At 36.4% G+C, this 144179-nt stretch overlaps 2 protein-coding genes across 5 annotated transcripts; both read left to right on the top strand.

Moving 5' to 3' along the window:
* The first annotated feature begins 29020 nt into the window (after nucleotides 1-29020).
* MTHFD2L (methylenetetrahydrofolate dehydrogenase (NADP+ dependent) 2 like) lies at nucleotides 29021-126386 on the top strand. 4 transcript variants are annotated; one of them, XM_074324454.1, is made up of 9 exons: nucleotides 29280-29450; nucleotides 31154-31242; nucleotides 40856-41040; nucleotides 41644-41766; nucleotides 63338-63490; nucleotides 64651-64758; nucleotides 80245-80337; nucleotides 106924-107049; nucleotides 125040-126386. In XM_074324454.1, exons 3-9 carry the CDS (start codon nucleotides 40887-40889, stop codon nucleotides 125150-125152), a joined length of 870 nt encoding a protein of 289 aa, XP_074180555.1. In that variant the 5' UTR covers nucleotides 29280-29450; nucleotides 31154-31242; nucleotides 40856-40886; the 3' UTR covers nucleotides 125153-126386. The 4 variants fall into 4 exon arrangements, with proteins under 4 accessions (XP_019576298.2, XP_074180556.1, XP_074180555.1 ...); XM_019720747.2 differs by having other exon boundaries at nucleotides 29350-29450; nucleotides 31154-31187; nucleotides 125040-125299; XM_019720739.2 differs by lacking the exon at nucleotides 31154-31242 and having other exon boundaries at nucleotides 29021-29450.
* A 4795-nt stretch (nucleotides 126387-131181) lies between these two features.
* On the top strand, nucleotides 131182-138246 carry EPGN (epithelial mitogen). Its single transcript, XM_019720020.2, has 5 exons — nucleotides 131182-131428; nucleotides 131960-132046; nucleotides 134973-135093; nucleotides 135810-135962; nucleotides 137465-138246. The coding sequence occupies exons 1-5, from the start codon at nucleotides 131383-131385 to the stop codon at nucleotides 137517-137519; spliced, it is 462 nt and encodes a 153-aa protein (XP_019575579.2). The 5' UTR covers nucleotides 131182-131382; the 3' UTR covers nucleotides 137520-138246.
* Nucleotides 138247-144179: the final 5933 nt, after the last annotated feature.

Below are 144179 nucleotides of genomic sequence, written 5' to 3'. Positions count from 1 at the left end.
GAAATAAAAACAATCTTTGCAGCGTTGTAAGATTTAAAGATAATACACCGAATGCATGTAGAGTAGCACTGGTGTGAAAGCCATACTCAACAAATAGTTGTTACTACTAGTACAGTGTAAATATTGTTACTACTATGTCAGTATAAATATTTATTTTTGAGGAGGGAAATGTAAGACGCAGTTCAAAATGAAGTATTTAACATGACTTACAAACTTACATAGCCCTCAGAGCAGTTTAAAATAAAATAGGTTATTTTAAAGCCTGAGAATTTGATCATCTTAAAATATGAAGGGTCTAAAATTCACTACAAATTAAACATACTATCAATCTGGCATAGGGTCAAAAGTCTCAAATTAGAGACCCATATTTGAAAGTGAGGATCCCTGAAAACCTCACCACAATCACCTTAACAAAGTCCATGCAACTAATTTTAATTCTATTAAATCCTAAATTATAATTTCAGTTATAAATTATAATTCCAGCCTTCTTCATTTTGATTCTTATCTTATGTTTGTGTATGTATTTCCTTATTATCATCATCATGGCTACAAATGATGTAGGTGATGTTGGATCTGCTGGCAGTTTCTGAGTGCGGGCCGGGATCTTGTCTCGTGAAGCCGAAGAATGGAAACAGACCAGGGAGAGGCAAAGAGTTTTAAAAAGAGCATAGTTTATTAGAGGCAGGAGAAGAGGTTGCAGCTGCCGAGTGTGTGTGTGTGTGGGGGGTCCCGAATGGGGGGTGCCCCATGACTGAGGCAAAAGCTCTTACTTTTATACCTTCCCTTGCCTGCTTGGGGAAGGGGGAGCTGTTTGAAGAAGGGAACTTGTTTGGAGAAGGGAACTGGTGCCTCCTACTGAAATTCATCTCCCAGGTTTGTTCTGCTTGCCCATCCTAAAGGAATTAGCAAAGTAACCCACTCTTTATCTATCAGATCAGCTCCATTTGTCAGGCCAAAATGAATTTTATGATTAACCTCAAGGCCTTGTTACATTATGTCCTGGAGCAAAGGAGTGATTTCAAAACCTGAAGTTTTAGGATATGGCTGTCTTTGTTTATTCCACCAGGGACCTCCCTGTCTACCTAGGGATATGCTAGCTCTCCTGTATCAATGTGCCCTCTGAAGACGAAACCCTAACAGCTGTTAGAGGATAGGGGCGATGACCGCTCTGGCTACTTCAGGCTGAGGAGGGATGTAGAGAGAGACCAGCAGCTAGGGCTTGTCCAGAGGTCTATCTAAGGGTCCCCGGTAGATGAGCAGAACCAGATGAGGAGTTTGTTGCCTTGGAGGCCGTCATAGCCAGCTAGTGAGTGGTCCACAAGCAGAGATACACTGTAGGCAGCAGCAAGAGATAATTCCTATAATGAGGAATAACAGAAATATGAGAAAGGCTTCTTTAAGTCCTGTTAAGCTAGGAAGCCAGGAAGTAAGGAAGGATAAATCTAAACCAAAGAATCCTGCTTTTAGTTTAATATTGGAAATCTTTAACTGTGAATTATCAGAGAGACTGAAACAGCATAACCCTTTAAACTTTTTATATTATTGATTGTGTTTGTGAAGTAGATAATCTACAGCAGCTTTGTTTGAGAACTGTTATTCTGACCTGTCCTAACTTTTGTTTCATGGCATGGATGGCCTGTGAGGTGGCGTTTAGGGATTTTGTCATTGAGTAAGCTATTTATTTGACTATCTAGCCTTTTGTATGTCCTTTTTTATAAAAGAACTCTCATCAGTGAAGAGTGTCCAATCTGGGTTGTCTAGGGGTATTTTTTGTACATCTGTTTTAGCAGTATAGGCTTGTATTAAAACTTATTGACAGTTAATTCTTCCTCTGTCTCGGGGAGGAAGGTGGCAAGATTAAGGTGGAACAGGTCCTTATTTGAATTACAGGACCTTTTAAGAGGTCCTGATGCTATAGGAGGTGGCTATGAGCCTGTGACTCTTATTAGTATTCAAAAGCCCTTGAATGTGGTATTGGGCAAAAATGAAAACGATTAAGTCTTGCCCCATTGTGAGCTTGGTGGCTTTGGGAACTAGGATGGCAGCTGTAGCTATGGCCTGGAGGCAAGCTGGTCAGACGCGTGCTAAGATGTCCAGTTTTTTACTTAAATAGTTTTTGAGTCTTTCTTAAGTTTAATTTATTTTACATTTTTTAAAGGTATAGACCGATGATAAGAAACAGGCTGAGTAAAATGAGCCCAAATCTGGGGGCTGTCTTTATCTTTACAACCAAAGCAGTTTTCAGAGGTAAAAGGTCCAGAATGAGCAGTTGAGACAGAATAAATGGCTTATATATCAAGTAGGAAATTAATAGGCTTACCACATCAGGGTCACCCACAGTTTTATCCTCTGTGATGAGAACAGCTTGGGAGCCACTGGGAACTTCAGGCCCAACAGTGGTGACAGCCATTTTGGGGGAGGGAGTTGGTCCTTGCTCCCTTCAGAACAAGGGGTACTCGCTCCTGTAGTGCCCTTTAGTCTGTACAGGGGGCACTGCTGTTTTGGAGGATTAGGAATCCAGTGATCTGGGCTTGTATATCCGGAGTAGGCTCTTTTATCTGGAGCTTTCTCTCTGGGGCATTTTGGGTGTCCTGAGGTGGCTTCAACCTTGGGTGTCTATAACTGTGGCCAAAAGTCTGGCCTGTCTCTGGTCTTATGCTCTGGTCTCACTGTTCCTTTATTCCTCGTAATTCTGTCTTGGCTGTTAAAGACATTTAAACAAATTCCTGGCCTTTTCTAGGATCTGAGCCTCTTAATCAGGGATGTGACAGTGGGTCAGAAACATTAGAATTCCCTGCCAGTTAGGGAAAAACATTAGGCTAAGTTTCCTTATATTGGCCTATAGCTGATACTGAGGAAAGCACATGAACTTTAGCAGTTTTACAATATAAAAGTTTACTTAACTATTAGCAAAACTTAGTTTTTAGATTTAATTTTTGAGTAACCAACGATCTGATTGAGAAAATATAAAACATAGAAAATTATTTTGGTGACATGTATACTGACAACCAAAAGCAAGCAATTAGCACTTCCACTGGCAAACCCAGGAATATATTTAGCAATAGGCTTTAGTAATAAAATATAAGATATATTTATTAACAGATCTTAATTTCTCTCTTAACATTCGTGTGACAAGAAGTTAGAAATAGATGAACTTATGATGTACCTAATAATTAACACCTCAGTATTTTGTTATTTTGAAATACATAGATATTTAATTTAAGCTATTTTTTTTTGACAAATTCTGTGATAGAGATATCATGACTTTAGTATTCTGGGACTCCAATCTAAAGGCTATTTCCCTTATAATGAATCTCACTGTGGGTGGTCCCTGTAGGACTTAGAGCAGCAGAGTAAGGGCACTGGCTTGAGAATTAGCCCTTTGGTTTTTAAAAAGTGCCACTTTTTTTCCTTCAATTACCTCAGACTCAGGCATTCTTGGTTATAGGTGGATTAGGAGATGGGTGTTTGTTGAAGGGTCCTCCTTAGGAGAGGAGGATCCCGCTGGAGTTCTCTTGGAGGAGTTTCTTTAGGAGAGGTCACCCTAGGGAGAGTCTCCTTAGGAGGAGTCCCCCTAGAAGGAGTCTCCTTAGGAGGAGTCCCCTTAAAAAGGGACTCATTGGAGGAAGGGAGCCAAGAGATCACAGCCAAAAGAGCCGGGTCAACTTTACATTTTTTACAGAGATTTGGGTTGTCCCTCAGGGCAAGAAAAAAGCCTGAACATATGGAACTTCTAATCATTTGCCCTCCTTTCTGCAAAACAGGTCTAGATGCATGATAGTATTGTAGTTAATACTTCCCTCAGAAGACCAAGTCTCCCCATCTTCCAATGAGTATTTAGGCCAAACCTCTGAACAAAAGAAAATCAGGAGCTGTTTCTTCAAAGTCTGAGGATCAAATTTGTCCCAATATTTCAAGATGCAGTTCAGTGGGGTGTAGGCCTGTGAGGGCTGATTGCCCATCTGAAAGGGAGGAAGAAGACAAAGGCGTCCCTTTGCAATTCATCTCCCACAATCTGCTCTGAGGCGTCCCACAGACGCGTGGGCCATGTACACCACGCAACCAGTTCCGAGGCGGGTGGGGAGACATGGCACGCCAGGATTACTCGCGCTTACTTGGGCGACCCAGCATGTGCCTCTGGGTGGGCGCCTACCCTGGCCGCGCCTGAATGTTCAGCGTTGGCCTACAGGCCAATAAAGACTGTGGCCTATAACAAACGACGTGACTTAAAGTAGCGGGGTGTATCCCACAACTCTGGGCATCACAGAAATTGATTGTACGATTAATATAATAGTGGCCTTCTAAATAAAGGTATTTAAGGACAGAGTATATACTCAAGGCTTGTAGCTTGGGTATGTAGCCTGTGCAGAAAGGTAAGGGGGGACGTTTTAATTCCCAATGGGTAAGAGAGTGCAAAAAAGAGGAAACGGAAGCCCCAAAAGGCTTCAGATAAAGTTTCCTCCTGAAGGTAAAGTGAGTCTGGAATATGTTGGTCCTGCTTAAAAACTTTGCCTGGTGGTGGCTGAGGTGGCCTGGCAGGTGGTGCTCTGGAGGAGCTGTGCTTTTGTGGCCTTTCCCCCTCTGGGCTATTGCTGCAGCCCTGCTGAGCTGGGGGCGGAGCCAGGAAGCAGAGATGCTGCGTGGGGTCCCCAGAGTACAGTGAGATCCTGGAAGAACAGGGGATGATTTGAGAGGGAATGTTAAATGCCAGTAAGTCTTATCCTGGGTGACAAGAGATGTCCTATAGAGGCAGAGGTTCATGTTCTTACCTTAAGATGCCTTGAGGTCGGCAGGGAGTGTTGAGAAGGTCCCGCAGGAAAGAGACCCTAGACCAGTGTCTCAAAAAATGAGGTGAGACAGTGACAGGATGAAAGAACAACAAAGACAAAGGAGTCATCTTGCTGGCACCCTCACTGGGCAGTCAGGCTGGGAAGGAACCTAAGGAACCTTTGGAAATTTGCCATAGAGTCGCCATGGCCAAAATTCCCTCAGTTGCCGGCAAAGGCCCACAGTCCTGGCCGCACACCAGTATTCAATCTCCTCGTGGAAAGAGAAATGAGAAAGCAATAGGGAGCGGGAAGGAACCTCCAAACAGCACCCTAATGTGCAGTTGGGCTGAGGGAAGACTCACGGAGCCTTTGGGCCACACCTTAACCGCGCGCCATTTTGGGCTTCACTCCACCCAAGAGAGAAAGCAAGAGAGAAGGCAGTTAGACTGTGGCCGACATTCCTCTGGCTCAGTGCCAGAGGGGATCAACCAGAGCAAGACCTGCCCTCTGAGTCTTAGGAGTAGCAGCTGTGCTTTTCGCATTTAAATGGCTGACGGTGGCCTACTGTTTGCATGATAGAGTAAAAGAGACAAAAAAATGATGAAGGCCCATAGGGTGGGCAAGTTGAAAGGCACAGATAATATTTACCTCTCCTTCATTCCCCAGCGAGCCCCCAAATGCCTTGTTACATTATGTCCTGGAGCGAAGGAGTGATTTCAAAACCTGAAGTTTTAGGATATGACTGTCTTTGTTTATTCCACCAGGGACCTCCCTGTCTACCTAGGGACATGCTAGCTCTCCTGTATCACAAACACTGACACAATTTGATCAGCTCTACTTGGTACACAGAGAACTGAGACTCAAGGAGATTAAGATTGTGTGTAAATAGTGTTTCTGATTCATTGTGGCAGCCTTTTTGCTTGACAAAAAGGCCAAGAACCCAGCAATTAATTGAATGTTACAAAATCATTTTATTTTACTTCACGTTGAGAACTTTTCCTAATATACCGTTGCTGTCACAACATTTGACATGCCTCTTGGAGTATGATTCTGTCTACAATGTTTATCAACTTTTTCTCTGGGCTTTTATTCATCTTTAGAGACACAATTCAATGGTATCTCCCCTGTGAAGACAAATGAGATATTCTGATTATAGAGGTTATTGGTAAAATGGCACTATGTCGATAATTGTATTAATTAATTATGCAGTTAAAGGGTTTGATTTATTGATGCAGAAAAGTATGTTAAATATGACATAACTGAGGCCATTTAACAAAACAGTGACCAGAATTTGAAATAATAATTCATTGTTAGTAATTCAGTTTTGACAGCTTTGAAGCTTAACATGTGTCTCTTAACAGAAGAATTATTATCAATAAATGGTAGATTCTATTAAGACCTTAAATATGATCATGCAAATGGCCATAAAAGCAAAGATACATTCAAGCATATTAATTTCCTGCTTTGTACAAACAATTTTTTAAAAGATGCACAGACTTTCTCATGACAATATTCTTTAGATCATCATTAACTGAAAATGGCATTGGATCCTTCAAAGTTGCATAGTTCCAACTTGCATAGTTCCAAGAATAATAGGGCAAAAAGATCATATCTCTGTTGACAAATTTATAACATTCTGTACTCTCCATTCTTCCCAAATAAAACAAACTGGAAAAGTAAATTTGACTTCCTTTTCGGCTTGTAACTGACAAATACCATTTGATAAGCTTCTCTTCATTTAACAGGGTGGGTAAAAGCAATAAAAATTAATCTCTAGTTTGCGGTGCATGAAGAACACGATAATGTTGAATCCACTGATGTTTGTAATCCGAAATGCCTACTGAGATCTCAAACTTGTTTATCTTGTTCTTTTATCCACTGGAAAGTTTCATAAAAGAGAAATTAGATCTGAAGAACTTTTTTTTTTTTTTTTTTTTTTGCTATAAGCAAAACAAAAACTGAAATGTCTAAAATTAAACCAGGACATACATGCAGATTGTCAACTGTCAAAGAAATCCAATCCTTGTAGAGGCAGAGCAAAATCTGTTTAATTATTGTGATATACTAACTACAACGGCTTATAATTCTCTTAATAGTGGTGATAGTAGTAATAGTAAATGCAAATCTATCTAGGATATTTATTTGAATGTTGATTAGCAGATGGAATTACTATAGTCAACTAAAAATCTCACATCTAATTATCATATTAATAAATTTTCACTGAGTGAAGCCATTCATTTTATGCTTATATAGTTTATGTTGATGACAATAAAGGCCTTACGGAATGGATTTTTGGTCTAGTATGCCTAATACAGTTCCATAGTAGCAGCTAGATTAATGCATGTTTATTATGGCACTCAATGATGCCTGTTTATTATAAGGGGTCTTTTGTGATTGCTCCTTAATTATTTCTATCAATATTGAATTTTTAATTCAATATTGTGGCCTGCTACAGTGATTTAAAATACTAAACTAAGAGTTTGGAGGCATGGCTTTCTCTATCTTCACTCAGAGTTTTGCTACACATTTATCTCCTGTAGCTCATGTCTGTGAGTGCCAAGAGTCGCAGTGTCAGCATGTCATGCAGGGTGTCACGCGGGGTCTCTGGTCCTGCTCCCCACATAAGAACGCAGGATGTGGTGAGGCCAAAAAGGAACACCCACGGAGCCATAGATAGGGGAGTCCTACCACCATAGTCTCGCTGGTGGCTGGGTTGGAGACACAGGAAGCAGAAGCGATACTATCCACAACCCGCCATCCGCTTCTCTGCCAACCAACCTCACTTGCTAACTGCAATCTGCTTGCTAGCTTAGCCATGGCAATTATATTTGTGGCTAATGACTAACCAGTAACAGCTGATGGCCAAGTAGTCATAACTGATGGCCATTTAATTCCCGAGCCAGCACCAATCCGAGAGCCTGGAAACTGCTTTCTAGGACTCTGTCCCCACACAGCATATTCAGACATTCATGTTTGTTTGCTTTTTTAAATTCTCCTAAACTCATTGAAAATGTCCAGTTTATTTCTGAAGCTTCTTGCTGTAGCTGGAAAGAAATCATGTAAGTAGGAATCCTGAGGGGGAAAATAACCTCTGACTGTGGAATTTTCAGAACTGAAATACTTACAAAATGCTGTAGACTGAGAATATAGGAGATCAAGTGTGGGGACAGAGTCCCAGAGAGCAGTTTCCAGGCTCTTGACTTCACGTGGAAAGGTGCTGGCTCAGGTAGTAGATGGCCATCAGCTGTGACTAGTTGGCCATCAGTTGTAACCAGTTAGCTACTGGCCACTGATATAATTGCCATGGCTGAGTTAGCAAGCGGATTGCACTTAGCAACTGGGGTTGGTTGGCAGAGAGGTGGATGGCAGGTTGCGGCTCCTGCTTCCTGTATCTCTGACCCAGCTGTCAGTGAGAATAGTGGTATGACTCCCCTATCTATGGCTCCGTTGCGGTTCCTTTTTGGTGGTCTGTTGCTGCCATGGGCTCCTAGAGTTGTGGACATCTTACACCGGGGCTATCACCCACTCAGATGCCTGGCGTGGTGAGCAGGATTCCAGCCAGGCAGGAATGATGTCTGACTCTGGGCAGGAGGACATGTGGTCCCCACACTGTGTGTGGTACCCGGTAGCCACTGTTTTCAGGAGTTGGACCCCCATGGAGGGGTGGGAGCAGTGGATGGCTCTCCAAACAGCATAGAAAAAGCCGTGCAGCTGCCAGAGAGCTGGACCCCTGTGGAGGGGTGGGAAGACATGGACGGTTCTCCAACCAGCATAGGCTGGAGAAAGCGAATGTGGTTGAGGCCCCGTGGGCTGGCTGGGGCAGCTCAGATGTGGGACTTGTAATCCCAGGAGGAAATGCTTGCTGAGTCCTCTGTGGAGGATGCAGGTGAGGTCAAAGTCGTCCCTCACCTCCAGGTTGGGGAAGACTTGGATCCCTCATCCTGAGGGGAGGGCACACATTGTGAGGCCAACACACAGTCCTGGTGAATGACTGTGGACTATGGGTAATTGCCTTCCATCCCTGATATGTGATGGACCGCTTGACTCTTTGCTTGGGAATGTACCACCATGTTGGGGTACAGGTGGATGTTACTTCCTGTGTATTAACCAGCCACTGTCAAGAATATGTAAGCCCCTTGATGGTGGGCCACTATTATTCTAGCGCGGTGCCCTGAGAACCCTGGCTGTGCCTAGAAAGTAGGTGGACATCGAGGGACACCCCCTGGGACATTGGTTGAACTGGACTGAAACTTTTTCTCATGAGCTGGGTTCCTGACACAGGGCCTCTTGCGGAAGACGTTTGTCATATAGATTGTGAGGCGAGACCCTGGAGGTGTGGAGTGTGGGGATATATTCCCAGAGAGCAGTTTCCAGGCTCTTGACTTCACGTGGAAAGGTGCTGACTTGGGTAGTAGATGGCCATCAGCTGTGACTAGTTGGCCATCAGCTGTAACCAATTAGCCATTAGCCACTGATATTACTGCCATGGCTGAGTTAGCAAGTGGATTCCAGTTAGCAAGTGGGGTTGGTTGGCAGAGAAGCAGACGGCAGGTTGCGGTTCCTGCTTCCTGTATCTCCAACCCAGCCGCCAGCGAGAATATAGTAGTATGACTCCCCTATCTATGGCTCCACGGGTGTTTCTTTTTGGCCTCACCATATCCTGCATTCTTGTGTGGGGAGTGGGAGCTGACTCCCTGCATGACGTGACACCAAGACTGTGGGCACTATGCATATTTGGTGCAGGGAAAAACTGCTCAGTCTTCAAGATCCCATTCTAGAAACTGTCATGTCCCCTCTCCCAAAAAACCCACAAATATTTGACATGAAACATGAGTAAGATGTAAATTGGAGTGTGTAGATTTAATTTTGAAGTCAAAGAACATCCACAATAAGCAAAGATACATGGTTAGCAGTAAGGATGCATGGATAATTCTAGATTATTTGCAAGTCCCTTACACACTTAAATAGAGGACATTTAAGAGATGCAATATGACTTGTCAGGTTTTAAAAAATTTTCTTACTTGCACAATATATCATAGATACAAAAGATTGTATAAAAACATATGTATACATGTTTTATATATACGATATAATACTGTATAAAACATACACTCGTATGTATGCATATGTATACTATAAATGGGTGTGCATATACATACATACATGTACAGTTTTGGGAACAGTAACAAAGTGAAAAGCTGTGCTCATTTCTAAGTCTAAAACACAGAACATTATGAGGATACTTGAAGCACTCTGTGAACCCCTCTCAAATCTCATCCCTCTCCCTCCCTATCACACACACACACTTTAATTCTCACCTTGAAATCAGTGTCAATCATTCATTACTTATCTTTATAAGTTTGCCATCTATGCGTGAAATCCTAAAAAATTAATTCTTTAATTTTGTTGGTATTGGAACTTTGAATAAATGAGATGATGTATAACTATGACTTAATTCTCTTGCTCAACAGTATGTTTGTGAGTTTGACCTAGGCTGATTTATTTTTACAGATGACTGCTATTCCATTTTGTGACACCAACATTTACTTATCAGTTCCACAGTTGGGTGAAAAATTGAGTGGTTTATAGTTTGCTGTTATGAAAAATGTAGCCCTCAGCATTTTTGTACTGGTCTCTGGGTACACGTGTTAGAGATCCTCTAGGATATATATGTAGGTGGGGAATTACTGGCTCATAGGGTTTAAACATCTTCAACTTCACTATAGAATGCTATTCTCCAAATGATTGTACTGATTTATTCCTCCAAAGATATTCATGAAAGTTCCTCTTCCTCCACCTGCTGGCCAACACTAGGAATTGTCAGACTTTTGAAATTGTTGCCAAATTACTATATAATGGGATTTTATTGTGGTTTTAATTTGCATTTCCCTTATTACAAAGGAGAGTGGATATCTTTTCACATGCTTATGAGCCATTTATATTTGATCTTCTGTGAAATTTTACTTATTTTGCTCATTTGTTCTGTTTTGCTATTTGCTATTTCATAAAAGTATTTTTAAAACAAACATTTGGTATACTAATCATTTGCCATTTGTGTATGTGGCAAAAAAAGTTGCATTTATAGTGTTTTTTAAAATAAATATTTTATAATGTAACTTTTTTTCTTATGGCTAGTCTGTTCTCAAAATCATAAAAATATTCTTCTATAGTGCCTTCTAAAAGTTGGATAGTTTTGTCTTTTGTAATTAGAATTCAGAATCGATCTTTTTTTCTACAATGTCAGGTAAAAATTCAATTTTAGTTTTCATATATGGATAATCAATTGTCTTAGCATGTTTTTCCTCATTGGTTAATATGTTCATACTTACACCAGTGCTGTACTGTCTTAATTATTATAACATTATTAAAATTCTTGATAAGTAAATAGGCTAGTCCTCTGATATTATTGTTCTTCATTAGGAATGTCTTAGCTCTTTTATATACACCTTAGAATCGGTATGTCAATATGAGAATTTTGAGTGAAAGTGCATTAAAATTATAATTCAGTTTTGGTAGAAGTGGTTGATTCATCTTTAAAATAGTAAATCTTACATTGCATAAACTTGATATAATATAGTCCATAAATTGAGGTTTTTAAGTAACATTTAAATTTATTTTTTTCTTTCACTTTATTTGTTAAACTTATTTCTGGAGACTTTTGCATCTGAATGCTATTGTAAATGGTGTTTTAAAAACTGCCTTTTATGATTTTCGTGTATTATTTTTGTATCCATCAGCCTTCTAATTATGTATCTGTAAATTATTTTGCATTTTCTACATACATAATTATGTCATCTGCTATTAATGGCAGTTTTGTTTTTCCATTCATAATAAATTCTAATGTCTTTTTCCAGCCTTGTTAAAATTTTCAGTACAAGTTTAAATGGAAGTGATAATAGAAGGTACAATTGCTTTGAATTGTGCAAGACAACTTTAAGCTATTTTAATCGCTTACATGTTTAGTAGGGATACTTATAACAAGTCATGCCACATTACATGAAAGGTATTGTTGCAATTCACTCAAATATACATCAGAGCTTTAGTTTCACTACAAATTCTACTTAAGAAGAAAAATTTTACTTCAAGACACCTTCACAAGTACTGCACCTGTCTTTAATCTGTTTGGTAATGATTATCAGCCATATATCCTCAGAAGCCAAGCAAATTAATTTTCCATCTTTCAATGTGACTCTGAAAGAAACCATTTGAATTACTGAAAATAGGAGTACTCTCTTTTTTAAAAATAGCTCATTTAAAATTATAAAGTCATTTAGTATTATTTATTAAGTTTTTAAAAAACAACTACAAAATATATGTATTTCAAAACAAATCTGTCTCAGATCTTCCACTGATCATATACTTAGGATACAATGTTCTGTATACACTACCATAATTTTCTACCATTAACTATGAATGTCATTTAAAATGTAAGATATGATATTTCCAGAAATAAATGACTCAGAAAGCATTTATACTATGTATATAATGCATCTAATTCTATATACAATGTTCTATGTTAGTTTGACTTCCCAAGCTACCACCATAGAATTTTTTTTACCATGTATTGTTTAGCATTATATCTCTGACAGCCTTTTTCACCTATTTTTGTTTTGTTTGCTTTGCTTCTAAAATCTCATTAAGATCGCATGTATTATTTGGTGGGGAGAGCATACGTGGTCCAAATCTCACAGAAAGTATTCTGTGGACCTATTTAAGTTCCCAATTAAATTAATTCTGAAGTTTTCAACTGCTATTCACAGACCACAGTGCTCTACCTGCATCTCCAGAATTCTTCAGGAGTTCATGAGTTTCAGGCGTGACCATCTCACCATAGGTTGAACTCAGAGTGGAAATTCCAGGATTGAAAAATAGTGTAATTCAATATTCACTTGTGATTTAAAAAAAAACAACTCAAGAAATTATTAATAGTAGGTGATTTCCCTAACCTCATAAAGTCGTAAAACATCTTCAACAAATATTATACTTAGAGGTGAAATGTTTAAGATTTGGTGAGAACAAAACAAGAATACCTGCTATCATCACTTCCATTCAAGCTTGTACTGAAAATTTTAACAAGGCTGGAAAAAGACATTAAAATGTATAATGAGTGGAAAAGCAAAACTGCAATTAGTAGCAGATGATATAATTGTGTATGCACAAAATGCAAAATAATTTATAGATACGTAACTAGAAGGGTGATGGATATAAAAATAAAATACAAAAATCAGAATGTGTAGTTTTAAAGACATCATGGATATTATTGTAAAAGACACCATTTAGTAATATAATAGCATCCAGATACAAAAGTCTGTGGAAATAACTTTAACAGATAGGTGTGAGAAGAAAAATTTTTACTTTTATTTAAAGACCTCAATTTACGGACTGTATTAAGTGTTACCCTTGGCAATGGTCTTTTCCTGTTTGTTTGGTGTTGTAAGAAGGTTGTACACTATCACTAGTTTAAATGTAAGGCCTGGTGAAGACATGCTTGATCACAGATCAGACCATTATTATCTCTGTGACCTTGAGCAAATGACTTAATTACTTACAATTTAGGTTTTCTCACTTTGTCCCTATAAAACTCGATGCTCTGATTATATCGAATCACTTCTTGGTTCTCTCATACCATTTTCTGTTTTAGCTCAGGGTCTTACAAGATGCTGTTCCCTATAACTGGAATATCTTTCATCTCCCTACCTCCTAGCTTGTTCATCTGGCTACTTTTTACTACTCAGTTTATAAATCACCTCTTCCAGGAGGTTTTTCCTGAGCCCTCTATGTATTAAGCAATGAAGTGTCATAACAAGAATCCTTTCATCTTCACCTTGATTTGCTAGTGAAAGGAAATGAGACAAAGAGAAACCAACTGATTTGCTCAAGGTTATGAGCCTTTTAAAGGCAGAGCCAAGGCGTGATGCCAGGATTGTTATCTCCATTTTTTTCTGTAACTTATGTTTCAGCCTGCAGGGCCAGCTCCACCCTGGTTGCACCCAACCTCTGTGGAATGCTGGCATAAACCTCCCAGAAAGAGACCCTCTGTGCATTTCTGGGTGAGGTGCATTTCTTCCCCATGATGCAGTAATTCATCAGGCTAAGGATATCCTGACTGCTACTCCTTGCCAGGCATACCAGCCTCCCTTCACTGAGCATCAGGTGTTAGGATCTTAATCTGGCCTGATACCCATCTGCTGCATTTTCTCCTTGCTGCCAATGGTAATATATAGCCACTGTTAATTTAATTAGCTCTCCCCAGTGTTCACATGGGCAACCCACTGCTCCTCTGTTTTTCCATTTTGCTTTATAAACAATTCGCTCAGCTGCCTAAGCCAGGGCCCTTGGTTTCATCACAGACTGACCCTCTCCCTCTGCTTTGAATCCAACTGTGCTCTAGGTCCTGCCATTTCTACTCCTTTAACAATTCTCCTGTGTAACTCCACCTCTTCCTTCCCTGTGGATTTCCTTAATTATGCTTTTCATCAGCTTTCACTGGACCATTGACTTAACTTCCTAATTAGTCTTCCAGACTCCAGGTTATCCCTGCTGTCAATCTTATAGACCGCAAAGTGATGATTTTAAAGAGCAGATCTCATCAGGTCACTCTTCTACCTGAGATTCTTCAATGGCTTCTATTACTTGTAGCCAATATCACTGAGTAAGGTGGTGTATTAGTTTGGTCCAGCTGCCATAACAAAGGACCACGGGTTGAGTGGCTTAAACAACAGAAATTTATTTTCTCATAGTTCAGAAGGCGAGAAGTCTAAGATCAAATTGTCCTCAGGGGTGTTGTTTTCTGAAGCCTTTGTCCTTGTCTTGCAGATGGTCACGTCTTCTCCACGCATGTTCACATGGTCTTCCTTTTGTATGTATCTGTGTCCTCATCTTATAAGAACACCAGTCATAGTGGATTACGGCTCACCCTAGTGACCTCATTTTACCTTAATTAACTTTTTAAATAGTCTACCTCCAAATGAGGTCACATTGTGAGGTACCAGGGGTCAGGACTCCATCACAGATTATTCTTTCTGGGGGGTGCGGGACAAAGTTCCTTCCATACAAGTGCCTCATTCATTTGATTCTTTATAAAAACTTGTATTATTTGTCCTTGTGATATGCTTCAAAACACACAAAACACATTAGTTGGCCCAAGAACTAAATTATGAAAGGTCCAAAATTTAGTAGTCCTGTGATAGAAAGCAATCCAAATTCCTAACTACCTTTACGATCATTTTATAATAGGCACTTTACTCAACATGCTGTTACTCATTCAGAAGCTAAAATTTACATCAAGTAGGTAAACCGGTTATACTTATTATTAAAGAATAAATATGTGCATATCGTAAAAATTCAAATGGTTACAGTTAAAAAGAACAGACAAACCCTCAAACCTCTCCCTCCCACTCCAGAACTTCATTTCTCCTTCCCAGAACCTATTAGAAGTATTAATTTTCTGTGTGTCAGTATGTTAGATAAAATATTATACATAAATCGGCAGACGTGTTTATGTTGTGGACATACACACCCATACTTCCCTTTTTATTTTACACTTGGGGAAATACCGTGCACACTGTTTCACACCTTGCTTGCTTTGCATACAGATACGTTTTGGCAAATGTTCAATTTTGGGGAGTATTTTCATATATTTCCCCAGAGGCAGAAAGATGTGAGTCTTAGTATCTTATTTTTGGAATGTATCATTGTTTATTAAATAACTTCTATATGGATATAATTTGGGTGTTTCTAGCCTTTTACTTTTTTCCCCCTCTAATTACTGTAACTCTAATATCTTTCCCTCGTCTAATTGCTTTGTCTAGTACTTCCAAAACTCTATTATGTAGTAATGGTGGTTCTAGATATCCTTGTCTTAATTTCAGCTCTTCCTTCTATTGTTTCACCATTAAGCATGATGCTGGCTTTTGGCTCCTGTTATACATGTAGGTTGTTACTGTGGTTATTTTTAATATTTTAGAAATATCTATTGGGAAACACTTTTCTATGACTCATGTTTCTTTTCATTGAACTGGTCAATTTGCATAACATTCCTAGTCTTTACTTTTATGATTCTGTTCAGAGGAGAAATATTCTATTTGGAAAGAATGAATCAGGCATGCTCAATTCAGTAGTTTTTCTTCTTGGAAGCAGGCCCTCCATGTGAATGAGATACCTCTGGTTCAGTATTTACAGTGACTTTGTGGCTGTCTGCTTATTTGTGGTATTCAGTTGGCAGCCTATTGGACTCATATCCTAAGCTACATCTTCCAATGCTTATTTTTATCAATATTAAATATTGATTTCATTTGACACTCATTTGACTTTTTATTTTATTATATATATTTTTTAGTGCTGAGATGGGTTTCTTGATCTCTTTAGACACCCCAACAGTAAGTGTGCAATCATATTTTATTAAGAGTTTTAAAAATCTAGAACAGATCTTTAATGTATTTTTATCAATGAGTATAGATAATTTAATCCATTACCAGCTTATTAATATGGGCAGACAGTATACACTGAAAAAAACAGTTATTAAATTAAATGTTAAAATCACTGTATTTGTACGTTCATAAATAAATACATAACTGCCTTCACTATTATGTGTGAATTTTCAGGTATGGTTCCCAAATTTACTCCTATTTACACCAGGCCTATTAAAAACTGTCAATAAAGAACATCATGGGGATGTGGTTTATTCTCTTCTAGTTTTAGAGGCTAAGAAAGGATTTCATTTTCACTCAAACATAGTACCAGAAAGGTGTCTTATAAAACCAATTAGGATAATACAATTATCTGTATATACAAACAATGTTGTAGCTACCAAAATATAATAGCCTCTAGACAATGGAGATAAAGCAATCAAGTACAACAGCAAATCACTTGCTATATTGTTATTTGTTAAAGTAATAGATTTAAACCAAGAACCTCATCTTTGGTTTGAGTTAGAAATGAAATTGCCCTTTGGAGTTCGTTTCTGGGACTGAAGTAAATATAATTTCTTTTAAGTTAATTCTTTAGGCTGAGGTTTCTCTGAATACAACATCATGATGGTGTTATACCTTGAAGTGGGAAAAAGAACTCTTGTTTTGAAAGGTTTATATGAAAGTTCCTGGAAATAAGAGTGTGTAGGTTAAAGATATGGCTGTTATAGTTAGACAGACTTACGTGTGAACCCCAAGTTGGCACATATTAGCTGTGTGACTTTGGAAAAGTTTGATTTTGGAAAAATCTCTCTGAGTCTCAGATTCTGTATCTGTAAAATGAGACAGAAAATAGTAATTCCCCTTAAACCCTTATAAAGCTGTTGTAAAGATTAAACAAAGAAAAGGTAATGATGAAACCAATACCTACCATACCAGGAATATAATAATACATTTTCAGTAAATATTAGTAAATACTATTTGTTTTTAATATAATTAACATTCATATTAATTCTCTTCTCTTTATCCCTTCCATCAGTTAAAATTTACATATAACTCATTTGTGCCAAATGGATTTAATAAAACTACAGGTAATTCCACAAACAAAGCTCAAAACTTACTGTTTATTATCCATTTCATTGTCTTCTCTACTTAAATGTGAATATCTTTTTGTTATGTGGCAAGGTAAGCTGAATTAGAATGTGTGTACAGTTTCTTTTTCTTGGAAATGTACTATAAGCCCAATATGTAAATAACGTAAATGTTCTTTTTGTCTTATATTTTTCCTCTTCATAGATTACATATTTTTTTCCTTTAACACTTAAGTGGGGATTATTTACGATAAGGAAAAAGGATTCTGCCATCCACTGCCCACCACTTTCTAGTTGTAATGACTCAATTAGGTTTTCCTGCCTAAGAGAGTTAGAACCACCTAAGAAATATGGACAATTTAACATAGCTACTAAATATTAGTAAGCTTTTATTATAAGTTTTTAGTTGAGTACTATTAAACATTAATTCAAAGAAACAATTAATGTAATTATGAATGTTTCACATTATGAATATATATTTAATTTACACTTTATTTTCATGGTTAGATAGCAAATAGTGGTTAACATTGTGTTACATGTGATTACAATCAAATAAAAATAATGTGTAAATATAAACTCTTGAGCAATACACCCAAATATTAACAGCATTCTTTTTACAGACTGTAAATATTGTGCAGTGGCTTCTATTGATTCTTCTCCTCTTTGTCTTTTTTTTTCTTTCATTCAGCTTTTCTGTAACTTTCAAATTTTCTATAATGAACATGTATAACTTTTGTAACAAAAAGTATAGCCTTTATTTAAAAAAAATATTCCAAATTAATGAAAGGAGCTTCATCCCTTTCATAAATAACGTTTCTATTTTCTCTGCTATTATGGCCAAAAAAAGGTTTTACCAAATTTTATTACTAAAGCCTTACAAATCTGTTAATGAAAACTTTTCATATGTATTATTCTTTGTGTGCATTTTCATTCATAGCTGATGTGCTTTTCTAATCATTGCCAAACTTTGGAGTTCATGAAATATGGGCCCTCTAGTGGCCAAATTAATTATGGAAAATCAATATATTAGAAAAGAGGCTTCTTAGCGAGTGTGGAATGTGGACTACATCCCTCACTCGCTAAGAGTCAACAACACTTAAGCTCTGTTTTTCGTCAATTTTAATTGAGGTATAATTTACATACAGTAAAATGTTCCCATTTTAAGTGTGTAATTTGATGAGTTTTGACAAATATATACATCATGTACCACATACCACAATCAAAATAGAGAGCATTTCTATCACCCCCAGAAGTTCTTTTGTGTCCTTTTACAGTCAGCCTCAGACAAGCAGTACAATATGAAATAGAAATGGTGAAAACAGACATCTTTTCTTGTTCTTAATCTTAGGGGTCTTTTACCATGAAATATATTATTTGTGGGTTATTTATAGGTGTCATTTTTCAGCTTGATGAATATATCCCTCTATCTCTAGTTTTGTGAAATATTTTTATTTTTATCACAAATGATCAGTTCTGTCTGTCAAATAATTTTCTACATCTATTGAGATCATCCTTGTTTTTCCTTTATTTATCTGTTGCTATGGTGAATTACATTGATTTTTGAATGTTGAACCAGACTACATTCCCAGCATGAACCCCACTTGATCATGATATATTACTGTTTTAATATACTGCTTTATATAATTTGCCATTGTAGTGAAGTTTTTGTTACTATGCTGTTGAGGGATATTGGTATTTACTTGTCTTTTTTTGTAATATTTTGATATCAGGTCAATGGTGGCTTTATAAAGTGGGGTGGGAAGTGTTCCTTCCTCTTCTATTTTCAAGAAATTTGTGTAGGATTTTATTATTGCTTTATTAAATGTTTGAGAGAAATCATCAGTAAAGACTACTAGGCCTGGAAATTCTTTGTCAGGAGGTTATTAGTTACTAATTAGTATTTAAATTATTATATAGAGTTATTAAATTTTTAAATTTCTTTTGGGGTCACTTTTTGATGATTGTGTTTTTAAATAAATTTGTCTATTGTGCTGTCAAATCTGTTGCATTAAAGTTTTTTATATTATTATTTTATTAATATTTAAGCTTTTTATATTATGACTTTATCAACATTGTAATGCCTTTAGTGTCTGTAGTGATATCCCCTCTTTGATTCCTTATATTGATATGTGTGTTTATGAGGAAGTTAATTTTGCCTTACTTACAATCTAATAAGTTAGCCTTCCACAGTTTCATGAAGACTTATAGAAGATATGAGACTCCTAGATGGAGACAAAGAAATTTGTTACAGCAAAAGTAGTTGCCAAACATGACTAATCCAGAAAGAAAATGAAGAGAATAATTCCATTTACCATAGCATTAAAAAATATAAAATATTTAGAAATAACCCTAAACCAAGAAGGACTTGTACATTGAAAACTACAAAATGTTGCTGAAGGAAATTAAAGAAGTCACCAATAAATGGAAAGACAGCCTGTGTTCATGGACTGGAAGACTTAATGTTGCTAAAATGTCAATACTACCCAAAGCAATCTATAGATTTAATCAAGCCCCTATAAAAGTCCCAATGGTGTTTTTGGCAAAAATAGAAAATTCCACTCTAAAATTAATATGGAATCTCAAGGGACCCTGAGTAGCCAAAACAATCTTGAAAAAAGAACAAAGTTGTAGGTCTCACACTTTCTGATTTTAAAAGTTATTACAAAGCCATCATTATCAAAAGAGAATGGTTCTGATATAGGCAGTCATATAGAACAATGAAATAGAAAAAGGGAGCTCAGAAATAAACCCTTGCACATATGCTCAAATGATATATGACCAAAAAAAAGGAGGTGTCAGTGTGTCAGCATCCTTATTCCAGTTTCCTGAGCTCTATATATACCACAGAGTGATGTGGAGGACCACAGATGAAGCCTGCGTGTGTAGTGGGTTGGGCCACAGAAGACGGAACTCTGAGCACAAGGAATCCTTCACTGTTACGGCAAGCCGTAAGGAAGCATTCTCTGCACAGAAGGAGACATCACCTCATCTCTCAGGATTATTAGCTTCATGAAGACTCTGGAGAAATTGTTCAGCTAAAAAGAGGTTAAGGTAGTGATAGGAGATGTGCAGTGATTCCTCACAACCTCTAGAACTATTTGGTTGGAATTTGAGAGTGGAATGGAGATTCCATGTGGCTACGTAGGGAAGTCATATGTACTGTTTGTGACAATTACTGTGATCTTATTCTTTTGGTTCACATTGGTGTGGCATGGAAGCACAGGTTTGAACTAAGACTCTCTGTGAGCGTTAGTCCCAGAAATTTCCATATTGTACTCAGAAGGGCTCTTGAAGGTCTGGGGAAGTGTCTCAGTGGCCAAAGACAGAAGGTGAGAAAGACTAAATAGGCAGAGTCACTTGGAACCCATGTCAGCTGAAGCAGTTCTATTTTTCTCAAACACCTTTGAAGTAAGATATTTCACCTCAGACTTCATCTGCAGAATGGATTTCGCTGCTTAAAAAAGAAAATGGTTTGAATGCTATAATACTAGAATATTGATGAGGGAATGGATGGAGGAGAAATGAATGGATTAGAAATAAGTGCTGCTGGTACAATTGTTATGCATAATTTTTTAAAAAAGGAAGTTGATTCCTCACACTGTACATTGTAATAATTAATTAGAGATTTAAATGTGAAAGTCAAAACTTTAGAAGCTCTAGAATTAATAGGATTATATCTCTAGAATCTTGAAATAGGAGAAGATTGCTTAAACGTTACAGTAAAGTCCAATCATAGAAGAAAAAATTGATGAATTTGACTACAATTAAGAAAATCTATATATAAGAGACTTGAAAAGGCAAGTAAAAAGAAAGCCACTGGGACATATCTTGTCACACATGTAAATGATAATGTATTTATATTAAAAATATAAATAATCCCTATATCAATAAAAACATGAAAAAGAAAAAAAACTAAAATGGCTAATAAATAGAGAAACAGATACTTCACACATTAGTAGTCAAGAAAATATAAATTAAGACTTCAGTAAATACTATTTGTTGCTCACTAAATTAAGTAAAATTAAAAAGACTGGTAATACAAAACCTGCTAAAGATGTGGCTCAATAACTCTTTTTCACTGCCATTGGGAGTTAAAAAGAAAAAACAACAACTGTTACTAACTTTTAAATTTTTTAAAAAAATTTAAATTGTGGTAAAATATACATAAAATTTATCATCTCAACCATTTTTAAGCGCATTGTTCTGTAGTGTGACGTGAGATATTGTTATATAACCAATCTCTAGAACTCTTTTCATTTTGCAAAACTAGAACTATAAATTCATTAAACACCAATTCCCTATTCCTCCTTCTGCCAGCCCCTGGCAACCACTATTCTACTTTCTGTCTCTATGAGTTTGACTTCTTTAAGTACCTTATATAAATGTAGTCATACTTGTACAGTATTTGTATTTTTATGACTGGCTTGTTTCACTTAGTATAATGTCTTCAAGATGCATCCATGTTGTAGCACGTGTCAGAATCTTCTTCCTTTTATTTTATTTATTTTTTATTTTTTAAATTAGAATTATTTCTAATTGTCTATGCATATTATGTACTTTGAAATAAAAGAAAAATATTGCATGAAACCTACTTATTCTAAAAATGTATTTGCTGTTTATCTAAAATAAATTGTAAGTACCTAAATTACAGACCGCTTTCATTATAGTCCCCAGGCAATTTGGCTCTCCTTAAGAGTTCTTCATTTTGTAGAATTTGCTTATAAAATCGCTCTAAGTTACAGTCTATGTCCATTTACATTTTGACATGGTTTCTGTAACGGTCATATCCAATTTATTTTGCTCTTGGCCATTGAACATGAGAGATTGCACTCAGCATTAACATGAGCCAGAACATGTACTGGCATGAAGTTAACACTCTGAGAAATGCTCTTCCGCTTTGATTGGTTGAAGCACATAATACCATCTCTCATAGCATAATTTGCTTTTCCACTCTTCAGGATTACATTGCAATTCTTGATCAATGACTTTTTTAAATGCCCACTAATGAAAAGAAGCACTGTCATCGATTTTTATTCCTTCTTTTTTCAAGTGCTACACATGATGATTTCACTCGTTCCCGTGCTGAAAGAGTACTTAGTAACATCTAAAATAATTGAATTTTTCAATGGATGAAATTTATTTCAAAAGAGAGTCATAGCAATAATTACCTACTTTGGCCCAAAATTTATTTTCCTGTTCATACATAATGTTGTCCCTTTTAAGAACAGCTTTGATAATCAAAAGGATAAACTTTTCATTAATTCTTTAAGATAGTCAACAAGTTCCTTTAAGCAATGGAGTAATCCAATAACGTTGTTTGCTCCTCTGTCAATTTGCATAATCCTATTGCTAAACTGGTATTGAAAACTATGAACAAGAAATAACTAGACTTCCTTCAATGCATTATTTCAAAACTCAACCAGAATTTTGGGGTCCTTTTCTTCAGAATTGAAGTATAACATCGGTGCTCCATATAAATGGAGGATTCTCTCAACTGCGTTTTTTTAAAGAGAGCCAATGGTTTTTGAATATGAGAGAAATGAAGAATACTGAATGTCAAGAAAATCACACAAATCACCAAAACACTCAGTCAGAGCATTTTAAATGCTGAAGTAGGAGAACAATTGCATGACAGTTTCTTCAGTCTCAACAGAAAAGACATCAGACACTACTGAACAGCATTATACAGAATATGGATAGGACAAGCATCACCTTCCGTAGAGCTATGCATGCTTCACTTCAACTTGAATAAACATTGTTTGTACCCTGACACAAACATCCACCAAAAGTTATATTGTCCCCAACAAAAGTAGTAAGAAATTTCTTATTAAATCTTTTTTATATGTAAAAAAAACTGCATGTATTTAATATGTATAATTTGATGAGTTTGGACATATATGTACACTTGTGAACTATCATCACAATCAAGGTAATAGACATATCCATGACCACCAAAAGTTTCCTGGGTCCCTTTGTTTTTGGTGTGTGTGTGTGTGTGTGTGTGTATGTGTATCATCAACTTTTGAAAACAAAGTCTCTGCAAAAATTTGCTGCTGTTTCTGAAGTTTCATCTGGAAAGAATTCTACTTGCAATGGCCTTATGAGTAAGCCTTTTTCACAAGAAAAATATATTGCACAAAGGAAAAGTTGTTTCTGCATTGGGATTACCTGCATGATGGTTATGCCATAAAAAGTGAGTCATTTAGAACTTTGATAATCTCTGTAATGATAAATGGAGCTATTACATTTTTATTATGGAAATAGATTTCATCCTAGCATATGAAAATTTGCTTGCAACTTTGGAAGCAGAAAACACTTCCGGTAGTAATACATTCAGTTATTTGAGCTGAAAGACTGATGATGGTATACAGTGTTGAAGGCCATTCTATCCCTGCTGTGATTTTTTATCTTCTTTTTTTCCCTTCTATACTTATTTTATTAAGTATTTTAATCATAAATGGATGTTGTATCTTGTCAAGTGCTTTTTCTGCATCAATTGATATAATCATATGATTTGTGTCCTTTATTTTGTTTATGTGATGTATCACATTAATGAATTTGCTGATGTTGAACCATCTTTGTGCCCTGGGGATGAACCCCACTTGGTCGTGATGAATAATCTTTTTAATGCATTGTTGTATTTGATTTGCTAGAATTTTGTTTAGGATTTTTGCATCTGTATTCATCAGAGATATTGGTCTGTAGTGTTTTTTTTTTTTTTTTTTTTTTTTTTGTGTGTGTGTGTGTTGTCCATACCAGGTTTTGGTATCAGGGTAATGTTGGCCTGATAAAATGAGTTAGGGAGTACTGTCTCTTCTTCAATTTTTTGGAGCGTTTGAGCAGGATTGGCATTAGATCCTCTTTGAACGTTTGGTAGAATTCACTAGTGAAGCCATCTGGTCCCGGACTTTTGCTTTTGGGAAGGTTTTGGATGACTGATTCAATTTCGTTAGTGGTGATCAGTCTGTTTAGATTTTCCAGTTCTTCATGGTTCAGCCTTGGAAGGCTATATGTTTCTAAGAACTTGTCCATTTCTTCTAGGTTATTGAATTTGGTGGCATATAGTCCTTCACAGTATTCTTGGATGATCCTTTGTATTTCTGTGGTGTCAGTGATAACTTCCCCTTTTTCATTTCTGATTTTGTTAATTAGTGTCTTCTCTCTTTTTATCTTAGTGAGTCTAGCCAAGGGTTTGTCAATTTTGTTAATCTTTTCAAAGAACCAGCTCTTTGTCACATTAATTTTTTCTATTGTCTTTTTGTTCTCTATTTCATTTAGTTCTGCTCTGATTTTTGTTATTTCCTTTCTTCTGCTGACCTTGGGTTTCATTTGTTCTTCTTTTTCTAGTTCTTTAAGGTGTAACATGAGGTTATTTATTTGGGATTTTTCTTGTTTCTTGAGATAGGCCTGTAATGATATAAATTTCCCTCTTAAAACTGCTTTCGCTGTATTCCCAAAATTTTGGTAGTATGTATTTTCATTGTCATTTGTTTCTATGTATCTTTTTGATCTCTCCTCTAATTTCTTTTTTGACCCCGTCATTCTCTAAAAGTATGTTGTTTAATCTCCATGTATTTGTGTTTTTCCTGCTTTCTTTTTGCAGTGATATCCAAATTCAAAGCCTTGTGATCAGAGAATATGCTTGGTATGATTTTCATCTTCTTAAATTTGCTGAGGCTGATTTTATGTCTCAATATATGGTCTATCCTTGAGAATGTTTCATGTACACTAGAAAAGAATGAATAGTCTGATGTTTTAGGATGAAGTGCTCTATGTATGACAATTATATCCCTTTCATTTAATGTGTCATTTAGGGCTGCTATTTCGTTATTTATTTTCTGTTTGGATGATCTATCCATAGCTGTCAATGATGTATTTAAGTCCCCTAGTATAATGTGTTTTTGGTCAATTTTCCCCTTAGTTTTGTTAGTAGTTTGATGGTATATTTTTGTGCTCCCTGATTGGGGGCATACATATTGATGACTGTATGTCTTCTTGTTGTATAGTCCCCTTCACCATTATGAAATGTCCATCTTTTGTCTTTGTTATTTTTTTCACCCTGAAGTCTGTTTCATCTGATATCATTATGGCTACACCTGATTTTCTCTGGGTATCATTTGCTTGGAGTGTCAATTTCCACCCTTTCACTTTGAGTCTATGCTTGCCCTTGTAGCTGAGATGTGTCTCTTGGGGACAGCATATGGTGGGATTTAGTTTTTTGATCCAATCTGCTACTCTGTTTTTTTTTATTGGTGAGTTCAGTCCATTTACATTTAGTGTTTTTTGATATGTGAGTATTTTCTGTCATTCTAGCTTTAGTTTTCTGGTAAGGCTGTGTCTCCATTGTTTCTCTGACTTTTTGTTGTTGTCTATTATTTCTGTGTGGTGGTATTCTATGATGTTTCCCTCTGTTTCTTCTTTTATTACAGTATATGTTTCAGTTCTAGATTTTTTTTTTTGAGTGGTTACCCTTAAGTTTATGTAAAAGAAAGTTTGATATTTAGATTATTCCATTTTCTTCAGCATGCTTACTTTCTCCATTCCCATATTCCGGTCTGAACTGGAATATGGGAAGAATCTTCTTCCTTTTAAAGGCTGAATAATACTTCACTGTATGTATGTACTACATTTTGTTTATCCATTCATCTATTGATGTACATTTGGGTTGTTTCCACCTTTTAGATATTCTGAATAATGCTGTTATTAATATGGATGTACAAATATCTCATTGAGACCCAGCTTTTGATTCTTTTGGTTAAAAGCTGGATTTTATGGTAATTCTATTTATAACATTTTAAGGAAGCTCCATACTGTTTTTCATAATGGCTGCACCATTTTACATTTCCACCAATAGAACCCTAAAAGCATTCCAATTTTTTCATATCCTCACACTTTTGTTTTCATTCTGTTTTCGTTTTTTGATAGTAGCCATCCTAATGGGTGTGAGGTGGAATGTCATTGTGGTTTTTATTTGCGTTTCCCGAATGACAAGTGTTGTTGAAATAGTAGCCAGAATTAAGCTTATGTTTGCTGCTAAAGTTAACTTACAAAAGAAAAAAATATATATAAGAAAATAGGATTTATAGTTTCAAAACCAAATGCAATTGTTTTTGATTATAGGGTCATAGTCAATCTTTCATACTTAGTACCTTGGGAAAGTCTCTTCTTCAAACAATTCCTCTCAATAGATTGAAAAACATTTCATGTTCTCTGTAATGCCTTAGACTCATTAAAATCAACATTAATATATATTGCTTTCAGTTAAACAACTAAAAATGGCAATGTCACTCTTGTCCAGAGATGATCCAGATTAGCTTTCAGGGGAGTTACAATTGTGTCGGCCAGGGCATCATCCTGAAACCTGGGGAAAATTTCTTGTGGTACAACCCAGTTGACTTTAAATTCCCCATTTGCAATAACAGTAAGCAAAATGTTCTGCAAGGGTATTTTATTAATTGAAAAGAAGAGTAACATGTGCAAGAAAACTTATAGTCACCCAAAACCTGGCAGTGGCCCACCACACACATTCTCTGGTATACTTAAAATCTCTGGGAAAGGTTTAACTACACACACTAAACCTCCAGGTGGGAGTAGCAGTTCTGTCAAAATCTCCTTAGAGGAGACTCTGTTGGAGTTTGTTGGGCATTTCATTCAATTTCTGCTGAGTCTAGGTTCAGTTCATTCATTCATTCATTCAACAGATATTTAGTGAGAACTTAGTGTGTGCCACCCGCTGGGCTAGGCTCTGGGGATAGTGCCATGGAGGAGACAGTGAGATTAGACAGTAAGCAGGCTTGCTGGTGGGGCCACCTTCAAACGACAGAAGGCAATGGTTTTCCTTTATTTGATGCAGGCTGTTACCGCAAGATGACTTTAATGAGTTACTCAGAAACAGTGGAAGTTTATTTTATGTTTGAATAGAATATAAGTTAGGTTGTTCATTAGTAGGAAATATATACTATTTCTGTGTGAAGAAGAGAAAGGAGGAGCTGGCAAGGCACTAGCATGAAGCAGAGGATAAGGAAGAGCCATGATCAATGCCTCTCCCCATCAGACATATTACTTGCAAGAACAAATGATTTAAAAAAGCTTTAAATTGATGAGGTTGTATTTTGAAATGTGGTGGTGAAATGGATTTCTTATAAAATTTAATTAATATTCAAGAAATTACTGAATACCCACTCTTGGCCAAATATTATTCTAGGCATAATGGAGGTGCCAAAGAAGTGGATGGAGTATGTGGTACTGGGCCTCATGGAAGGCATGCCTTCCTCCATCCAACAGAGAGCACAGAATACTGCCTACTTTGCTAAACTAAGAACTACTTCTGGGCAGGAATCCCTCATTCAGGACAATCACTCCTGGCCTAATCAGACCACAACCACCAGGGACAAACCTATAGCAATACAAAGGTGGAATAATTGTCTCCTTGTATTGAGGGAGACTGCATACCAGAGGAATCCAGAAGTGTCTCATCAACTAAAATGAGACCTATAAGTTATTATAGGATTGGGGGAAGTGAAATTTGAAAGAAGCAGTAGTTTTGTAGGCTCAAAGCGAAAAAGCTGTGTGTAAAGGGGCCAACATTAGGTTGGATGGCCAAGTGGGCCTAGGGGCCTGTTTTCTTGGAATTGATAGTTAAAGTAGATGTGGAATGTGTCCAGAAATCCCTCATCTGAAGCTCTGTACCCTGGTTGGAAATAAAAGCTGCTTCTTTGTGTCGAATTCACTTATATCATCCAGGCAAGAGTAGGATGTTTCATTCTTACCGACACGATTTTAAACAGAAAGTGTTCTGTCAGTCTATGATTTTAGAGAACAAAGATTCCAAGTAAGAAAGCAGTGGTCAAAGAGATTGTGATGATACTTCACAGCTGCAACTTGACTTTGGGAGAAATATTGTCTCCTATAACTTTGTAGCTGATTTTCTCTGTGTCTGCTATCTGTTAAAAAACAAGACAACAGGCCTCAAATGGAGTCGCTTATGCTAAGGCCGTGTCACCAAACCAAAACTTAATTCCAGTTTCAGCTCTCCCAGAAATGGAATCTTAAACCAGTCAATCAAGAATCACCCAATCAGCACTAGTTAGGTAATCTGCCTAATAGACCCCTGCCATCCTTGTTTTCACTCCATCCTGCTTATATAATTTTGCACAGCTCCTTTTTGCTACACTGGATGCTGCCTGATTCAAATCAACTTTTGCTCAAATAAACACGTAAAATTTTAAAATACGCCTCACTGGAGTTTAACATACTCCAGTTTAACATACTCCAGTAGAATGAATGACTAGTCTGATTTTTAATTTTTTAAAAGGAGGTGGTATTTTGCTTTCTCACTGCAAATTAAGCACACAACAGCAGATTCCTAGGCTGTGTTAACTTGATCATAGACTTGTAAAACGTAGACATTGGTTAATTTTTTCTCGTAAAAGTGTAAATTATAAGGTAGAGATATATAAATGCTAAGATCCAGGCCTTGTCCAGCCCCGTCCCCCTCCTTCCTCCACACAATCACACCTTTGTTTCTTTCTCTAGCTCCTAAGGTATGCCAAGTCGCACAAAGGGCTTGAGAAACAAAGAACCAGTAACATCCTTGGGCTAAATCAAATTCCTCGTAGCCGGGAGGCTGTGGCTTGGAGATCTGGCTTGGGAGAAAGGGGGCGTGCTGCTTAAACTGATCAGCTCAGACTTCCCAGCGTCCTCGCTATGGGAGGATCAGCGGAGTGTCGAGTGGGGTAGAAGCCATGTCGCCAGGTCACACTGCAAGCCACAAGCCTCCCAGACTGACCTTCCCATTTTGTGCCCCGAGTGTCCGGGAATTCTTAGTCCAGCGCCCGGCCCCCAGCCAAGCTTAATTCCATGGCCCCGCCTACCGGCCTTGAGCTTGGCTCCTGGCCCCGCCCCTGCAAGACGTCCCGGAACCCGCTGCCAGTGGGACTTGTTATCCCGCCGGGCTGGGTGGGGCGGAGCCCTGTCTGCGGCTGTGAGGACCCGAGCAACCGGAGGTCGGCGCTCGGTTTGGAAGCCGGGGTTGCAGCCATGACAGTCCCGGTCCGCAGCTTCTCGCTGCTCTGCGGCCGCCTGGGCCAGGTGCCGGCGCTGGGCGGGAGCGCGGCGCAGCTCGTGGGGGTGCCAGGAGCGGCCGGGCGCACGTTCCGGGGCTTTCGGAGCAGCGGCGTGAGGTAGTAGCACTCCCGTGCGCTCGATCTTCTCGGGTTTGGGTGCTGCCTGGTGTGAAGCCACGGGCTGTGGGAGGGACTGCGGGGCGCGAGCGCTCGGCGTGAGCTGGGCTTTCGCGCCTGGCTCAGGGGCCGGCTTCTGCTGCAAACTCTGCCCGGTGGAGCACGCGGGCCCGAGTCGGCATCAGGTCCCGCAGGTTGGGCGCGCGCAGCCCTGGGCTCCGGCACCAGAACGTTCCAGCTTTGCAGCAGGTGCAGTTGAGTGTTTTAGGAAGACATTTGAGGCCCTCAGGAAAGGTATAGAAACTCACGGTCTGCTTGTTCAAACATTTGTTTTTGTTTGGGTTCGTGTTTCGTAAACAAAGGAGTGGACGTTATCCAGATGGTTTACCAGCTTTTGAGTTTTTGAGTTCCTTTGTTGGTGGTAATATTGAGGTCTTTCTCAGCTCTAAAATTCTTATTGATTTCACAAACTCCGACGTTAATCTTGATGTCTCAGCCTTTTTCTATACGGCTCTTCCCGAACCTCTTCAACCTAAGATTGAAGTGATCAGTCTTAACATTAATTGCATCTCTTTGGACACTGTTGCTGGCTGGTACATTGCAAACAGAATAGTACGGTTTTAACTCTTCTGCACAGGGGTGCCCAGGAACACTTCATTTACTTGTAGTTGCAAACTCAAACCTACGAAGCTAAAAATATATTCGCTTGACCCAGAGCCAGTGAGTTCAAAAGAGGTTTTGTTTTCAGGCTTTCAGGGCTGCCATTGATACGCTTTTACAGGCCAGAGATGGTGTCTTAACTCGTCTTTGTATCCCCAGTGACCAACACAATACCTGGTAGAAAGTAATCAATAATGTGGAAGCATAGTTACTGCTTATTTAAATTGATGAACTCTCTATTTTATGTATTTGGATGTTAGTCTTGAGTAACTGAAATAACATTATTTCCTATAATTTGGGCATAGTTTAGTTTGCGCCTAGTTTCCAGTGACTAGGTCTTTCACACTGATATGTGAGAAAATAATAGTGATTCAGAGTCTGGTTGTGTTAGTTCTCTTGATGTCTTAGAGATTTTCCCAGTTGGTTTGGAATTACCAACTCTGCTAGGAAAAGTTTTCCTCTATCTACATAGGAAAAGGAGATTCTGTAGAATTCTAATTGTCTTACAAAATTGAAGGAATGTGATCTACTCGTCATTTTATCTATTTATTTAAATAAATTTTTTAAAAAATTTAGTTGTTTTAGGTCTTTCCAAAGTGAGGATAACCTTTTAAAATTGTGCAGGTTGATTAATTTCCTTTGATCTAAATAACCTCATCACCCTGTCCTCTCCATGTATGTTGAATGGGAGTCACAACAGTTACAACCCAAACTGTTGGTTGTAGCTACTTGATTCCTGTGTATGTGCTCTTCCACACACGGATAATTCAGATCTTTTAAAATGATATTTAATGGCATCTTTATACTTTAAAGTTTAGTTTATTTATAAAAATAATACTTTTGATAGTTTTTTTTTTTTTTTTTTTTTTAAGGCAGCACTAATTAAGTTAGGATAGGGTGGTGTTCTTGATATTGGCACTGAATACCATATATAAAGGTGAGGTTGGCTGTAAGGTTGAGAAACACCTGTGGACTGGCGGGTCTCGGTGGGGAGGAATTCGGACAGTGTGTTGATGCTTATTGGTGTCTCTTTTCTCTTCTAGGACCAGCAGAGAGAAGAGATTCCATCTTCCAGAGGTTGCCACTGTCTGCCTCCCCACTTGTCCCCACCCTCAGTCATCATTTTTTAAATGTATAGTGACACGTTAGTTGTCTAGTTCTTCATAGTGAATGTGGTTTAAATCTGACAGCCTTCCAGTTGACTTGAAATTTGAACCTTAGTGTTATTCTTAACTGGAAATTGTCTTTGAGTTTGATAAACTCTTTCCCCAAAGATATTGTTTTAAATTAACAGGTTTATTGCCAGTATCTGAGCTATATAGAGCCTTAAATGACAAAGTATAATTGATTATTTTTTCATATTTTTGTCTAATTATATACTTATAATAATGGAACATATAAATACTTTTTTAGTGGAGTTTTTTTTTGTTTTTTGTTTTTAACAAGTGGAATTTCAAATAATGTTTGATGGAATTTGAAAGTTACAAAATCTTCAAGTGTCATTTAACATTTTTCTCTCAATGGTTTTCCCTTTAAGATTTGCCATGAGTTTTTTTTTCTTCTTTACTCATGATAAATGTGATCTTATTAGTTGTAAGAAAACATATTTGGTGTCAAAGAAATAAATAAGCTATTTGTTGCAGCTTATTGTTTCTTGAAATGAATGACCTAAACAGCCAAAAAGTTAAAAATTAAAAATTCTTGGTGATTAATTTTTTCCCCATTTTGCTTTGCTGTGTGAGGAGTTTACAAATCAAAATGTCCTTGGGTTTCAAACATCATGAGTCCTTGGCCCAGTGCTTTTCAGTTTATGGAGCCAGGCAACAATCTCTCCCATTTGGAGGGGAGGTCATAGACCTTACATTAATGTCATGATTAAAGCAGATTTGCAGTTGTCCTACAACAGGGACTTCCTCCAACCCTGCTTTATTTTAGATCATTCTACCTGAACTCATTTGCAGTAACTAAACGGGTATCCCAAGTGTTTGTTCCATGTTTACCCTGTTGCTCAGTGATTCCTAAAAATCGTGAATTTGGCTGATCCTTTCTTTTTCTCCCTCCTGCTATAATTCCTTTGAGCATGTGTAATATTTTGGGTACTGCCCTACAGCTGTTTATGGAAGCCTCACCTTTCTTTATGTCTCACTGCCAATGCTTTATAATTTTTGCATCTTGGCTGGCATTTTTTTAAAAGATCTACATTTTTGGAGCTAGTAGAAGACACTGGCTTATGTTATTTAAATATTCATGTCTTATAGAGTGGGTAGTTGAATTTAATAATTAAAAACAAATTTTATCAGTAAGGTTGTTCATTTTTCTTCAGATTCTCCTTTCTAGTACTTACTATTTTCTATCTCTGTAGTAGAATTACTTCATTAAAGACCCCTTTATCACGAGGCTTGAAGGACCCAGACTTCAATTAGGATCATTACTAAAGCTGATTTTCTACAGACTGATTTCAGCCAAGATAGAGTTAGTCCCAATGATTAACAAAGGCAGTCTCTCAAAATCATATTTTACTTTATTGATAAATGTGGTAGGGAGTGTGGTTTTCCCATCTTAATGCCTTACCTATTCTAATGAAAATGAGATAGGATAGCTATCTGGCTACAATTTTGATTTCTAAGTGGTTCTTATGTCATTTTAAATTTAGAACTTAAATGTTTCACCATTTAGTGACATATATCTTAGTTTTATGTCTGTGCCCCAGCTATTCAGAGATAATATGTTCTAATATATTGTTTCCAAAATCAAGTTTTCTGATTACAGTGGATCAGCATATGAAAAATGGAGACTAATATTAATATCAGATTTTGTCAGTCATGGTTTTAGTAATAATTTACCAATTTCTTTAATGACTGGATCTTTGTTTTTCAAATGCTTTGAAGTTATGTTATTTCTTCATGTTAGTACCTTGATAGCAGGATAAAAATAACGGGGGAAAAAAGCATCGGTGATCTTCCATGGTCACATCCTCTCGTGCAATTCCATGGAGCTCAGTGAAGAGTTTTAAATAGTTTGGCTTATAGATGATTAATTTGTGTGAGGAGGTTTAAAGAGATAGGAGTTTCCTCAAAAGTTGAACTGTGAATGGGATAAATTAATGTTAGTAATAAATGATATTTTCTACTGAGAAGTGCACTTTGCTTCAGGAAAAACAGCCCGGGTCTTATATTAATTTTTGCTCCAAAAGGTGTATTAGAGCTGATTGTCCGGCTAAGTCTTATTTTCAAGGAAACACGGTATTACTATTATCATTCAATAGATTGGGAAATAGAAGCTTAGAGAAATTAAATAATTTGTGCAAGTTAACACAGTAAATAACTAGTGAAGATAGGGTTTGAACCTACATGATCTACCCAGTGCTTTGCTCTACAAGAAATTTATAATTGTTGATATATCTCACTATTGTTTTTCCTTTTTGAAAACATTTATTAAATTTCGTAAAACTTGTGTGAATCAAGAAAGCTAATTTTTCATATAAATCTTAAAAATTACATTATCAAATTCCCTCAATACAAGGTGTTTCTGAATCTGCGACTTCATGCATAGAATTTAGGGGATCCATAAACTTAGATGGGAGGTCCCTAACCTGTAATAAATCTAGTATTTTCTCTAATTGTGAATGTTGGCAACAAACCACAGTAATATTAGCAGTATATATGATGTTGCCAGTAAAAATCACAGATAATTTTAATATCACAGAGTTGATGCAGAGACCTCAAAACATCATATCCATGCTTCACTGTTTTGATATTGTGGTGGTTATTATGCTCGTAGGTTTTGTTTAATGCTTTTTTTTAAAAAAAAAGTGTTAATATTTCAGTAAAACTGGTTTCCTTATAAGCCTGTGTAGTTTATATTAAACATTTAAAAAGATTGTTCTGAGAAGGTGTCTATAGGATTCAATAGTCGGTCCAAGGGTTCTCATGGTATAAAGCTTAGCATCTAAGATGCTGAAAAAGCATGAATGTTGTTTAGGTAGCTACTGATACTCTAATTTACAAGTTAGGGCCCTGAAAGAGGTAAGTTACAAAATTGAATAACAGAACAAATCATACATAATGAGAACTTGCTTTACTTTTCTATTGATTTACAAAAGCATAATTTCTGATAAAATTACTTCAAGGTGTAAGTAAAGTATTTAGGATGTGAAATGAAATGTTTCTCAAAGGCCAGAAACTTAACATTCCTAACTATTCATTTTTTAAAAAAACATTCTTTTACTTTGAGGAAAGGCTCCCTAGTACTAGTGATTGGCTAGTATGTATGTAATTTTGCCCTGGTTCCCCTGGGTTTCATTTCTATTGTATTGTTAGTTCAAACTCAAAATCTCTAAGTTATGCCCTAAGGTACAAAGTAATTAAATTATATTAGTTCCTGAAGAGAAATTTGAATTGGTGATGATTGTAAAAGGCTTTTTCATAAAATATTTCATTGCAGTTCAAAAGTTGTGGTTGAAAATGAGATTGTAACCGATGCAGAAGCAATATGCCAAGTATTCAAATGAAATACACTGTTAATCTTGGGTAGATATTATTTGTTATTTTACTCTTTTGTGAAGGAGTATTTTGATACACAAGAAAAGTACTGATTTTTTCTTGTTTACTACTTTCCTTTAGTTAAGTAAATACTTCAATTAGTTCTAGTAGCCAAGATTAGTATGGTTACGGTTTATTTTTGGGGAAGTACAGGTGAATAAACAAGCTCATAGAAACAATACTAAATGCTGTTGGCTTTCTGGTCCCATATTGTTCCAGGTTATCTGAATATTTCACCCTGTGTTACTTAACAAAGACTAGGAGAGAGAGCCATTGTTGCAAATCAGCCAATCAACTCTTAGCCAAATACTTTTATGTAAGGTCAACAGAGAACATTTCCATTATATAGATGAGGAAATTGCATGCCTTTGGGCGCTGTTAAGTGACTTGTCCAGCTTCAGTTGCTAGTGGTGACTCAGGGCTGACACTCAGGATTTCTGGCCTGGGGTGAGCAGTTTGTCCTGTATTGTTCTGCTCTGTTACTTATCTCCCTCCACCCATTATTTATTGCTTTCTAAGAAAGCCACATTTAGTGCTAGCTCAGCAATGGTGGGAGAAGTACTGAAAAGGAGAGCTTGTCCTGCCTTCTTTGGGGGTCATTTAGAGCATTTCTACCTTTTCAGAAAATGTCTCCTGAGCTAGTGCGTAGTGTGAAAGATATCTAAGGGGTCATATTGACTGCCCTTTTGAAGTGTATTAATGGCAGTGTGCTATATAAGTTTTTGACCAAGCCAGCACATTTTTAAGAGTAAAAAGAGACATTAAAGTAATGAAAATGACATATTTAGAATATTTATTGATTAACAAATATATTAGTGGACCTATAAGAATTCTATTTAAAACTATTTTCCAAATTAACATTTTAAAAGGTAATTTATATCCTTACATTTTAAAACAATTTAAAATTTTTGTCTTAATTTTATATATTTAATTTTTTAATTACATGAATATTAAATTTTAACACACTGAATTCTTGATACACATTTACATCCTTGAATCAGTTGCTTAGCCATATCTTCCTGTGTGTGATGTGGGACTTGGTGAGCACCGTGTTCTTTAGCAGTGAGGCTAAAGAATGTTCATGCAGGGGCTTGAAGCCACAGGAAATTTGGATTTTAGTTAAAACTCCCTTGTCTCAGTTTTTCAGGTCAACATTTTGAAGTCATATTTGACTTCTGTTTTTTTTCTTACACCTTGCACTCAATCTCAGTAAATTCCAGTGGCTCCACTTCAAAACAGATTCAGAATGAGACTAATTCTCCACTGCTACCCCCTTCCCCAAGCCACCATCATCTCTTGCTTGAAGAACCCTATGTGATCTGACGTCTCACTACTTTTACCTCATGTCCTGTCCTCGCTTGTTCTTTCCAAGGTAGCCACTGGCTTCCTTGCTTCATCAAACATGCTAGGCATGCTCTTGCCTGAAGAGCATGTACTTGGCCTAGAATTCCTTTCTTCAGATAGATCACATATTTCCTCATTTCCTCCCTTTATACTTAAATGTCACCTGATTAATCGCAGAAGTCACACTGACCCACTTATATAAAATGGCAACTCTGGCCTCCAGATACGCCCTTTCCCTCCATTTTCCACATGATATGTTAAATATTAGGTCGGTGCAAAAGTAATTGCAGTTTAAAAGGTTGAAAATAATTGCAAAAACCACAATTACTTTTGCACCAACTTGAGTTGCTTTAAAAAAATTGCTTATGTCTTCTTCAACTAAAAAGTACAATATGAAAATCGATAATTTGTTTTGTGCACTGTTATTTATGTTCCTGGTGCCTAGAATAGTGCCTGGCACGTAGAAGGTAAACTACGTATTAAAACAATGGACATGTAGTGAGGAGTTTTACCAGGGAACTGATATGATTGTGTTTGGAAAAATCACGGGCTGCAGTGGAATATGAATTGCCAGAGATCAAGACTTGAGCCAGGGAGAACTCTTAGGAGCTGCAGGCTTCTGTGGCAATACATTTGAATTCTTGCTGATATTTAACATTTTTCAAAAATGTGCATGTAAAAATCTCATTTGTTTATGCACTAAGGACTGTGAGCTAGATATTACCAGTTCTTCCAGCATATGGACTGACACAGGCATCCTTCATCAGGCCTCCACTAATTCCAGGTTGCTTTATTTATCCTTATATTGATTCCCATTGCATTGATTCCCTTAGTCACTGCAGAGCCTCGACAAGCCTGGCTCTGCAGTGACTAAGGGAATCAATGCAATGGGCCAGCTGCTCTTGAAAATGCTCGAAGTCCCTATTCATAATTGGGTGGCAGTCTTATGGGTGTTTACCCATAAACACCAGCCAAGCCAGGCTATCTCATGACAGCTATAATTAGCAAGCTAACTTAGCATCTTAGTGCTATAATGTAAGCCCTATCATCCTCTCAGACCCCAACATACAGGGTGCAGTAAAGTTAAATCTGTATATTGTCTCCTTGGAAGCCAGGAATCAGTTTATGCCGTTGTCATCTCTGACATTCTCAGGGTCACACAACTTTGTACCATGTTTCCCCAAAAGTAAGACCTAGCTGGACAATCAGCTCTAATGTGTCTTGTGGAGCAAAAATTAATATAAGACCTGGTCTTATTTTACTATAATATAAGACCGGGTCTTTCTAATACAATATATATATAATATAATGTAATTAATACCAGGTCTTATATTAATTTTTGCTCCAAAAGACACATTAGAGCTGATTGTCCAGCTAGGGCTTATTTTCCGGAAAACAGGGTAGTGCCTAGGCCATAATTATTCTGGATTATGTTCATTGATTGCCAGTTTCACAGTAGCCTATGAACAAATTATTGGATTTAACAGAGAATCAACAGATAAAACATGTTAGCAGCAGCATTCCCATTCATATGCTATAAAATGTTACATGGAGTTCAGGTGGTTTTGTATTTTAAAATATAAATGTATATTATTTACTGTAAGAGTGAATTCTAGCACATTAACAGATAAACCTGCTTCTATAATAGAATATTTTACCCTGATGAATACTGCTGACACAATTTATGGAAAGTATTTATTTTTTTAACTACCTTTTAGAAATGAGTCATGCTGGAATTAGTTGCTGTCTCTGCAACCCTTAGTATTTGCTAATATAGGAGTTTCTTATTCTCTTAGTATTAAAAGGCTACTTGAATTAATAAAAAATGAGCACCAGAAATTCCTAGTAAATAGTGAAAAAGTTTGTTACTTAATCTTTAAAAATAAAATTTAAGCTCAAAAGTAAGTGTATTTTATTAACTTGATTTAATCTATCATTGTAATTATGCACGAATTATTAGAATGTGCAAAGACACAAGCTCCAAAAACTCACTCAAGAAAAAATAGGTAATCTGAGTAGCTCTCTGTATTAAAGAATGTAAATTCATAATTTTGAACCTTCCTGCAAACAAAGCTCTAGTACCAGATGGCTTCACAGGTGAATTCTACCAAACACTTAAGGAATAAATAATACCAATTTTACAGAAACTCCTCTGCATATTTGAAGAAGATGGAATACTTATTAAATCATTGTATGAGGCATCATCACCCTGATACAAAACCATACAATGACATTACAAGAAATGAAGACTACTGACAAATACCTCTCATGTACATCAATGCAAAAAATTAAAATTTTAGATGAAACCCACAATATCCAGGTTTTTACAATTTTGATGTAAACAGTATTCTAAGAAATGATTCTGAAATGTGGCCTAGGGCTACATACATCAAAGTTGCCTGAGAAGCTTGCTGAACTTGCAGGTTCTCAGACACACCCATGAAAGGATAGGTACATCATGACCAAGTGAGGTTTATCCCAGGAATGCAAGGTTGGTTTAACATTTGAAACTCAATCAATATAGTTTACCATATGATTCAGCTATTCAACTCCCAGGTATTTGCTCAAGAGAAATGAAAGCTTATGTGCATACAGTGACTTGAATATTTATAGCAGCTTTATTGATCATGACTAAAAACTGGAAATAACCCAAAAATCCATCAATGATTGAATGGATAAACAAATTTTGATATATCCATACAATGGAAAAATATTCAGCAATAAAATGAACTATTGATACATGCAGCAACGTTAATGAATTAATTATGCAGAGTGAAAGCTGGATAAAACGGAATATGTAGTCTGTTATTTCATTTTTATAAAATTCATGGTAATACGAACTAATATAGTGACAGAAAGCAGATCAGTGGTTGCCTGGGGATGGAGGGGGTGCATGGCAGGGACATGTGGAGTGGTGAGATTACAAAGGGGTACCAGGAAACTTGGGGGTGATGGCTATGTTAATTTCCTTGATTGTGGTGAGGGTTTCCAATATACATATATTAAAATGTGATGGTTTCCAATATACATACATTAAGACGTCAACTTGTACACTTTGAATATGTGCAGTTTTTTTATATGTCAATTATATTTCAATAAAGCTATTACAAGATTAGGACAGTGGAGTAAGAGTGATACACTGAATTTACCGTGTTCTTCCAGGTCTTGAAAGCTATTAAATTTTTAGTGAAAAGTCGACAAAATTAGAAGCAAAAGTAGAGTTTACTTATAATTATCTAGCAGTAATTATATTGTCTGACCAGTTTATTTGCTCAGTTAATTGTTTACCCAGGGTTATGGTTATTAAAATATATTTTTGCATTGAATTGAAGAAGTGGTTTCAAACAACATGGTCATGTACCAGCGTATTTGTGTGAACTTGATAGACGTGCATATTCCCAGGCTTTACCCACTAGGGATTCTGCATCGTGGGTGTGGTCGTGGGGTCTGGGAATCTGCAAGTTCAGCAAGCTTCCCAGGCACTTTGGATGTATGGATCCATAGGCCACATTTTGGAATTGCTTCTTAGCAGAACATTGTTTACATCAAAATTGTAAAAACCTGGATGAACACTAGGGACTACTGGGGCCAGGCTGAAGTAGCATATTGTTAATCTGGTTCTCTCTCTCTCTCTATATATATATATGGTGTGTGTGTGTGTGTGTGTGTGTGTGTGTGTGTGTGTGTGTGTGTGTTATATCTATAGCTCTAGATAACCAACTTACTAGAGAGGGCAGCTGACTTATTTGGAAGGGGCATCAACTTTGCATTTTGTGTGTGGGCTGATATTCATGGTGTTTACCCTCATTAGAAAATAAAAAGTGTACAAATACTAGAAAGAATTAAAGTAATACAAGATTTTCCTTCTTCTTTCTCCTCCTTCTCCTCCTTTTCCTCCTCTTCACAATAATCATTGACCTGCGTTTGGCATTTTATGTAATAATCATGTGCTACAGGACATGCTTTCATTCGGCCTTTTAATAGTGAAAGGACAGGGGCAGCAGGAAGAAGGAACCATTTTATACTTTATTAGGTACCTTTAAGAAATAAAAACACAGAGTAACATAACTCACCACTCTAAGTTTGACATCATGGAGAGCATGATGCAAGTCCCATGATGCATTTCTTTGTGCCTTTCCAGGGATAGATTTATGTCATCTATCAAAGTATAGCATTTCTTCCCTTCTTAAGTCTAATACTTACATAAACTGCCAGGAAGTAATGTTTTTCCATTAGAGCCATGGAGTGGGGAGCAACTGCGCCATCTGTTTACTGACCTAGTCCCTACAGTAATCGTTGACAAGCATGGCAAGACTTGTCCTAGGGCTGTGGAATAAAATGTTCCCTTGAGTAAGTTAAAAGAGTTGTGCAGTAAAGAGCTCATGACTTCACGGTCTTGTGCAGGAATGAGAATGAATAGACTTAGCCTTAGAGTCGCAAGACTGTGGGTCCACGTCTATACAACATGGTGCAGGGCTTTGGAGATGGGTGACAGTTTTAACTAAACTGCTTATTTATCTTCTGACAAAATAGAGGGAACCTTTAATGGAGCCAGTTTTATAGTCCACATCTTGAGTATGTGGTTTGATAATTTAAAAAAATATATGAAAATTATACAGAAATGTATACTATAGATAGATTATAATATAGATCTAAAAAGCAGAGTTGGAATCTCACAAAATTATAAATATTATTTATCAACCTGAAGAATGGGTGTCAAATATACTTGAAAAAAATTCAAATTTTGGTTCCTCACTTAGAGAATCATAGATGTTTTATTTACTCTTGTATCTTAAACTTATGTGGTTGAATGTCCTTATTGTCTTTTTAGTGCTACATTTATTCTTTTGTTTTCCATAGACATGATGCCATTATTATCTCAGGAACTGAAATGGCCAAACAAATCCAGAAAGAAATACAGCGAGATGTGGCATCATGGATTTCCCTTGGGAACAGAAGACCTCACCTCAGTATCATTTTAGTGGGTGATAACCCAGCAAGCCATACGTATGTCAGGAAGAAGATCACAGCTGCCTCTGCTGTAGGTAGGGATGTTTTAGTTGTACTTGTTACTAAATGTTTTCAGCTTTTCCTTCAAAGTGAAATAATTATGAATGATAGTTGTCAAATTAGTGCTATTTGAATAACATGTATTGTTCTTATGGATTATTTAGTTACCAAAGTTTATATTCATTTCTTACTAACTTTCTTTAAATTCCTTATCGAATCAATTCATTGTGATTTTAGATCCTGTGGTAAGACATGAGAGGAAAACTTGACATTTAAAGGGCCCATTTTTATTATATTTGCTTTAATCAGATAATAAACCTGGTCAGTTCAGTCCATCAAACTTGGCCTGATATTGGTGGTGATGTTATTCGTGTTTTTACTGTATTTAAATTCACTACTAGAAGCTTATCACAAGTAAGTGCAATTTGCCACATGGGATACTGGGCCAAAGAATGAATGTGACATGAGAAAACATCTGTACTATTTGATGGTGCTCTGAAAATCGTTTTTGTAGAAGGGCCTTTCCTTCCAGTGGGGCAGGAGCAGAGGAAACCAGTTACACGCTGTGTAAGACTGCCATCAATGAAAAAAACTCATCTTTGTTCGTCAAGTGATTTTCTATGCTTATTTTCTTCCAGGTATCTGCAGTGAGATCATTCTAAAGCCTAAGGATGTTTCTCAGGAAGAACTTTTGGATATAACTGATCAGTTAAACATGGACCCAAGAGTCAGTGGTATATTAGTTCAGTTGCCACTGCCAGGTATTTAATGCTCTTCTATATGTCTGGTTTGGTTAGAAGAAAGGGCATCTTTCAGCATTATGTCATGACACTGCAAGTAATTTACAAAACCTGCTCAGAAAGGGACTAGAGCTGTTATACTAGCATGAAATAGGCGACACTTTCTGAATGACATGCTCACAATGATTGAAATTGTGAAAGAAAAGCATAGGCATTGACAGTACATGCAGTCCTTGCTTTGCGCAATTGTGCAAGACCATGAATAACTGTCCAAGCTTAAACCGGGCAAAGCGATCTTAATAATCAAGGGCAAATATAACAATTGTTCTGTGACCTTTAAAATGTTTTCTCAAAACATTATAACTCCTAACTGCAGTTTATAAATGAATAGGGAAATGAAAAAATAGTAAACCTAATATTTGTTCAGTGCATTATATTTTAAAACATTAGAAACATTGAGAAGTAGAGTTTTATTTCTTTGCAAAAAACTTGTCTAGAGGAGTTTGAACAGTACTTGCCTTTTTCTCATCACGTAATTTATAATATGGAGAAAGTATATCTTTTCTATGCTTTGGTGACTTGAACTGTCACATTTCTTTTTAATTTCGGATCAACTTCTATTTTGTCTTTTGTATTTTCAAAGTTGTGAAATATCTCTGAATTTCTTTAATGTGAAGTTTTATGCTGGTGACTTCCTCTGGGACTTTGTCATTATTTTGTCCTGATAGCTTTCCTCATTGATGTCGATAAGTTTGCCTTCTCTAAATTCCTGTGGCTGCGTAGGTATGTAACTCCAAAGGACGCAGTGTCAACATTCCAGGGTCACTTATCTCTTGTACAACCCATTTATATTCAATTAGAATCCTATTGAAGCGACTTAATTTGTTTTTTACATTCATATTTCTTACCTTCACTTCATTCTGACCTAGGTCTCTCCTATCTTTTCTTGGCTGTCGCCATTTTTTCCTCACATCCAATTTAAGTTCCAGCATCAGCACATTTTGTTTCTTTGCTGCACTTTCATCTTTATAGGCTAATTCCATCTATCTGTTATCCCCTTTTGCAAAATGTCATGTGAATTTATCACTGGGAGAGAAGGAGGCAAAACACTTTGCCGTCTTGGTGTGAACTGAATAACCAGTGTGTGGTGACCAATCATCACTGATGGACTTTGAAAGAAGTGACATGCTGGTCACTGCTCATGATGCTGCATCTGTTATTTACATAGTGATATATGGACCAAAGAGCCAGCAGATCTTATGCAATTACTCACAGTTAATATACCACGATAACTGACATTTAAACTGTGTTGTTGGAAGACTGGTGTTATTTAACTAATTGTGGCTCTGAAATTTGTACATTTTCAACTGAGCAAAGCACGGACTACTGCTTTAGTATAGGTTACAGTAGTTTTGTGCAGTTTTGAGTGCGTCTGTGAGTTTTGACTTTGCATGGGATTTTATATGATATTAACATTTTAATTTATCCAACAATATAACTTAGTATCTTAGAATATGTTATTAGTTGGTGCAAAATAAATTGTGGTTTTTGCAATTATTTTTAACCTTTTGAACCACAATTACTTTTGCACCAACTTAAGATTACTTTTGTGCTGATTAAATTATACCAAATACATTTCTAATTTTAATTCCCATATGGCTGCATTTTTTAAAAAATCATAAAGTTGGAAAGGACCTTAGAAGTTATCAAGGTTTCTGCTTCTGATAGATACTACTGTAGGTTCATCATGTTAAAATTATTATACTGGTTTATCACTTATTTTTAGAACTAGAAAGGAAATTGAAATTCAGTACATACAACACCTTCATTTCATATCATAGGAAACTGAGGTCTAGAAAATATAAGGGATTTATTAACGTCACAAAGCTGTCCGAAAAATCGTGACAGTGGGTTTAAACCCAGTTTGGCTCATGTGAAAAAACAAAAGCAACAATCTCCTTTTTGTGCTGTATTTGCCAAGTAGATTTACTTACAGTTTGCAGTTTTTGAAATATCCCCATCTGTATTTGTACTATATTCAAATAGTTATATAAAGTGTCACAAATTTTCAAATAACCACATTAGCTTTAGTTTGTCTTAAAACATTAATTTTATATCTGTAGAAATTTTACTGCTTTGAGGGCATCGCTCCTTATTTACTGAAGCAATTAGCCACTAGATGGCACTGGTGATCTACCTGAACTGAAATAAATTGGCCTGAGTCCTGAGTTCATTTTAAAGGATGAGAAGCGTGGAGCCCAAGGGACCAGGTTGATGACAAATATCTGGGTGCTCTGAAAAAGGGCAATTTTCAATCTAGCTGAAAAGCCAGTAATATACAAAATAATAGTGGCTCACTTTTATTACATTAAGCATTTGTGTCTCAGGCACTTTGCATTTATTAATTCATTGAATCCTCACAATAATCTTGTGTGTGAGGTTGGAGCTATTATTGTACACATTTTACTGATGAGGGATTTGAGGCACAGAGAGGTTGTGTAACTTTCCCAAAGATCACAGAGCTGGTAAGGAATTGCACTGGGATGTGAATCCTTACAGGCTGGTCACTCACGGCGTTACTCTGACCGTTTGCACCCTCACCAGTGTCTCTATGTCGGCTGGTGAATAACGTGTGCTTGTTATGTGGCAGGTGTTCCTTTATATGGATTACTCTGTTGAATCTTCAGAACAGCTTTAGGGGTAGGAATTATCGTCTGCATTTTACAGATGAGAAGACTGAAACACACAGGTTAAATGAATTGTCCAGTATTTACTTGCTAGTAAATGATAGAGCCAGGATTCAAATCCAGGCAGTCCAATTCCAGGGCCTGCCTTCTAAATCTTTTTTAACCTATGTTATGTTAGCTAAACTTTAACCTTCTTAACCATTAGGTTAAGGTTAATTTATACATTAACCTTCTTAACCAACTTTATACTGCCTCTGTGAACATTACATGCACAATGTTTCAAACATTTACATACATACAAGTTGCTAGTGCTTGTAACTACCATCTCAACAAGAATTACTTCATTATTCTTCCTTGCTTTCCGCCCTTGTAACCTATATTTTTTTTATGTCTTTGCCCTGCTCAATAATGATGTTTCTATCATTCATAATTTCTTTTTGTAAGGTTAAAAACTTATAACCTTTACAGAATAAAGACAGATATTAAATATACTATTTCTCTGGCCTGAAGTGCCTGTGTCTTAATTTAGTAATCATATAGTGAATGGTACATTCTTGCTAGCAGAAGATACCCTTCAGCTATGGATACATACAGTCTGGGTTTGTAATCTGGCCTTGTGATTTACTGACTGTTATTTAGCTGATGAATCTTTTTTTTTTTTCTCATTGTAAAAGGGAGATTGAAATTTTATCCAACTCATCTAGGACATATCGTTTGTTAATAGAAAAAGATGGTTAAAGTAGGAAGTCATAAAATAATGCATATTTACCTTAAACATTGTATTATAACATAAAACATTAAATACTCACTTATCCATCAATCTCTTGATGTAGGTCTAAGGCTCTTTGGAATCTACTGATTGGAATTTTGTATCATCCTCTCGCATTAAGAATAGCTATGATTCACTGCCTTTAATTTTCAGTTTGAGGTGAAGCTATATGAGTGAAAATTTGTCTAGATTTTTAAAATGTCTCCCATTCTTCATAGTCGTCTTGCCCTATCTAAGTCATTACTGATTCCTTTTAGTTCTCAAGAGTTTTTCCAAAACATTCGACTTAATTTTTTTTAAAGTAACAACTATTTTCTTTTCACACTCCATTGTTATTATGTTATACCATTTTAAATTAAATTATGTAACTTACTGCAAAATAACTGGCAAAAACCGACTGGGAAATATACACAATTGTTTCTTGATTATCATGAAACTCAAATGGTAAGGGCAGGAGTAGTTTATTAACTACTCTCTGATATTCTTTTGGCAAGTCCTGGCCATTAACCTGCATGTTTTACAGAAGCAATGGAACAGATTCGTCTTTTTGTTAGGTTGGCTATATGGACGTGGGTTGAGCTAGCCTTTCCTATATATATCTTACAGGATTGTTATAATGAACCAATGAAACAAGGAGCAAATGAACAAAGGAAATGATTCTAGTCAATTATACCTCCACTTTTCTATTATTTGGTTAATAGTCTGAATTCCAAATTATTTCATGGTTAGAAAGCTGAGATTATTTTTTACAATTAGGGCAATATCTTGAGTGAAATAAATTCCAAATTAGGACTATAATTCTGATGTTGGAGGACAAGGTTGCATAAGGATTACACAGAATGTACAGGCAATTTCCATGTATCTCATTGGGGTAGAAAGCAAAGGAATGAGATAGAATTCTGGCCTTTTTGGTGGGAATGGTTCTGTCCCAGGCTAAGCCCCTGATTATGTTCAGAAGCTGTGTGACTTTGGTCAAGATTGGAAGTACTCAGGATATAGTTGTGTGTCCATAGTCACGCGGCCTAGCAGTTTGTCCTGTGCTCGTCCTAAAACTAGGGAGAAATAAAAGCAGCCATCGGCAGATGCTTCCCTATGCCTGTCCTGTGTATAGATTCCATCAGTAACAGTAAGTCATCATTTTTTAGGGCCAGAAAGATGTCTGCTATTCATGTTATATGTTTTTCCCTTCTAATTAGGTATTATTTGCTTTTAGCTTTTATTGAGTTATATTTATTAAACTGGTATTATATTAAAAGTTATATCATTTTTAGAGTATGTATCAGTATGTAGAGTAAAAAGGTGGAAAATGTTTTTTTTTAACACTGAGAACCAGTGACATTCTTTTCAAACTAAAACAGTGAAAGGGAAATGAGAATATCCATGAGCTTGAAGCACACTGGAATTTTGCTGTAATACAGGATTTGGTGCAGACTGAATTTGTTTTTGTTTTTTAAAAACTTTATGAAAGCATTCAGCTGTAAGACTGGAAAACAGAAACCAATGAAATTTTAATGTGGTATTTTACAACTTCTTCTCCATGACAACAAGTATTAATAGTATCAGTAATGGCAAATAGTTACCATTTACTATTGATAGGCCCTGTACTAACGTGCTTTATTTATATACAAAAAATCACTTACACTCACAACAACCATTAGGTGCTATTTTTTAAATCTGTGGTTTATAGTTAAGTGAACAGAGTGACTTGTGTAAATTCAGAGAGGTAGTGAGCAGCAGAGCAGGCCAGGAGACCCAATTACACTGTCCTTTCAACCATAATCATAGTCATGCAACAGAAACTGCAAGACAAGCGCCAAGAAAGATGCTTGTTCACCCCTTCCTGTTTGCATGCTTCCTAAGAGTCTACTTCTCATCTGTTTCTGAAACAAAATTATTAGGCAGAATGGGAAGACATACTCCATCTTATCTACTTTCTAAATTACTTCCTAGAGTAGTTTTTCAAGTATTACCTTACAATTATCTAGTTTGGAGCCTTTGAGGATTAACATCTTCCAATTTATGTAAGGGAATTGAACAGAGAAATAACAATGAAATGTAGGACTAAAGAATTAAATCTGGAGGAGGTGAGTAAGAAGAGTTAGAATTCACTGTAGATTTTAAAAAGATAATTTTTTTAGTAATTAGTAGACATAAAAATCTCGATGTTGATGTGTAGGTATGTACATTTGACTAAAAATTGATTCATTTGGAGAAAAAATAGTCTTTCCATAACTTGATTTTTCATTTGAAGGAAAAAAAGTTTTTCCATAATTGCTTTTCTTGCACGATTATAAAAATTATACATGCAGAACACGTATTGCTCTCTTTTTAATGTTCTTAACCAGAATGGGAAATTTTCATCACCCTGGACTCCTTAATGTTTGAGAGCCATTTATTGTGTTTATTTCTAAATGAGTTACAAAATTTTGATTTGACCTTTGTTATAGAATTTTTCCCCTTTCTCTATGGAGAGAAACCTCAGTTCTGTCTTTGGGTATTTAGAACAATTCCTTATAGAATATTTCATTACTTTTTTAGTAATATGTTTCCCCCACTGGACTATTAGTTCCACCAAAGCAGGGAGAGTTTCAGTCAACATTTTATTCCTAAAATTCAGCTTGTATCATGGTAGACTGTTGGTGAATGTTATTAAAGGAATGGATGAAGCCTGTAGGTTTTCAGCCAGTGCTTTTTTTGTTGTTGTTGATGTTACTCAAGTCTCATTCTTCTCCATATTTTTTCTCCATTTGAGAGGATAGTGTGTAAGTTCTTCCACTGATTGAGATTTGGCGAGGACCTTATATCCTCATAACCTTGAAAGTTTCCTATAGCTATAGTAATTACTATACAGATGACATGCTAGGAAATGCATTTATTTTATTACTTGACTATTGTATATGTTTATAGTTGCAGTTTATTTTGTAACTTGAATAGAACTTTAGGCTCTAACTACTTAACTACATTGGTTATCTGTCAAACATACCAGGGCTGACTTTTTTCTAACCTTCAGGTCTTAGTTTAAAAACCATTGCCTCAGAGAGCGCTTCTTAGCTCATACCCTCTGAAGTTGTTTTAATTCTGTCATGCTCTATTTCAGACCTATTTTTTTCTGTGGCAGAGACAAACAAAGTTCTCTAAATATCCATATGCTCCCTTACACTTCCCAGCTTCTCTTGGCAAATAGGTTGGGGCCATATGACAACTGGACGGACAGTAAGGGGAAGTGACGTTTTTGAGTCACTTCTGGACTGTGATGTTTAAAAGCTATTGTGCTCCCACCTGCACAGCTCTTTTTGTTGCAGTTATCATGGAACCCAGATGTTACAGACAGCTGTACATTGCAAAAGGGAACTGAGATTCTTATGGAGCCTCACATGAATAAGAAATAAGTATCCTTTCATAAGTGACTGAGATTTCAGATTTAATAAAAGGCCCCATAAATTTGATGAAAACTGTAAACCCACAGATCTAAGAATCTCAACAAACTTCAAGCCCATGAAATATGAAGAAAACTATTCCAAAGAACACGATAATCAAATTGTTAAAAACTAATGTGATAGAAAAAAATATTGAAAGCAGGTGGGGGTGGGGGATACATTATATACAGAGGAACAAAGAGAAGGAATACAGCAGATTTCTTGTCAGAAAAAAATGTAAGCAAGAAGACAGTGGGATATCTTGATATTTAAAATACTGAAAGAAAAAACCTATCAACCAATAATTCTAAACTCAGTTGAAATATATTTTAAAATGAAGACAAAATAAAATATTTTTTTCTGACATCAAGTCAGGGGAGAACCCAGACAGAGTTGAAAACAATTACCAGCAGACCCACAGTTTTAAAAATGTTAAAGGAAGTCCTTTAGGGAGAAGGAAGTAATACTAGATGAAAATATGTATCTATCCAGAGGAATGAAAAGTACTGGAAATGGTAACTACATGAGTAAATGTATATGATATTTTTCTTATTATTCAAATCATTTTAGAATATAATTGATGTTTAACCAAAATAGAAATAACATAACGTGTGGTTGTTTACACACACGTTACAACAATAGCACGAAAGTCAGGTAGGAAAAAATGTAGGATATGATTATTAGACTCTTATACATATGTGAAGTGATATAATATTACTTGAGGATAGACTGAGATTAGTCAAAGATGTGTATTATAAAAACAAGCAGCTGCTAAAAAACAACAAAGATTTATAACTAATAAGCCAACAAAGGAAATGAAATGTAATCATTTAAAATGTTGAATTATTCTAAAGGAGGGAAGACAAAAGGGAAAGACAACAATAAAAACACGTAGCAGTTGATAGACTTAATCACATAAAATGTAGTGTTGTAAATAACCCAATTAAATTGTAGATATTTTTAGTGGATAAAAAGTAAGACCTAACTATATGCTGCCTACAATAAACACACTTCAAGTATAAAGACGCAGTGAGGTTAAAAGCAAAATCATGGAAAAGATATATTATGCTAACACTATTCAAAAGAAAGTGAAGTGGTTATGTTAGTATCAGGCAAAGTATATTTCAGAGCAGTGAGTATTGCCAGGAATAAGTAAGGTCATTTCATAGAAATAAAAGAGTCAGTTTGTTAAAAAAATAAAAATCTTAATCATTTATATACCTAAGAAGAAAGCTTCAAAATACATTCAACAAAAACTAATAGAATTGTAAGGAAAATAGACAAATCTAAAATTATAATAATTTTTGACTTGTATGCCTCTTAGTACCTCTCCATAATTGAGAGAACAAGTTCACAGAAAATCAGTAAGGATATAGATTTGAAGCACAATATTATACAAGTGTATAGACAACTGATTTTTGACAAAGGTGGAAAGATAAATTAGTAAAAATACGATATGCTTTGTAACAAATGGTGCTGGGACAATTGGATTTCATGTGGATATGGAACAAGAACTTGATAAGTTAGACTTCATCAAAATATAAAACTTTGCTCTTCAAAAGACACTTTTAAAAGAATGAAAAGATAAGATATAGACTGGAAGAAAATATTTGTAAAGCATACTCATATATCTGATAACATTTGTATATACAGAATATACAAAGAGCTCTCAAAAATCAGTACCAAGAAAATGAAAACTCAAGAAAACAAAGCCCAACTCCTAGCCGACTAACGTAAATCCTCTTGTCCTTACAAGAAGAAAAAGCTGAGCAAACTTAAAATCAATACTTTTCTTGACCCATCAGACAGTTAGGTTTCAGGGCAAACCACCATCCGAAAATCTGGAGAGAGAGAGAGTCCAATAAAAAGTCACAACTGAGACCTACTTGCCTGAAAGAGAAATTACTGGAGCCATAAACTGACAGGAACACTTAAACAGTAGTGATGAATTTCTAGAAAATAAATAAATGCAATAAAATAAGAGAATTGTAATAAAGGATTCAGGATAAAGTTTACATCAGTTTGGAACAGGAAAGGGAATAGATTAATGGGTGGATTATATACCATGTTTCCCTGAAAATAAGACCTAGCTGGACAATCAGGTCTAATGCATGTGGAGCAAAAATTAATATAAGACCCAGTCTTATTTTACTGTAATATAAGACCGGGTCTTATATAACATAAGCATTTTTGCTCCAAAAGATGCATTAGAGCTGATTGTCCGGCTAGGTCTTATTTTCAGGGAAACACGGTAGCTAAATACATGCTATTGTCAAAGCCATAACTTTTGGGTGGTGGATTTGCATAGGCTTACCTTATGAAAAATAACTAATTAATTATTTAAAATTGGATGGTGCTTGGACCAATATTGAGATTGTGTCACAAGTCATAAATTATTATTCAACTAACTTTTGCATTTCAGGTTTGTTCAAAGAAAAAAGGCCAGATTTTGAACAGAATATTTTATTTCAAATCTTTTCAGACAAGATTTGAGTGTTCACATAGAAACAAAGCCATCCCCACAACACCATTCATCCACTTAAAAAAAAAATCTCATAGGTAACATTTTTATCAAAGAATTTATGAGCAAGGGGAACAAAATGGAAGGTAGTTCTCCTGTGGAATATGTTAACCACATGATAGAAAACCACATTGAGAAAGCAGTGTTTGTTTTTGTTGTTGTTTTTTCTTATAATGTTAATGGTTTATCCTGGAAACAGAGTAAATCACTGAGATATGATATAAGTATTTATGGGATTGGTTAGTCCCTGTGGCCATTTATGTCTCTTTCCATTCATACCCAGGTGGAATCTATCCCAATAGATTTTTAAGTCACTTAAATCTGTACAATTACATCTTTTTAAGTAGTTGCTATGACAAACAGGTTATATCATATAACGTGAGATGATTTACTTCTCAGTGTATCTTCAAAATCTGGAGTTCTTTAACAATAGTAGTGTGCTCGCTTCGGCAGCACATATACTAACAATAGTAGTTACTTCTTTTCTTTCTAATCTTTCTTTTTCCTTTATTATGATCTCCTCATCTACTATTGAGTTCATTCAGCTTTGGTCAAGAAGCTGGCAAAATCAAAAGGCCCTTTGGAACATCTGGATATTTCTTTATATACAGTTGAAAAGATCTTTTTATATGATTACTCTGTGACCCTCTTTATTCATTTACCAGTTCAACAAATAGTTACCTAGAATTGAATCTGTATATATAATTCTGTGCTAGGCCTTAGGGGAGAAGGGTAGTTAGAAAACAATTTGAGACTAATTGTGTTTGAGGTTTGCAAGCAACGTCCCCCAAACACAACCATCTTTTTTTCCCTTGTGTGTGAAAGAAGCCTATTAGAATAGACATGCTCACCTATCTGAGTGTTTTCCTCTGTAGAATATAGACTGCTTCGAGTGCTGTACTGCTTGTTTTTTGTTTGTTTGTTTGTTTGTTTGTTTGTTTTACTGAAGTCACTTTGTACAGTGAGTGCCTAGGACACTGGGAGCTTGATAAACCAGGGCATCTTCAACACTGCTTCTGAAGAATAAGGCAAGTTTTGGATCTCCATTTACTCTCAGATCACTCAAGAGAATCATGCAGGGCAGAAATAGCCTTTGCGTGATGTGTAGGTTCTAACTCCATAATTATTTTTTTATAGCTTGTGAAGCCTGCCTGTGACATTGTGGCAGTTTCTGTGGCTATAGGAGAAAGAGGCTAAGGAAGGGTGGAGAGCCAGGCCCTCCCCTTTCTGGCCTAGAAAACACCTCCCACTCTGCCTCCAAGCTGTACTGTGTTCTTAAATTTGGGGGTGGAGAAGCACAGTGATATTTGAGTCACTTCCCATTCCTTTTTCGTCCCCTCACTCCTTGATGATGAAATAACTCTTAAATGATATTGGGCAAGGGGTAAGCACCTGATTTAAGTATTTCCTGTCATGAAATCTTGATGTAGAAGCAGTAAGGTATAACTTAAATATTATTTATTAAGAATGGTGAACATAGCTTCCAAAATTATGTCTCATTTACTCCTAGAAAATAATTAACTCATTAAGAGGGTGTAGCTAAATAATTTGATTAGGCAGACATTTATTTCATTAGAATGTATGTTCCAGAGGGTAAGAATTTTGTCTATTGGTTCTCTTATATGTATACCCTAAACCCTTAGACAAGTACCAGGTACATGGTAGACAGTACGTATTTATTGAATAAATATGTAAATGAGTGAATTTTCAAGGGCCTTGTATTCACATTTATTATATAGCATAAAGCTATATGATTTTCCAAGTCCTGAAAGGAAGGAATAAATGAAAAACAAACATGAATCTCTTATATTAAATTTACATCAGAGGACATAAAAGTGCTATGTGTCTAATAATGTACATGCAAAGGTATTGACAAATCAAGATTTTAATGAAAATCACCTTTGGTTTTTTATTATATTTTAAAAGGTAGACGTCAGAGTTATAGAAAGATGAGACATCTTTTCCTTATGGCAGCCTGTTCTAGTTGTCCTCAGCTGTCCACTAATTTTGTCTCAGTTTCTTCATTTATTTAGTAAATGTCTAGGCACTGTTCTTTGTGCTAGGAATACATCAGTGGAGAAAAACGATGAAAATTTCTGCCCTTGTAGAGTACTAGGAAAGACACACAATATAAAATAAACACAATCAATAAGCAATCATATTTATTAGAAGTTGATGTACTATGGGAAAAATGAAAAAGTAGAGCATGGCAAAGAGGATTGGGATGTTGGGGTACAGGTTGTGTTTTTGCTTTGAAAAATTTCAAACGTACAGAAAAGTTAAAAGAATGGTGCAGTGAACACCCATATGCCCCCAACCTAGATTCTATAATTTTTAACATGTTGCTATATTTGTTTTGTCACATCTGTCCATTTATTCCTCCATCAATTCATCTTATTTTGGAAGCATTTAATGGTAACAACACTTAATGTACCCCTAAAACTTCAGGGGGCATATTATTAACTACAGTTAAATATTTATATTTTCATGTGAAATTTATGTGCATTGCAATGCAAACATCTTAAATATGCTAGTCTGTAAGTTTTGAAAAATAAAAACTCCAATCTAACTTAAACTCTTATCAAAATATAGAATATTTTTATCAACTGAGAGCTTCCTCTTTTCCCAGTCAGTCCCTGCTCCTGCTTTTCATCCTCATCCTCAGGTAACCACTGTTCTGATGTTTTTCACATGCATGTTGTCTGTTCGAAAACCTTCTTTTGTAAAGTGCATGTTTAAGAAGCTCATTTAACACGTTGCGTACGGCGGGGTTTAAATCCCTCGTGAAGATTCTCGTGATCCGTACGCAACGTGTTAAAAAAACAGATATTTTCAAAATTGAGGTTTGAGGATTCTTTATATGTCCAAATATACATATGTGTTCTTTGTCAGATATGTGTTTTGCAAATAGTTTCTCCCAGTCTTTGGCTTGCCTATCCATTTTCTTAGTGGTATCTTTTCATAAGCATATCATTTTAAATTTTTTGAAATCTTAATTAATTTTTTTCATGTTTTATGCTTTTTGTGTTTTGTTTTGTTTTTCCTAGGAAAACTGCCTGTACGCAGCACACAAATTAAAAGTTTTTCTCAGAAACTATTTAGTTTTATCTTTTATGTTTAGGTGTATAATCCATCTGCAATTAATTTTTCTGTATGGCATGAAGTAGATAATTGTGGTTCATGTTCCCCCTCCCCCAATTTGGCTATCAAGTTGTTCAAGTACTGTCCATTGCAAAGACTTTCCTTTTCCCATTAGATTGCTTTTGGAACCTTTGGGAAAAAAAATCAAATGACTGTATATGTGTGAGCCTAAAGCTGGGTTCTCTATTCTAGTCCATTGATTTATTTTTCTATCCCTACATCAGTACCACATTGTCTTCATTACTGTAAATTTGTAGCAAGTTTTGAAGTCAGGTGTTATAACTCCTCTAAATTTGTTCATTTTCAAGATGTCTTTGGTTATTCTAAATCCTTTTCATAGCCATATAAATTTTAGAATCAGTTTGTCAGCTTCTACCAAAAAATCCTCATAGGATTACTGAGATTACTAGACATCCAGCAGTGTTTTGTAGTTTTCAATATAGAGGTTATCTTCAAAAATTTTAAATTTCCTCCTAAGTGTTTTATGATTGGTAAGCTATTGTAAATCGATTTTTTTAAATTTCGTTTTCTATTAGTTGCTGCTTGTACAAAAATACAATTGATTTTTTTGTATATTGACTTTGTACTCCGTGATCTTGCTAAATTCACTTTATTGGTTCTTTTGTTGTTTTGTAAATTTTTTAGTGTATTCTGCATAAACAACCATGCCATCTATGACTAGAGAGTTTTACTTCTTCTTTTTTGATCTTCAGGCCTGTTTTTTTCATTTCCCTACCTTATTACACCAGCTAGGATCTCCAATAAAACATTGAGTAGAATGGTGGGAGTGGATACCCTTGCCTTTTTCTGATCTTGAGGAAAAGGTTCAGTGTTTCATTATTAAGTAAAATGTTAGCTGTAAATTTTTTTGTAAATACGTGTCATATTGAAGACTTCAAGCGTTGTTTTAATCTTGGTGAGCCACAGCTGCAATTTGTTTAGTTCTCTTAGCCTTAGATGGACTTCTTGGAGTTTGCCTCCTATGTGTGTTGTTCAGGAGTCAGTCACAATTTGAATCTCCTCTCTGTTGCTTTCTCCTTTCCTGGTTATATCCCTTCAATTTCCAACTACTGTAATTGCCCCAAACTTTGTCCTTTGATTCCTTATGCAAGTAAGTCTGCAGATTTCTATCCAAATTCTGGCTGTCCCATGTCTAGAAAACCTTAAATGGGAAACTCTTTCAGTGACATTCCTTTCTTTCAGATGTCCACTTTTCTAAATCTGTCTACTTTTAGTGACTCTGCAGTATTTTCAGATAGTTGATTTTAATACAATTTTTCCAATGTTCACAATTGTATTCTGTGAGAAGTTTGGTCCAGTATAAACAATTTCAACATTATCAGACATGGAATCTACATTTTCAAATAATGTGGTTGGAATAGTCTTTAAAGAGAATGTGGAATTTAAGCTAAGATTTGAAAGACGAGAGGGACTTAACCAAAGTGATTGTTGTTTTTTAAAATCCTTCAGGCAGACAGAAGAGTGATAGCCAAGGTGGGGGGAAATGCCTAAAATGTTGGAGGAACAGCAACAGGAGCAGGGATTTGAGGAGAAGAGTGGTATGATCAGACATGCATTTCAAAAATATAACCCCTAGTTTTTTTTGGTAAATAGATTGTATGGATGCAAATGCGGAAGCAGAAAATTAATTAGGAGGCTGTTGCAAGAATTCACAGGATAGATAATGGCTACTCAAACCAGAGTAATATCATTGGACATAGTGAGACTAATGAAGTGCTAGGTATGTTATGAAGGAAGAGCCAACAGATTTTCCAATTGATTGGATGTTAGGTGTGAAAGAAAGTAAGGTGTTTAGAATGGCTCCATGGTGTTTTGGCAAGTAGCACAAAAGAATGGAATTGCCATCAGCTGAGCTGGAGAAAGCTGTGGGTGAATCATTTTAATAAGACAAGGTCTGTGCCCTAAAAGACAATCATAAGTGAGAGAGATAATTAAATAACTAATGTGATCAACTAACTGAACTAATGTGCTAAGAATGTTTTATAGTAGTTCTATGGGAAAGCGGAGGAGAAAAAAGTATTTCAACTTATGATGAAGGAACAAGTGACAATGGATCAATGTATTGAAGAATAAATTGAGTGTGAAAGAACAGGGAGGAAGGAATTAGTAATGGAAAAATAATCATGAACAATATCACAAAAACGCAAAAATTAATGCTAAGAGCTTGGGGATGGGAGACAGTTTTGTGTGACTTGAGCTAAAGATGTGTAATGAAGATGGTTGGAAAAAGGATGGAGTACTTTAAGAGAGGAAATGATGGGGAAAAGATATAACCAAGCTAAAGAATATATTATTTACTATGCTAATGAGCTTGCAGTTATCCAGTAGGCATTAGGGAAGTAGAAAGAGGTACTTTTAAGCAGTAATGTAAAAATCCTTGGGTGGAAAATACCCAGTAATTTGTTTTGTTTCTTATTTTTCTGTTCCTTGGCCAAAGGCAATTAAACATATTGTAAATAAATCACAAAAATGTAGATTCAGTGTTGTAGTTCTATCAGACATTTCCTGAGCTGTTCTAGCTCAGTGTTATGAATTTAATTTGATGTGTGTGTTTTCTGGCATGATTTAATGACTTCTCATGATCTTAAATAGAAAGGAACAACATTCACTTACAAAGTGAATAATGCCAGTTTCTTCAGTAATTTGGGTAGGGAATTAAGTGGTTAGTCGTTTGCTAGCTCATCATGAATCAAAAATGTTTTATAACCATTGTGAAAATATTAATGCTATTGAATCTTCTCTTCAGATTTTGGGCCTCAGGGCTGAGACATCAGGAGATTTTCAGTAGCAGTCAGTCAAAAGAATGACATATATTTATTTCTCTTACTCATATAACAAAAGGTAGTATTGGTTGTAAAATGTATGATGCTTATTTTGCATGTTTTAGATATACATATTAGTTAATCTAGGAACAGTGTTGTTGGAAGCCTAGAAGAAATAGTATATTCCTTGAGATACTTTAGAATTATCAACTGTCTTGCTTAGAAAGGGTGGGGGGTCCTTTCTACTTTAAATTTTTGAGCAGTATTCAAAGTGCTTAATATTTATGATTTCTATGTTATACAGAAGGAAAAACTGGTTTTAGGGCAAAAAATGTGGATTTGAATTCTGGATCCTCCTCTTAGTAGTGGTTTAAGATCGATTGAGTCTCAACTCTGAGTTTCTTTTTTTGTTTTTTTATAAATCTATTGCTGCTCACCATTTCCTGTAGCCATTTTATGTTTTGTCTTCTGGTAGCGTGGTGTCTCCATTATTTCTTTGCCCATGTATTTCTGTCTGTTATTTTAGTGTGTAGTAATCTATGTTATTTTCCCTCTATTTCCTCTTTTTTTATGTTATGTGTCTCAGTTGTGGATTTTTTGTGTGTAGTGACCATTAAGTTTATGTAAAAGAAAGTTGCATATATACAGTAGTCCATTTTCTTCTACATGCATCTTATCTCCATTTCGCTTTGCAAATTCAGACCTTTATCTCCTCCCTTTTTATGTTTTTATTATCACAAATTATCCCTATTTATGCTATGAGTTTATTTCTGAGTTGCAGTGGCTATTATCTTCTTTCCTTTTTTTTACGATTTTACCTCATTTAACCTTTATGTTATACTTAAGCATATAGTGCCCTCCCTATTCTGAATAAGAGTTGCAATTTTCTGTTTCTGTCTGTCTGTTTTAGTTATCTTACTCATAGTTGTGTATCCTTTTGTCTTTTTGTTCCAGGTGCAATAACCTCCTTCAGTACTTCCTATAATGCAGGCTTTGTGGTGGAAAATTCCCTCAGCTTCTCTTTATCTGGAAGGACCTTTATTATTCCTTCACATCTAAAGGATAATTTTGCTGGATTTGCAAAGTTATGCTTGGCTGGTATTTTCTCTCTTCTAATAGTTTGAATATTTGATTCTATTCCTTCCTAGCTTGTAGAGTTTCTGCTGAAAAATCTGATGATAATCTAATGGGTCTTCCTTTATAGGTTACTGTCTTCTTTTTTCCTGGCTGCCTTGAGAATTCTTTCTTTGTCATTAATTTTTAACAGTTTTAATATAATGTGCCTTGGAGAAGTCCTTTTGTATTAACATAATTAGGTGTTCTGTTTGCTTCTTGGGTTGGATGATTCAGTTCTTTCCATAGGTTTGGGATGTTCTTGTTGACTATTTGAATAGACTCTCTGTTCCCTTCTCTCTCTGTTCTTCTTGTATACCCATTATTAGTATATCACTCTGATGGAGTCAGACAGTTCTTGTAGAGTTCTTTCATTTCTTTTACCTCTCAAGTCTTTCACTTCTTCCAGATTTCTGTCTTCAATATCACTAATTCTTTCCTGCATCTGTTAGCTCTATTTCTTGAACTCTCTATTTCATTCTTCATCTCTTTTATTGAGTTCTTCAGCTCCAGAATTTCAATTTGATTCTTTTTTTTTTTAAAGTTTCAGTCTCTTTGGTAAAATATTCCTTTTGTTCATTGATTTTATTTCTGAGTTCATTAAACTGCCTATCTGAGTTTTCTTGCATTTCATTGAATTTTTTCAGAACTGCAATGTTAAATTCTCTGTCATATAAGTCACCTATTTCCTTGTCTTTAAGTTTATTTTCTGGAGATTTTTATTTTGCTTTCTGAGTTGTCTTGTTAACTTGGTTTTCATAATATTTGATGGACTATTTCTCTGCCTAGACATTTATAGGAGTGAACTCTGCAGCTGGTTGTTAAGAGGTCTTTCTTTTATTTTCCAGTAGGTGGCACTGGAGCACAAGTGTTTGACTTTCTCTGGCACTGTTCCCAGTTCTCAGATCTCTGCTGGGTGCTGGAAAATGCCTTGTATTCCATGGGGAGTTGTGCGTCTCCTCTGTGACCAGGTTGCCTCCGTCTCAAGGCACCACCCCTGTGGGAGAATGTGCTGAGCAATGTGGTTCTGAGCCCCTGAAATTCCAGTGCTGCCCCTGCAGCCAGACACAGTGCTGTGCTTCCTGAGCTGTGCCAGGAGCCTCTGCTTGGATCAGTGAATGAGTGGGGGCAGGATGGGCTGGGAGAGGTTGCTGGTGTGTTTGTAGCTTTTTTCTTCTCCCAGTAATGGCAACTGTCAGACAGCCGCTGCCTCCTCATCTGTGTAACTCCACCCCCTTCACTGGTATTAGCTGCAGTGTCAGCCTGCTGCTCAGGAACTGTCTTTCCAGTTCTCAGAGCTGTAGATACTCTGCTGTATAACCCAACACTCACTGCTACAGCTTCTTCTGGGTTCCTCTGCCAGGAGGTGAACTCTTGGAGGGAGCGGGGAGGCAGCCAGGGTCCATAGCGTTGTTTCCTGCCTGGCATTGGCGGCTGCTAGAACAAGGCTGTCTCAGTATTTGCTCTTCTGTATTCAGCTTCTGCTCTGATCGCTGGGTTCAGCCATATAATATGCTGATCACTCAGGCAGGAATGGTTGGGGGAACAGAGAGTGCACCTGTAGCCGGATTCCTCCCCTCTCTCGAGACCTGCAGTGAGCTCTGTACTGCATGCACAGTACTTATCTCTGCTCTTCTCCTTTCCTGCCTCCCCTGTTTCCCCGGATATGCCCACCTTCAGATGTTTCAATGCACAGATCTCTCAGACATGTTTGTGTGTTGTGCGTGGAATCCTTTGTTGACTTATGGCTGTTCAACTTGTTGTAACTTCAAGGTGAGAGATCAAGGGTACCCCTTATGCCGCCATGCTTCTGACGGCACTGCCACATTAACCAAAATTTTGAATTTAGAATTGAACTAATTTAAGCCCTAGCTCAATAATGGAGATTTCAAAATAATTGTTTTTCTTTTCATTTACAAAGCTTTTGATTTCATTAAAAAATATCTATGGCATGAACCTTCTGCATGAGTGATTATACAGTAAAGGGGCCGGCTACAAAATCTACATACAAAAGTTCATTGCATTTCTATAAATTAACAATGAAATCTCAGAAGAAGAAAAAAAAATCCTTTTGATATTGCAACCAAAAAGAATAAAATACCTAGGAATACACTTAACCAAGGATTTGAAAGACCTGTATACTGAAAACTATAAGACATTCTTAAAAGAAATTGAAGAAGACACAAAGAAGTGGAAAGCCATTCCATGTTCATGGATTGGAAGGATCAACATAGTTAAAATGGCCATATTACCCAAAGCAATATACAGATTGAATGCAATCCCCATCAGAATCCCAATGGCATTTTTTAAAGAAATAGAACAACAAAATCATCAGATTTGTATGGAACCACAAAAGACCCCAAATAGCCAAAGCAATGCTAAGAAAAAAGAACAATGCTGCAGGGATCACATTCCTTGACTTTAGCTTGTACTACAGGGCAGCAGTAATCAAAACAGCATGGTATTGGCAGAAGAACAGACACATAGACCAATGGAATAGAATTGAGAATCCAGAAACAAATCCACATAAATATGGACAGATAATTTTTGACGAAGAAGCCAAAACCATGCAATGGAGAAAAGACAGCCTCTTCAATAAATGGTGCTGGCAGAACTGGGAAGCCACGTGCAAAAGAATGAAACTAGACTGCTATCTGTCACCATGTACCAAAATTAATTCAAAATAGATCAAAGACCTAAACAAGACCTAAAACAGTAAACTACATAGAAGAAAACATAGGTACTAAACTTATGGACCTTGGGTTCAAAGAGCATTTTATGAATTTGACTCCAAAGGCAAGGGAAGTAAAAGCTAAAATAAATGAATGGGACTATATCAAACTAAAAAGCCTCTGCACAGCAAAAGAAACCATTGACAAGATAAAGAGGCAACCAACCGAATGGGAGAAGATATTTGCAAACAACTCCTCTGATAAGGGGCTAATATCCAAAATATATAAGGTACTCATACAACTCAACAGCAAAAAAACAAACAATTCAATTAAAAAATGGGCAGAGGACCTGAAGAGACATTTCTCCAAAGAGGACATACAAATGGCAAATAGACATATGAAAAAATGCTCAACATCACTAATCATCAGAGAAATGCAAATAAAAACCACAATGAGATATCACCTCACCCCAGTTAGAATGGCTATCATCAACAAGACAAATAGTAACAAATGTTTGAGAGGCTGTGGAGAAAAAGGAACCCTCACACATTGTTGGTGGGAATGCAGACTATTGCAGCCACTATGGAAGGCAGTGTGGAGGTTCCTAAAAAAATTAAAAATAGAATTACCATATGACCCAGCAATCCCTCTCCTGGGTATCTACCCAAATAATCTGAAAACATTTATCCATAAAGACATATGTGCTCCAGAATTCATTGCAGCTTTATTTACGGTGGCCAAGACACAGAAACAACCAATGTGTCCTTCGATAGATGAATGGATAAAGAAGTTGTGGTATATATACACAATGGAATACTATTCGGCGGTAAGAAAAGGTGAAATAGTACCATTTGTGACAACATGGGTCAATCTTGAGATTATAATGCTAAGCGAAATAAGTCAGACAGAAAAAGTAGAGAACAATATAATTTCACTTATATGTGGTATATAAACCAAAAACAACGAAAGAACAAGACAAACAAATGAAGAAACAAAGACTCATAGACAAAGACAATAGTTTAGTGGTTACCAGAGGGTAGGAGGGGAGGGGAGTGGCAGATGAGGGTAAAGGGGGTCAAATATATGGTAATGGAAGGAGAACTGACTCTGGGTGGTGAACACACAATGTGAGATGTGATGATATGTTACAAAATTGTATACCTGAAATCTATGTAACTTTACTAACAGTTGTCACCCCAATGAACTTTAATTAAAAAAAAAGTGAATCATCAACATCATCACCATCACCATCATCATCATCATCATCCAGATTTTAAAAAAACCTATTTTTGTCCTCAAATAGTAAATTAATCATGTAATTTTTAAAAGTTCTGCTAAAACCTATATAAGTTTTCTAACTGCAGAGAAAACAGATGGAGTTCTTACTCCCAGATCATTATAAAATGAATACAATTCTTGAACTTGAAAAACTTGATCGGAGAGACCCAATTTCTATTTGAATATGATTTAAAATACTACTTTCTATATGTAAAGGACTTTGGTAGTCTAATAATGACAGATTGGATCTATTTAAATAAGATGGCAGGAGTGTCACTTCTAGAATATCAAAGATCTTTGATACAAGGCATAGGTCTTTGAAAACAATTTGAACTTGGGCTTTGATAATGTTTTAAAAATAGATTCTGAATGGAATCTATTATATCATGGACAAAAACTTTAATGTAACAAATGTACCTTTATTTTGATATTTTATGCACGTGGATTAATTGTTGTGTTTAGGGTAAGCTAAGCTACTCTGCACAGAATGGGAAAAGCCTGTTTTATGTTTCTGTAGTTACTACTTTTCCGAATGAGATGATTGGCATCTCATATCTCATTTGATTATTTCATCACTGAAGTTATATTCTTTTTCTTTCATATAGGAAACCATAATGCTATTTTGGATTTCAATGTTCTAATGCTTCAGGGAAGTGGTGTGTGTGTGTGTGTGTGTGTGTGTGTGTGTGTATGTATGTTTTAGAGTTGCTTTTTTGTTATGTCATTTGGAAGCTAGGGACTAATAATATTATGATTATTTTTAGCACTAACAAAGTCCTTTTAATCTATAATGCTAGAAATATTTAATGGAAGCCTATTTGAAAATATCTTGTATAGTAAAAATGCAAATTTATTATGCAAATAAATTACACAAATTTAAATATGCAATTTATTTAGGAAGAGACTTATCACCTGGCTGTTCCCAGATCTCATTGGTATTGTTTGTTTCACAGATTTTTCCCTTTCACTAGGCCAGACACTGTGGCCCAGTACTTGCATAATCTCTGTTGCATAACAACAGTTAATTACAGCTGTTGATCAAAAGCACTTTGGCTTACTGTTTTTGTGGCAAGAAAAGGAACAGAATAATGATTTTATGCCTTCACTGAAGCTGAGTCATAAGTGAATAGGTTGTAGGGCCTCAGATTTCATTTTCCAGACCTCCAAATAAAAAACAGTTATAAAATGAGACCAATTTTATTTACCTTTCAGACCATGTGGATGAACGAACAGTATGCAATGGAATTGCCCCTGAAAAAGATGTAGATGGATTTCATATCATCAATATTGGAAGACTGTGCCTTGATCAGCATTCTTTCATACCTGCCACTGCCAGTGCTGTTTGGGAAATAATCAAAAGAACAGGTTGGTAACTTGTGGTCTACAGGTCGTGGGCACTAAGTGCCAAACAAAGTATTTGTGTTTTGCCTTGATGGGACCATCTCAGTTCCACTGAGTGAAAGAATATGATAAGCCGTAAAACGTCAATCTGTAGAAAGATATAAAGTTATATAAGTCGAAGAATAATTAAAAGAAAAAAAACACTGAGGTTATATGTAACTGCTCTTACATTTTGTACGGAGTGAATTTTCTAAATAGTAGATTTTCTTCCCTAAACAATATATTTTTATGTACATTTTCCAAAATGTATTATTCCTTTGTCTTTAAAAATAAAATGTGCTGAACATATTTGAATCTCTAATGACCTAGGTTTTTAATATAAACATTTACCCTTGAATTGGGTTCTAAATACCGTATGTAAAGTCCTTCTAGCACCTCAAGGTGTGTAGAGATGTGTACCGCTACATTAATTGACTCCATATTGCCTTTTATATTGGTGATTCTCCTGCCTCCCTCACTGTCACTTCCATGTCTGACAACATTTTCTCCTTTCTAATTTGCTGTTTTCTGATTAAATGAGAAAATTTCCAAGGGAAAGCAGATCCTAGAATCATCCTAGAATGTTAGTACTTGAAAAAATCTTAATTGTAACTTGTTCATTTTACTTATGAAGAAACTATGCCCAATAGAGGTAAAGTGTGTTAAATTGCAAGTTTTATCTTTCATACAGTTTTAAATCCCTAGTACTTCTCTCCTATGGAATAAAGTGCATGAACTTTTTGAAAAATACTTTTTTCCCTATTCATTTTGTCCCAGTTGTGGTCAAAGTGTGATTGCCAATTAAACTTGACATGTTGTACTTTGCTTATTTTATAATTAGCAGTTAATATATTTTTAAATCTCTGAACTTCTGATTCTTCATGTGAATCTCAATGTTTAAAAGTAATTAATGGCAACTTTAAAATATCTGTGTTTTTTTAGTTGAAGACATAATTGAGAGAAAGTAACAAATGCACAAAGTGTAAAAACAAACATTTATAAATAACGAATGTGGATACATTATAGACAAGCCACACACTAATCCATATTTAACTAGAAGTTTTTAAAGAATGTTTCAGTTGGCTGTTCAAATGTTTGATTTGCTTCTTCTTGTTCTTTATTTAAATTAAACTCTGTGTTTTAAGGGATTGAAACATTTGGAAAAAATGTGGTTGTGGCTGGAAGATCCAAGAATGTAGGGATGCCCATTGCCATGCTTTTACATACGGATGGAGAACATGAACGGCCAGGAGGTAGGTGGCACCTTGGAGATTCTCTATACTTTTACAATTTTCTTCTTAAAATCATCAAATAAAGATATTTGCAATTGTGACTTAGTGTATGTGTAGGTTTATGCAAACAAAGATTTCCCTTATTCCTCATCTGATGACATGAGTGCCTTGAAGTGAATAAAGGAGATACTGGAAATATGTGGCCCCTTTGTTCCTACTTTTCCTTTCGGCTGTGCATACTTTCTTTAAATCCTTAGCAATATAGACATTAAGAAAGATGGAAAGCCACTAGATACATAAAATCACATGTTGGTAGACATCTGCATGCTTATACGTGCGCGCGCGCGCACACACACACACACACTCACACAAACACCAACATACAGATATATAGATTTCTTGTTAACCTTGGCAAATTCCAGTTTCCTAATCTCAGATTTCCAAATATAATACTTGTTTTAGGATCTGGGTTGACATATGCACATGAGATAATTTTTTAAGCTACAAAGCCCTATGAAAAAATATGCCCGATGATAATATATCACTTATCTAAAATGATGAATGATGAGACTATTGAATATTATTTTTCCTTCCTGAGCCTAAGGATTTAAACATTGTCACAAATCAAAATGTGAATGTGGATCATAGTAAATTAGAGCCTCATAGTGACTCCAGGTAACTAAAAAGTCTCAGTTTGAAGAGCTCTTTGAAAGACCAAACCTGATGGATTGAATACGGCTTTTTTGATAACCATCTACAAAAGTACATTTCTAGTTCTACTATTCACTTACAACTTAATCTATTTAGTAATTACCTATCTATCTCAGGGTATAATGAAGATATTGATTCATATTTGCTTTTATGTAAGAGTTTCTGTGTTAAACAATGGAAAATAACCAGAAAATTTACCTGGGTATACTGTTTTTGTTGGAAATTTTTGACAAAGAGCCAATAAACAGATTTTTCTTTTTCAACATTTCGTTTTCAAATCTCATCAATAACATAACAATAACATAGCTGTACAACTTGCAGAATACTTTCTCATGAACTATGTTATTTAGTTCTCAATAATTCTGGCATATATTAATATTATGTTCATTTTGCAGCTAAAGGAAATGAGCTTTAGAGACTTCAGGTGACTTAGCCAAGGCCACACAGGAAGTAACGGATCAGAGCTGGCAGCCGGGTGCTGACTGTATGGTTAGGAAGATAGACTTGGAGTCAGACCCTCTCCTGCCAAACCCTGTGTCCTTGGACAAGTCATTTAATCTGTGTGAGCCTCTACTTCCCTCATCTGTAAAATGCATATAATATTAATATTGCCTTCACTGGATAATTGTGAAAATTTACCAAGATATGAATGTAAAGCACTAATTACAGTGCCTGACACAGGTAAGTAAGCCCGTGGTACATGTGAACTGTGGCTATTATTTCCATTATTATGCATAAGTTCATAATCTGTGACCATACTAATCATAAAGTTTAGAGTAACTTGATCCAAGATTAGTGATGTATTTTTCACCTTCATTTGATATTCTTTTTTTCTGGTGGGTTTTATGTTTGTTTTATTTTGGATCAAATCTAGTTTTTGTTGTGATAATTTGCATAAATGTAGAATTTAAAAAGCCTATCAAGTATTTGATTAGAAATATGATATCATAAAACTCCAAATCATACTTTAAAGTGCACTTCTTCTTGTAGATATCAATATATTATATGCTAATTTCTTGATACATTTCAATTTTGAATTATTTGTCTATATAATAAGAAAATTAACTTACTATTCATGCAGTTTTAAAGTATATATTCCTATGTCATAAAACATTAACTTTTAAAATATTGTATACTTTGTGTTATAAAATATTTTCACTTGACTATATGATAGAAGTGTGGTTAGTTATAGCACTGATTACTTCCAAGCCAGGTAGTTAAATTTACATTTATTATAGCGGCTCTTAGGTGCTGTTATAATTACAGTATCTAAAAGGTAATAAATTATATTAAAAATGATGTTGGACAGTATATAACATGCGTGGTGTTTAATCTCATGCATATTTAATAGGAGTATGATGACCTATATGATGTATGTAATGAATTGTTGAGAGCTGCTTACTGAAGATTTGGAGTCTGTGGGAAAGTTAATATTTCAAATGTCCATGTCTCCTAGAGCAGTAATTATGTGTAATAACTATGTGTGCATTGTTAGCTAATAGAGGTAATGAAGGAGGATTAACTCAGCCTATTCATATCTAGAGACATTGTTCTGATGACACTCACAATGTTGAGCATTCAGTTCACACTGTATTTCTTTGCCAAAAGAGATTCAGAACCCTAATGATTCATTTGTGTCTTAGAGCCAAAGATAACACTTTAGAAGAAAAATGGCCATAATGTAATTTAACTTGATTAGTATATATCTACTCGTGTCTAGCTGTTAGTCTTGATTATCTAGGATGTGGATCCCAGCTGTTTGGCGAGAAAGAGCACCTTTTAATTCTTCAAGAGCTTGAAATACGTAGAGGACTGAAAATGTGCTAAAATCTTGAGGTCACAGGGTGGTGCAGGTACTCCATTCTGTAGAATACTGCAGGGTGATCACCTTCTGCTTAGGACAGGTCATCACAGAAGGCTTTGTAGAGGACATGACATTAGAGCCAGTACGTAGTTTATACAGAGCAGGTGAGAGATGGTTCCTGTCCTCCAAGAGCTGCCAGTCCTGCTGGTGGTGCTGGGCATGAGATACAAGTATGGATGACTTATAATCAAATGCATATAATATTAATATCTCCTCCAATATAACATCTGGGAAAGCAATTATAAACATGCAGTGGCACAAAATAAAATTTGGCACCCTTAAGAAAAATTATATTTGCATTGGGAAGCCCATGATTGTGGGGGACATAAAGAGAGTGACAGTGGAGAGTCTCGTCTTATGAGCCCACTACTTACCAGGTTGTTTGAGTACCATTGTGACCCTCTATCGACCACAGTGTATTCTTTTAACTTCTTTGTATGTAATAACCTACACAGTTTCACCTTCTTTCAGAATGAAAATTGAATACCATTGGCTTTAGCACAACGTCTTTAGTTTTAGTTTCACTGTGAGGAAGCAAGAGAGAAGTTCTGCAGTTTCTGCAAAACAGTTTTTTTTTCCCTTCAAGATAACAAGGTGCCATGATGATGATTAATCATCAGCAAAGGAATACAGAATCTGATTTTATTTCAAATTCTTTTAGAGAATTAGTGAGCTTTTTCTGCATGTTTTTATAGTCTTATGTAGGACATCTCATCTAAATAGATCCCCCTAAATGGCCACAACACGGGCCTCCTTTAACTAAAAGGTTGTGGTGTCCTTGCAGTGGCATTGATTCTGGGACTTGGCCTGGCAACCAGCTGATTTTGCTTCGAGTCTGTGGACCCCAGGATGTTCTTGATTTCATTCAGGCAGTATGCATTTAGTACTTGTTCTCTATGGAACACTGTGGGGGACAGTGGCGAAAATGACTTAGTCTTCGGTTTCCAGAAGGTGATAGTCTGCATCTGCAGGGTTCCTCTTTGGACACGGTGTTTTCTCAAAGCACTGCTTCTGCACTGGTGTTCAGCTTTTGCACTCAAGCTGCCCTTCTGCTACAACTTTCTGTATATCAGGTATGTTTTATTCAAGGAACATCCTATCTAAATGGATAAACACAAGATATTTTGCCAATGGAATGCCTTTCCTTTGTGAAAATTAGTTCCAGTTGTGAACATGAACTGTTTGCCAGCCCAAGAGCATTGTCTCCCACCTACAGGAGGTGCCTTCAGGTAGTCGCACGGAGTGGATGTTCGAGGCCGTGCAATGAGAGGTGCATGGTATGTGTGATTAAGCTCAGCCTAGTGTCAGATGGGGCCAGACACTCTCGGGTTTCAAAGAGAGGAGCCAAATAGAAATGCCTGGAAATGCAGGAGTGATGCAAAGCGATCATGACTGAGACTCAGCCTTGGCACTGGAGTAGAGTGAGATGTTTGCTGCCTCTGTGATTGAACTGTTGTCAAACTGGGGCAGGGAGGATGGCAGCTATTGGGTCTCTGCGCCTCCCATCCTACTGCTCCTAAGTTACAAGTCCTCATGATGAGATAGTGGGATGTTAGGTTTTGTGATGACTTCAACTTCACTCAATTACAGCTTTGAGTTTACATAGTGGAAAGCAATAGACAAGAACAGATACTTGTCCTAGTCTTGTTTACTAAGCTGAATAATAAGAGTGCTGTTTCATTGTCAATGTCTCCTAAATTCAGCCAGTTAGGATCTGGAAAGCACTGTACTTGGAAAATACCATATATTCTCACATCACACAACTGGGTCTATTACGTTGTTCAAACTAACATTAAACATTACTTAAAATGTAAAGTGAAGTGCAAATCTTTCTCTTTTCCTTTCGTTTTCTCTCTTTTGCCATGACCTCAGAGGCACTGACTTTATTACCAGCACAAAACATCCGTTTTTGATGTCTCTAAGCCTCATTGTTGAAGGCATCACTCATACGGATGTTGTGGTCTGCTCCACCCCACCTTTTCACCCTTTCCTTCTGTCCCTTTCTCCCTGGTACCTTCTGCTGAAGCTGCATAGAACTACCCACTCTTCCCCAAGCACTGTCTCTTCCATGGCTCCTTGCCGGTGCACGCCCTGTTCCCTCTCTGGAATGCCATTTCCCATCACTCACCTGCTGTCCTCTCATCTCCCACCCGTCTTTCAAGATGCCACCCAAATTTTCTAAGTTTTAAGCGTTGTATATGCTGCCGTCACAATAATAATCCTACTGCATATTGATTATCTACCTGTTCCCTTTTCCTACACACACAGTAAACATGAACTTATCAATGACAAATATTTTGTCTTAGGCTTTTTGTATTTCTGAAATTTAGCACAGGGCTTGACCTGTTATAATGCAACTAGTCAGTCAATCAGTGAAAGTTTATTTAGTGTCTCTTATGTGCCATGTATTGTGCCAGTATTGTAGAAAGAAAGATCGCAGGCAAGGGATTTAAAATAAAACATCGTCATTTATTGCAAAAAATCCCTGTTTTAATACAGCTATTCCCTGTATAATGGAAGGAAGGAGAAGAGAGAGAAAAGTAGCTAGGTGCTTACCACACACTAATTCCTTCATATTTTAAAATTATAGGCATTTATATAGAAGTGTTACTTAAGACTCCTCTTTCCCCAAGAATCTGGTCACAGGGGAAGAGAGTGCCGCGTGACCATGACAAAGGGGAGAAGAGATCTCAGGACTCTGGGATGGGAGGGCAAGTTCTTGCTGATAGCATTAATTGAAAGGTCATAGTGTTTCTCTGATAAAACATTTAGTATTTAACATTTTGTATACACTAACATTTTTCCCTCAGCTGCTGACGTGTAATGCTGCCTTCTGACAGAAGGGCTGATTTCTTTGTCACTAAGAATGGGAATGCTATGATGAATACATTAGATATTGCCCTGTCTTCTTGAGCTTACACTCTAGTAGGAAAGACAGTCATGAAACATTTAGGTATAAATGGTTAATCATTGTAATTTTGCCAAATGCTGCAAAGGAGAAGCAGAGCTTCCTATAATAAAAATCTTAGTTGTAGGAAGGAATGAATGATTTCTAATTATATTTACATATGGTTGTTATACCCTTTTTTTGTCTACCTTCTGTTACTGTTGTAATGGGATGTTTTTATTGCATACTTTCTGTTGTTCTTCACTTCAAACTAAACAATCCCACGTCAGGCAAAAACAAAATTATCTTCTACTTGAAGTTATTAAACATTCCTAAAATCTGGAAGAAAGTAGTTTGCTCTCTACAAAATAAATAACTCATACCATGAATATAAATGATGTGATTATTTTAAAAAGTCAAATTAATGCCAAGCAGTGTTATGTAAAGGTAGCTAAGTGCTTAAAAGAATGTGGGCTGTATTCTGTTTGATCAATCGATACCCGTGAAGTTTCTTCTATTTTTTTTATTCTTCACTTGCAGTTTGTTGCTCTTCTTTTATGTAGGGTCTTTTTCTGTTTCCCTTTGTGAATATATCTGTAGACTCTCAGGACTTTCCAGCATTGGTTCTATTTGCCCCCTCCCTCATTGTTCAAATCTAAGCTCTTACTATCATCCTTCAGCACCCCACATCCTGAAGGTTCCCTCCTGCTCATCCATTATAGCTCAGCTCAGATGTAACTTCCTCAGCAGGATTCTCTGATAATCCCTCTCACCCTGCTTACACACACTAGTGAAGAACTTTTCCTTTGCAACAGTTACCAGTTTGTGATTGTCATTTATTTGTGTCATTATTTGATTAATTGTCATCACACTCACTGGACAATTAACTTCACAAGAGCAAAAACCAGATGTGTGTTTCTTCCCATTTTATCTCTAGCATCTAGCAGTCTAAAAAGTCTTCATCCAATAAATGAATGAATAAATTTACCTTATTTGTAGACCAAGAGTATCATAGAATAATACAGCTATTCCTATACTGTATTATTAGGAACGCTGATATACCACAAGACCTTAAATAGGTTTTAATTTTTTAAAAAGGGGAGAAGAGTTGGCCAAATTAGTTTGGGAAATCTGGGTCAAACAAAATCAAAGATAACTTGACTGTGATATTTCCAAAGGCATTAATATAGTAATATAAGTAAGCACTGTGAATCTCTGACAGAGTAATAGTATATAGTATTGGACGCTGGAAATTGTATATATATATATACAACACATTTCACCCTGATTACATATATATATATATGTATATATATGGCACATATGTATATATATGGCACAGTGTATATATTTGTATTTATATTTGCTCTATTTGTACTAGCATATCCCAGAGGTCTACCCTTTTTCTAGGAAAGGATGAATAGGAAGGCCGTCAACAGCACATTGTTCTTTATGATGTCTCATTTTTCCCTCTCAAATGCAGGAGCCTGGAGAATACTTATTTAGTTTTAGTCTATGATCTTGTAAGCATGTTTGCAGAATCAGGCGTTTTAGTAAGAGTCCTGAGTTTATTTTCATCTGTTAATCTTGGAAAGCAGACAATAAATGCAAACTTTATATAAAGCTTTAGCAAGCAGACCTCATACACACACCTAGTCAAAACTACTAGAAAAGGAAAGGGCAGTACTTTTGCTCATGCTAACACTTGCCTCTGTCCCATGGCTGAGCTCACTGGCTCATTTTGGATAGGCATCAGCAGGGTCTGATTGCTTTAAAATTTAGTTTTTTTTTATAGCTTAAAATCCGTTTCACATTCAGGAATACTACTGTCAACCTGACCTGGTAATTTGTTACCATGGAGTATTTGGTCACTGATTCATGTGGATGATTCAACACATTTCACCCTGATTAATAGGAAAATAGTCCTAAAACTATAAGACTTCAAAGCCAACATCTTCATTTGTAACTGCCAACTTGTTCACACTGTAGTTGCAGTCTTGATGGATAAAGATCAATTCCTGGGGCACGAGGGCCTCGTGTTAAATAGCACAGACTCTCTTAGTGCACATTCTGTCCCTGCACTTCCCTGCAAGATAAGAACATATGAGGTCCTTGGGAGAATTGAATGAGCTAATTCCTCCAAAGAGCTTGGGGTTCACACATAGTAAGTAATTGATACATATGTATTAGCTACTACAGTGTACTTATTCTGAAAAGTATTTAAGGTGGACCACAGCAATATCTAATACAATGCAAATGAGACATAGTTAAGAAAATGGAAAGCAAGGCCTGGAACTAAAATGGAGCCAAGAAAAAGGCTATTACTAAAAATAGGCATATCATTAAATCTTTATGGGTATATTCTCACTGCCAAGCATATTGCTTTTTATATACTAGTGCTGAATACATATTTGGTGAACTTATTTAATTGAATATAAACTATGCCTTCTATGATTGTGTTACTAATTTCGTCCTGAGAGCTTTTTTGCAAGGGAAAAAAAAAATGACTACCCAATTAAGTGTCTTTAAGATTAAAAATAAACACATGTTCAGGATAAATAAAATATTTTCTGATATTAAGACCAAAAAGTAATTTCTCCTGAGGGTTCTTATAGGCAGGAAACTATGTAACAGACTGAGTAATATTAATAATATGCTTTTAAATTTAATGAAATGGCCACATTTTATAGAGCTATTAGTTTTATTATTTAAGCACAGATTAAAGCTACTGCTGGCATACATTTATCTTAATTTCACTAAACATTTCTTCTCATTTTCTGTTTCTGTTTCCCAACCTCTAAAGCAGTGGTTCTCAATCCTAGTTGCCTACTACAATCATCTGGGGGCTTTTTAAAATATAGCTGCCCGAACCCAACGCAGAACAATTAAATCAGAATCTTTACAAGTTGGACTTCAGCATTAGTATTTTTTTGTAAGCTCTATAGACGATTCTAATGTGGTCAGGGTTAAGGATAACTACCCAAAACATTGGAGTGAGCCCAGGGCTTTGTGTCTTATTCCAGAGCTATTCCCTAAGCGATCCTTTCCAGCTCCATAGCTTAAATACCATCTGTATTCCCCCTTGTACACTGACCCATGTAACCACCATCCACTTGGCAGCTCTTGGATGGCCAGTAGGCACTTCCAAACTTATCATACACAAACCTTCACTCTTAATTTCACTCCCCATAGTCTTCCCATCTTAGTAAGTGGCACCATCACTCCACCCGGTTGCTCAAGCCATCCTTGAATTTTCTCTTTCTCTCACACCCCATATCTTATCCATTAGCAACCTGAGTAAAATATACCCATGATCTTACCACCTCCACTAATAAGATCCTAGTCCAGATAGCCATAATCTCTCACGTGGTTCACTATAAAATTTATGAAATAGTTTCCCTACATCCACCCTTGTCCCATCTCCCATACATAGTCTATTTTCCATATGGTGGGGTCTCAGTCATCCATGGCTTTCCGTAACACTCAGAACAGTGTAACACTGAAATAAAATCAAAATTCCTCACTATGATATGAAGACCTTTTGTGATCTGACCTGGGCTCCATCTCCTTACTCATTTCCTACCATTCTCCCCTTCCATCACTGCCCTTCAGCCACAGCTGTCTTTTGCTTTCCTAGAATATATCATACATGCTCATGTGTCAGGGTCTTTGAACTTGGTTTTCCTTCTTCCTGGATATTCTTTTCTGAAGTTATATACATAATTTATTTGCTCACTTCCTTCAGGTTTCTGTTCACATGTTACCTCCTCAGGCTATTCCTGACCACCTTATAAAATAGCACCCTTGCTATTATTCTCCACTCACTCTACACTGCTTTCTTCATAGCACTTATTACTATGTAAAATTGTATTAGATATGTATTTGCTCATTTGTATATTGTCTTTGTTGAATAAATGTATACATGATTTAGATTCAATAATTTTTTATCACATTTTAGGACAGATTTTTAAAATATCTAGAGACAGTGGTGGTTAGGATTCAGTCAGTCCTCCCTAATTTTCTTTCTCTCAAAGGAACTTTGAGATAGGTGTTTTAAAGGAGTTAGATTGAAACAGTATTTGACTAGTTAAAAGTGAAATCAAAATCCTTAGCTGTCATCCACATAGTGGCCCAAGGTGTTTGGACGATAACTGAGGGACTTATACACAGCAAATCAAGACCAGCCAGGTCTTGACCAGATACAAATGCATGAAAGCCTGGCCCATTTTAAGCATGAACAGAGTGCTTAGATCTGAATGCTCTGTAATGATACCTAAAATTTTTTGAACAATTTAATGCAGAAAAAGCAGCTGAAATGGAATTCTGAGTCAAGACAGTGCAGTGTTATTTTAAGGTCCATGGACTGCTGTTCTGGTGATGAGTACTGAGTTTTCCTTTCTGCATTTTCCTCAGTAAGTTTTCTCTGTTAAACTATTGAGAATGACTCCGTTTTTCCTTATCCAGAAAAAGTAACAAAGCAAAACCCTACACATGAGATTCTAGCTCCTATTGGGTTTTCCCTTTTGCTTCATTTACTGGTGCAGGTACAAGCAGGTATTTGAAGATTTGCCTCATGGCAAAAGAAGTTGAGACTTGTTCTATGTTGTTAAAGATAGATCTAGAATCATGGTGAAGTTTGCAAAAAAGTAGACTTCAGCTCTTATAAGAAAGAAGTTTTTAACCATCTGGGCTAAATAATAGGCCCTTCTCATGTTTTTATGGAAAATAATTTACCATGGGAAAGAATGGGCAAAGCATAGGGGTATTGAAGCAGAAGCAAAACAAATTCCTACTCCTATCAAGAATCTGTCTTCTTTAAAATCTTTTAACTGCCCCTACACTGTTCTCAGCTAGAGTAGATGGCAGTCTGTGCCAGTACTGTAACTCCTGCCTCCTTTTAGCATGGAACCCATCACACTCTATTATAATTCTGATTTACATACCTGTTTTTCACATGAGAGTATTGTGTATCTCCATTGCTTAACATGGTTCTGGGATTATTTCTTGATTATTAAATAAATGAAGATAAGGAATGACCTGGAAGTGTCCAACAAAAGTAATCTCTTCATTTAGGTAATTTTAACAACAACAACAAAAAATGATACTTTAAAATGAAGCATTATTGTGATGTTTGTTCTAGCTTTTTTTTAAATAGCAAATATTATTTTCCTCACATTGGCACTCTGTGTGTTGTCAACAACTCTTTGCTGCAATCTGCAATTTTGCATAAATTACAGAGGTAATGATAGCCCAGAAAACTGCCCAGGTGGCTCCTAGCAGATAATTATCGATTGACTGTGGACTTTTACCTGGTAAGAAGCTTATCCTGCCCAGCAGTTAATTATTGAGTTCTAACAGAACTCTAAGATTCTAGGAGATAGGTTCTAAGTCTTTTATTCTTGCTGTATCTTACAAACATGAAATAAAACACTGGGCACAATGACGTTAATTAAGACTCTGTTTATAAAAAATTTTTATCTGGGTCTGTGTAATAGAAAAATTAGGTCCTCATCAGGGCCATTATCATGAGCAATAAAGAGATAAAACTGAGTGTGGGAAAAAGTCATCTGAGGGTCAGAGCTGTGCATCACTCCATGGAATAGCTGCTGCAGCTTCTTAGTACTGGTTATCTGAGAGAAAAAGCCCAGGAGATATAATAGAAGGGATTAGGAGCAGTAAGCCAGAGGATTCATTGAAGAAAAGTAAAGGGACACCAGAACTGAAAATAGGAATGACAAGAATTTTCTCAATGCCAAGTAAAACACGTTAAATAAGAATATTGTTAGCAGGTGTCAAAAGTTCAGACATAACAGAAGAAAAGCCGATGATCACCAAAGTAGTAATTAGTACAAGTTTATTGTGCGCACACCAAAAAAAAGGCTGTTTGCAAACCAAAACATGGAATGAGCCTCAGGGGTCTGTTATTACAAAGATGCTTATATAGTGAGAAAACAATGGCTGTTTATTCTTCACAGTGATCAGTTATAATATTAGAATTTTCTTAAATGATAGGGAATTGGTCAATAGTTACTTCATATCAACCTTGGCAAGCAGTTCAAGTTTTGCTTATGATTTCCAGAAGCATAAACAAAAATGATTCCGGTCAAGTTAGTCTTGTTAAATAAGTTAAATTTAAGCTTTGCTTGACTAAAGTGGTTTTGTCTGCTTAGGGAATTTTCACGGTTAATCTCCATTTGTTTTTTATTTTAACACAGGCTACCTAGCTCTCAGAACCAGGAACAGGCACGTATCAAGGGGCAAAGGCAAAAGAGTCTGAGTCACTATTTGCTTTTAAGTCCCTTGGTTCACCTACCTCTCTTTGCTATCATCTGGTCTACTGAATAGCAGGCTAAAAGCCTTTCCATGGTTTGGTATCACCATCATCAGAAACAAGTCTAAATATGACTTTGATATTTCCCATGGGTCTGTCTAGCCAAACTTACTTAGGAGTAATAAGAAGTTAACTAGATATTGTTGAAGGGGAGTGGAATTACCTAAAAGATCATTCCATATTGATTGAAATTCATCTCAATATATTTTTTATTTTGCCTGAAATACATGCATACATACACACACACACACACACACACACACACACACCGGGGGTGGCAAAAAAATGTATACAGTGGACACATTGGTCAACGTTGCTCAAGCAGTAGTTTGCCATAATCAGAAGTGTCTGGACGCTGATGGTAACCACTTTGAGCACCTCTTGTAATAGCGGATGTCTTGTATTTATGTTTTGTTATCGGTATATATTATTACAATTTTAATACAGTTTTCCTTTCTTACAATGTGTATACATTTTTTGTATATATGTGTGTGTGTGTGTGTGTGTGTGTGTGTGTGTATGCCACTGGATTATGATGCATCTCTCAATTCCTTGCTGAAAACATCAGTACTGATGAAGTGGGAGGTTTTGGTTTCATTTTGGTTTTGATTTTGTTTTTTTGTGGGGGTTTGGGAGGCTCTCACTTGGAAGCAGAGAAGACTTGAATGGGTTGCTAATGTATACGAGGACCTTTCTGAATATAGGAGAACTGTACTAAGATAGAGATGGGAGGATGCTTCACAATGTTGGTGCCTTGGGATGGTTCTAAACCTATACTCTACATTTCCTGATGGTTTATAGCATATGAAAGAAAGAGAAAAAAACAAGGGAGACTTTTACTCTATGTAACTGGGCAGAAGATAGTACCATTAACTGAAATGAGAAAGACTACTATATCAGGTATTTCTAGTTCCCTCTCGTTGTTCTTTCTTTTCAAAGATTTTCCAGTTGTTCTCTTTTATTTTTTCATATTAACTTTAGGATCAAGTTATATTCATCCAAAAAAAGTAAAAATTCAGTTTTTTATTGGAGTTGTATTAAATTTGTAATGAACATAGAATTGTTACCATGATGATGTTTAGTCTTTCTACCCAAGTACATAGTTTATCTTTGTAGTTGTGTTTTATATAATGTATAGAATTAGATTTTGCTTTGTGAGCCAATTTGAAAATATTATTCTTTTAAATAAGACAACTTAATAGGAAGTTTATTGTTATGGTAAATATATATGGTCTGCAGTATCATATTATTTCCTGTTTTGTTTGTGGTTTTTATGTTTTTTATTTTTTACATTTTTTTTGTGTGTAAGTGGTTCTTTAGATAGTTAGAGAGGTTTGTGGCTACCTTAGCAATTATAATTTTATATAGTTCTCTGAGTTCGCGCCTTCCTTATATGGTATCTATTGGTTTTATTCCTTGATTCTGTTTCTGTTGTCTCCTACCTGGTATTTGCCAATAAAAATTATCTTTATAATGTGTTTACCGTATACTTTTAAATATTTTTATGCTTCTATTATTTGATTGGTCAACTTTAAATGATATCTATTGATTACAGTCATTAGATATTAGACAATCAGCAAAGTTTCTCATCTTTGCCCTTCCCATTCTAATTTTGTTAGTTGCACCATTTCTATGTAACAGAGCAAATAGCGTTTACATTTTGTCTGTCATCCCAATCCTCACAATTTTTTTTGTCTTAGTTTTAAAATTTGATATACTCAAAACTCTCCAGTATTCCTTTTGCTAGCTTCTTCAGATATATTTTGATGCATTAAAGTTCATCTTTTAGCAAGTTCCATAGGAAAAAGTCATGGGAACAATATTTCCTGAGTTCTTTCAAAATTGTTTGCAGTCTTTAATCTTGAAGGACAATTTGACCTGATATAAAATCCTCAGCTCCCAATATTTTTTACATGAGTCTTTTGTAGTTATTGCCCTGTTTTCTGCAGTTAAATGTAAAAATTTGAATTTTTGCCTGGTTGCTCATAGGATTCTTTTTTTAATCTTTAAAACCCAGCTATTTTACTGAGATTTGTCTCAGTATTAACCATTATAAGTCAGTTTGTATGGATTCAAGTCTTTTTTCCCTAATTTTTGTGACTTTAAATTTTGTTTTGTTTTGTTTTTGGCATAATGTTTGGTCATAATGTTCAACTTTTTTATAACATTTACCTGTTGAGCTTATTAGTACGTTGGTAAATTCTTAAAAAAAGTTGTTTTGCTTTTGTTTTTTCTTGGGTCTGCCACTTTTAAAATGTATCCTTTTACTTTAAAAATTGCATATAGTAAGATTTTCTCTTTTTGGTGTACAGTTCCATGAATTTAGACAAATAAGTATAGTCATGTAACTACCACTAGAATCTGAAGTGACTCTGAAGAGTTCTATTACCACCACAAATTCTCCTGGGCTGATCCGTATATAGCATCCTTTTATTAATGCTTTGTCAAATGCTTATTTTATTACTTATCATTGAATGAGTTGGGTCTGCTCTTTGCAGGATACTTCTGCTAAGGGTTGGGGAGGAGGTGCTGGGTGGCCTTCAGATTCCTCCTTACCACCTTCACAGAGTCAAACTGCTTCCAGTTGAAACAACTCCCTTGTGTGAGGCTTTGTTACCACATACTGTGAACTCTACTGAATCCAAGAGGGCTTCTTCTGCCCTTATTCCTATTTTCTCTGCTACAGATTTTTGCATTTTGATGTGAACCCTTCATCCTCAGGAAGTATATTTTTGCAATCATTTTCAGAGAGCTGCTGCTGCTGGCCGTTTTGTTATTCTCTGTATTTCTTTGCTGCCTTTCTCCCTATATGGTATCTACTAACTCGGCTGCTCCTGGATAACTCTTACATGTTTTTGGGGTCCGTGGAAAATACATCTGCTAGTTTTGCTAAAAATAGAGATTGTGCAGTTTTTGTTGTTGTATCTAGGAAGAGAAGAGAGAAGATACTGTCTCACACAGCCCTGTTCTCTCTGGATGTCCTTCCTTTGACTTCGCTTATCACTGCCTTTCTCACATTCCTCTTCCTTGGCTCACACTTTAAACATTGGAATCCCTCAGGTTGCTAACCTCTCTCATTCATACATCACTTCCTTAAGCATGTATGAATGCTTCCTGCTATAGCCTAGACTTCTTCCTCATTCCCTAAACATACAATGTCAAAGTCGGTTCATTTTTTTCCCCGCCGTTCTTTTTGGCTTGGAATGCCTTTTTTATTTTTCCCTGATTAGCATACTCCAGCTCATACTTTATGACCTAGAGCAGTATATTGCCTCCTTTAGGAACTCTTCCTTGATACCTCATCAAGATGAGGCAGAGTTAATCTCTCATCTGTCCGCCCACAATATATTGCCCTATTTTTAGTGCACTTATCTGGCAGTTTTCAGTATTTATATGTCTTATTATCAAACCAGTGAGTATCCCTGCATCTATCTCTGTAAATAGGAACTTGGTTTCTAAGATGCTACTTATAGCTCTCCTATGATGGCCAATACATACCCTCATTTGGTCTCATTTGATTTTTCACTGGTCAGTTGAAAGGTACATTATGGATCATCTGTATTTCTTTATTTAGCTTTTGTTCTCAAAGTGATTTAATCATTTCAAAGCAGTTTTCCTACTATTAGAATGTAACTGAAACTCCTCTAGCATTGAAGCATTCATAAACTATGAAAAAGCTCAGTAATCATTAATGGGAGTTCTTCTGCATTTCAGGTGATGCAACTGTGACAATAACTCACAGATATACCCCCAAAGAACAATTGAAGATCCACACTCAGCTGGCAGATGTTATCATAGTAGCTGCGGGTAAGTCTTTACTGGCTATTATTTGGTGGAATATCATCATCAGAGTAATTCCTACCCTAATTGCTAACGTGTCCATAAGAACCGCTTCTTGGGAGAGTTAGGTACATGTATGATTAACTTTCATCAACTGGATTCAGTCTCTTGGCAATCATCATACTGGTCCATGGTGCCTATGTTGGCATTTGTCACTTCATCATGGAAAACCAGGACAGCCTTTGGAATGACAGATTTAGCACAAGAACAAATGTGCACTTTGCCAATTCCTTTGGCAGACATAATAGATTCTAAACATGAATGAGTTGTGGGGAGACTGGCAGGAAATGCTGTTGAAGGGCTAGCCAGGGCTAGCACATGTAGGACCTTGTAGGCCATGGGTAAGGACTTGGATGTAAGCTAAGATGACTGAGAGCAAGAGATTGACATGGTCTGGCTCACGTTTTTAAAAGATGACCCATACCATGTCAAGGAGAATTGACTGTAGAAAGGCAAGAATAGAAACAGACAGAGCAGTTATTACATTTTCATTTAATGGATCCAGATTTCTTTCCTAATTTGTTTTGTATTTGAACATGCAAAATAATTCTACCCTTTACTTTTACCTTTACTCTTGCCACATAGTATTTCTATGTTGCAGACTTTGTGACTCTTCTTAATTTATCCAAGTCTTTGTGACTCTTCTTACTTTGTGACTCTTCTTACTTTATCCAAGTCTTTTTCATTTTGTTCACCAATTAGATATTATTTGTAATTTCTAGACTTTAACATTTGAATTACTGAGTATTTAATCTCTGAAGAGAAAGTAAAAGTTCCAGAGGAAACTGAGTTTGACAAAGGGAATAATGGTAATTTAAGTTAGTTTCAATCACATTTAGTTCACTTTCTTATTCTAATATAGACCCTATTTGTGGACCTCAAAATATATATGTGATAACTTTAGGTGGAGTAATTTGCCTCCTTTTAAAGTAAAAATAGACATATTCCCATTTCTAGAAATCAACAGTAAGCTGGTATACCTAACCACATTTCCTGTTTTTCTGAGAAATTATATTCAGGTGATATCAAATGCAGGTTTTTTAACTGGATTGACAGAAGTCAGACAGATGTTTTGAGAGGCAATAAACTTTTTCAGACCATAAATCAACATTAAGTGAAACACTACTGCAGCAACTGATAGACTCATGGAAGACAAATATTTCATTGACTTTTTTTTTTAGAAACACTTGGATTCATACACAACACTCAGAATTTAGTGAGTAGATAGGGATTTAAGTTGTCATCTTAGTTCATCTCTAACTTTAGACAGAATGAAACTTACATTATCTTTAAAAGGTGTACTTGACTTTCATGTTAACAACTTGTAGAAAATATTTCACAATTGATTTTATTTCCCATTTATCAATTATAGCATTGAATATTTTCTTCTAGTGGATCAAAATCCCTCAGTATTCATTCATCCTCATGTTTGTCTTGTCATGAGAAATGACAAGTGGGTGATCATAATTCTCTTTCAAGAACCACTGCCATTCTGTGTGACTAAATCAAACCTTACGTAAACTAAATCACAAGTCATTATGCCAACACTGTCATCATCCTTGAGTTTCTCCTATAGACTCACCATATGCTCCTTTGTAAAGGCCTAAATCAGCACTGTATACAAGTTATTAAAAAATAAGACAGGAAAAGAAAAAGGAAAATAAAGTAAGAGAAGGGGAAGGAAGGACCGATCCTACATAAAATTAATAAAATAGGAGCCAGGAGGTTCTCAGGTCTCTAGGTGCTGATACGGTATCTAGGCTCTAAACTGCAAGGTATCCTCTTACCACAAGAGGGCGCCAATGAGATGTGCAGTTACTTTAGGCAGCCAGTTGGCCACACACCATCCTAATCCTGGCGGGAAGACATTTTGAATGAAGGCAGTGCAAACAGGTCTTATTCTTTGCCTTGTATCCCAGCTCTAATGCCTTTAACTAGATACAGAGGTATGCTGAATGCTGGAAGACAGCCTGTATATAGCCCTGCAATCATCCTGAGGAAATAAACATTGGATAATGGCAATTTCAGGGAAGAATATGGAGAATTTATAAGAAATAACTAAGGATTGCTACATTCACTTACTTAAAAACCACTTGGAGAATTTAAGGATCAAATATGTAGATATTGGTAAATTACAGTGAAATTATAGAGAAAGCATGAATTAATGTCAAAAAATTCATGTAACCAGATAATAAGAATGAAATATAACTAAAATGAGCACATTGTGCATTATGTGTGGGAAATAAACAAATACAATTAGCAATGAATATTAAAGGAGATAGTGATCTAATAGCAGAGGTAGCTGGAACAGGGAAGGCTGGATTGTTGTCATAACTAGAATGTCAGCATATATGGAAGCAGTCCCATCTAGAAGTCGGGAAGAATAGAAGGAGGAGGAGTGCGTGATGTATCAGAAACATTGATAATGTCTGAGAGATGACAGTAAAGAATGTGGTGATGAAATCTTGGATTACGCTTACAGAAGAAAAAGTAAAAGAGGAAATTATGTGTGAAGATCCTGGGGCATGAATAAAATTAGCTTATGTTCATATTAATCTCACCTCTCCAGTTTCTCAAATCCCCATATTCCTAATCTTATTATTTTGACTATATCTCATTTACCTCTTAAACATTCACCACAAATTCAAGATTTAGACTAATTTAGAAACTCAAATCTGAAAATCAGATCCTATCAAACTATGCCTTTAGAAACAAAAGGCTTTCAGTCCCCACTCAAAGCTGCCTCTCTGAGTTCACAAAGAGAATGAAGCTTTTTCTAGGGCACTTTGCAGTACCATGTTATAACACTTAACATCTGTTTATAGTTGTCTAGCACCTTCACTAGACTAGCAGGGACAGGACTTTTTTTTTTAGCTTGGTAGCCAAGTGCTTAGAACAGTATCTGTCACACAGTGTGTACTTAGTAAATGTATACTTGCATTGGTTTTGAGATTATAGCTGGAACAAAGACTTCTTCAGATTGATACAAATTTAGCTGATAAATTTTTAAGAATTTCATAAAAATGGATTTTATAAGTGATCTAGTTATTGGTTAATTTTCATAGTGGTAGCTTTGTTTTAGTGAACTATTAAACATTCTTAGTTTGTCATTGTAAAGCAATTGATAAAGCCATAAAAGTGAAAGATTTTTTAATAAAAGAGTAGTTTTATTAAGTGGATGAATGGACTGATCTGAGTATAAATGTTAAGATTAAGAAATTATGAAAAGAGTGAAGAAAGTAAATTAACTGTTATAGGCATCTAAAGTATAGAGTATGAAACATTTGAATGGAAAGAAGTATAATAGTCTCCCCTCATCCACAGTTGATATGTTCTAAGAATCCCAGTGGATGCCTGGAACCACAGGTAGTACCGAACCCTGTATATACTATGTTATTTCTTATACATATATACCTATGATAAAGTTTAATTTGTAAATTGGGCACAGTAAGAGATTAACAACAATAATTAATAATAAAATAAAACAATTATAACAATACAGAGTAATAATAGTTATGTGAATATATGCTCTTTTGTTCTCTCTTTCTCCATTTCTCTCTCTCTGTGTCTCTCAATATTTTACTTGACTGTGCTAACCTTTTCACTTAAGGAAGTGCTTCACAGCTTCTCTTTGGCATATTCGAATTGCCAGCATCACCACTCTTGCACTTTGGGCCATTATTAAGTAAAATAAGGGGACATGAACATAAGCACTGTGATACCCATAACCAAGAGCCTCCTAAGTAACTAACGGGTGGGAAGCATAAAAAGCATGGATACACTGGACAAAGGGATGATTCATGTCCCAGGAAGGACAGAGCAGGACAACACAAGATTTTATCACACTACTCATAATGATGTACAATTGAAAACTTATGAATTATTTATTTCTGGAATTTTTCATTTAATGTTTTGGGACCTACATTGACCACAGGTAACTGAAACCACAGAAGTGAAACCAAGGATAAGAGGGGACTGCTATAGTTTAGGGGAAGGCTAAATTGGCTTGTATAAGGCTAACAATAAAAAAAAGGGAAAGCTGGCTAGAATAGTGCACCGATTCTAAAATTGTGTTAAAAGGTCCTTTGGTTCTCTCATATCTCATGTTTCTAGGAAACGGGGAAATCCTAAATTTGTATAAGTTCTAGGAATCTTCATTGTCCAGAGATGGTAACCAAATTTTTTCCAGACATTCTCCAAAGGACCCTCCAGCCATCTGAGTAAACTTGGCAGAACTAGCTTCATTCAGAAGATGAGTTGAGGAGTCAATGCCACTTGCATATTAACCTCTGGATGCAGAGTGTCATAGTTAGTGAAAGCTGGCATTTTGTCTGCTACTCCATCCCCTCCAGTATGATGAATGAACTTTCACAATCGTAACTCTAGCGTCTCTATTGCAACAGTTTAAATGACGGTGTAATATAAAACAGGATAAATGGGCAATTCAGTAGAGTAATTTGTAGTATTCGTACTTGTCATAAAATACAAGGTGACCAATCAACTTCTTTTCACCACTTCTCCCATCATATTAATTAAGTTTTAGAAACACACCCATCAAACATCATCCTAGGTACTCAATAGAGTATTTCCCTCTGTTGGATTTCCTCTTCCTTAGAGCAGGGTTAGTAATTTTCAGCATGACAAGACAATGAGAAGTTCCAGGGGGTGGGGCATAGAAATAGTCTATTCCACCATCCACAGTTCATGCAACTCGGAAGTGGAACTGGCTCTCTTACAGCCTTGGGTGCTTCTTGAGTGGATGCCAGCATATTTTATGGTTTTGCTAATGCTATTCTTCCCATATCCTACCTCCCATTCTCTATCTTGTCCCTTTTAGCTTCTGCGTCTTCACTTAGCATCCCTTCCTGCCTTCCTAAATGCATCCTTTGTCCTAATTTTGTCAACTATTGTCCATGGAATTAAAGTAGTGTAAATGCAAAGGCCTTGCTAGGTAAGAATTCCAGAATTTCAATCCCAACTCTACCTCTTGCTAATGGTGTACCTTTGGTCAAGTCATCTCATCTCTCTGAGCCTCGTTCTCTTCAGTGTGAAGAATAATAATAACCTCTTAACATAATGCTGTTAAGCCAGCCAGTTCATGTAAAGAGTGAAGCACAGTCCCTAGCATATTGCAAATAGTCAATAAATGTTATATGCTAATATGTTATATGTTATTCCTTCTTAGGCCATTGCATATGAATATTTAAGCAATAATTTAGAAATAGCAAATCACCTGATTATTAAGCTACAACTTTAATATAGCTAAAGGAATATATTTTTTGGTTCCTTTTGATACTGATATACTATCAAAGTTGGCTGATTATCATAAACACAGTTTAATTTAAGGAGTGACTTGCACATAAGAGACCAACATCATAAAAGGTTAGTTTTTCCTTCAGATTTGTGACTTCTAAGGATGACATCAGTCTTTTCTCATAGCTGTGTGTTCTGTTGTCCCTGTATAAGTCCCTGGTTGCCTCTCTCTCTTTTGGGACAGTCTGACTTTGTGAGGGGTTTGGGAAACTGGAGGGATTTGCTCTCTCAGACCTTTACCCACCCTCCCAGTCTCCTACTTTCTCTTTCTACCTCCTCTTACCTCCTCATTCCAACACCCACAATCCACCCACAGAGCTGAGTTACCAAGTAGACAAGGCCTTCCTGTGCCACAGCAAGCAAGCTTCCTCAGTATCCAAGAGGATGTTTGACTAAAGAGTTTTTCCTGATGTCAGCAATACACATCTACTATAAAAACTTAGAAAACATGGATAGTAAGAAGGGGAAAGAACACATACCGCCAGCCAAAGCCAACCACAGTTAACAATTTGATGTTTGGCCTTCCAGTAGTTTACACAATTTGTTCACCCTGTACATACTATTTGTATTTTACAGCTCTACACGTAATACAGTTTCCTCATAAAATGTATTTTTCTAAAATGTGATTTCTCATGACTCCATACTGTAATTTATATATTCAATTCTTGATTGTTGGACCTTTAACTTGTTCCCAGTTTTTTACTGTTATGAATAATGCATTGAACAACTGTGAACATCACTGTAAATACCTAAGATTATTTGCACAAGGGACCTATAATATTTATTATATTATTCTTAAGTTCTTTATTTGCTTATGAATGGTTACTTATATTCTCAAAAAACAAAATTAACATGGATAAATTTAAGCTTTATTAATAAATGTTTCTCACAGCCTGTATTTTTCATTCATGCTTGCATTTCTGGTCTGCTCGCGGTGCATTTGTCATGACCATCCAGTGCTTTTACCATTAATGTGTTTGATTTCCATTATATGCTTTTGCCAGGAAACCCAATTGACCTGCTCTTTCCAGCATTAATTCTCATAGCCTACCTTCATAGTATTTTTTTCACCACAGAAAGCCTGGTTTCAGTAATGCATTTCCCAATGCAAAAATAAATTCTTTTCTCAATCTTTTATGGTCTGATTATCTGATTTCTGAGCCTAGGTTGCCTAATTTTTGCTTGAAACATCTGTTGACTTATTCATTCTTAGTCTTTAAAAATTAAAACCTGAAAATGAAAGTTTTACATGCTCTGGACGTACTCTGTAGTTTTTCCTGGCCATCCAGTCTGTTTTTCTGGTCATGCAGTCTAATTTTTTCTATTCTTTCATTTCTTTTGTTCTTCCAGCTATGCGCTGTCCAGTCAGCTCTCCTGAGGCTCTAGTCGAGGCAGACATGGTTATGGTATTCAGGGTGGGCATGCTAGTAGGGATTCAAAGCCCTATGTCCCTCTGTTAGCAAACGATTATTGCTACATTAAAAACAGGATAGATTCTGGGGTAGATAATCCATATCCAATAAGGAGTGGTGTCTACAGCCATGATCTATTCCCTGGTTTATCAGTAGATGATTTAAAATCTACTGTAAGGCTCTGTGCCCTTTTAAAATACGTACCTTGAATATTATCACTCACTTCAACTAGTGATGCCAATAAATTCTGTCTGGACTGAAAAGGAGGTTTAAGGCATTTTTTTTCTACCATAACTTCACTGGACTTACATCTTTCTAGTTTGTTAATTTTTAATTGGCCTTACATTGTATAAGGCTGTATCAAGTCACAGTTTATAGTTGTGAAAACAGTACTACTCAATATAAGGTATGGAGTATGCCTTAATATGTAAAGTTTAAATACATACTAACATGGGATGACAGTGGGTGCCTTTATTTAGAAAAGTCCTCTTTCAGAGACATCACATTGTGAAGTTTGAAATGTAACAAAATAATGAAAGACGAGAAGGAAAATGGAAATACAGAAGACCTTGGTGAGATATGTGATGAGTGAAGAACAGTAAGAATTACAGGGGACAGCACTGAACATGACTGCATTGAGGGGCAGCGCTGAGTGACTCACACCATTGTGAACGCCAGTAGCCAGGACCACGGTTCGTTTATTTTTGTATTTCCTGTACCTAATGAAGAACCTTGCACTGGGGATTAGAAAACTCACTCTCGAATGAATAAACTTCCTTCTTTAGAAGTCAGGTACTTATCTTGGTTTCAGCTTTTTTCCTAGAAGTTGAGGAGGGCCTTTAATAGGGGCCGATGATCTCCTCAGGATCCATTCAATCTTAGATTTTCCTTAATACCTTGTTTGGGGCTGTTCCACCTCACAAAGGCTTAATATAGCATTGCATCAGCACCACTGACTCAGAGCTTGCACCTGCAGAGTTCAAAGGTAAGGTAGGGAGGAGGCAGAGAAACGACTGAGAAATGGTGACTGTCTTCCATGAAAGAACCAGAAAATGCTTTCTTTGCTTTACTGTCTAGTGTGGGTAGGAATAGGAGCTCTTCTTTGGTGACGTCATCATTCCCGGGGTGTATGCAGTGTGTGGTACTGCGGAATGTCTTCCAAACGTGTTAACTGGCAGAGAGTGAAGTGATTGCACTATCTATAGCTATTCATTATTAGTTGTGCCGTTGCAGTAGCATTCATACATCTAATTAAAATCCAGGGAAATTGAAAATTAAAAAAAAATTCAGGTATCAAAATGTCATACGTCAACACTTGTGTAATAATCGTACAGAGGTGGTGTTTGAAACGGGCTGTGGAGAATCTGACTGTGCACCTGGCTATCTGCTTTAGGTGTGGCTTTGGTTCTGAAGGACAGTGATGAGACAGAAGGAGTCACTGTGTTGGCATGTATCTCCTCAGACAACTTTCTATAAAAGCCCCTTCTTTTTACCCGTTTATATAGTCAGAGAAAGGTTCTGGCTCTATCTCTTCATCTTTCATCTAAATGAATTTCCTCCAAATTTATTTGATTTGGTTAATTAATAATTGCTTATTTTAGAAGGACTTACCTTTGTTACAAACCTGAGGAGTAATGGGTACTAATGCATGAGTGTGGGCTTTACGACTGGTTCTGCTCTCATCGCTCTTCTCTGAGTATGCAGGCAATTCACTCTTAGTGTCTTAGCATCTAATATGTGCCCTTTCAATCAAGATAGTAATCAATATTGGGAATCAGCTATTACATTGCAAAAAAGGGCAGGTGCATTCCCCTAATGTTTCTATTGAGTTTCTGTTGTGTTTCGTAATTTATACTTACACTTATTTTAAAGATAATCAGGAAAACTTCCCGTCTTTGTAAAATACACACACACACACACACACACACACACACAATCACTCATTATGATATGCATCCTTCCCAGGATAGTTGGTTACAATATTCTTAAAAATAATGTGGCACGCCATATCAGAATGAATGAGAATCCCTTCATGTTTACCAAGAGTTACATAAGCTCTTTAGGTCACTAAGATATCACCCCAAAATTACTATTTTGATTAAAAAAACTATTTGAAGGGTTCCTCCTCACACAAACACTTTCTGATATATTTTCTGACTTTTTAGTGGAAGCTCTGCAAAGGTACTGAATGGTTTGAAGAAACTTAGAAAATGGTGTTAGTTTACCCTGGGCACTGGATGAAATAGTAAACTTGAGTACATGTCTTCAAGTACAATACATAGGTTTTAAAACTTGTTTTGGATATAAGCTTGTGAACAGACATTATCTCAGTTCCCAAAATACTGCATCTAGGAATGTATCCTAATGAGAATCGTAATGAGGCTTACAGAGATAAAATTCAAGGATATCCATCACAGATTTATTTATGATAGCAAAAAGTTGGAAACAGTCTAAACATCCAACAACATGGGAACATTTAATGAATGGTGGTGTATGTATAAAATGGAATTTTTACAGCCAATTATATTCTGAAAAATAATTATATTCTGAAAAATAATTATATTAAATTACATCCATGATAGAAATCCAAATATGCCCTCCCCCCCCCCCACACACACACCCTGACAAATAGAAAAACAAGATGGAAGAAGAAAAAAAAATGCAACTTGAGAAGAGTGGTTTACCTCTGGGCTAATGGGTAATAGGTGATAGATAAATACTGATTCCTTCTTTATCTTTCTCTGAACTCTCCAAGTAAATTCTCCAAATTGTGTTGATTTCATAATTATAAAATGAAATTTAAAAGTAGTAAGATAACCCATTCCCAGTTTGTGGCAATATTCTGCCTGCTGTCCATGTTGTCTTCTGGGGCTGTTAACCTTTTAATACAGAGGGAGTGGTGTGCTACACTGAAATGGGCTGTCTTCTACAAAGTACCAAACGTGTTAATTAATGGTTTTTCTTGGGAGCAAAGAAGAAATGAAAAGAGATGTGAATTAAATGGATGAGTTGTAATGGGATGTAAATTGTATCTCAAAACTTATTTAAAAAGAGAGATGAGAAACAGAAAGATCTAGGGATGCTACAGTTGCAGGTAATTTTGGCTTTTAAATTCATTTGCAAGTATATAATAGAAAGAAGTCACTTAGTTTTCAATTAGCAACAGGAGGAAGGAGTGGGGCAAGTATATGAGGGAAAGAGGCCAGAAGGCAAAACCTCTATCTGCTCTCATTTGAGTTCTTGACTTTTCTACCTTTGCCGTTCTACCGTGTACATTGCATGCTGCTGAAGCCCTTTCTTCTCGCCTCAAGCCGCTTGAGCTATCCAGGTACCATGAATGCAATGTCTACTATAGTGAGCAGAGGACAAATCCAGACTTTAACTGAAGTAAGCTCTATAATAAATAGGGGCATATCCATTTTTTGTCTTTATGTAAATATTTTAAACCTTAGAAAGCCATATCTAGTTTCAAATTTATCTGATTCATCTCCAGTGCTAGCTAGTCCTTGATATTTCTAAAAAGGCATATATCAGGACATTTAAAATTTTTTTTCTATGTGATTAAATAATTAAACCATTTCCTATTTTTGGGTATCATGGGACATTGTTTTTAAAAAATTAGTGGTTGTTACCAAATAGATTTTAAAGTAATCTTTGAATAGAGAGTTTCAGCATACGCTTTGTAACCTTTTCTTTATTTAAATATCAGTGTCCATAATGTTTATTTATTATAATAACAATAATAACTAGTATTTATTGAACATTTTTGAAACATCACCTTATTTAAGCCTTGCAACCTCTTTATGAAGTCAGTAAGGTTTTTATCACTATGTTATAGATGTAAAATGTTCAGGCTTGGAGTGAATTAATTCATATAATGCAGTGGCTGAACCAGGACAGGGAACCATGTCTTATTCTCAATCTCCTCATCTTGATTCTTCATTCTGCATTTGGCTATTGCTGCTTTGGAAAGTGGGATGTGCTTTTATTTTCCTTATTTGCTTTATCTTAAGTGCAAGTGTTATAATAATTGAAGGAGCAGGCATCAAGCATGCATAATGTTTTCCAAGAATTTATGGTTATGTTGATCACACTCCACATTTTATTAGTAACATTTTTTAATAGAACCAAAGGGGTGTATTTAAAGAAGACAACAAACCAGCCTGTGTTTAACTTGCAAAGCTTTCAGAGTTGTAACTCCACTTCTCTAACTCTCTGCCAATAAATAGTATTTCACATTCATATATTTAAGTAGTAAAAGATTTGACATTTTCTTAAGCTAAGTAGAGTATAACTACATTTTTATTCCAGTTTTGCTTTCACAAAACACAGCCTGCCACATGTGTCCCTCTCATAACGTGTGGCGGTTATTCAGAGCATACTCTCACTGAGTGATGCTGACATTCTTGAGCGATTAGTAATCTATTGAAAGGGGCAAAAATTATCCCCCATCTCCATTCCTTTTTGTCATAGACCCGTATTTGTTTCTAGCAAAATATGTGCTCCAACTGGAAAAATGTAAGTCTTGGGACATTTTTTATATGGCTTTGATGGCCAAGGAATTACTTTAGAAATCAAATCAAAATCTTTTTTTTTTTTACCTGTTTTTCATTCTTGCATATTTAGTAAATGTTTTCTCACCCCCAAATGTGCCTCATTTCCCTTAGGGATTCTGGCCTATAAACTAAATGGAAACTAGGTGGTACACCACTAATCCTAGAATATTAATAATTATGTAAAGGAAAGGCTCTCCCTTCCCCCCACCACCCCACCAAACAGACAAAAAATAATGGCTCACTAATTATGACATTGGTTTCCTGGAATCAGCTGGAGTCACATAAGAGTGGCTAACACAGGAAAAATCAGGGCCTTTTTAGTTCACTTATATATGACCTTTTAAGCTATATTTGTTTTTTACCCTAAAGCAATAATGGGATATTGGCAAAATAAAATGAATTGCTAAAAATGCCAAAAGGAGATTAACAATGCCATTTATTTATGGGAATTTAATTATACTTTGACATTCTTGAAAGAAAAGTTTGAAGCAACTCATAAGAAAAGAGACATTTTAGTTATATAGAAGGAAGGTAACTTAGTGTAATTAATATCAGTAAAGCTATAAACAACACAATGTTCACATTGTGTTTAAGATTTCAGTTTGAAAACTAAGCCAAAGGCAATTGTCATTCATCAGATGCTACCGTTTGCCAAGTACCATGCTCTGTGCTGTCATCTACTTCATTTTATTTTTACAGCAAACCTAGGACAAGGGGTGTTTATTTTTATAAACGTGGAATGTATTCTTACTATTAGTGTAAGATCACACAATTTGTATTGTCCAGGTGGAGATTTTTTTTTTCCTCCAAAGCCCAAGTTCTTTCAGTGACTCAGGTTGTATGCTTTTACAGACCTAATGGCAAACGTGATTACCCTGCTGGGTAACTAATAGTTCTTAACGGAGAATTATCAGTGTTATTCCATTTCCCCACATGAAGAATTACTCAGACCATGCTTTGTCCTACTATGCCACAGGGAGCACAATAACTGGTATACATCCACATTTCCCGCTGGGATTTGGGATTTGGAAACTCCTGGGATTTCTACTCATGTCTTTCCCCCTTCCTGCCAATCCTTGCTACCACTGCCAGTGAAGACACTCCTGAGATCTGCAGGGACACAGCTGTTTCACCTTGTCCCTTCTGTTCAGCCCTGCAGTGCCAGCCAAGCCAATTAAATTATGAGGCACAAATGAGATAAGCTACTCAATAATGTTCTCTCTCCTCTTGGAAGTGCTTACTTCCTCATTGCCAAGAAAAAAGAAGTGTTTATCACAACGAAAACTTTGACTTTATTGGTCAGAATTCTGAAGATTTATCTGTCACCTCAAGAAGTCTAATAGGTGCTAACTGAACTGTATTCTGTTGCTTTCTCACATTAATTCATTTTCACCAAAGTAAAGATCTTCAGTGACTTTCCGATTTTCATATGGGACTCTTTCCTTTTGTTTTTCTCCTAATTAATTAATGTGCTTCTTTCTAAAGCTACACTTGCCTTCCCTCCCTTCATTTATTCAACACATTTCTTGAGCACCGAGTAGTGCCAGGTACTGAGTTAAGTGCTGGGTGTATAACAAAACTTAGTTTCTGTCCTCATGGAGCTTGTAGTCTACTCTTAAAAGACATAAATAACAACATGTAAAGGCAATGGCAAAATTTGAAAACTATAAGAAAGAGAAGTGCAGGGCTATGGGTGCATATATAGAGGGGGACTGGGTCTTGTATAGGGCTTGCAGTTGCGACCGAAGGCCTCCCAGAGGAAGTGGCTGTTTGGCTGGCATATGCTTCTCAAGGCTTTATTAACAACAGGCAAGAAAGACCTTTGCCATTTTCTTCCCTTTCACCAGATTTAAGTAGGCATGTTGCGTACAGCTGGTATATTTTTATTACAGTGCATTTCAGTTTCACCAGTCATCTTCCACATAGTACATTCAAGTTCCAGGAGGATCGGGGTTCGGTCAGTTAGCCTCACACTCCCAAATACCAGCCTCAATTCTTTCTAGACTCTTCTTAGGCTACAGGGGAAGGGCTTATTATGGTAAGATAAGGACTCTACCACAGAGTCTTGAAGCTATCCAAATCTGTTTGTGCATTTTGTTCATTTTTAAAAACAAATGTTGACCTTTGGTATTTTGTTTGTTTTCTTAATAACCATTTTTAAACCCCAAAAATTATTCCCTCAATTTCCCTGTTTTTATCTCAGGTCTATTCAGAGTTCCATGCTCTGTATAATTTTAGTGTTTCCAAATGAGTAGGATTGTGTTGCCCTTTTTTTTTTTTGTCCTTGCATCACAAGGCATATTATAAGCAACTAGTAATTAGTAATTCTCTCAAAACAAAGCTTGTAGGCAAAGTAACAGAGCCACCCATGAACTCTCTAAGAGAACAGAAAGCTTTTCTCATTCTCTCAAAGTGCCTATTCTTTCCTGACTTTGGCTTGTACACTGACCTCATCTATGGCAGTGGACTCACTGAGGTTTAGCCCCAAATATTGTCTAATAATATTAGAAGTATTGATAACACCACTCAGTTTATTGGTAGGTGTGACAGAACAATCTTCTTGTTACTATTTGTTCCAACTGTTGCTATGTGATTATTTTACGTTTAAGGTTGTGACACTCCGTTTGTGGGAGGTGGGGTCTTAAGTGACAGTGAGGTTACTTATTATATTCATTGCCACAGTCTTTATAATCTACTGGGAAGTGGTATGATCCTCAGACCAGAAAGATGTAGGGAGGTCTTTTCGTAGTGGTAGAGATACACCCTTCTATTGGCTTTGAAGGAAGTGGGTCAGAGTGCCCAATAGCCTGATTTTGTCAGTGGGAAGGAAGATATGAAAGCGAAGACGGGTAGTGGGTACAAAAGGCACCCTGGTGAGTTGTGGTGAACTTGTACTAACCCTCTGGACTAAACTATTGTTTGATTCAAACAAACTTGAAATTTTACAAAAGCAGTGTCCCTACTGTGAGCTTGATAGCTTTTCAATACTTAATTTTTTTTTTCATGAAATCAATGGTCATATTAATGAATGTGATTTTTAAATATTGTATAATGATATATGACAACATTTGGAAGACCTGCATAACTCTATGAAGTGATATTTTTCAAATAAGCAATGCATGATATCACTATATCCATTCAAAATACAAGGTAGAGCAATATTGGATTTTAATATTACTGAGTATGGAAAGCTCATTGAAATGTCTTCAAATTCCACATTGCAACTAACCTTTACTGATATGTGGTATATAAAACTGAAAACAACAAAGGAAAAAGACAAACAAATGAAGAAACAAAAACTCATAGACACAGACAGTAGTTTAGTGGTTACTAGAGGGTAAGGGAGGACAGGGGTGGTAGATGAAGGTAAAAGGGATCGAATAAATGGTGATGGAAGGGGAACCGACTCTGGGTGGTGAACACACAATGTGATATATAGATGATGGAATGCAGAATTGTACACCTGAAACCGATATAACTTTACTAACAATTGTCAACCCAATAAACTTTAATTTTTAAAAAAAGAAGCTATTGTTTATCAAGTGTTGATGTATATTCAAAGAAAGAGGACCAGTTATCTTAAAAGTCTATTAGAACGCTCCTTCCTTTTCCAACTACGTATGTGTGTGATGCTGGATGCAAAAGCAGATCTGAGAATCCAGCTGTTTTCTATTAGGCTGGACATTAAAAGATTATCAAAATTGTAAAACAGTGCCTCTCTTCTCAAAATTTTTTGTTTTGTTTTGGGATATGTGATTATTTTAATTAAATGATTTATTTTAACATATAACAGGATTATTATTATTTTCTCTAAAGAATTAAATGAATATTTAAGCAATTTATCAATTTTAATTGTGTATATAGTAAAGTCAATGGACATAAGCCACACAAAGCTCTTTTGGGTCTTCAGTAGTTTTTAAGAATGTAAAATAGTCCTGAAACCAAAAAGTTTGAAAGCCACTAATTTGCATAATACCACTCTTTTCATTTGTGTCCCTGTTCAAATGTTTAGGGAGGCTTTTTATTTATCTAAAAATAGCAGCCTTTTTTTTCCTGGCACTTATCATTACCAGACATTGTATTATGTATCTATTTATTTATTTGCTTCTTAGCCATCTTCCCTATGAAAATGTAGGCTCCATTAGAGAAGAGATTTTGGTCTGTCTTATTCATTGCCTTATCCCCATGACCTTTTCTGGTACCTGGCACATAGTAGCTATTCTGAAAATATCTGTGGAAATAATGAGAATACTTCCTATCTGCATGTTTTCTTTACAGTGCTAAAACTTTAGAGATTCTCCATGTAATTCTTTTTAATTATGTCTCACACCACCTTTGCTATTATTTTTGAGTCTCTCATAGATGTTTATACTCCCTAACAAATACAGTTTTCACATGGTGTTCTCTTCTGCTTCAATCCCCTCATCACCCTCTCCCCACAACACACATTCATATACAAGATACAGTTAAACAAAGCTCTGCTAAAACCACTGTCATCTGATGGTGATTGTGTGTACGCCCAAGGCTGCGCTCTCTGAGGAGTGACATCAGAGGCTGCACTCTACAGGTGAAATAGAGTTTACTGAAGTAGTAAAGCCGAGTCACTAAACAAATAAACAATAAGAAGTTGAAGTAAGGTGGATCAGTATCTTGAGTTTCTATAATACATTACCTAAAATGTCCAGTTTTCAAAAAATTGAGACATGCAAAGAAACAGTCAAGTGTGAGGCCTATCTACACACACGGAGTAAAATAGCAGGCAAAAGAAATTGCCTTTGAGAGGGCCCAGACTTCAAATTTAGCTGCCAAAGACTTCAGAGCAACTATTATAATTACATTCAAAGAAGTAAAGGAAACCGTGTTTAGAGATATAAATGAAGGCATGATGACAATGTTTCATTAAATAGAAAATATCACTAAAGATAGAAATTATCAAAAAAAAGTGAAAACGTTGAAGTTGAAAACTAAAAGAACTGAATAAAAAAACAAATTCATTAGAAAGGCTCAACAGTAGATTTGAGCTGTTAGAAGAATTTGTGAACTTGAAAACAGATCCATGGAGATTGTGTCATCTGAAGAAAAGACTAAAAAGAATAAAGAAGAATGAGCAGTCTCGGAGAAATGTGGGAAGCTATTAAATACCAACACATGTGTAATGGGATTACCAGAATGAGAAAGAAATGAGCAGAAAATATATTTGAAAAAATAATGGCAGAAAGCTTTCCAAATTTGATGAAGAACATGAATGTAAATGTGCAAGGAATTCAACACATCTCAACTAGGATAAACCCCAAGAGACATACCCCATAAACATCATACTTAAAATGTTGAAGGGCAAAGAGAAAACCCTGAAAACAGCAAGAGAAAATAACTCATCAAATATAAGGGAACCCCAATAACATTAATAGCTTTTTATCATCAGCAACAATGGAGGTCAGAAGACAGTGAGATGACATATTTAAAGTGCTGAAAGAAATAAACTGTCAAAAAAGAATCTTATATTTAGTAAAACTATCTCTTAAAAATGAAGGTGAAAAAAGATATTACCAGACAAATAAAAACTAAGAGAATTCATTGCTAGCAGACCTGCCTTACAAGATATACTAAAGGAACCTCTTTATGTCGAAAGCAAGTGACCTCAGACAGTAATTTAAATGCACACACACAAAAACCAAAGAGCTCCAGTAAAGGTAATCGTGTAGGTAATTATAAAAGACCATGTAATTGTGTATTTCTTTTTTCTCCTCTTATTTAAAAAGCAAATACATACAAATGATGTACATAATTATATTGATGTGCTCATAACATATACAAATGTAATATATTTGACAATACCGTGTTTCCCCAAAAATAAGACCTAGCTGGACCATCAGCTCTAATGTGTCTTTTGGAGCAAAAATTAATATAAGACCTGGTCTTATATAATATTATATAAGATTCGGTATTATACCCGGTCTTATAATAAAATAAGCCTGGGTCTTATATTAATTTTTACTCCAAAAGACGCATTAGAGCTGATGGTCTGGCCAGGTATTTTTGGGGAAACACATTAGCATACAAAGGAGGCAGATGGGAGCAGAGCTGTAAGCAAATGACACTAGATAGTTAAGTTGAATCCATAGGAACAAATGAATAGAAACAGAAAGAACATATAATATTTCCTCTAATTTCTTCTCTCAGATATTCTAAAAGGTATATAAAATTATATAAAATAATATATAAATTTATATAAAAAATATATATTTATATAAAAAATTATATAAAATAATATTTTGACAACATATTTTGGGTTTGTAACATAAAGATGTAGTAAGATGTGATATTTATAATAATAGAATTTAAGGGAAAAGAAGGAATAGAGCTATATATGATTAATGTTTCTATCATTGGAACTAAATTAACATAAATCTGAAGTTAATTCTGATAAGTTAATAAGTGTACTGTAAACTCAAGAGCAACCACTAGGTAAATAAATCAAGACTAAAGTTAAAAATATATTAGGAAATTAAAATGTTACAGTAGAAAATATTCCCTTAATTAAAAAGAACACAGTAAAGAAAAAAGAAAAAATACATATATAAGCACATACAAAAACATATACAAAAAACATGTAAAATGACATAAATCAAATCCTATCAATATAACACTACATATGAATGGATTAAGCAATGCAATGAAAAAACAGAGATTGTCAGACTAGTATGAAAGCAAGATTGAATTACATATATGTTGTCTACAGTGTACATATTTCAGATACTAAGACACAAATAGGCTAAAAAGTAAAAAGATATATTATGCAAGCATCAACCATAAGAAAACAAGAGTGGCTCTACTAATAGACAAAATAAACTTTAAGACAACAAAAACAATAGTTACTAGATATAAAGAGAGACATTTTACAATGATAAAAATGTCAATTCATCTAGAAGATACAGCAGTTATAAATATTTGTGTACCTAAAACCATACCCCAAGTCCATGAAACAAACAGATGGAAGTGTCATGCGAAATAGACAATTCAACAGTAATAATTGGAGATTTTAATACCCCACTTTCAATAATGAATAGAAGAATTAGGCAAATCAATAAGGAAACAGAAGACTCAAACAGCACTACAAACTAACTCGTCTTAACAGAGGTCTTTAGAACACTCCACACAACAGAATATACATTCTTCTCAATCACACATGGAAAATTCTCCAGTATAAATGATATGTTAGGCCATGGAACAAACCTCAATAAATTTTAAAGGATTGCGATCATACAAAGTATGTTCTCCAACCATAATGAAATGAAATTAGAAAGCAATAACAGATAAGTTTGGGAAATTCATAAATGTGTGGAAATTAAGCAACACACTCCTACATAACCAATGGGTCAAAAAAGAAATCACAGGAAGTTTAGCAAATACTTTAAACTAAATGAAAATGAAAACATAACATAAGTTATGGAATGCAGTTAAGATAGTGCTTAGAAAATTACAGCTGTAATGTCTATATTTAAAAAAGAAGAAAGGTACCAAATCAATAACCCAACCTTCTGACTTGAAACACTAGAAAGGCAAGAGCTGGCCATACTCAAAGGAAGCAGAAGGAAGGAAATAATAAATATTACAGCATACATGAAAGAAATAGAGAATAGAAAAACAATAGAGATGATAAAGAACACCAAAAATTGGCCTTTTGAAAAGATCCACAAAATTGAAAAACATCTTTACCTAAACTGACAAAGAGAAAAGGGGAGCATGAAATTTCTAAAATCGGGAGTGAAAAAGAGGACATCACTACGAACACATCAAATTTTTAAAATCTACAGAACAAGTGCCCATTTAAAAAGTTAAAATAAAAGCACTATATTTTGACCAAATATTTAAATCTTTGCCTTCTCCATTGATAAGTTTCTAGAGATTGAATCATCCCCCTCCTCCGGGTAGAGTAAGGGAGACACCCTTCCAAATGGAGATTTCCCTTGTGCATTTAAGTGTCTCTTACAAAATGGTAACTTCTCAGTTTTTAGAGCTTCTATGCCTGCTGTTTCTTAAAAAAATAACCAGCCTAAAATAATCCTTATGCCAAAGAGACATATTGTAGGGGAGCAAATTCTGAAGTCCTTTAAACATGTTAAAGTCAGGTATTTATGCTTGAAATTTGGGTTTTGTAAATCTGATTTAATTCTAAAAACATTTCAGTTATTTGGTGACCAATTATGCAAACCATTGTATCCTTAAACATCTCTAGTACACCCCCCAATGTTAATTGACTTTTCTATTAATATCTTTGAAGAGTTACTAATGTAGCTTCTGTTTAGGATGCATTGAGCTGACACCTTACTGTCTCCAAAACAAATAATGCTGAAGAAAAAATTTCTGTTCTGGAAAGAAACATATGCATTCATGTAAATTCCATTGTAATTACTCTTGTAATTTATGTAGTAGGACAACTTCCATTGAAGGACGATCTACCTGAATAAGCATTTTTGTGGTGTTACTTTTGTATCTGAACAGTACTGGTTTTGTTCCCAGCCTTACCTCTGACTCATCATTGTGAAACTAAGAAATCATTTAGCCTCTCACACCTCAAAATCTCTCTTCTGTGAATGAGGATAATGGGTCAGCCTTCTCTTGCTTCACTGAACTGTTGTGAAGTTTAATTAGATAATGTTTGCATAGCCCTTTGAACTCTACTAATTAAATTTACGTGTAAATATGGTGCTTCCTTTTATCAGGATGCCTTGACTGAGACACTTCATAAAACCTTAAAGATGACTGTGATAGGAGGATTCATTGGGAAAGGATTATTTTTTTTTAATTCATGTCAACTCAATTTGGAAATTGACAAATAGGCACATGAAAATACCCCGTTGGGGTTCTAATCGATAAAAATAAAGACTTAGCCTCACACTTGCTCAAAGGGTATTGGTCATCCCTTCCTATCAGGGTAAACTTAGTTCCTAGGATGTAGAATCATGCCCACTCTGTGCTTTAGGTATTGGTATTGTTTATAAAACATGATGTTTATTCAGTACATTTTGCTAAGACAGCATTGGTGATGAATTTCACAATTGTCATATAAGGAATCACAAAAGAACAGATTTGTGTCACCTAATAAGAAAGCCATAACCTTTGAAGTAGTGTGAATCTGTATAGATCAGCCTTTGGTTAGTCTGCTTATCCATCAAAGAGATTTTCAGCCACAGCAGAGAAATCTTAGATGAATCAGAAATCTTTTTACTAAATTTCCTGGTGAAAATAGTTCACCCTAAAATAATTATCCCAATTATTGCTGAAAATCTACATTAATAATAGGCCTTTTTCTTCTGACAGAAATAAATTCATGGATGGATTAATTGTCTTGGGGAGAAGAATAGAAGCCTACCTTCATAAACCTGCCTTGGGCTTTAGTGTATAATATTTACCAGCTTGAATTTTTAATGATGATATTATAAGCATGTAACAATTAAATTTCATGTTACTGAATATCCCAGGATATAGAGTTGATATGTTTTATCGAGATCTTAGACAACTATTATGAGAGTTTTGAAAACTACTAAATATGAAGGTCGGAGTTTGCAAATGTTTCTGTAAAATGTAGCTAGTTTGTTGTACTTACTGTATTTTGTATTACCTAGTACATCGGGAATATATCTGCTGATGGACCAGCATAATATAAAAGTACTTTGAACTGTTAGAAATTTCAAGTTCAGCTTCTGATTCCTAGCTTATGAAGTATATATTCTGCCCCAAATTCCTCATCTGAATGGTCAGAGTAGAATTATAGAGAAATTTCAAATTCTTTAGGTCCTCTTTGAGGACTTGTGAAAAGTATAAGGGTGCCTTAGTAAACTCCTGGGCATAACAGCCCAGTAGGGATACGGTTGATATTTCCAGAAAAAGGCAGGTGAGTAGTGATTAATATGATCCATAGGGGCACTAAAGAAAATAAAATACAGATCTAAAACTAAAACATAGAGCCTCAGGAGACATAAAAATAAAATAGAATTAGAGTATGCTACTTAGTATAGGGAACCAAAACATGAATACTCAATTTATGGCCCTAAAATTCTGAATGAATCTATATCTTCACTTATTGAGATTTTTAACTAAGAGGATGAATGTTGTAAGAATCAGTCCATTCTCTGTTAGTTTTAGTCTTTCTTTAACTTGTATTTTGAGTATTATGTAAGTTTAGATAGAGGTTTAAAGAGGGTAATCTGAATCTTGATGGGTTCCGCTCATTAACCCAGCTGATATAACAGTGTTACCCACAAAAGCTCTAGCACCTCTTTGAGAGCTCCGATTTAGGCTTGATTTAGTCCTACAGGTACCAGTACGTCTAAGTCACTATGCAAATTAGCTGTGATGTCGTGAATAGGGAGTCTTCAGGGATTTTAGGAAAGAGACCATCAAGCTAGCAAGGAATCTGCTGGCAATTCCATGTTCAGGGTACATCTCTCCCTCTTACATTAGCAGGTGTGGTGTCACAGAGGAGGAAAGACTGCACCTCTGCTCTCGGTCAGGATATGCAGAATATCTGAGGGGTTATTAGACACCCATCACCTGAGTAGTTTGTTTACTCCAAGGGAGATGCTGAGTAAGAATCTCGGATTTTAAGGCTAAGTAATGCCCAGATCAAGCAAAAGTTTGTCTTTCACATTGTGAGAAATTTCTCCTTGTGAATTTCAGGGTAAAAACGGGAGACTAGACATTTGATTCCACCTTCTCCTCTTCCTCACAGAACAAAGTGCCTTGTGCACTTTCTTTAGGTGCTTTTTTTTTGGGGGGTGGGGGGGTGGTGGCCAATATTCTTTCTGTTCACAGTATCTAAAAATGTCTTTACCAAGTGATTCTCTTCATATTTAACAATTGGGAGTACCTAATTGTTTTATCTATAAGGTCATACATTTATTCCAAGTCTTATTAAATTTTTATTCTTAGGCTCTTTCAAAATGTTTAGCAAAATGCTGCAGGTCTGGCAATGGGGCAATTTCCCATTTAGCTTTTCTTGGGTATTAAGTCTTCTATTTCAGGCTTAAGATGTCACAGAAAGTTAGCAGAGAGCTCGCTATATCTGTATCAGGAGTTACTTCTGAATGCTCTCTAAAGGTATTAAAGAGCCTGTCTCTGAATTCTCCAATGGATGGAGCCTTTCTGTGGATTTGGGACTGAATCAGAGTCCAATCTGTGTTCACAGGAATGATTTTTGGGGATAGTTTCCAAAAGACCTTGTCAAATATATACAGCTTTTCTAAATCCCTCTGATTTCTTATACAATTTGGGGTCTCTGATTCTACCTTTCCTTCTAATTCTTTGCATCGGAACATATGTACTATTTGATACATCTTTGGGAGTGCTGGATTATATGTTCTAAAAACTATGCCTAATTCCTCTGCAAATTTTATCTTTCTAAGTTTTGGAAAAATCTTAACACTGGTTTTCAGCTCAGAACAAGACTGGATCTTAAAACCTAAATGGTTTTCCCTGTTCCAAAGGAGATTTAACTTTATGAAGTAATTGTTCTTTGGAGGTTTCTGGCCAGCCAGGAGGAAAAAGGAACAAGTCAGAAGGAAATGGAAAACTATAGGCTGGAGGAAGAGGAATAATAATATAAAGGTTATTAGATTTGTGCTGAGATTTGGAGGAATCTAAAAGATCATTTTTAGTTTTTCACCCCCCCCCTTTTTTTTTTTGCCTTGGCCGAGACATCTTTTAAGGTAACAATTTTAGAATCTGAATACCTTTGGATACTGCCTCAAAAACATTAAAAAATGCAGACCATTGAATATTTGGCAGTTTATTCCTTTATGTTCTAAAGAATAGCTCAAATGAACACTTTGACATATCAAAATTTCCTCAGAATGGCTATTATAATTCTAAATTATCCTTGGTGAAATGATGCTATTTAGAAAAGTAAATATAAGAATTTGGGATATGGTATAAATACATGTAAGAAACAGGAGTCTACGTCAGAGGGAGCGTGGTTTTAGGTTTAGACAAAAGCAAATCCAGGAGAGTCTAGGACTAGTCAGTTAAAAGGACGGCTTGTGTACCTTGTGCCTCAGCATGCCCCTCCCCACAATTTCTGACCCGTCTCTAGCTGCAAACCTGATTAATTTTCAGTTCCCAGCAGATAGAAAAGATTGGAGGATTTCACAGAAAAAAAATAATAATAATAAAAACAGACAAGACTGAGGAAAGTTCTCACAAACTTTGACTAAGTGGCCTGAGGCAAAGTTTTCCCATAGGATTTTCCAAAGTTGAAAAGACACTGAACCTCTCAGTCCTCAGGGTCAGTTTGAAAAATGGGTTTATCCAGCTCACCCCCATTCCCTTCCTGTGAACTTTTCCCTTATAGAGATACAACAAAAAATCACAAGGACAGAGACACATTGTTGTACGAAGTAAGACTGATTTCCACCAAGGATAAAAGTTTTTTAAGTTGATTGTATAATCAAAGGATTGCTAAAAAGGGTTCCTTATTCATAAAAGACAAAATAAACTTAGCATTTGGGGAGCTGTAATGCAAAGAAATCAGTTCATATTCAAGCTGAATCTGAGAGACCAACAGCTTCCTATCCCAGCAAGAGGTTCAAGAGGCCACAGAGCCACTCTTGGTCTTGGATCGTGAACAAGGGAACTTGTGGATTAGATCTTCATAGATCCCCAGTATTGCTGAATACTGGCTCCTCCCAAATATCACCCAAACAATCCCCTGACGAGAAATCTGAGTTTATTGTTAAAGAAGCATGGAGGACACCACCTTGACAGCCCCTCAGCAGCAGTGGTATGCTGGAGCGAGCGCCTAGCAGCCTGCGAAGGTGGATTCTGAGCATCTCCTTCCATGTTCAGTGATGTCACCTTGGTAGCTTGAAGTCAGCCATCATAGAAGTATTCAGACCACACAAATCATCAAATTCCACAAATCAGGATTTTTTGCCCCCCAGAGTGCCACATTACTTTAGTAGCACGTTGAGGTGTAGAAGCAAAGTTTAGATATTTAATAGATGTTCTGGTGTGTTTTAAGGCAAGTCTTTCAATGCAGAGCCTTGGTTACGAGTGGGTAAGGATCATAATATAGAAGTTTAGGAGTGGTAAATACAACAAGGAGAGGTTTTTGATGCAAGGTTTTCTAAGAGTCCTCAAGAACAGATAATCATTTGATACCATCTACTGAAAAGGCAAACAGTTTGATGTCAATTAAAGTGAGTTTTTCTGTAAATTCCTAAGACAATAAAATTACTTGCAACTTTTATCTTTCTGAGCAAAAGGTTCCTGGAATAATCAAGTCATGTCGTTGAAGACAGTGGAATAGGAAAGTCATATTAATGTACACAGTAAGCTATGTGGGTGTGGATGTTTTTGGTTCTCACGTGCAACATTTGAGCCTTCAAGTTATATAAGAATACATTTTCATGGAATTATCTTACACAAAAAAACATGACGCTCATGAAATGTTCACATGAAATCACTGTTCATTATCAATTTTTACCAAAAAAAATTTTTTTTCTGACTCCACATCTAAATGGTATGTATATGTCTTTTCTTCACCAAATATTTAAATAGTTTTTAATGCCATTTCACTGGTATCAAGTGATAAGAATTTAAATATCTTGTATTTGTTTACTTTGGGAACTAAATGCATCAATCATTTGCCTCACAAGACAACACTGTATGTGGATGACTTAGAATATTTAACATCTGAAATAGAGATTGTGTATGTTCATTTATTGTAATTTCAGTCATTAAGTACAATTTGTATTATTTCTTTCTTTAGTAGGGTCTTTTATGGGGTCAGAAATCTGCAAGGGTTCAGAAATGAATTAGTTGAGGGAAGAAAAAAACTTTGTTTTTTCCAATTTGACTAGACGAAACAATGTTTAAATCATAGACTTGTAAGGCATCACTAACCTTCCCAATTCAATCCCTCCTTTATCCTATTGTGAATTGTTTCTAATGAGGAATAACGACAATATAAAGTTTCTCTTTGTGGCATATTTTATTCTTAAAATATTCTTAATGTTGAGCTAAAATCTATTCCCTTTGTTCCCTCCTTCCTTTATTATTCCTTCTAAAAACATACAGAATAAATCTGCTGTCTATTCAGTTTAACATATTGAAGACACTACCACAATTATTGGGTTTTGATTTTGTTTTAGTTGTATTTTTTTCCGAAATAGGCAGCCTGAGTTTACTGAACTGTTCCTCTGTTTCAGAGATATTCAATGTGTGGACTAGAACTAGTCCGTGATTGTTTCGTACCTTCTGGGAACTCTGTGTTATAGGTCCACAACAAGCTAAGGAGCTGTGCCAGAATGTAAATCAACATACTGCTTCCTTCATTGAAAAAGGCTTGCTATGAAAAGTTAAAGCTAGCTGAATTAAACAGTGTGTTCAGTGATACAGTTGCTTTACACTGTGGCACAGATTGATAGTAAACAGTTGAACCAACTAGTTTGATAGCACTTCCTCCATGTAACATGACTTCTAGATTCGCTCTAATCATTCTTCTTTAGACCAGCCTCTGGAATATAAGCAGTGTTTCCAGATAGTCTGCTAAAAAATATGGAAAACTGTTGACGATATTTTTGTACTTGAAATAAAAATTGATAAGAGGTTATAGAAAAATAGATGGTTATATAATATCTGTAGAGCTGTCTTTCAAACTGTAATGGAGAAGTAGTGAGTAGATTTTATATCTTACACCTTTCCAAGACATATAGAGATGTAATTAATCAAAGAAACCAAGAAAAAATAGAAAGAACACTCAAGATAGCATTTTATATTTGGAGTATGTGTATGGCACTTTACAGTTACCACAACCCCAAGGAATGGGAATTACTATCATCCTTATTTTTTAATCTTCCTCCTTCTCTCCTTTCCTCTGCCTCCAATTTCCAAGTTGTTTTCACACCATTCCACTCCACCAAATGTCAACAGGAGCCTGTTTCACCTCCATCATCTACCCATGCTGTTTGTAGGTGAAATACAAAAACATGCTGCTTAAACAGGTATCCATTTAGAGCAATCTGGCAAGCAAAGCTGAAAGCGTGAATCTTGGCAGGATTTTATCCACAGAAGCCTACATGTGCTTCCTTTGTCCTTCTCTCGACCAGAAACTGTCAAACGCAGTCGGCCTCTTCCTTAGGAACAGTGTATGCTGTTTAGTTTTAAAAGCCATAACAACAGAAACATTAGATGTATAAACCTTTGCTATACTCACATTCAAGGACAAAGTTTAAGGCTTTTTAGAGTGTTTTACAAGTCTGTTTTGCTTTCAGGTATTCCAAAGTTGATTACATCTGACATGATTAAAGACGGTGCTGCTGTAATTGATGTGGGTATCAACTATGTCCGCGACCCAGTGACAGGAAAGACAAAATTAGTTGGAGATGTGGACTTTGAAGGTAATAAACGATGTCTCCTTGGATAAGTGAAGATGAAGATTCTATTTTGCATGTTTTGATAGTGGAGAAACTTTTTATTTGATGGGGGCATTATTAAGTTATTAGTCATTATACCTCTTTCCTCTGAGGGAAAAGAGTTTAATCACACTTACATGCTTCCTTCCCGCCTCCTCCCTCCTTTTCCTTTTTCCTTGCTCTCCTCTCCCTCCCCTCCTTCCTTCCCCATCCCTTCCTTCTTTTCTTCCTTCCCTCCTTTCCCTGCCTCCCTCCTTCCTTCTGCCCTTCTTTCCATTCTTCCTTTCCTTCTTCTCTCCCTTCTTGGGAGGAAAATATAATTGTACCATTAATATTTAGCTTTCAGATTAAATTCCTTGTAGTGCAGTGTTTTGTGAAAGAATTCAGTTGGCCTTTCATAGCAGGCATTGTTTTGATGTTTTGGAGCATGTCTCTGTACTTCGCCATTGGTGCTGTATCCTCAGCCAATCTCTGAGAGCCCAGGCGTCTGTGTGTTTGCTGACCCTAACTGTGTTTCTGGACAGCTCTGGGTAATTCAGTATTCTGCTCTTGTGTTTTAAACAGACTGAGGGAGAGGAACTCGGCTAACATTTCTATGGCCAATGAAGGATCTAAGGCAGCCAATAGATAGTAATTAAAAAAAAAAAAATCTAACCCAATGCCTTATCTCTACAGATGAGGAAACTGAGCCTCGACACAGATACGTTTTTAGATGCCTGACTCCTAATCCAATATCTTTGTCAGCTACTTATGTGCATTCAGGTTTTCAGTCTAGTCTAGGGATCTTAGATGTCTAATAAAACAAGAATATAGTAAAGGAAGTGGAGATCTTTTCATGTTAGAAATATTTTATGTATGAGATTGATCATTCTGTCCAGAAAAAGCAGGTCCATGCCAAGAACTTCATTAGTTATAGGTGTGTTTTTACAGACAAACTGAAAGGAATAGGTGAGGCAATTTAAAAAATAATTCAAATTTTACATTTCCATGTGGAATCTGGTCATCAGCTCATGGATCACCCAAGTCCTAGCATCGTGATGAAAAAAACTGAACATGCAGGCACTTGGAAGTGTCCTAGGATACTGACCCCATATATGTGAGATTCCAGGGTCTGTCAGGGACTAGATCCAGTTAGGCAATCTGAACCTCATGCTAAAAAGGAAAACCTCAGGGCACGTATATGCCACACAATGGTGCACATTCTGAGGACAGAACAGTGAATGAGAGCAAAGTACTGACGGCCCTTAGCAGAGCGCACACTGCTGCCCTCCTAGGCTGTCGTTCACAGGCTCCCTGCCAGGGCTGGAGCTTCCAGCCTAGCAGGTGGCTCTCCAAGTGCACATGTGTCTGCCTGTGTGTATGTTTGCAGTGTGTGTACATGCTGGGCTCTGTAGGAAGTGACCTCATTGCTTTAGTCCACAGTCACTCACTCATGTCAGATAACAGTAATTTATTTGAATTTCTCAACTTGAAAGAGTAAGGATATATTTCATTTTAAGACTTGACCTTATTTCTTTTTTTTTTTTTTTCACTGTCATTCGGCTTCTTGAGAACAATTACCATGTGTTAATTGCAAAATCACCACACACTTATGATGCCACTTATGATGCACCCAGATGGCACAGACAGCACATAATAACCAGCTCGAGGCAAGAAAAGTGGGGGTTTTCAGTTCAGACCCTTGACTGCTTGTGGGGAAAACTTACCCAGCACTTCCCCACATCTCACAAGACCCTTCCTTCTCTTATATGGTAGCTCATGGGTTTCAGATCATTTCTATGCCTCTTGTGTTTAGCTAAGAATGTTTTTTGCTTATGTGGATATCCTGAAAATATTTTAAAATGAGCATTTTGGAGTAAGTGCATATGCTTTGTCACACATGGATATGCACTTTAGGTTGCATACTTGGTCGAATGTATTAAATTAAATTGCACTTGTGTATGTATCTAAGTATATCATGAAATAAAAAAGGAAATGGCAAAGAGAAACAAAGATATGATATGAACAGGAAAGAACATTGGGCTGGGAGACTGAAGAGGCGCTTTTAGACCTAGTATTGCAACCTCTCTGGCCATCAACATTGTTACCAGTTAAATGATATCAAGGACAGCAATGGCTCCTTTTAACTCTAATGCTTAGTGTATCCCGGACATTCAACTGAGTGCTGCCAAATGATTGTCTAAACACAGAACTTTCAGAAGGTCAGATTTTTCTGATGCTGCCATAAAATTCACCTATATGACTGATACCATGACTTGTGGTACCCGCTGGATCACAGAGCCACAGCCCTCAGGAGGATAAAGGCCTGTACTTGATAAAGAAGGCCTTGCCAGCTGGGCCATGACTCAGCCACGCAGAGGAGCAGGTAGGTGATAGGATTTGACATGTCGTTTTTCAGGTTGTTCATGAGGAATTAACCTGAGGTGAGGGATGATCCCCTAACCTGACAGGGAGGAACTTGAGCTTGGGTTTTGCCGCAAAACTCCTAGGTAACATGTGGCTGAATTGCCAACGGGAAAGTGTGGCTGCTTTGTGAGTATCGGTGAAAGTTTCACTCTAACTATAGCCAAGATCAACAAAACGGATGTAGATAAAATCAAATGATGCACTAAATTGTCCTTGCAGAAATCTTTGGCTCACTAATAAAGGAAACAAGACGACCTATTTCAAGTAGATTCCTTTGATGGGAATGACTTTTTTAAAGAACAATTTCGTCAATGACCCCATTTGGGGAATATTGGAAATATGTAAGTAATTGCAAATTCAGTGATCTGTAAAACCAGGAGTTATTTTTATCTATTTTAGTCCTAAGAAAATACAGATGCCTATTTGTAATCTTCTTCGTTATTAGATGTATTGGCCTCAGTTTTGAATCAGGCTCCTCTCTAAGAAGAGTGACATATTATATCAGGTACAGCATGAGGGTTGCATCACCACTTAGGATGGTTCTTGACAAAAGGAGATATGAAAACTTCCTAAATATTTCTTTTTGACTTTAATGTCAGGTTTTTGTCTTGGTTTAGATATGGTGCTCTCCAAAGCCCATCTTCCTTCATCTACTAGGGTTTCCTGCTCTCATTTTTTCCTGTGCTCCATTCTCTTCTTCCTTCTTTCTTCTTTCGCCTCTTCCTGAGCCCAGAATACGATAGAATAGCCCTTCCTGGACTCATGTTATTATATGTGGTCAGGACTAGGGGTGGCAGAGAGACAATTGTTGTCTCTCCCTCCACCACTGCTCCAACAATTCCCTGTCAACTCAGTCACAAAATTGTCAATATTCTTAGAGAGATAGCAGGTAAATCTAGTAGAAAATGATATTGAGAATAACGAAGATGTGAAAGGCTTTTCTCCATGAGGACACACTCTTCTCAGGTCATTTGGAATTATTCTTCGTTTAGTAATAATAGTAGCTAGTGTTCGAGAAGCACTTACAATGTGCCTACGTACTGTTCTAATTCTTTTACATAAATTATTCATCTAATTTTTACTATAACCCCATAAGATAGGTCTTGTTACTTCCCCCCGTCACAGAGGCACACAGAGCCTGGGACGGTTGCCTGAGATGACACAGTCATGGGCACGGTGGGTTCATAGCCAGCGCTTATAATTTCCCCCTCTATTATTATCTCTACTGTCCTGCATTTTCACTTAGTTCATACTTTCCTTTGGGAAACAAAAAAGTTACTCCTTTTATTCCCTTCCCCCCAGAACATGTACCATAGCAAGTTTCAGAAGTGCCTGGACGATGGTGTGTGTGTTTGGTGGTCCTCACTTTGCTTGGCTCCGCTGTGCAGAGATTTCAGTTACCACTGGGCTGGCTCGAATTTCAGTTCACATGGCATCTTAACTGTAGTTGCACAAAGTGTAAACTTCTCTGCCAACGTCTCAGTCCACAGATTATTATGTAAATACCGTATTTCCCTGAAAATAAGACCGGGTCTTATATTAATTTTTGCTCCAAAAGACATATTAGGGCTTATTTTCAGGGGATGTCTTATTTTTCTCATGTACAACAATCCATATTTATTTATTCATGTACAAAAATCTACATTTATTCAAATACAGTCATGCCATCTTCTTCTGGAACATCGTCATAACTCTCCAAACCCTGAATTCCAGCTTGAATTTCTTGCGACTGTATCTCCTGTAGAACCATTGATCCCAATCTCTCATGTTCAGCAATAGAGCTCTCCTTAAATGAGCACATCTTGTCCATGTAGCCTGCTCGTAGCGCATTGGCAACACAGCTGTCAGTGATTTTATCCCATGAATTCTTCACCCAAGTCATGACCTCTTGCAGCCTAGGCTTCACAAAGTTTCCACGCTGATTTCTCTCCATTCTATTTTCAATGTAGTCATTGATTTCCATGTGCAAATGGTCCTTGAATGGCTTGTTTATAGCAATATCAAGAGTCTGGAGATAGGCAGTCATTCCTGCGGGAATCATTATTTGATCTACTTTCTGCAAGGAAGTTCTTCATGGTTTTAGCGCAGTGAGTGCTGGCAGAATCCCAGACCAGCAGACCTCTTTGGCCACCTCGCAAAACAAGTGGCAGCATCAAATAGACCACTTCCTTATAACTGCTTGTGTGCACCAGGCTTCTTCGGTTTCAAGAACATAAATGCCTGAAACATATTCAAACTTATCTTTATTGCCATTAATGCTGATTAGAGGTGGGGCTTTCTTTCCATCCAGACGAATTGCCAGAAATACAGGTAACACATGCACTTTTGTAACCACTGGAGGGAATGTAGATTGATGAGGCACCCCTCTGATTAATTGTTGTTTGAGATCCTTGGCCCATAAACACTACAGTTTCATCCATAGCAATGAGGTTAGACAGTTGGTATTTACAAAAGTTGATGCCATCAACAAAGGACTTGAATGCAAGTGCACGTTTAATAACTTCAGTATCTTCCAGCTTGAACAGTGTTGTCGATCTTAGACGGTTCATATCGCTGAAGGAAGCCATCCAGTCAGTATTGTGAAGCTTTGAATTCTTCTGGGGATATTTCTAACTGTGGTGCCATTGCAAGGGCAAATGCTTGAATATCAGCCCTGCACACAACCAAAGCCTTTGCTCTCCTGTCAGCAATCCATTCACAGATGATGTCTTCCAGCTCAGGAAATAATTGTTGCCGACATGATCCACACTTGCGCTTCTTAACATTTCCCTCGTCCACCTGTTGACTGAGGTTATCATACTCTGCTCGCCATGTTTGGACCATTCAGAGATCCAACTTCTTCTCTTTGCAGAAAGCCATAAGATTCTTGCCCTGGGAGTCCTCCACGATTCCTTTCTTGTACTCGAGAGAATAGCTCTTTCTTTTTGCGCTCATCTTGTCTGGGGGTCAAAATGTTATTCCCTTTAAATCTACCATTAAATCAAGTGTTAATTGAAGACTTACGAGACAGGAGTGGCAACAAAAATTATGACAGTTAAGAATGAAGGTCCACACAAAAGCGACGAAAAATTGCTGGCACCAAAATTCAGAAAACATTTCTTTATTTCACACGAGTGCATTAAGTTCGTCCATTATAACACACGACGTATTGAATTATGAAGATTCATATTGGACACAACCATGTCCGTTCGTTATCAAGTGCACACGTTATTCGTGCGTTGTGTCTGTGCTCCAATTGGTCATTCCGCAATAAGTCTCAAATTCATGTTTACATAGGCGTTTACCTCTCATCCAAAGGTGCCCGCTTGGGTATTTACAAATACTTAATTATAATTTATATTATCATTTATTTTAAGTATTAATGTCAATAATATTATTTATTTATATATTAATATTATTATTTTATAATTCAGTATGTCCGTCGTGTGTTGTAACAGATATACTAAATGCATCTGTCTGGCTGACGATCTTAACTGGGACTTATTTTGGGAGTAGGGCTTATATTACGAGCATCCTGAAAAATCATGCTAGGGCTTATTTTCTGATTAGGTCTTATTTTCGGGGAAATACGGTACCAAATGTGCATCGTGATCTGTGACCAATTGTTTCACTTCTTTCAAAATTTGTTGATGATTGGTCATGGTCCATTCAATTCAGACAACAAAGTGTAAGCTTTGTGGACTCTTTGTCTCCCAGTGGTTATAGATAATGGAAAGAGGGAATAGCCAACAAGAAAATGAACAGTGATGATATTGAAAGTAAAATTTGAAATAGCTGATGTGGGATATTGACAATGCCACCATTTGCTATTTAAAAGACTCTAGATATACAGCAAGAGAAACTTAGCAAAGGCAAACTTATCGACATGTACAGAATGTCCCAGGACAGCTCAGGGGTGAGGTTGGGATGCCAGACAGATGAGGTAGAAGGCAGGCCAGCCACGGCTGAATTGGGCTATGTCAGTTGATAGACAGGCTGGGGGCCACAGAGTGGGAGTCTGCTCTGAATTCTGGGCCCCCAGACTTAGGAGATCAGGCTATTACTGCTGCATGCAGCAACCCTGGAGACAGAGGGCCAGGACATACGTTAAGGCAGCCCAAGGCAAGCAGGCCTGGGTCATACTTTCAGGAACTAGGGATGAGAAAGCCTCACCTGCTATTCCTGGGCCCAGGGCTACACAGGGCCCCCAAGACCTCATATGTCTCCTGGTTCATGTACTAAAGTTTTTGTGTGTATGTGCAGAGTGGTGGGGCGAGTTACCTGCTGTTAGAACACAAGCCATGGATGTATAGGCATTAGCATGATTACTGGATCATATGGTACCGTGTTGCCCCGAAAATAAGACCTAGGCAGACAATCAGCTCTAATGCATCTTTTGGAGCAAAAATTAATATAAGACCCGGTCTTATTTTACTATAAGATCTGGTCTTATATAATATAAAAGATATAATATATAATATAATGTAATATAATATAATATAATATAATATAATACCCGGTCTTATATTAATTTTTGCTCCAAAAAACACATTAGAGCTGGTTGTCCGACTAGGTCTTATTTTCAGGGAAACAGAGTAGGTATTAACTAAAGCCACAGTGTAACCAGATAGCAGTATATAAGTGTATCAAATGAACATGTACACCTTAAACTTACACAATGTTATATGTCAATTATATCTCAATTAAAAACAACAACACAGGGGGTCTGAGGTTCAGGCTGGGAGCCAATGCGGGCAGGGATGGGGATAGGAATTCTCTCTCCTGGCTCTCTGCTTCTCAATGCTCTGCTTGCCCTTTGGGTCCTCCTGTGGGGTCCTGTGTGCTACCACTACAGCTCACCTTCCCATGGATAGGCTGGGAGGGCGATGGGGCAAGTGCACTTCTGGAGCTGGGTCGCCCGTTAGGGATAGAGGGGTGCAGGACCAGCACCGGCCCTCTGGGCTACTGGGGGGAACAGTTTTGATGATGGAGTCTGTGCTTGAACTTTGGAAGAGATGTGTACATGAGGAATAATGGGTGGTCCTAGAGAGGGAGGGCAAGGGGGCATTTAGCCCAGCCTCCCTGGAAAAGCAAGGGGAAAGAGAAAGCCCAGACCCTGAAATGGTCCATCTGTCCACTTTTGGGCCTACAACCCTCTCTTTCCTTAAACTGTGCCAGGAATCGGACACCCCTAGGCTTGGAGGGGACACACCAGCTGAGCCACTTCTTCCTGGCTCATGATTCTCAGCACAGTAGCAGCCCAAGGACTTCTCTGGCCCCTCACAATACCCCTTTGCAAACAGAGCTGAGGAGGACGATGGGAAGAGGAAGAGCTGCCCATGGCCCTCTCAGGAATTCCTGGAGGCCAGAGGGGAGCTGGGAGCTAGGATGCAGGAGAGGATGGGGGGATGCTATGTGTCAGGCATTATTACAGGCACGAGGGATACAGCAGTGACCCAAATAGGCAGAGTCCTTACAGGTAGCTTACCTCTGGTTGGAGAAGACAAATAAAAACCAAATATAGACGTCTTCACATATTAGTCAGTGTTTAGTGTTACAGAAATAAAAAAAAGATAAGGGGACTAGAGAATTACGAAATGAGGTTGCTTAGAAAAGGGTGGCAAGGGAAGGCTCACTGCTGACCTGAACGAAGCGAGGGAGAGAGCTATGTGGATATGTGGGGGAGAATCGTCCCAGGCACAAGGAGCAACAAGCGGGAAGACCTTGCAGGCAGTGTGCCTGGTTGATTTGGTGAGCTGCAAGAAGGCCCTTGTAATGGGGACAGAGTAAATAATGGTGAGAAATAAAGTTAAACAAGTAGCAGCAAGGGTGCCGTATCATGTAGGGCCTAATGACCACAGAAAGGAATTCGGATTTTACTCTAAATGCAATAGAAAGCCATTGGAGGATCTGGGGAAAATAAATGACAGTCGTTTTGCATTTTATCAGTATCATCCTGGCTATTGAATGGCAAAGGTCTCTTAGAGCAGTCAGGGTACCTATCTATGAGGAGGCTATTGTAATTGTCCAAGTAAGAAATTATCCAAGATGGGCATGGCCCAGGGTGGTAACGGGTAAAGATGTTAAGAGGTGCTTAGATGCTAGATATAATTTAAAAGGAGAGTAAGGATGATGGGTGAATGATTAGATGTAAAAGAAAGAGAAGAATCAATTATGACTCTAAGAATTTTCAAATAAGCAAGAGTGATGGTGCCAGTTCTGGAGTCCCTTTGAGATGAGTCTGAAAGGATCAGTGAATCTCACCTAAGTATGAGTACATTAGGTAAAGAGTGGGCAGAGGAAGAAGGGGCTCTTTCCAGGTGGAGAGAACAACAGATCAAAGGCAAGGAGGAAAAATTACAAAAAGCCTTTTGTACCCAACATTGTTAGTTAAATAAGGGAATATGATATTGTAAACAATTGTGAATTGTGCCCCAAATAGCTGGAGCCATACCTTCCATTCATCAAAAGAATTTCCACTGGACAGGAAATCTCTCCTATAGTAAAAAGGACCCTATAATTTGGGACTCCATTTGGTCAGAATTATTCCTCAAAATTGCAACCCAATAGTTGAAACATGAGGACAGAGACAGTCTCAAATCACATAGAAGCCCAGTATGATTTTTCTAAGTACTAGAAATGGAACTAAAATCCCTGGAATGCTTTTAAGTCATCTTTTCACCTATATTTTCTATTATTTTTCTACAGTCTTATATATGCATTGCACTCCACATTTGAAACCTAAGAGTTAACTTTCACTTCATGCCCTTTTTATGGTATGTCCAACTTTTCATAAAAGATTATAGAGTCAGGATGACTGGGGTTGGAATCCTAGCTCTGTTGCTTAAAACAATTATGATCTTAGGCAAATCACTTCACTTCTCTGGGACTGGATTTTATCATCTGAACCCTGAGATAATAATACCTATCTATCTTACAAAGTTGTTATGAAGATCTAAATGAAATAATCATCTCCCATGAGCTAATGTATGTGATTTGCTGAGTATAATGCCCAGCAGAAAGCAGTGTTTGTGTTTCTTTCCATTCCCACTACAGTACTAATCTGGAAATATATAACTTTAGATTTGAATTACCACCCTGTTTCTCATTACTGGCCGTGATAGTTAACGTGGTGAGAAAGGAGATTCCATTGGTGGGTCATAGACAGAGTTCGTGGAAAGCAATTTCAAACTTTCATCAGGTGATTGATTTACCGTTTGGTTCCATTGAATGCCTTCTGAGTGATATGAGCAGCATTTTTAATTATTCACATCTATGAAGCAGGTAGCTAGACATATATGGATTTGATTTAAGGAAATAACTAAGAAAAAAAAAGGCTTAGCCACCCTACATATACAGATAGCATAGGAAACAGGAAGCCTGTGTAAGTACAGACCACCAACTGACGAAGCCAGCAGTTTGTACAGAAATGTGGATCACAGTCCATTCTCTTACATCCCACTGGGTCGTTAATCCTGTCTGTCCCATTACTGGCCACAAGGTGCTGTGATAATGAATGTCTTACTATATGTAGAAAACTTGTAGAAAGCTCGGGAATCAAGCAACCAGATAAATGCCAGAGAAAACATAGTAAATTGCCTCTAGGGCACCTGATTCCTTGTTGCCTTTTCAAGAGTTCAGTGGTGAGCCTTTTACTCTCTCTGGCTCATCATGCTTTTAAGTGTCATTTTTTTATCAACCATATGAGAAAGTGGAGTATTTTCCATATTACCTACTGAGTCATACTATATCTCTAGTCCTGTGCCAGTCAGGTTTTTCTGGTTGTTATTCATGTACTTCGTTCTCCTGAATGAAGCTTGTTTCCCCTTCATTATAGTGGATATGTTTGAGAGGTCATGCCTAAATGGCCTGCGTTTAGAAGCATGGGAAAATTCTCCAAGCATTTAATTTAGACAATTACACATGAATACTAGGAGGCTTAAATTTACATGAGAGGAACAAAAAATTTTTCTTCTGTTGCCTTGCCACAGATAAGGGATCACCCCCTTTTTTTGGGGGAAAAGACGTTGGTTTTAAAAGTAAGTTGTAACATTGCTAGGAATCTGACATGGGCCACAGAGTACTTCCTTCAAAATGACAGAGAATTGAACAATATACAAAGGGAAATAAAACAATCCTGTAGGAACTTGAGATGCAAGTTCTTCTTCCTCTACCCCAAAAATAGAATTATAAAGCACAAATATATTCTTCGACTTAGCCAGGATATACAAGCTCTTAACCATAGTCGCAAAATTAATTCTGTTTAGGTACATCTGGCAATTCCATTATTTGGGACCTCTGAGGTAGTATCTAATGGACTAAAGCAGAAATGCACTATCTGCCTGAGAATCAGTGAGTCTTCCAAGCAAAGTATCTTAAATGACAGTTTGGATTGTTAAGCCCAGGCCCTGGGAACTTGGGAACATAAAGTTTCCAAAGAAAATAATGACAGAACACACAAGCCAGCGACACCCTGTCATGAAGCATGGGTTGCCAGTGCCAAAAGGTTAATGATATACTTCTTCCTTTATTCTTGCCTAAATTGTTAAAGGGCACTTTAATGCCCCTTCTGTTGCTATTAGTATCATTCATGAGTAATCTTTCCACACCTCGTAACGTGTCACTCCTGGAGTTTTGGGAGGCACACACATAAACTGAACACTTAGTTTCTTTCATCATCCCTGTCATCACCTCAAATCTTAAACATGAAATAACTTCTGCTCCAAAGCTATTGTTCTTATCTTGACATTGAAAAATGGTTGTCTTCAAGTAAGAATTATGAAATGATGTCAAGCCAAGCCTGTCTTAATTCTCCCCTTTAGAAATCTGAAGCCAATAACATGAGGAAAAAAAAAAAAAAAGTAGCCATCCACATAGTGGAGTGAAGGGAACACAACAGATTAGATATGTATTCCAGGCTGAAAGAGAATTTATTGGATAATAATTTAATAACATGCAAGAAGCTGAAACTTTGTGACAATACATGAATTTCTCCTTCATTTTAATTTTCTTCTGAAAATTATTTAGTAGTACTAATTTTTCTCTTCTTTCTCATTTTGCAAAACTGGCTATTGCTAAATATATAAATAACCAAGTTCATTCAAAAAAGACTTCCTTAAAAGCCGATTCACCTTGAACACAGTAACTACGGCTGCCATCTCCCACCCTGTTTCCTAGGCCCCTTACCTAGTGGTCATGGAGCCCATTGTCACCTCCCACCTTCATCTCTTTTTACTTTCTGTTTTCAGCATATTCTTTGGTTATCATGAACTTCTTCCAGCTCCTCTATTGCATAAGGTACATTGTCAAGTCCAATCTCTGCTTTTACTATTCCCCAGGTCTACACTGCATTCTCTCCTTCTTTCTTACCTTCCTGGGCATCCATAAGATTTTGAAGCTTTTCTGTCACTTTACAAATAGTTTTCTGACCCCTATATCCAATTTCGCTTCCTTTTTGAGGTGCTCACATAAATGCCAGAACTTATTCCAATCTTAGCACTTCTCACTTTATGTTGTTACTTTTATGTTCTCCGTTCCCTCTACCCTTGATGATAAAGACATTTCATTAGAGAAATGTGCACAGAACAGGCAGTTTTCCCCATTTGAGATATATATACACACACACACACACATATATGTATATGTATATATATATATATATATATATATATATATATACACACATATATATATGTATGTGTATTTTTCCTTCAATTTTAGAAATGCTTTAACCATTATTCTTAGGTTAATATCCAAAACATGTGACATTATCTGCTAGCTCTACGCGAGCTGGACTCTTCCTGCCCCGCCCCACAGTTCTTCCCGTCACTCCTGTGTGTCATCCTCACTGGCTTTCTTGTGCTGTTTCCAAGAGTGCACACTACTTTTCACCTGCAGAAAGCGTCTTTTCACCTTTATCACAAACATTGTTCCCCCTGCCAAGAACACTGCTTACTCCCCACCTCTCCATTCACCTGGCAAAGCTTGATTCGTCCTTCAGGGTTCTGACTTGACATGGAGAGATGCCACACACACAGTGGGCAGGCTCGGGTGGGTCTTGCCAGCATTCACAGTGCAGTGAGCATTTCGTTTGTAGCACCTTTCTTCATCTGAACTCAACTATTATTTGGGTAATTGTCTTTGTAATGTGTATCTCCCAACTAGACTATGAGTTCCAAGGAACAGTGGCTGGTACTATCTTTTTCAAGAACATCTGTTGTGAATATATCTGGGCTGGTTTGTAGCATGTGTGGAAACTGAATAATTGAGTTAGGAAAATAGGCAAGGGTTAGAAAATAATGCAAGACAAGGATGTAAGGCTAGATTATAAATGACCTTAATTGCCATGACAAAGAATTTATGTTTTATCCTAGAGACAGTGAAGATCCATCGAATGTTTATAAACTGAAATGATCTAATGTGTTTTAAGGACTAAATCTGGCAGCAGGCTATACGGTGGGTATGGTACGGACTGGAAACCAAGAGACTATTGTAGAGGATTATAAAAAATGACTACACATACCTTCTGTCCCCATATGCACATCCCCTTGGCAGCATAACTTTGCTATTCTCCCTGTCCCAAGCCTTTAAATTTGAGTTTGACCATGTGAAATTGATAGAATTTACTTTGCAGGGTCTAATGTTTACAAACAGGTCATTCAAATAAATTGTCATGATAATTACTGTCTTTCCTCAAAATAGTCTTCTTTTCAGGAACCTTATTTAAATCTGACCAAGCCATTTCCATCTAAATCTCATTCCTTAGAGCAAGATCCATGCAGATATCAATAGGATTTGAGGATTGTTTTGTTTGCCTCCATTGTCGGTTTCAGTAACTCTAAAATTATGTTGACTGTATGAAATTGTATCTAACCCTGGTTTGCAATACCTGTTCATGAGTCTCTTGTGAAAGTGCTGATATGAATCAAGATCTAATACCTGATTCCCATACATACAGGACTTTGGGTATTTTCCTTAAAACACACACACATAGTCCCTCACACTTAAACACACAGTAAGTAAGCATCTGAAGGAAATTACTGCCTTAAAATGCTTCTGTATTTCTTTTCAATGGAGCATATAGAATACCTTTTCCCCACACATTATAGGATTAATCTTTAAAAGCATCATTTTCTATAAGCAGGTGCAAACCCTTGTCCGCCCTCAGGGAAAGACCAGCCAATGAGAATTTATTCTGGTGATGTAATGCTTGTTAACTTACTCTCTTGCAGACATAATTGGGGAGGATGCTTTGTAGAGTATCAAACACGTATTGAATTTAACTCTTTCTCACATGACTAATTTGAGCTCATAAGCCACCTCTGGTACTTCATGAACACAGAGCTTAGGACAGCTCTGAAATAGTTATGCAAAGTCACTAGACGAGACAATTTCTTTTAAGCACTGGCATCCTGTACCTACCAGTATTTGCCAGTGATAATCTCCTACCTTTCTTGAGAAATCACTTACTTCCATATCCTGGTCCTTATGTAAATAGACAAAGAACACACTAACACTGGCCAGCAGCAGACAAATTTATATTTCTCTCTCAGACATAGATTCTCATGAAAATTAAATCAAAAGGAATAGAGACCTTATATGTTTTTCGATCAAATTCATCACTGCCTGACTGTGTAGAAACTTCATTTTCACATTTCAAAGATAAAAAATATTTGAAAGAGCATTTGAATGATCATGTATGTTCCCAGTGATATCATAAACTTCTGCCCTGTTGATTACGTAAGCATTGTAATCTACAGTGCTTATGAATGTTCAGAGCAGCTCCGGCTCAGGTCAGGTGAAGACCCAGTAGCCATCACATAGTCTAATTCTGTGAAGTGATAAGTAGGACAGAATGAATGTGTGTTAGTTTCCACACATTTCCACATAAAGTATGCAAAAATGCAGACAGCAAGCTACAAATTTCAGGCAGGTGTTAGTTCATGCAATAGCCCATTTCCATTCCCTCTTCCTCTACCGCAAAGCGCACTTGTTCAGCAAACAATTGCAACAGTAATCATGTTGTAAAAAACATAATTTGGTGAAGGAGGGTTGTGATACCTGAGCAGACTAGGGGTTTATCTTATTTGATACCCAAGAAGAAAGCAACTCTGACTAAGCCAGCTGTGTAATTTGAAGTGCTGGATATAATCCAAAGATGATGAGCTATGAGCACTCATAGTAAAAAAATGTAGGAAAATTACTATATTAGAACTTTTTCCTCTTTGTTTCTTTTTTCAGTAACCCTTTGAGAAAGCAGTTCATTTTTGGCACTTGAGCCTTTCTTGGGACTTTTCTACTTGTTTAGGTCATGGTAATACAGTATTGGGATGGGTAGGATTATCCAATCATAGAATGTGAATGATGTCTCTAAAATATAGGAGAGCGATAAGTCAGTGACTTCAGTGAATCACATTTTCCTCATCTATTAAAATGAAATAATAATTAAATACTTATTATTAAAATAATGTATATAAAATTCTTGGCAAGTAGTAGGGACTCAGTTGATAGTAGCTGTTTTTACTATTTTTTTAATACACTTATAATTCCAAGCCACTTCATTTTTCAAAATTGAAAACTAACTTATATAAAAATGATTATACACCATAACAGATTGCCTTATATAATTTTTTTTTCCTGCTAATATCACTATGGCTTAAAGACTCAACTATCTGATCACATGGTTGGACTTTTTGGTCATGACCAGTTCTCATTCTGAATCATCTCCTTAGCATAAACTCAGATATGGTCCAAGGGCCCACCGTGAATAACAAAGGCACCCTTATCACTGGAGAAATTCAGTGAAATCATATGGCTCTCTACTTTTCTGTCTGACTTATTTCACTTAGCGTTGTAATCTCAAGATCCAGCCATGTTGTCGAAAATGGCACTATTTCATCTTTTCTTATGTATTTCATTGTGTATATATACCACATCTTCTTTGTCCAATCATCTATCGAAGGATACTTTGGTTGTTTCCATATCTTGGCCACTGTAAATAATGCTGCAGTGAACATCGGAGCACATGTATCTTTACGGATAAATGTATTTTTCGGTAGATACCCAGGAGAGGGATTGCTGTGTCATAGATTAATTCTATTCTCAATTTTTTGAGGAACCTCCACACTGCCTTCCATAGCGGCTGCACCAGTCTGCATTCCCACCAACAGTGTATGAGGGTTCCTTTGTCTCCACGGCCTCTCCAACACTTGTTATTATTTGTCTTGTTGATAATGAATTTTATCCACCTTTTGATTGTGAAATACACCATTTTGTTTTCCGTTGAAGATTTAGTTTGTACTTGATTATCAATTTAGTGTATTCAGTATTTTATTTTTATCTATTAATATTTCAAAGTTAATGTTTTGCAAATACTTGATTTTATATACTGTCAATGTAAATAGTGGTAGTATAGTGCACTTCTAGAGGCCTGCTGAAATTTTTAAAGGTATTCCTTTTCCAATCTGACAGAAAAGGTCCTGGAAGGCAGTGCTCATGCCAGTGAGTCAGTTTATTGAAAAGTGAAAAATACAGTTCATTGCCCTCAAGAAAAATGAGTAGCTTGAATTTTCTAGGAAATTAAACTAAATTGTTTTGATATTGCTTGTATCCAGTCAAAAGCTGACATTCCTGCAAATTGATTTTGGACTGTAAATTTCAAGGGGTATTTATTTTGCTTTATCAAAATGTAATGAATGCCTAACATGAGCATGGAGAAGTTCTAAGATTGAAATGACAACTGCCACCACCACAAAGACTTGGTTCTGCCTTCTAGATACTGTTGTCTTTGTTAAAGGAATAACAGTACAGTGTAAGTTCCACAGTGGAGGTAGGTGTAAAGTTCCTGGAAACAGAGAGAGCGGAGCTTTTGAATTCAATGTTGGTGGGGTGAGTTTTTGAGAAAAATTATAGACAGGTGACATTTTATTGGCTTCTAAAGACTAATAAGGAGTTTCTTATGTGGATAAAGTAGAAGAGTGTTCCAGGTAAAAGGAATAGCCAGAGCAAAGGAAGAAAGTACTGATAATTCATAGCTATTTATGAACTGGCTGTTGACCTAGTCTTAGGTTTTTACAGCATAGAGTACATTGGATGGAAGTATGGCAGGGTACACTTCATGTAGACAGAAGCTTTTTGGAAAACTAAAATATTACCTTCCAAATCACAGTATTCTTATCTTTGTTATATATCATGAGAGGATTCCTGATACACACTAGCTGGATTTTGTGTGTGTGTGTGTGTGTGTGGCGATGTCTTTAATAAGCTTATTTGGACTTTTATTAAAGTAAAAGAATATTTTTCCTTTGCTTTTCCTATGATTTAAAAAAAATTATTACAATGTGCTACTATGCTTCAAACAAGATAAATGTAAATTTTATAAACCGTATTTCAAGAAAGCAATATAAGTTGTACAAAAATAATATTTAAGATCTAGAAAACATCTGTTGGTTTTGAGTCATGTGGAAGCACATATGACCAAACTTGCAGAAGGCAATACATCTAAATAATAAGTGATTAATAATACCAGATTATGCATTAAAGAAGTATTGTCTATGATAATTTTGTAAAAGGGTTATTTGGGAAAGCTTGGTTGTTCTTACTCATATGGTCAAGAACTAAATCCGCAGATCAATGCATGGAGCCATTCACCTGTAATATTGTGGGTGGGAAAACATTCTTAAATAAAACTGACTGAAAGTTCTCTGCCATTTTGTTTTTTTTAGTCTATTCACTGAATAAGTTATCTTCATACATTAGAACAGGCCTATGTATATATGCTCAGTAATTCAAATATGTTTAATCATTTTTATTAGACTTGCACTGGAGTGTATGATCCATATATACATGACGCTATCGTTACAACAGGAATATTCCAATGTAATGAGTGGTCTCTCCTTTGTGACCAATGTCAAGTAGTTTAGAGGTACTTAACTGGAATTACAGGTAATTGAGTCAATCATGAATTATAGATTTTCATCATATAAAACTGAGCTGCATGGAGAGTCAACCTACAGTTTTGGTCTCTGTTCTTTCTATCCACATTAGATATCACACAAAGAAGTGTTTGCCTAAGTTGTGTGTGTGTGTGTGTGTGTGTGTGTGTGTGTGTGTGAGTGACATCCTACTTCAGTCTAAAAATGATTTGAGGTTGTTTGAGTTATATGTATAATGCAGAAAAATTCACTATATTCTGTTACTTAATTAAGGATGCCATTAGACTGAGGTGGTTCTAATGCCTTGGCAGCCTACGAAGCAACTCAAAATCTAAGCCTGTAAATGTCTCAAAGTTATAAAATCAAAACCTAAAGACAACCAGACAAACAGCCATGTAGGCTTTAAGCTATACCCAATCAGTAATTTCCTGATTTTGCCTCCCACTTTTCTCTGTAAAAGTCTCTCCCCAAGTTCCTGTCAGTGGAGGTCTCCTAACCACTTCTGGTCTGGTGCTGCCCAATTGCAATAGATAAATGCCCAAACTCCTAAAATTTGTTACGCCTCAGTTTATCTTTTAACAGTTCAGTATATTTAAGAATACGAAATTCTCAGAAAACTTTAAAAATTAAAAACAAACTTTCTGTTTCCTCCTTCAGCTGTTAAGAAGAAGGCTAGCTTTATCACTCCAGTTCCCGGAGGTGTGGGACCCATGACAGTGGCGATGCTTCTGAAGAATACCCTTTTGGCGGCTAAAAAAATCATTTACTAGATCACATGAAAGGCTAAAGCAAACAGAAGTCATGCTATTTATTTAACAAAAGGAAAAATACCTTTATATTTTACTACAAAGCTATTTGTTTCTACATTGTATTTATTTTTTCATGGATGGAATCATTGTGGATAAGATGATTCACACAACTTTATGCATTTCCTGCTGGCACATTTTGAGTTTTAGGGAAAACAAAACAATTCCAATGAAAACTTTGGTAACACTTGTTTATTTTGTGAATGATATTTGTTTATAAGCTTAAAACAATAAAGGGCTCATAAATAAATAATATATTTTTGACACAATTAAATATCGCATGCCATATCTTTTCAACAAATGTTTTTTCAGCCAGATAGCACCCATGTAAACTGTAATTTAGGTTCTGCCATAAGCATGATCAATTTTTATATGTTTTATGTTCTATATGGTATGCTGAAAAGAAGCTAACTTGCTAAAAGAAAGATAAAATATAAAAAAAATTGGTCTCATATATCTCTCAAATGCATCCTAGGAGCCATTATAATAAGAAATGATGTTTTATTCAAGGAAAGAAAAGTATACAAGGAAGACAAAAAACATATAGTGCTACTTGAACAGGTAATGATTATTTCAAATTATGAATGACTACTTTTCCTAGTAAAGATGTAATGAGAATGTATTTGGTTTACATGTAATTTATTGGTTCTTCTAGAAAAATATGTGGACAATGCCTTCTTTGAGGAATAATGGAAAATCCAAAAGCAAACAAATACAAAAAAACAAAACTAAGGTGGTCTTTTATCACAAATATCAGAAAAAAAGGCCTAGTATGAGTGAGGCTTCATTAAAGAACAGCTGTTATGTTTTTTTCACAAATTTAGAAATCTAATGGGAAAACACACCTACCGTGTGCCAATGTTATATCCTAAGCCTTAGGCTATAACTAAAGATCTACTGTTTTCTTGCCCACATTCTTTCCTCTTCTTTTATAGCTTTTGGTTCTCAAAGTAGATGCCATATTTCTAATACAATCTAAATTAGGAAAAACATGTGTCTTTCAGTTCAAGGCCATTTTGAGACTCCTGTAGCCACATAACTGTATTGTTTTCATACCCAAATCCCAGTATATTTATGTCCCAATAATGATTCTTACCCAATGTATGTCTTACTGTGTACACTTGATCATTTATATGAAAATAGACTAGATGTTTATAATAGTATTTCAACTGTCTAATAAAAGCAATTTAAATAAGAATACCTGTCTTCTTCTTCCTTAATATATCTATAAATTTCTTTGTTAATATATATATGTGTGTGTGTATATATATATATATATATATATATATATATATATATATATTCTATTTCTTTATAGCATGCTGGGAAATGTACAAGTTTTTCAAACATGGAAAAAAAAAGTTCTATAGCCCATTCCACAATCAGCCCAGATCAATCTTTGTCTGAGAACCCTGACAGAAGTTTACATGTAAAGCTCCGAAGCAAACATTTCAGAAAAGAGCCTCTTTAATTTTTAAGGGCTGCAAATTCACAAAACAAAACAAGGTCCAAAATACATGTACATGGAAAAGGTGAAGTCTGTGATTTTGAGCTCACCCTCCGTCCCCCTCAAAGCGTAGGACGAGTTATATTTGAAAGGTTCATGCCCCTTTGGCTAGGCTAACATTCAAGAGTGAGCCTTTCCAGAAACATTAAAGCACTGCAAAATAAAAATTATCCTGACATTTGTTAAAAATGGTAAGGAATACAGCATTCAAGACTGTTCAAGCAATAGAGCAGATTATACTCAACTCTGAATACAGCAGAGACAGCTGTGGATTTGTAGGCCAACAAGGAGAATGAGGGGCTCAGTGGATGAAAAATTACCTAGAGGAACTTGATTAGATATCAAGTGTAGGGGGATTCTTGCTAAACTATCTTACCATGATTCTTGCTAAAGAGAGGCCACTGACTTAGATATTAAGGATGGGCTTGATCAGATATTGGGATGGGGGGCCACAAATTGTCTTAGCAGGATTATTTTTTAAAACTGCTGAGCAGGCCAAGTAGAAGCCTAGTGGAGAAGAGGACTCGGAGCATGACTAAAGTTTGGTCAAGAAGTAAGTCTTTGTCAACACATAAAGATAAAGTTGGTTTGTTGCTACCATGACTTTATGGATATTTGGGGTCCATAAAAAATAGACATATGATGACCTTGTGCAGGAGCTTTGGAGAATTAATTTTCCTTCTCCTACAAGTATCTGCCAAAAGGACTCTACAGAATTAATGGGGATTAAACAATAATACAAAGATGGAGGGGAGAGTGAGCTTAGCATATACAAAGGGTGCCAAAACAAAATGCATACACATTTTAAGAAAGGAAAAAACTGTATTAAAATTACGCTGATGGTAACCACTTTGAGCACCTCTTGTAATTGCAGAAGTCAAACGTGACTTGTATTCATCTTTTGTTATCGGTATATATTCAGTATTATGATTTTAATAGTTTTTTTCCTATCTTAAAATGTGTATACATTTTTTGGCACCCCCTGTATATAGCAAAGCAAGGCTATACTACAATGAAAAGTGTGTGTTAGAGAGTAGTGGAAATGCAGCTGGATAAGTATGCAGAAACAGATTAGAGAAAGCTGAATAAATTAAAAATTTAGACCATGTTGAGTAATTTACGAGAATTGTAATTACAGCTTGGAAGATGTTATCATTGATTAACATGAAGTTGTAAAGGGGAAATGATTTTGGAGAAGAGATAACATATTCAGTTTAAGACATACTGAGTTTGAGGTGATGACATAATATATAAATAAAAGCCCTGATGTCATATCAGTCTAGGGAGAGAATGAGAATTCATGGCTAGTGATGAAAATTTACGGCTCATCAGTGTGTACTAACCACTAAGTTCCTGACCTTACTGACTATTATATATACCCGGTCTCTTTCTACGCGTGTTCAATAGTAACGGTTATCCTTAATTGAGAGCTCATCACATGCTAAATGCTTTCCTTTTTTTATGTTACTGACAATCCCCCTTTGATACATGAGAAAATTTACTCTTAGGGTTATTAAAAAGCCTGAGCCAAGGCCAAATGGATAGTAACTGTGGAATTAGATTTCAAAATAAGTCTGTTGGGATGATGTGAGCCAGAACCCACTCTTTACTACACCATTTTGCCTGCTCTTAAGTGCCCTTCTCTTCCCCACCAAGACTGCTTTATCTGATCACTCACTGTATGTCTGAATCCTACTTGTTATTTAAGATTCACGTCTAATGAAACTTGTCCATGAAAACTGCAGTGGGAGTTTAAGTTCCACCCCTGAACTCTCCTAGTCATTTATCTACACATTCATGATAATTATCAGTCCTTACCCCGTAGTGTAGTTATGTATTTTCCTTAGCTCCCTTTAGTGCCTTGAGGCAACAACTGTCCACGCATGATTTGTCTATTTGTCTTGCAAACATCGTAACACCCAGCCCAGTGCCATGGATGTTGTAGGCATTCAATATTTTATTAATGCATAAATGAATGAATGACAACTGAATCCATGAGAATTAACAGCATAAGTTTAGAGAGAGATAAGCAATGACTAATAACCATTTTCAGCCAATGTCCAGCAACAAATTTTGGTTGACTTAGTGAAAGAACAAGAAAGAAAAAGAAAGGAGAGAAAAAGAATGGAATGAAAGGGGAAAGAAAAGGAAGGAGAAGGAAAGGGAACAGGCGTGAAGACATTTGCAGGAACAAGATGAATAAATTAAAAAAGACAAAGTGGTAGGAGGAAAAAATGAAAGTGGAGTGCCACAGCTCTCAGCCTTCTCTTTTCTCCTTTCTTGTCCAACCTGCTCTAACATGTATCAAGAATGAATAAAGAGATCAATGAGGCCACTTTACAGCACCCATCTCCCCCATTCTTCAGGATTGGGGAAAAGACTTTCTGATGAGAGGACTGAAGACACCAAGGTAGGAGACACTCCTATAGAGCGTGTAAGTGGGATCCATCAGTATGCGTTCCAGAGGAAAGAGGCACGTGGGACGACTTAGAACTATATTCTGGTATAAACCTTAAACTGAAGTGATGGATGAGTTTCTGTATTATGTGGCCCAACTCACCAGAGTAGGAAAACATCTAAAGAGACAGCAGTCCATTCCTCTCAGCCCAAATGTGTGTGAAAGCCACAGTTCATTTAATATTTAGATTTTTATGATAATTTATTTAAAATTTAATTTTAGGAGATAATTAAGAGAGCTCCGCGAAGAGCAGTATACCAACTCCTACTAGAGGACACAGCTGGGGAAATGGAAAGGGCATATGATCTGGAATCCAAACATAGATTCAAGTCCTGATCTGGGCGGGGCCTTTGTCAAGGCACTTAATTCTTTTGAGCCTCTATTCCTCATTTGTCATATGGGAGGAAAAGGAAAACCTGTTGTTTATTTCTTTATTCACTCAAGACAGATTCACTGTCATACTGTATGACAGGCACTGCATTTGTCGGGGCCAGGATTACTGAAGACAGAGGGAAGATGTGCGTGAACACCTTTTGTAAAATGGAAAGCACTATGGAAGCACCAGTTAATAGTTATGACAAAGATGGTTATAGTACTTCTGTGCCTCAGTCTTAGAGACAAAGATAGTGGACATTAGTCCTAGCTTCTTCCTCGAGAAACTGCAATTGCTTGTGATGGTTTAGTGAATCCTTTGCAAATGATTCCTTCTTACATTCTCACCAATGGTACAGAAAATTATTTGACTTATAATTCAAATATTATTTGCCTGGGAAAAAAATAGCTGGAAATTATTTTAATAATAAACAGTTTAAAAATCCCCACAGAAGTAGAAATACAAAATGTAGGCACATTTAAAGTGAGCTAAGTACTATATATTCTTTTAACTTTAAAATGATGACGTCTGTGATGATTGCCTAAGTTATAATGAGTTCAACAAGCTCACTCTTGAGTGATTTCTAAAGCCAAATTCATATTTGAATAGTAATAGGAATCCTGGGAAATTGAATTTGCTGGATGGACATGATGCAAATGATAACTTATCTTGACTTAAACAGCTTTTCAAGGTACGGAAAATGTGAACAATTGAAATTCCTGAGAAAAAGGCACAACACCTCCACAAAACATATTTATAAAGTGTTCATCATAATTTGGGGCAAGTGAAAATTTATGGGAAGCTCCTTATAGTCACAATATGTAACAGCAATAATTACATGTTTTGGCCTTTAAAATGATACTTTGATAATCATAACTAGATTAACAGTCAGAAAAATTTGAATGTTGTGTTAAATTTAAAACTTTCTATTCATTAGATGTAGCAAAACTAAATATTTTAATTATATCTTAATGAAAACTTTTATTATCATCATCATCATCATCATTTTGCTTCTTTGCTTATCCTCTCTAACCTACTCATTGGGGCACAAATTTAAGCATCGTAGTTCCCAGAACTTGGTAGCCCATTCCATTTCCTCAGAAAAATATTAAGTGGCAGAATGACATGATGGTAAATGTTATGCTATTAAAATAATTATTTTTATATAACTTGTGATAATAAAACTAGATAGCAAAAACTAAAATGAAATATTAAACCTGTTTTTACACAAATGTAATTGTTCTCCCCTGTCACTAAATTACAAAATATCTTCATTTTCAGTGAAACCCAGGCTGTACTGAAAGGCAGTGTAACTAACTGATGGCAGGTTCAGAGATATTCTTTTATCATTTTTATTATTCTTATCATTCTTTTCTTTATTATTTATTCTATTCTTTACTATTCTTTTATTATTTTTATTATTCTTTTATTATTCTTTTATCTGTTTCTTAGTTTGCAAATAAATAAAAAATCCCTTTGTTGGAATCCAATCAGGTTGCTAGCCACTTTGGAGCTAGTACAATTCTGTTTAGACCAATGGGAGCTTTGCTGAATTCAGATTGTTTTTTGTGGTTTTAAGTACTTTGACCTCCCAGGTTATGCCCACAGGTTACAGGAAATCGGTGTTTCAAAAGAAACCTGATCACATTGTGAGATAATGCAGGTATCCTAACCGAGAGTGTGAGCGCCTCGGGGCTTCAGGCTGCTGCCAGAAGTACATATTTTTTTGATTGGTAAGAACTGCCAGATGACGCTTCATGAAATATAAATGCAAGAAAGGCTCAGAGGGCTCCATAAAACCTTCCACCCGTCAGTCTAAGAGGATAAGAGCAAGATACTGTTAATAAGTGCAGGAGATGGCTTTCGGTGGCGTTTCAATATCAGTCTATATCTTATTCAATGGTAGGTAATTTCTTTTTGTTTTGTTAATTTTGTATCAGTGTAAAATGTGAATAGGATTTGTTTTCTCTGAATTAGTGAGAAGTTGGCTTTTAGCAGTTGTTCTTCATGACAAAGATTAGAGCAAGGAATCTGAATTAATTTAGTTTCTTATGTAATGTATGTTCTTCTCCTAATATATTTTGACACCTCTTTTGTTGAGACCTTTAAATGTTTGCTTCATAAAACCAAAGAGTGGTTAATTACATTTTAACTACTATTCAATAGCATCTTTGTGATTGAATCAGTATATAAGTGTATTCACTTTCTCTTAAATATTAATGTGTTTCTATTTTCTATAATTATAATATAGTCAGTGGACTTAGTATGGATGGGAAACTGTCAGGAAATTGCCCTAGTCAGATTATGGATCTCAAATGTAGATGAATTAAAACTAGAACATAAGTGGGAACAAATAGAATAACTTTCAATCTGTTGCTTGTACATAGAAGGAGGCTCACCTGCTAAAGATGCTTTTCCCCCCCATTCATACAGCAATGGCAGCATTGACTGAAGAGGTGGCCATGAATGTAACACCCACAGTAACTCAGCAAAGTAACTGGACAGATAACAAAATAGAAGGTATTTTCTTGGCACTTTTGTGTTTCAAGTGACTTTCTTTTGAACTTCTGAGAGAAATTTGGATTGTGATAAAAATAACACTGGAAAATTGTAAATATGTATTTTATTATTAGATAACCAACTCTTAGCATGATGCTGTTAAATGGAAGTGACAGGTAGATGTCTGCAAATAATTGCCTTTTAAAAAAAGAGGAAGTGAAGCAAATGAGAGAAAGAAAAGTTGTCTTCAGTTACTATCCTGAATGTGAAACATGACACCATTTCTGCTTGATTCCTGCGTGATTCCCAATAACCCATGTGTGTCCAGAGACAGTTTGTCACCATTTGGCATTATATTTTGATCTGTGACTATGAGCTTTGCAACCAAAGAAATTATGGCTACAAGATGAAACTGTAATTCACGTCCCCTCATCTTTGGAAACATCTTCTTTCTTGTTTGTTTTAGGGAGGCTTTTGTTGTTGTTGTAGCATAGGCTATATTTCCTAAGCACTTCTCCCTAATTTTTGTTGTTGATGATGATGATAGGTTTTCTTTCTTATTTTATTATTACTATTAGAATAGCGTCTGGCTGCGGTCGAGCATCAGCATTTTTTCAAACCTGTTTGAACTCTTAGAGGTGAACTTGGAAAGCTTGTTCCCTGCCAAGATCTGAGTGCTGGGTGGTTGATTCTGACACAAATCACATACTGCCTCCTACTGTGGAGATCAGTGATGTGACATAGGACAGAGAAAACCACATGTTGCTCTCAGAGTCAGGCAAATAAAAGATCGAGTCAAATATTTTGCTTCTGAATATGAAAAATAGTAATATTTAAGTATTCTTCATTTTACCAATAATTTTAAATTTGAAAAATTACTTAAAATATTTTTGCCATTTAAGTTTTTGAATATCTATCAATTTGCAAAATAAAATCAGTGTGGGTTTTAGAATAATTTTTATAACTTTGTCTTCTGAGACTTTGAGCAAAGAGAAATACTTTCGTTAGAAGATCATACTGCAGAAAATTAAACTACGGTTTCTCTCAGTGACTGGGTTCATAACATTATGCCCAGAACCACTTTTTTTCTTCCTTAATAGGGAACTGCAAGTAAAAGTCTCCAAGTTACAGGTAACCATGATGTAAAAAAGCAATTGAATGTATGGTCTCTATAGTTTTCCTTTGATTTCTTGATGAGGAACTTTAGTTTTTCCTTGCTTTTTATTTAACTTAAAAATCTGAATCCAGTATCTCAGGACATTCTTTTTATAAATGTCCTTCTTCTTAGAGGAAAGATGAACCTCTCTAGTATACGCTTTCTTTGGAAATGCCTTCTTTTGGTTCTCACATTTTCTAGCAAATCTTGGTTCGGGCTTGATTAATTGGACTTTAGTTTTGAAGTAGGAAGAACCTACTTCAACAACCAAATTCTCACTGCTTTACAATTAATTATTAGAAGGAGAAATTAGATTCACTACTATATCCCATTCAACAAAATGAATGTGAATTTTAATGTAATATTGTGTATTCTCAATGAAAAGGAAATTATATAACAGAGGATCTTGTTGGTGTCTTAGTACCTAAAAAGTTAGTATTTTCAACATAAAAACACATGCCTTTTTAGATCTGAACAAATAAGTAGGAGTCTCTTCATCTACTTAGTAGGGCAAATATGGTGTAACATGATAACTAAGGATGAGGAGATATTCCTAACATGTTTATTCATAACAATGAGAAAATAAAATCCCACTAATTCTGCTTGGGAAAAATTTAAGAATCAGCAATTAAAGTATACCAAAAAGGACTCAGTTACAGTTTTATCCGTGTCATTCCCACTACTGTGTTTCCCCCAAAATAAGACTTAGCTAGACCATCAGCTTAAATGTGTCTTTTGGAGCAAAACTTAATATAAGACCTGGTATTATATTATATTATATTATATTATATTATATTATATTATATTATGTTATTATGTAAGACCGGGTCTTATATTAATTTTTGCTCCAAAAGATACATTAGAGCTGATGGTTTGGCTAAGTCTTATTTTCGGGGAAACACGGTATATGAACCCCAAGGATGATATAAATATATGTCTTTCATACATTAGGGAATGAAGAGTAAGCATCCTGAAATATATACATTTTGCCACAACACAGCTTCCCAAAGGGAAGCATCCCATAAAGAGGCTTCTGGACACTTGACCATTAAAGTTCTGTCAAGTGTGGTCACTTACATAGTATCAGAGCTAGATATCAAAACTCAGGTTTTTAAATTCCAACTCCAAGACTTTTCCCATTATTTCATAAAGTTTCTTAACTGAGCAAAATTCCTAATTAATATTTGAAGGTATTGTCTTAACTATGTTAAGCCTGAGCCATATGTTGCTTCTGGCTTCTTGTATAGGTCATAACAATACCTCTTCTGAAATGAGTTAGGGAAATGTTCCCTTTTTAATTAGCTACTCGTGGTGTCCATATAAAAGGAAGGAGGAATTCTCATCTCACTCTCCTCTGGGAGAAGAGAAGAAAAATCAAGTTCATTACCTAGCAATTATAAATCCCAAACTCCCTAAGCACTGACTTCGCATGTATAAAGGGAAGAATGAAAAAAAAATGAGATCTTTTAACTTACCAGCATTGAAGCATACATTTGGGAAGCCTTGCTCAAGATAACATGCTAAGACCACAATCAATGCTGCCACCTTTTGGCAAACTTGTATCGATACTTTATTATGTAGCTTCCAAAGAATGGATCAATTTACCTCCACCCCTTAATTAATTAATGAGCTGTCTAGATATATTTTCCCTGCCAAGGGAATCAATCAATAGTTCAATGCACACAGCACCCAAAGAACATTCTTAAATTAAAGGTGTCTTCACACATGTTACAAACCTACCATAAAAATGTGACCCACTTCATCTGTTTATATTGTTTCTCCTTTTCCTAGCTGACTACGCAGAAGGACCAATAGCCTTGAAGTTCTCACATCCTTGCGTGGAAGACCACAACAGTTACTGCATCAATGGTGTTTGTGCCTTCCACCATGAGTTGAAGAAAGCCATCTGCAGGTAATGGAAAAGAACTCTCAAAGTCCTAGAGACGGGAGAAGGTGAATTTATGCCTGTGGTGTTTCACAGTATATTTCCACACCCCTCTGTTTTATGGAGCAAAAAGGGTACATGACCTGAACATGACTCACAAATCCTCTTTGCATTTGAATATCTGTGGAGTCTTTTTCTAAGCTGCCTAATCCTCATTACTCAAAAATATGGTTCCCAGGTTAGCGGCATCTGTGTAACCTGGGAACTTGATAGAAATGCAGAAGTGCATGTTCCACCTCAAAACTACTGAAGTCATATTAGCATTTTAACAACATGCAGAGATGATGCCGAGTTTTCATGGGGTTGATTATAGGATGAACTGAGACAAACAGGAACACAAAGTTCTAGAGCAACTAAAATACTATTTTTATGATCATTGATTTGCTTGATATCCTCCTGTGAAAGACTGAGTTAATAATTTTCTGGATCAACGCATGGTACGTACTACTTTTCTCTTCTACCAATGAGGAAATTTGCACTGATATGGGGACTTAATGAAATTATTATTGTAAAATACATAGCTTCTTCAATACCTGTAACAGATTGGCTTTCATTTGGTATTTGCCTCTTTAATTTAAATGACATATTTTCCATTGAAATTTTTCATTATTTAAAATTGGTCATTTCTTTGTATTTCTATCATAATGACTTTTAAAATTATGCATTCTTTTCTTTTTGTGAAGGTGTTTTACTGGTTATACTGGAGAAAGGTGTGAGCATTTGACCTTAACTTCATATGCTGTGGATTCTCATGAAAAATACATTGCAATTGGGATTGGTGTTGGATTATTATTAAGCGGTTTTCTTTCTATTTTTTACTGCTACATAAGAAAGAGGTATGAAATAAAACAAAATATGAAGTCACTGGGCACTCATTCATTTGACAAATATTTATTGAGCTCCTACAATGTACCAGGCATTGACATGTATAACTTTTTAGGGAAAATATGGCTGTAAATCTGGCAATTTCCTATATATTTGTTTTGATGCTTTTTCTCAGACAAGTGGTAAAAATTTACCTGCAGTTGTAATAGGATAGTTCCAATTTACAATCTCTGGGTGCCTACATCAAAGTTATAAATGAGGGAGAGAGTAGACCCCACAAGGGTAGAGATTAAGTGTGTCTTATTGACAATTATATGTTCAGTGCCAGATATCACAGTTCGGTGCCTGGCACACAATAGACACTCAGTAAATATTTGTTGAATGAAGAAATCAGGAAATTAGTATTAAACGAATGAAAGTGTATAACAAACAAAGACCATTTACTTCCCAGACATCAACTAAGGGTATATTCAGGAGATATTCAGGAGATACTATCTACTACTAACAGCCTAAGAAGATAAGCTTGATCCACTAAGTATAAATTACTTATGTATTAATTCTTATTTCTGGTATATCCACACTGGTAATTTTTTCCCTTAAGTCCATGTAATTAGGGAAAATCAAGATAATAATGCAAGATAAAAAGTAAAAAGTATAAATACATTTCCCTTGCTGTACTCTATTAACCAAGTTGTCATTTTAAAAATGACTAAGACTGTACAAAATACGACAAATTTTCACGTGCTTACTACCAATATGTTGGACCACTGCTGCATGGATCTAACCTCAAACATGCTGTTTTCATGGTGTCTATAAGAATGTGATATCAACTATTAGGATGAGATCAGGGTTATGGAACCTCAATAATCACATCTTAGAATAAAATCTGTTATATCAATTGTAAATCACTTAATATAAAATCTGTTATATCAATTGATATTATTATATCAATTGCCTAAGAGACCAGAAACAAACAAACAAAAAGATGTAGACCTTTTAATGTTAACAAGAGAGCAGCTGCCTGAGGTCACTTTCCTTAGAAGCAGGACCTAAAATGGGGATTCTTGTGCAAGTGGTTGGTCAAGGGATGCCCTAAGGTGAAACCTATAATGAAGAAAGGAAAGCCAGAGCAGAGGAAGAAAAGCAAAGATGTGGCATTAGCTGAAGTCTAGCCTGAGCCTGGTTCTCCAGGGAGGTCTCAAACTTGGATGGCATTCCAGACCTATCCCAAGATGGTGAGGGATCTTGGCTTTAATATCCTGTGTCATCAAGCATGGGTGGTGCTCCTGGCGGGGCAGGAGGCAGGGGCCAAGAATCTCCCTGGAGTCTTCAGGCAAAATGAGCTGTTGGCCAAGGGCAATATTTTGGAGAAGGATGCTGGGGATGAATCTACCAGTGGATAAAGGGGATCTGGGTGGGGCACCAACGGCAACTGCGATAGCATAGCGTTTATATAATCTTCAACAAGCTGTACATACAGCAAATTCATATGGAAATCAATGCTCTGTTTTAGGTGTCTAAAATTGAAATCACCTTACAACATCTGTTCCGGTGGAAGTCCACTGTGAGGCCTTTGAACGAAATTTTCATGAGGTTTTGTAAAAATCAGTGGGCCCACAATTGAAACTTTCAAATGAAACAACAAAACTTCCCAAGCTGACTAGACTTGTTAAATAATGGAAGCTGGGATCATGATGAAATGAGAGAACACATTTCAACATTGGTCTTTAAACTTTGCCTTCACTGGGGTGCCATGGGAGCCAATGGAACAATCTTACAGTGACAGAAGTTCATAATACTACTCTGGATCTGTTGCTCTTGTTGTGTGATTATTGTTCTCACCACGGAGAGACTGAATTTCATACACCTGACCATGTCAGATGTGAGTTTTCATGGGAATAATTATCAACCTTGCAGCAAGCCAAAGCAATGCTATGCTTGGGTTCTTCGTGTGCTTACTACCAGTATTTTGGACCACTGCTCTATGGATCTAACCTCAAACAGGCTGCTTTCATGGTGTCTATAAGAATGTGATGTCAACGATTAGAATGATATCGGTGTTATGGCACCTTCAGTGAACCAAACATGTGCCTGGAGTCTAAGCCAGGGACAAGGAAATGGGGTGTCCAAAGCAGACATACATCATACTCAGCTTGTGACAACACTGTGGAGCTTTCATCTGTGAAATATGGAATAAGCTAAAGTGTTTCTGATGACTGAAAGCTATCTGGATATGGAGCCCTGAGCTGGCAAAACATTTCTGCTTCTGAATGGATTATAAAATGTTGTGTTGGATCCACTGGTCTCCTAATGCTTATATGGGCATCACTTCCCTCTATTGTTAGTGGAATTACCTGGTGACTATCCACTGGGACTGAAATTCTACTATAAAATTCTACAATTGGCCCTGAAAGAGAAACTGAAGAATGAGACACAGGAATTTTTTCAGCATGTGGAAACTTTTCAGCATGTGGAAACTTTCTTTACCATTTCTGTATACTTGACAGCAGATTTGCACATAGAGAGAGAAAATGGAACAATCATAGAAATAACTATTTGGGAATTAGGTTCCTTCCTCTTTAACCATATGTCTTCTATGTAATTAGAATAATCTTGGGCAGGACCCTTAATTTCTTTGGGCTTTGGCTTCTATTTCTACAAGGCCCTTCCTTCTAGCTCTAAAATTTGATGGTGGGAGAAGAAAGAAATTTTTTCCTATCTGTGCTGCAACTGGGATTATTCTCAACCTCACCTCTAAACTCATAACACACTACTGGCTATCATCTTAGGTGTATATTTCAGTGTTTGTTTTGTAAAAACATAATTTAAGAATTTGTTTTTAAAGCAAGCAAAATAAGATTTAAAAATAATATCAATGATTTTTCTTTTAGATTTCATCTAAAACTTTGGACACTTTTTTCCATTGTGATGTAGATAAGCAAAATAATTTTGACCATGAGATGTATTAAAAGAGAATCAAATGTGAATATTCTTACAATGGTAGCTTAGTAACAAGCCTTTCGCTTATATTAAGTTATAGCTTTTTATTCACTCCGAAACAAAACTGTGTTCTGCTTTCCTTTGAGTAGAAGGTATTTTGCTTGCCTTGTTTTGCCTACAGAAGGAATTTAAGGCAGATGAATTGCACATCAGCACTTTCTGCGTGTCCTCACAAAGTATGTAAAGGTTACCTCATACCAAGGAGTGGGGAGGTGGAGGTGCCTCCCAGTGACTCCAGCACCACACCCAGAAAGGTGTTAAAAAGCTGGGGAGAGTCCAGGAAGAAAGAAGACTTAATTAAGGACTGCCTCCTGATGAAAGGAAAGAGGAATTAATGCTGGAGTCTGGAGCGGCAATAACCTAAAAAGTTATAAAGATATGCAGTTTATAAATATTTCTAAATTATAAACACACTATCATTGAAACTAAGATAGAGAATTAAACTTTCCCAGATAGCCAAAGAAAAAGCACACCAAAACCAAAACAAAAAAATTGAGATTCAATTTTTTTCACCTGTGGAACAATGTGCAATCACAGTATAAAATCCACCCAGTTAAGACGCTACAGAAATTGAGAGTATGGCTCATGAGAAGCCACCTGTGTACGATTGGCCATACACAATGATCACGTGATCCCATACGTCCTAGAGTTAAATTTTCAGGGAGGAATCTCTGGCATTCCTTTGGAGCCAGAGCCACACCTGGCAGTATTTATGTATGTAAGCAGGACTTAAGTGGAAAAATGCATAAATACAATATGTTCTGCAAAAATTTTCACCTTCTACTTTTTTGCTATGTGCACTCAGACTCTGAAAAATATGCCTACCAGTGAAGCCTTTGCATCAGAACTACATTTTCAACCTATGGGTCATTAGGTGGGGTGGGTCATTTAGGAAAGAAATGAAACGTGTTTCTGGCATTTTTCACTAACTCAAATTGGCCAAGGGGTTCATCAATGTCTTTCATCTTCCATTTTGTCTCCTTCCTGTGTCAATATCCTTCAATTCTTCGAGAACACATTCCAGGATATCAATATTCATGAATCTTCATTAGTTAGTATTTTGGAGCATGATGGGGTTGGGAACAAACACTAATTTCAGTCACACTTGAGCCAGTAAACTGATACAAAGGAAGTTATGGTTGCTTGTTATTGTATCCTCTTTCTCTAAATTAGATTTTTGTGTAATTATGGTTTTTTATAACGTTTGAAGTGAATGAAAGTATAACATAGTTCATCTTTTGGGACATAATACAAATCTAATCCTTTAATTTGGAAATTTAGGACTTTTTAATTAGGAAATTTAGGATATCGTTGTGGTGACATCAAGAAGATTTTTATTTATTATATGTAATTGAAAAAAAAAGTCTTATCTTAAGAAAATCACAAGACAAACACCAGCAATTTAGGCTTTTGATGTTGAACATAAGGACAGTTCCTCTCTGCAGGAGACAATGAGTAAGCCATCTGACTTCTCTATATTACAAAATGTAACACACTCTCTGTGGTGTGCCGTAAATATTGATACCCTGCAACTCACACTTATGGGAAAGGTTACCAAAATCTCTTGCAAAACACCACTCTTTCTGGCTTACATCCTGGCTGCATGACATCGGGATACTAGCATCTGCCAAAATGAACTAGAAGTGTTGAAATTTAATTTGTCAAAGTCTGGCACTGCTAATCTGAGTAAGTCCACATTTCTGTCCAAATCTTTGGCACAGCCCAACGCCGTAGCACATTCAGAAACATATCTTCCAAATTAAGCTCCGAATTTCTGCTAATTATTCAATCAATGAATGGACAGCTCAGAGTATAAGAGCCTCAGTAGTTAATTTCCCAAGAATACAAAGGCTAAGCCCCTTGAGAATACCCATGTGAATAAATGTGTCCTTCCTTATATTTCACTCTTCTGCCAAAGCTGAACGTGATAGTTTCCAGGTTGTGAGAGACACCTACAGCTTGCAAAGAGACATCTCATAAAGATTAGGAATGTGATTATATAGTAACAAGGATAATTTAATTGTTTAGTCAGGGCTTATCTACATACCTTATGTCCTTTCTTTGTGATTTTTATGTCTTGGATAGTACTAGAGCATAAAACATTTAGATTGCAATTAGGTGAAAACAACAGTCAAACAAATATCAAACTCGCAGTGCTTTTTGATTTTTTAAGAGGGTATTAATAGGCCTCATACCTTTCTGGAAAGAATGGCATCTCTAGATCTTTAAAATCACACAAAAATATTGAGACAATATTAAGTCCCTTCACAAATCAAGATGAAGTAATTGTGCAATATAGCTACCATTTATGAGCACTTACAATGTTTGAAAAGCATTATTAGCATTATTTTAATTAATCCACGCCTGTGTGTAATTGAGGCTTAGAGAAAGCAATTCACTTTTTCAAGGTGACAGAGTCTTTAAGTGCAGAGCCTAGACCTACACCAGGTAGATCTGAGCCAAAGTCTCTCATCTAAACTCTGTGAACTCTATATATTTTATGGAAAATATTAGTGTTGGGGGTTAATTTCTTGATGATCTAGAGATATAGCTAAGTGATTCGTAAGCAAATGAGAAAAGTTCCTTTCTTTAAAATATATAAAATAATCACTTTCGTCATGGATCAACCACAAAAGCTCCCTGCTGTCGTCTGCTGATTATTAAGACATGCATACCACACGCAGGGTGGGGCCAGAAGAGACCTCAAGTTCCTGCTGACTGTTGAATGTAGTCTGGGAAGAAAATGTAGACTGTAAATGAACCCCGGTTTACCCTCAGAACTCGAGGGATGAGATGGTTACTTGGGAATACTTGACCCCAGCCTGTGGACAAGGTCTCTGGCACTGATGGTCCACTAACTGTGACACACCTGGCTCAGCTGGGTGATGGGAGGAGGAATGAGTGGTTTTTGTATCTACAGGAAAATCTCATCAACTGCCTTTTCACTATACCACCCTCAATCTCATCCCCAGCCCCACATCCACCTTAGACAAAAAGTCAATGGTGGTGGTGCAGCTTGGGGTCAAAATTGCAAGCAACATTAATCAGTGCAATGGGTGGATACCTCAATGACCTGTGATCTTGTGCAGCTGTGTGATTATTTAATTTTGCTGGGGCCCTTTGGACATGATATTCTTGCCCGTGAAGAGGAGAAGTTAGACTCTAAAGGTGATCTCCACATTCCCTTCCTGGTTGGAAATTGTATGTTGAAAATGTGCAGCCTCTAAGGCAGATCCAGCCCACAGACATGTGTGCTTTGGCTTTCCAGGTGTTTGTTTTAAATCAAGCCCACATCTAGAAATCAAGATGTTTTACTATAAAAATCTAGCTAGTCTAGCTTCTTTTGAAAACTAGAAGATATAGAGCAGTGGCCCTATCTTCTTACAGAGCTTTGGTGAGGAGTCGTGTGCCTTGGACACCCAGCCTGCTTCTGTCACGATGTTCAGGGTTCCTATTGGCCTTTAAGTCTGCATGCAACCTTGGTTCTTTGATTGGATTAATTTTAAGATCCTGCCTCATCTAAATCCTTCTGAGTCTAGTCATCAAGATGCCTGTAGAGGGCCCTGTTGCACTACAAATTGCTCGAGCCAAGAAAGGATGGATTGCCCTGGAATGTGCTCTTCAGGAGAACCCACATTCACCTGGAAGCTGGCGGGGATGGCATCCGATGACTCAGACACTGCCCAGCCCACGCCCTCTGTCACTCTCTGCTACAATCTTCACTAGATTGGTTTTGTCAGTGTTCAGCCCTGCTTATATTGCCTCCCTGCCCCAAAGCCAATGCTGACTGCCCATTGTAAGCCATGTTTAGAAAAGCTTCCTCTCCTGGCAGTCTCCCCAGGAGGCTCAGGGAGACTCCCTTTCTCGTCTGCCCTCCCAGTGCTCCCTACGCAGATCCTACAATTTCTATCTGCGTGTTAGGGTCTCTGCTATTTCTTCCACATGTATTACCCTCCTCCGTCTGCCAAGATCCTACACAATTTTTCTCTAATTTTGCCTTTCCCTTGAAGAATTATGTTCTTTACAAACATCATCTCCCTCTTCTTTGAACTCCCTGGACATCCTTTTAAAAAAACAAAACCCAATGGTGCTACCGTCTGCCTTGTATTTAATGATTTATGTTTAAGAGTCCGTGGTAATCTTATGAATAATGGACTTCATTCATTAGGTTCGTACCACAGACTGGGCACAATGCTAGGTAACTTATATACAGCATCTCCCGCAATCCTCTGAGACAGCCAGAGGAAGTTTTACTGGGGGCTGCGGTGAACAGTATTTAAGGAGATGCGTCTATGGAATTTAATGGACAGAGGCTTAAATCCCAGCTCCACCCTTACTTGCCCTGCTACCCTGATCAAGTTTCTTAACTTTTCCAAACCTGTTTTTGTCACTTGGAGAAAAGGGATAATGTGTGTCTCCTACAGTATTTTGAGGGTAATAGTAGGTGATCAATGAATATTAACTGTTTTGTTAGATTGCCTTCTATTTTTCAGATTAAGAAACTGAAATTATATAGTTTAAGTAACTTGTTCAATGATATGCAACCTGTAAGTGGTGGAACCTGGACTTGACCCCAAGGCTCTTCAGTTCTAAGGCCTGCTTCGCTCAGAAAGTGCTCTGACCATGGACACTGTGTTGAATAGCCCAGTGTGTTTGGAGCAAGATCTGCAATCTCAGAGAGCTAGGTTTTTGAATCCCAACTGTTTATTAATTTTGTGATGGAGAATAAATTATTTAACCCCTCTAAATCTCAGGAGCCTCCGTGATAAAACAAAGATAATAATTACATCTAACCTATAGGGTCATTTTAGGATTATGTTAAATTAGATAGCTAATGTATATAAAATATCTAGAACACAGTACTCATTCAATAAATATTACTTATAATTATTAAATATTTGAAACTGCTGTTGAAGCTCTTATGGGCACTGAATAGTCAGTTTTATTATAACATGACATATGCATTCCTAAAAATCATCACACTGTAAAACTGAGCAATAAAAATCACAGGCTTTATGGGAAAAGTGGGGTTAAGGGGTATAATGCTCAAAAACTTTGTGACATATGAAAAAAAAAAAACCTAATAAAAAGTAGCATAGTTTTATACATTTTACATGGTAAATAAATAAATAAATATGTATAGGTTTGCATGGCACTTTATCTTGAAAAACACCTGGAGTTTGCTTGTGCAAGTGGGTGTCAGAAGGGTTGTAGTTTGCGAGTTACTG

The sequence above is a fragment of the Rhinolophus sinicus genome, linkage group LG02 (genome assembly GCF_036562045.2).
Source record: "Rhinolophus sinicus isolate RSC01 linkage group LG02, ASM3656204v1, whole genome shotgun sequence".
Taxonomy (NCBI): domain Eukaryota; kingdom Metazoa; phylum Chordata; class Mammalia; order Chiroptera; family Rhinolophidae; genus Rhinolophus; species Rhinolophus sinicus.
The sequence above is the reverse complement of the archived record's forward strand: the minus strand, read 5'-3'. Positions and strand labels throughout refer to the sequence as shown.

Excerpts from the sequence above, each read along its gene's own strand:
- MTHFD2L (XM_019720739.2), top strand. The coding sequence starts at position 29,128 with ATGGCCCCGCCTACCGGCCTTGAGCTTGGCTCCTGGCCCCGCCCCTGC. Across the intron at positions 29,451-40,855 it reads TTTCGGAGCAGCGGCGTGAG|ACATGATGCCATTATTATCT; the intron begins GTAGTAGCACTC and ends TGTTTTCCATAG. Across the intron at positions 107,050-125,039 it reads TGGAGATGTGGACTTTGAAG|CTGTTAAGAAGAAGGCTAGC; the intron begins GTAATAAACGAT and ends TTCCTCCTTCAG.
- EPGN (XM_019720020.2), top strand. The coding sequence starts at position 131,383 with ATGGCTTTCGGTGGCGTTTCAATATCAGTCTATATCTTATTCAATG. Across the intron at positions 135,094-135,809 it reads TTGAAGAAAGCCATCTGCAG|GTGTTTTACTGGTTATACTG; the intron begins GTAATGGAAAAG and ends CTTTTTGTGAAG. Across the intron at positions 135,963-137,464 it reads TACTGCTACATAAGAAAGAG|GTGTCTAAAATTGAAATCAC; the intron begins GTATGAAATAAA and ends GCTCTGTTTTAG.